Source organism: Gallinula chloropus, assembly GCF_964237585.1.
Source record: "Gallinula chloropus genome assembly, chromosome: 23".
In the NCBI taxonomy this organism is placed as follows: domain Eukaryota; kingdom Metazoa; phylum Chordata; class Aves; order Gruiformes; family Rallidae; genus Gallinula; species Gallinula chloropus.
In genome coordinates, this window is record NC_140108.1 from 337,422 (window position 1) to 480,209 (window position 142,788).

General features: G+C 42.8%; 3 protein-coding genes across 3 annotated transcripts in view; all 3 read right to left on the minus strand.

Annotated features, from left to right (window-relative positions):
- The window catches only part of KAZN (kazrin, periplakin interacting protein), a gene marked incomplete at its 5' end in the record, with an annotated part of 232,238 nt that extends 219,902 nt beyond the window's left edge, over positions 1-12,336 (minus strand). The window contains one exon of the mRNA XM_084274665.1: positions 12,216-12,336. Within this exon, the coding sequence (XP_084130791.1) occupies positions 12,216-12,336 (121 nt within the window). The remainder of the gene's footprint in view (positions 1-12,215) is intronic.
- An 11,075-nt stretch (positions 12,337-23,411) lies between these two features.
- PRDM2 (PR/SET domain 2) lies at positions 23,412-85,238 on the minus strand (the record flags this gene model as incomplete). The annotated part of the gene is made up of 8 exons (XM_084274722.1): positions 85,206-85,238; positions 75,808-75,925; positions 74,465-74,568; positions 70,752-70,904; positions 64,178-64,304; positions 43,072-43,182; positions 37,241-41,612; positions 23,412-23,535 (listed from the first exon to the last, which is right to left on the minus strand). Exons 1-8 carry the CDS (start codon positions 85,212-85,214, stop codon positions 23,412-23,414), a joined length of 5,118 nt encoding a protein of 1,705 aa, XP_084130848.1. The 5' UTR covers positions 85,215-85,238.
- Positions 85,239-108,528: 23,290 nt separating this feature from the next.
- PDPN (podoplanin) lies at positions 108,529-122,198 on the minus strand (the record flags this gene model as incomplete). The annotated part of the gene is made up of 5 exons (XM_084274622.1): positions 122,063-122,198; positions 110,136-110,221; positions 109,490-109,616; positions 109,001-109,036; positions 108,529-108,644 (listed from the first exon to the last, which is right to left on the minus strand). Exons 1-5 carry the CDS (start codon positions 122,130-122,132, stop codon positions 108,529-108,531), a joined length of 435 nt encoding a protein of 144 aa, XP_084130748.1. The 5' UTR covers positions 122,133-122,198.
- Positions 122,199-142,788: the final 20,590 nt, after the last annotated feature.

The window sequence follows — 142,788 nt, forward strand, 5'->3', positions numbered from 1 at the left end:
TGTCCAATGCTCAACATCAATCAGGTATTTATCATTAGATGCAATTAGTTTAATATAATTATGATTTTAAGAATTTCATTTGTATTTTAAATGTTTCCCCTGTGTATTTTGCCATCAAAAGCCAGAGCTTATATCATCTTGGGGGTTTCATCCACATAGCAAATGATGAATATTAAATGGAAGAAAGACCCTCCCAAAGCAATGACACTCATTTGGGTGACCTCTAACTCTAAGGAAGACCAAACTTGTAACTAAAATCCAGAACTTCATGGGAAATCTGACTCCTGAAATGCCTTTTCTGGGGTTCCTGTAACTCCTGTAAACATCAGTAGAGGTAATCTTGCAAACTGATTGCAAATGTTAAGTTATCCTTCTACTTCATTTACAGATTGCCATAAAGATAAAAGCTCTCCCACATCCACAAAAGCAGCACTTGGCTGTTAGAGAAAACAAATCCTAGTTCATCTTTGAGGTTCAATAAAAGCAAGTGGAGAGTCTGGCACCTGGGAAGGAATAACTGCTGGAGTCAATACAGGCTGAGGGTGACCTGCTGGAGAAGAGCTCTGTGGAGAAGGACCTGGGGGTGCTGGTGTGTGACAGGGTGGCCATGAGCCAGCAGTGTGCCCTGGGGGCTGAGAGAGACAATGGGATCCTGGGGGCATCAGGAGGAGTGTGGGCAGCAGGTCACAGGAGGGGATCCTCCCACTCTGCTCTGCCCTGGTCAGGCCCCACCTGGAGTGTTGTGTCCAGTTCTGGGCTCCCTGGGATAAAACAGACAGGGATCTCCTGGAGAGAGTCCAGAGGGGCTACGGGGATGACGAAGGGCCTGGAGCATCTCCCCTGTGAGGAAAGGCTGAGTGAGCTGGGGCTGTTCAGCCTGGAGAAGAGAAGACTAAGGGGGGACCTGATTAATGTTTATCAATATCTGAAGGATGGGATGCAGGGGGAAATGGGCAGCCCCTTTTCAGTGTCTGTGGGGACAGGACAAGGGGCAATGGCTGCAAGTTGGAGCACAGGAGGTTCCACAGCAACATGGGGAAGAACTTTTCCCCAGTGAGGGTGAGGGAGCCCTGGGACAGGCTGCCCAGGGGGTGTGGAGTCTCCATCTCTGGAGAGATTCCAGCCCCGTCTGGACGCCGCCCTGTGCAATATGAGCTGGGGAGCTGCTTTGGCAGGGGGTTGGACCCCATGAGCTCTCCAGGTCCCTTCCAACCCCTGGGATTCTGTGATGTATCGATTCAGGGAGCAGACATTTATAACTCCATGTATTTGCTGTGCTGATTTACTAAAGTCCTGGTTCTTCCGTGGGGAAGGGGCAAGAGATTCCCACCTTTCAGTTAGGAAGCTGTGTATATCTAGAGGACATCTAGAAATATAGCCCAAAAATCTCTTTTTCTGACTTCCTTTTTCTTCTAAGCAACCAGCTCAGCTGGGACTGCCCGTACCAGTAACCTGACTCAAATCCATAGGAATTTGTTATGACGACTCACTGGTTTTCAAGCCAGCCCGTTATCAGTGTATTAACAACAACCATGCAGCAAACAGAGATAAGCATGTGAAAAACAAACTACTCCCTGCAATAGGCCACTGAAAATATGTTCCCCAAGCTGAATAAAAAAAATACAAGTCTTTTAAAACTACGAAAAAGATAAAGAAAGCTTTGTTTCTCTGATGACATTTGTGGTGGCTTTCAGAATCGGCTCCAAGTAGGAGGTTGGTTTATTCTTTTTTTCCTTTTACTGGAGGCCAGGTGCTGGTCAGGGGATCAGGACCATGCTGGCTGCTCAGGGAGCTCCTTTTTTCCCCCCCACCACATCCCCCACAGAAGAGACACCAGCCCAGCACCCCCCCAGGGCCAGCACCACAGCAGACAGGACAGAATATCCTGTAGCTCTGGGACAGCCCGATGCTGCACGAGCCTTCGCATAGCCTGTTCTCCCTGTTTCACCCTTCCAGGAGGTGTCAGAGCCCCTGTGCACCACCAGTCAGTCCTCAAGCCTATTGTGGGCAACTCTGAGGCCAAGCTGTTTCATTTTGCAGCCATTGAAGCCCACTGTTCCTTTGTTTTGGTGTCTGCAAAATCAAGTTAATAATAATCACTTATAAGATTGGCTCAACTGAGGGGCAGAACTATTTTGACCCAGGCAGAAACATCTGGCATGGAGAAGGAAGCTTCGTTTGCTGTAAGCTCTGCATACCCTCCGAGCAGCAGGTACTTTTGTTTTGCCAACTCCTTGCTCCAAACTTCCTGAAATGTAACTTGCTTTAACAATTTCAACAAGCACAGCAGCTCTGAGTGGCGAGCAGCACGGTGCCCACCAGGCACAGCGCATCACGCTGCAGGCACAGTGGCACTGAGACACACTGGAGTATATAAGTTGTGAGAAAGGACATAGGGAGGTGTCAGTGTTTTCACTATGTCTTACAGCCCCCTTGTCCCCTGGGATCTTCCTGGCTATGGTGCAACATGGGACACAATCACAGACTATCCTGAGCTGGAAGGGACCCATAAGGCCCATTGAGTCCAGCTCCTGGCTCCACACAGGCCCAGCCAAGTCAGACCATGGGGCTGAGGGCATCGTCCAGACACTTCTTGCCCTCAGCCCAGCTCGGGGCTGTGACCCCTTCCCTGGGGAGCCTGTGCCAGTGCCCAACCCTCCTCTCAGCACAGAACCTCTTCCTGACACCCAGCCTAACCCTCCCCTGTCACAGCTTCATGCCGTTCCCTCCAGTTCTATCCCAGGTCCCCAAAGAGAGGAGAGAGATCAGCGCTGCCCCTTCGGTCCCCTCGTCAGGAATCCACAGACCCCGTGAGGTCTCCCCTCAGCCTCCTCTTCTCCAGGCTGAACAACCCCAGGGACTTCAGCCTCTCCTCATAAGCCTTCATCTGTAAACCCTTCCCCATCCTCAGTGCCTCCTCTGGACACTCTCCAGTAGCTTTGTGTCCCTCTTGTCCTGTGGTGCCCAAACCTGCACCCAGTGTCGAGGTGAGGCCGCCCCAGCGCAGGGCAGAGCGGGACGTTCCCCTCCCTGGCCCGGGTTAAGCACATGTACAGGAGACTATGTAACATAATTACATTGCTCAAGGAATCAGGCCATCAGGAAACAAGGAATAGCAGAAACACAAATAAGTTTAATTACCTGGAACTGACTTTCCACACAACAAGCAGCAAAGCCCAATGGGCAGAGCAGCACAGACACGGAGCTTGTACCCAGATGGACGAGCTGGATAATTCCCTGGGCTCACAGCAATTCTGCTCCAGGGTCGCTCTCTGTAGCTGTTTTGCTGGGAACTGGTTTTGGATCAAGCCTTATGGAATGATACAGCAAAAACACTCAGATGTATCAGCTGGATCTTAGCCCTCAACCCACACCCCTTGGGACTCGGCAGTGTTTTCTTACTCTCCTCCATCAGTGTCTCTACCCTGCCCTGCTTTTGCTTTCCAAAGCTTTGATGGCACTGCACCTCCAAACACAGCCTCCTCATCTCATACAGCTTCATGTCTTTTATCTCTTTGAAAGCCAAAGCAAGGTACAGCTATTTCAAGAGCCTTGTGTTTGGGCTCTGTAGGAACATCTTCTTTTGGACAGTCTCATCTTCCCACAGCCATTGCATCAGTCAGGACAATAAAGGACAAAGACAATACCCCAGCATTGCTCAGCTGATTTCCCACTGAAAACACTGATGGCCTGATATGTTCTAGTAAAATATTTCCATTCTTTCCTAACAGAATTTGGGCAGCTTTAAAATATCTCCTTACACCTTTCTCAGCCAGCTACATCAAAGTCCCACGTTCCATAAAATAGGATAAAGCCACAATAAAGGCAAATACCTTGCCAAGTGCCTTTCATTCCACTTCCCTTTTAACAACACAGGGCCATTAACACTGCCTCAAAGCCCTCCAAAGAAAGGAAGGATAACTAATTCCTCTTTGCAGCCACAAATCTAATCATAGGCATGTTTTCAGTTCATTATTTTGCTGTCATAAAAAAAAATATACGATGGTTGCTTTCAATTTGAGGGAATTACTATATCCTCACACTTTGCTGTTCACAAACATTAATTGACAAAACCCAATTTGTCCGTCAGGAGCGCAGAGGAACACTCCCCATAATTTAATCAGGAGCAAATCCGTTGGCAAGTGGTTACTACACAGATGCTGTAATAATTGAGTCTCTCTATCGAGATGACAGGGAACAATTTCTCTTTAATTTATGCAAAGAAAAATATTTTCAGTAGTTTCTCTCTGTTTGCTGCTGTTGGGCTGTGGGTGGGTTGTGTCAGATTCTTGATGGCACGTGGCTTTTTGGAAAAGCTTTCCCTCTGAGTCTGAAGAATAAACCCCTCCTGCTGTGTGTCACATCTACAGGTGTGGGTATCCATACATAATTCTCTCCACTTCTCCTTCCTGCAGTGGCTGGTCCAGCTGGGAGCACATTAACCACATTCCCAGTCCACCCAGTAAAAGGGACTGTCTCACAGGGCAGAGGTGATGCAGGGTGACCTGGCCACAGTGTGGGTGGGAAGCAGATCTGCAGCACTGCTGTCTGCTCACTCCCAGCTGCTGATGCCTGTTTAACCAGATCCCAGAAGTCTGGAGTTCTGCTTTGGGAAGGACAGCACCAGATCCATCACTGGGAATAGGGAGTTCCTTGCAGCCCAAGCCCAGCATTCCCCACTTCTTTAATACCCAGGCACACTACTCCTGTTTTGGAAATCACTGTGCTCCTCTTCCAAACAGGTTCAGTTTATTACCCTTGGGACACTATTTGGCCATTAGAAAGAGCCAAGCTCTGCTGTAAGGGACCCCTGAACCACCATCTCAGCCACACACCACAAATTCCATGAGCTTTTCATGTTTGGAAAAACAACAACAACAAAAAAAAAAAAAAACCAAACCCCAAAACCAAACCACAAACCAACCAGGAAACCACTCACAATTTAGAAACCTTCTATTCTGTTTTATATATATATATATATATATATATATATATATGTTCTATGCATGTAAAAAAAAAATATATATATATGTTCTATGCATGTAAAAAATAGAACATATATATATAACATATGTAAACATATGTAAACATATATGTAAAAATATGTATATTTTTACATATACATGTGTGTGTGTGTATATATATGTATATATATATAAAATAGAACATATATAGTAGGTATTTCTCATGCACTTCACAGTAATACTGCTAAGGCATTAGTCAGTCATCATCTTCAGCACCCCTGCCCTTCAGAGCCCTGGGCAACACTGCTTCCCAAGCAAGCAGCATCAGCACAATATTTCTGTGATTAAAAGGAGAACGTTGTAAGCAATAAAAGGTATAAACAGCAAGTGAACTCCATCCACAGAGCCCTGATTGCTGTGTTGCTCCCCGGGAGCACAGCGCTACCTAACGAAGTGAAGAGAGATAACTGTCACTTTTTTTTATCCCATGTAACAGCTCATCCCACTGGGTGGAAAAGAAAAATATTAGTGATCTTCCCATTTCATTTCTGGGGCCCCTTAATCTATCCAGCTCAGGCAGGAGCGTGTCATCTGTCAGGGAGGATTTTTACTTATTCCTTTTCTGGGGAGAGGTAAATGACTTTTCCTCCTAGTGCTGGAGCTGGCCCCAGAGAGAGAACGGAATTATCCTGATCTCCCCAAAGACACACACCTCTGAGAGCTTTGGGAGTAGTTTGTTTCTGATCCTATTTTTCTGAGATGATGGGAAAATGTATCTTAGTTTTCATAGGAACAGTTCCCGCACTGAGGAGCACCACGCTACTTAGCATGACAACACCATGCATGGGAAAGCTAAAGGAGGGAAGGTTTAGATTAGATATTAGGGGGAAGTTTTTTACAGAAAGAGTGGTGAGGGGCTGGAACAGGCTGCCCAGAGAGGTAGTGGATTCCCCGTCCCTGGAGGTGTTCAAGGCCAGGTTGGATGGGGCCCTGGGCAGCCTTGTGTAGATCCAGGCCTGGAGGGTGGTCTCCCTGCCTGTGGCAGGGGGCTTGGAGCTCTATGATCCTTGTGGTCCCTTCCAACCCAGACCATTCTATGATTCTATGAAGTTGGGGGATCTCACCTACCCCTTCCCAAGCACTGGAGCGATGAGCAGAGAGATTTATCCCAGTTACTTCCAAGCCGCTGCAGCCAGTGGTGACACCAGGACATAAACCCAGCTGATCGCTGCACCCTGAGGGAACAAACCTTCAAGGGCAGGCAGGTTAAAAGACAAAAAGGAGCATTTCTCCCCTTGCCATTGACTAGCTGGGAAATAACAGCCAGGCTCTAGTTTTGTAGTGCTGTGGTAAATCATTTCTTGGTCCAGATTTTGGCGGCGCTGGCCAGGAGTCCCTCAGCCTCAGGGACCTGCACCATGTATCGCCAGGGTATCACCCAGGAGGACCATGCTCCTGGGGATTGCTGACCTCATCCCACTTCATACCTGTTCCTGCACCCCATTCCCCCACACCAAGGAGAGCTGCTCTCACACAGACCTCACCGGCAGCACGCTGAGACTGTCGCGATCACCTTTGGAAACCAAGCCTGCTACACACAGACACACACATTGTCTTCTCTCAGGAGAGCCAATGAAACAACTTGTTACCATGAAAAATTCATCAGTGATTAATGTATGTGGGAAACCCAATGCTCTGAGTACCAAGGAATGCGCCTCCAGCCCCAATTCCTCTTGGTCTCAAACCACCCCATCCAAGCAAACCTGGAGCTGTTTTTCTCTTGTTGTCCATGGGAGGAGAGAGGAGCTGTCACAAAAGCTTTGCTCAGACACTCTCATCGCTGGAGCTCTGCACTGTGTGAAACACAGAGCCACAGCTTCGATGTGAACCCATGAAATCATCTTGGGCTGCCCGTACGTGGCAGAGGAATGAGAGGGACGCGGCTCCTTGGGCACCTTGTGGGCGCTGTTAAGCTCAGCTTTTGGAGAGAAGGTGAAACCACATCACCTGTGCTCCACTTCAGCTCCATGGAGAAGGTTTGAAACCAGGTCCTGTTTAATTAATTAATGAAAAAAAAAATGCACAAGGGACTAATGGCCAAAAAAAATATCTAAGAGCACAGATGGTGAACGTTCATCTCCTCAGCCTTGTTTTGAAAGGTCAGAGATTTCCTTCAGCATCTTACAAGGGGCTGAGATTTCCCCATAAATTCTTCTTCAGTTGCTTGGTGCACACTTCACACCACCAGTGATACTGGTAACGTTCTCCTAACAAGGGTCTTGGCCATAAAGGAGTTAGTTACTAGGCAGAGAAACGTCCTGTACAGAAACACAGTCACAGAGAAGCATTTACCTTTGGGTTTATTTTATAAACCCCCTCCCTGCTCTTTCTGTGCCCCTGCTCCTTCATTAAGCTGTTGGTGCTGGGTTTTCATCAGTCCTGACGTGGGCACCAGGGAATTTTTCTGCACTGCCCTTAACTCAGCACCTCACAGCCACGTAAAAGCAAATCAGGGAACCTACAGTGTCCAGTGCAACAGAGAGGGGCATTTCCTTATGGGAACGTTCAAGGACGTGTCCAGTGGTCAAAGTAGTTACAGAAAACTTGGCTGCCTCCTCCAGTGAAAAAACAAAACAAAACATTAGTGTCCATAGAAGATGACCCAAGAACTTTGCATCAGGCTCGTAACTATCTGCTTGGTACCCAAAGCAAACTCACACCCATTTGTGGAGTGACCAGAGAGGGATACAAGATTCAGTCAAGCCCATGAGATGGGCTGGTTCAGCCTGGAGAAGAGAAGGCTGTGGGGGGACCTCATTGCAGCCTTCCAGACCCTGAAGGGAGCAGAGGAACAGGAGGGGAATCAGCTTGTTAAAGGGCAGAGACTGGCAGGACAAGGGGGATGGAGTGAAGCTGGAGGAGGGAAGGTTTAAATTAGATATTAGGGGGAAGTTCTTTACAGAGACTGGTGAGGGGCTGGAACAGGCTGCCCAGAGAGGGGGTGGGTGCCCCATCCCTGGGGGTGTTCAAGGCCAAGTTGGATGGGGCCCTGGGCAACCTTGTGTAGCTCCAGGCCTGGAGGTTGGTGTCCCTGCCTGTGGCAGGGGGTTGGAGCTCTGTGACCCTTGGGGTCCCTTCCAACCCAGACCAGTCTGGGATTCTATGGAATATTACCCAGCATACATAAGAGTTTCAGTGCAACATCTTACAGTCTGGATGATTTTCAGATTACTTTAGCTTTCTTGTTCATTCTGGTCACATCTTGAACCAAGTTCCTTATTTCATAGCCAATGGAAAATTACCTGGCAAGATATGAAAATAAAAATTGGGAGCCTAACAAATCAGCAGCTCCTGTCAGCCAAAGAATTAATGGAAAATGGCAATTAATCTAATGGAGCAGTGAGTCAGCAAATGACACAGCGACAAGTCCAGAAAACTGCATCCTGCCAAGCAAGTTGTGTGGAATTTGCCTGAGTATAAAGTAATTTCTCTGCTAAGCCTTATTCTTCAAGGGAGCCTTCAGCTTTCCTGGAGATCAGGTCTCGCTCTGTATATTCAGTATTTAATGGGAGGTCAGGGGTGAAATCCCCTCCAAATTCTCAGTCTCTCTCATCCAAGTTCACAAGGGCCAACTGTAAAACTTTCAGGATTTTAGGAGGGATTTTTTTTAAATTCAGAAACTGTCAAATGGAAAAACCCTACAGCCTTTAATTTTGGTTTTAGAATAGAATTATAGCAAGAAACAGTGCCAGATTCAAATTCATGCTTCAAACGAGACAGATCCCCCAGCATCACCTGGCAGACGTCCTGTCTTCCACATTTAGGACTGGGGCATGAAGCCAGCCCCTCCCTCAATTACTCCTTTTGCAAATCACCAGCCTTATAGTTAGGTTGGACCAGATGAAACTACCTGAAGGAAGGTTGTAGAGAGGTGGGTGATGGTCTCTTCAGCCAGGGAACAGGAGATGGGACAAGGGGCAATGGGCTCAAGCTGCCCCAGGGCAGGGGCAGAGCAGATGGGAGGGAAAAGCTCTTCCCTGAAAGAGTTGTGGGGCCTGGAACAGGCTGCCCAGGGAGGGGCTGAGTCACCCCCTGTGTGTGTTTAAAAAAAGGGTACTTAGGGATATGATTTAGCTTAGGATGGGAATGGTTGGACTTGATGATCTTAAAGGTCTTTTCCAAGCTTGTGGTTCTGTGAAAAGCTAAGCCTTATAGTTAGATTGGCTCAACCTGCATGGCTCAGCTGTGAAATGAAAACCTGATTCTCCAAGTAACCCAAAATAGGAATTACAGCCCCTCTCTTGAAATTACACTTGGCTGAGAGGTGACTGTGAGCCCAGGAGACACTGATAGATCTTTTGGGCACTGGGTAAATGGTAAGGCTTGCAATTGTAAAGATTTACTGTCTGAGGAAAGCAGAACTTTGTCAGCATGGTCCAAACCAGGGAGATACACCAGCTGCAGCCTTCTGATGGGCAGGATTCCTTGTGCTCAGTGCAAATAGAAGGTGCCTGCAAGGAACACATCCCAGCAACCAAAGTCATTGAGGCATGGCAAGCCTGGTAAGGGCAGCAGCAGCCCAGTGGGATAGAATAGGGAGATAGAAAAGCAATTTTCAGAAGAGCATCCTATTTAAACAGGGCTTCAGAGGGTAAATCAAGCTCAAGTACTTGTGCAAAGGGCAAACCAGCTTCAGAGCAGGGCTCCCACAGGACAGCATACTCCTCAGACTAGCATGGTGATTACCACAGGGTATTATGCAAGTCTGCAGGAGTGATTCATGAATAACCAGCCAATTCTACAGAATCAGCTGCACAGAGAACTTTGCAAGTCTCCCACCAGACACACAGCCAGCAGAAGGTCACTTCTGAGGCGCTGGTTGTTTTCCCAAGGAAGACACTGAGGAGCAGTGGCAGGCACAGGGACACACACACAGGGGTGCTGTGCTCTCCGTGCCTGGGATGGGTATTGCTGCTCAAACCTGGGCAAGCAGAGCCTGGCTCTTCTTGCAGGTGCTCTGGAGGAAAAGAGTCCTTCTAGTGAGGGCAGAAGCTATGGAAAACGTGAGATCTTTCCAGGTGGTTCATGAAAATTGTGCTGTTCAGCCTGTGATTTATTTAGAGCTTGGCATTTCTCCAGGCACATAGTTTGACATTTAACTAAGGCCAGGACCTTTATCATTCAAGTACATCACAGCGTTATGAGAAAAGCCCAAATGTCACTAATGAGAGCTGTGTGGCACTGGGTGTCCACAAACCTCCTTGGGAGCTCTGGTCTGTGTGGGGCAGAACTGGCCTCCACAGACCGACTCAAAGCTGTTCCTGCAACAGAATCACAGAGGGCAAGATGTGGTTTTACAGGTTATGAAGAACCTCACACAGCTGTGTGTGGTGTAGAGCCTCCTCCAGCTCCATCCCAAGTAGCATTCAATGGATTAGGTCACAGTTAACTGGAGGTTGGTGTCCCAAACCTGTGTCTGCTCAGACAGAGCACTGTGACAGCTTGGGCAGCCAAGTTTTGTATGGCCCTATAAACAACAGGCACATCCCCAAACACATCAACTGAAGCTCTGCTCTCAGGTACGCCCAGGATACGTTGCCATTGTCATAAGAACAGAAAGCTTGCACAGATGTAAGTCACACAGAGTCTGTTCCTTTGCTTGAGATGTCAGTGAGGTTCAGGGCAGCCACCCTTACATTGCACTTCACCTTGTACCTGAGAAGACAACTAGAACACCCTACAGAAATGGCCCATCAGAAGGAAGAAGGCCATAATGTTGAGTTGCTGAGACAGGATTCAGAAGCCCTAGACTCGCAGGCTTCCTCCCTGGCACTTCTCTGTGAGAAAGGGAAAGGAAAAGCAAACAAACTGAAATTACCACCTGTTTTTTCTCACCTGGTTGGTCTTACTCCTTTGGAAAAGAAATTGCTCACACCAGACCCAGGGCTCGCTCGCACACGTCCTCTTTGTGTAACATCTGGCATCATGGCTGCACAGCCTTGGGCTGATCCCAGCCCACATCACACAACAGATTAATACCAAACCTTCTCAAAAAACTGCCTGGCATTTCAGTGGAGGATGATCACAGGCTTGATTAGCTGAGTAATCAGCTAACGACTCACTCTCTGAGCTCAACCTGTGGAAGTGCTCAGAGAGACACAACAGAAGTTGCAGAGAGATCTGCAGGGAAACACTGATAGTGATATTTTGGGTCTCACCAGGTAAATAGAAACACTCTAACCCAAACATCAATTGCTACAGGATTGGCTAAGGAGAAGAGAGAGAAGCAAGGTGAGAGAAAGAGGGCATGGAGCGCTTTGGAGGGACATGCACTGTCACAGACAGTAACGAGGAAATGCCCATAGGGCTGAGCAAAACCAGGGTTTCTCCTCAGACATAACCAAACACACCCATTCTCACAGCTACCTGTAAGCAGGGGTAGGAATTGAGGGTAGGAACCATGTAACATTCACGATGCCAATCTGTTAGTCTTGGGAACTCAGGTATGAAGGAGGATGCTAGTGCACAGCTCTGGGTGATCAGTGGAGCGGCGCTGCAGAGCATCTGTGCAGAGCACACCAGGAAAAGCAAGAGGCAAACATGGATCACGTGGGTGTAGGGGTGTTATGTGCTCCCTCCTTAGCACCAGAAGGTGTGGGCAGCAGATAATCAGGCCCATCTGTAGAGGTGGTACAAATGAGTGAAGGCAGCTGGGAAGAGGAATGGAGCTTCCAGGTGCTACAGCAACACAAGCATCCAGCAAAAGCAAAGGTAAAAAAACCCAAATGCTTTGTCCTTCACCAAACTGAATGCTAAAGCAGAGCTCCACACACCTGGAGATGCTCTCTCTCACAACAAACAGTCACCCTCCAATCACCCTCCACTTCAAACACAGGTATTTGAAATTGGAAAAGATTGCTACATGTGTTGTGGATACATCCAAACGTAATGGTAACTCCCACTGCCAGGTGGGGAGCAGCTTGTTCCCATCCACATGAACCCAACATGACCCCATCATCCCAACCCCTGCCTCCTATCTGTAACTACAGGACACAAGCCTTTCAGTGCTTTGGGGAGAAGCTGAGGCAGGTGTGCAAATGCATCAGGGGTCATTCCAACTTCCCCTCTGGAAAACATGGGGTTTGGGGACAAACGTGGGAGAGGGGACAGACAGGGAAGAACTTAAGGACATTGCAAACCAGGAAGTGAGGTGCAGGATGTTGAGATGCAACACACATAGATGCCTCTTACCTGCTTCCATCAGCTGGCACTGCTGCCCGAAAACTTGCGAGAAGGTAACAGGGCCTGTCGCAGAGCTGGAGGTCACTGGAGAGGAGTCCATAGCTCTCTTCGGGTCCTTTGTGTTAGTCATGGGCAGAGCTCAGCAGCTGTGAGAAGCCTCCTGTCCCCCCCAGGTCCTCAGCAGGCAAGAGGAGACCCCCACTGAGCACGGTCCCTCTCCCAGAGCCCAGAGGATGCTCTGTTGTCCCTTATCAAGGGAGAGGAACAGCCTGCATGTTTTCAGTTGAGCATCGTTGGTATTTTCATGAAGTCCTGTCTCTGACCCTGCCAGGAGTTTTGTGGTGTGTCCTAGGCAGGTCTGGAGGCCTCAGGCGCAAATTAGCATCAGGTGATGAGGATTGAGCCCTTCAGGGTGTCTGCCACAGTCACAGCAGTCCTCTTCTCCTTGAGGAACAGAGATGTCCAAACCCAGCAGCCACCGTGTCCATCAGCTCAGGCACATCTCCGCCCTGGGTAACACAAGGAGTTTCCCCCCCCCCCCGCCCCCCACCGTAGGAGGAACTGGGCTCCGCCGGGATGCCGAACCTCTGTCCTTCCAGCCTTGGCCGGCTGTCTGTCCCTCCGCCGAGGACACTCAAGATGCTGAAGTACCAGAAAGATCTCTGCCCCTCCCCAGGGTTTGGAGCCCGAGCTTCACGTTAAGAGGCTAGGGGATGCTTCCAGATGATGAAGGCGGCGGAGGAGCCCCCGCACCTGCCGCCCTGTGCCCAAGATGGTACCTGCGGCCGCGGGGCTGCGCGGCTCCCTGCCCCTCCGGCCCCCCTGCCAGGCGCCGGCAGCAGCCGCGGCACCCGGGCTCCGCTCCCGGGGCCCCGCCAGCTCCCGGCATGAGCCCCCTCCGCGCTTTACTCCTTCCTTAGAGCCCTCTCTCCCCTTCCCCCAGCAAAACAGGCGAGGGGGAGGAGACTGGAGCCACCGTTAAATAACATCTCCCCGGCCCTGCTGCAGTGTCCCTCCCTCTGCCCCTGCCCTGATGCAGCGGCTGCTCCCGGGAGCGCTTCTGGAGGCGCTGGAAGTGCAAACTCAGCCAGGCAGCGCAGAGCCGCCGGCCTTAACCCCCTCACGCCTGTTTCCTGGGGTGGGAGAGGGAGAAGGACGGCGGGGGCTGGTACCCGGACCCGCCGCGGTGATGCCCGCGACTCTGGGGGCAAACACCGGCCTGGGCTGTGGGCGTGGAGGGGGGTCCAGGAGTTAAACTCCCAGGGAAGTCTGACACAGCTGAATCATCTTCGTTTTAAAGACTCTTCTCTGCTGACGCAAAGGATGCCGAGTCCAGGAGTGCTGCGAGGTTCTGTCCTCTGTGAGGCACCGGGGGGAGGGAGGGAGGGAAGGAAGGAAGGAAGGGAGGAAGGGAGGGAGGGAGGGAGGGAGGGAGGGAGGAAGGAAGGGAGGGAGGGAGGGAGGGTACCCCAGCTTGGAAAGCCCATGTGTCACCCAGGTGGAAATATAAACCTGCCACAAAGCCCAGGGTACAGCGTGTGACCTGCAAGTAGCTCAAAGCTCAGTGAGGGGGGGGGTTAGCCCCTTCCTGAGGTGGGGACAGTGAGAGCCACTTGCCTGGGGACATCTGGAGAGATTTTAGGAGTTGAAGTCGCTGCTCCTGGTCTGTGCTGCAGGAGCAGGGCTCACCTGGCAATACTGCTGCCCAGAAGACCCCAGTTTCATCATCTTACTGCATCTACTCCCTCTCCCTGCTAGTCCAGAGAAACTGGCAGATTTAGCATGGTAACAGCTGCTAAAGTGTGAAAGCTCTCACCTCCCATGGGATTTCTCCTTCCTAGAACGATTCAAAGGGGTTTAGGGCAAAACCAGCCATGGCAGAACACAACCCAAACAGAGAGATCTTTGCACCTTCCTTTCACTAAAGACACGGGAACAATTTCTGTCCTTGGAAGAAGATGGAGATTTAACCTGACCTTCTTCTCTATCAAACCAATGAAAGCAAAAATTGGCCCATTTAGCCCAGATGTCTTCAACACCCAGGGATTTATTCTGGTGGCTGTTTTCTTCCTTTCTGGCTCTGGTGCCTGTTTCCTCTCTCTGCCCATGCCCAGCTGCCCAGAGCAAACTGTCACTTGGGCAAAGCCTGCTGATATTTGAAGCCTAAGAGAACATGTTCTCAAACTATGCTAAATGCCAGGAAAAGCTGATATGAAAAGCAGGGGGGTTAAATAATGAAGGGAAGAGCAAAGGGACCAGAGTCAGTTCTACCTCCAGCATCACCTCATGCATCACGTACGTGTACCAGGAAACCCTACCAGAGCTTTTTGGCAGCTTATCTGCAAATCCACTGAGAACCTGAAACCATCTCTGAAGTATTAAAGAAGAATTTTTTTTTTTTAAATATGCAAGATGCTACCTGGAAGTCCCTTTCCCCTGTTTCCTTAAGGAAATTCTTCCAGCCCTTACAGATTTCAGGGATTTTAGTGTTGTTGAACATTTTAAAAGACGTTTTGCCTCCTTACAGGTTCCATGATGCATTAGGAACATGCACTGAAGGCTCTTGATAAGCAAAAAAGAAAACTGTTTCATGTCAGGAACATCTTTCAGTCCTGTCACCTTTCAGGTAGGAGTTACTGCTGGATGTTTTCCATTTCTAAGCTGGACTTCAGCAGGCAGTGAGAGAGTGACTTCAGGCACTGCTAGGACCATTCCCTTGGCAAGGAAAGCTTTGATCCCTGGTGTTCCCAGAGCTGCTGGTGGGCTGCCTGGGAAGGTTTTGGGCCAGGGACACCTTTCAGTGCTGGTACCTTTGATGTCTTGTTGGACATTTTCCTGTTCTGAAGGTGGGTCCTGGCAGACCCAGAGAGAGCTGCCCAAAAATTCTCTGCAGACCCTAAGGGCTCCATCACTGGCAGGATGGACGCCCTGGTCATAGGAGAGCTTCACAGCAAGGGAACAGAGGAAGCAGGGAGGTGTTGAAGCTGGTGTGCCGTTGGATTTCTGGAGCATGCCCTGTAGCTACAGTGCTGGGGAGATGGCAGGGTCAGCACCACCTCCTGCTCTCAGGAGCAGGGTGTGATGGGTGTATACGGGGCAGTGTGTACAGCACAGCGTGCCGCGGTGGTTATACAACACACTGCTCAGCCACGCTTCATTTAACACCACTGCTCACACTTTGCAGCCCTTAGATCAAGTCAGTTCGTGCCCTAAAAATCAGGCCTGGAATGTTTATGGAATTCTTGGTGCCTGTGCCATGCACTGAGTGTTTCTACAACTCCCGCTGCACGTGCAGCGATGCGCTTCGGGTTTGGCATGGGAGGCAGCAATGAAACAGATTTCTCCTTCCTTCAGATTACATCTCCATCGATTCTTGGCTGAAAGAGAAATTCATTTGGTTGGGTTTTATTCTTTTCAGAAAATAGAAGTTTGAATGCCACAGAAGAAACTGATGTGAGTGGTGCAGAGAGGAAAAGCCCTGCTCCGAAAGGCTTCAGGAATCCTCTGGGTGGTTTGTCCAAAGTAAGCCTGATGTATGACTTAATTAATGTATAAATAACCTTGGAGAAAAGAAATCCCAACTATGAAAGGACTCTAACCAGTCGGTGCTAGGCACAAAGAGAAGCAGAAACTCAGATACGGACATTATCTAGTAAGACAGAGTACTAAAGGAAACAGTCTGGATACTTCACTTCTCAAGGTTAAATTAAGATGCCTTTCTATTTCCATACACCCTGGGTAAACCTGACTCACTGCAGTGCATCAAGAGACCATGGAAGGAAGCTCAGGGGGACCATCAGTCAGGCATTCCGGCTGTAGGGAGATTCAGTGTACAGGAGAGTAAATACAGGGGGTAGGTGACAGGATGTGAGTACAAGAACGAGCAATATGGTTTATAGTACAACCTGTCTGATGTCACACTGGTCCCCAAACAGGCTGTTCCCCAGAGGTTCAGCTGACAGGGCGAGGAGGAGCTCAGCCTGGGGAGCACACCTCTTGCCCAGCTCATTGGTGCTGGCAAAGGCAGGCAGAAAAGGAACAGGAAAAAGAAAGAAACCCGCCCCCGTGATGAAGTCAAGGTGACCCAAAACTTAGCAGAGCAGTGGAAAGCTGGAGGGAGGGAGGGGGGGAGGGTGTATTTGCATTAGCATCTCATATCTAAGATAATATTTCCAGAGCAGTCTAATCTTTAACAACTGCCTCTTCTTCTCCCAAGGCAGCTGCAGAGCAAGTCGTAAAACAAATGCAGTGCAGCTCGACATTCTCTCCTGCCCCCGAGCACCTGTCTGTCTGTCCCCCTCCTTTTCTTCACTGGAGAATAAATGACAATTGTTCACGATCAGTGGGCCAGAACGTGCTTCCCTGTCAACATCCCAGGCGAGCTCATCCCTAGGCTGAGAGGAACGCCTCTCGCCTCAGCAGGCACGGCGCTATTTCTGGACGCCCTTGTGGGACAGGGCTGGGAGCATCCGCCGTTCACTTCGCTGCCAGTCATCAGCCACAAGCCATGACCTTGGGTTGATGGGAGCCAACGACCCAGAGGTGAAAGGCTCCGCTGCTCATCGTCCAGGAAAATGTTACTCAGCAGAGCTTGACCTGCATTTCTATTTCTGCTCGTCTCCCAGAGCTGAGCTGGCTCACAATGTGAGCGAGACGGCGAGCTGCTGGGGATCTGGGGTGGGATGTGTTCGTGTCCTCCGTGTCCACTAAGGATTCTTGTTTTCCTCCTGGAGCACACACACCCCTTTACATGGCCTACAGCCTAGAAGGACTATTTTCAATCATAGAATCATAGAATTGTAGGGGTTGGAAGGGACCTCGAGAGATCATCGGGTCCAACCCCCCTGCCAAAGCAGCTCCCTAGGACATATCACTCAGATAGGCATCCAGACGGGGCTGGAATCTCTCCAGAGATGGAGACTCCACACCCCCTGGGCAGCCTGTCCCAGGGCTCCCTCACCCTCACTGGGGAAAAGTTCTTCACCAGGTTGCTGTGGAACTCCCTGTGCTCCAACTTGCAGCCATTGCCCCTTGTCCTGTCCCCACAGACACTGAAAAGGGGCTGCCCATTTCCCCTGCATCCCATCCTTCAGATATTGATAAACATTAATCAGGTCCCCCCTTAGTCTTCTCTCCAGGCTGAACAGCCCCAGCTACTCAGCCTTTCCTCACAGGGGAGATGCTCCAGGCCCTTCATCATCCCCGTAGCCCCTCTGGACTCTCTCCAGGAGATCCCTGTCTTTTTTATCCCAGGGAGCCCAGAACTGGACACAACACTCCAGGTGGGGCCTGACCAGGGCAGAGCAGAGGGGGAGGATCCCCTACTGTGACCTGCTGGCTACACTCCTCCGGATGCCCCCCAGGATGCCATTGTCTCAGCCCCCAGGGCACACTGCTGGCTCATGGCCAACCTGTCATCTACCAGGACCCCCAGGTCGTTCTCCACTGAGCTCTTCTCCAGCAGGTCACCCCCAGCCTGTACTGACTCCAGCAGTTATTCCTTCCCAGGTGCCAGACTCTCCACTTGCTTTTATTGAACCTCATCTGGTTTCTTCCTGCCCAGCTCTCCAGCCTGGCCAGGTCTCTCTGGATGGCAGCGCAGTGTCCTGCGTGCCAGCCACTCCTCCCAGCTTTGTATCATCAGGTACTTGCTGAGGGTGGATGCTGTTCCCTCATCAAGGTCGTCAATGAAGATACTGAACAGGACTGGACCCAACACTGAGCCAGACCGCTTGGACTGACTGCAATTTTGTGAGGGGCATCTGTATCCTTCTGCCTCCAAGCACCACAAGCGGCATGACACAGCGGTGCAGAGTTAAGGCAGTAGCTTCCTTATGAGAAAGTTTTTCTCCTTACCTGTTTCTGAAGACATCCTCCTCCCAAAAAAGCCATGGCTGTTAAAACAAGGAGAAACTTGTGCTGCTTCACACAGCAGCACAGGCAGATGGAAGGAAGTGCAGTCATGGTCATCCTGCTGCCCACCAGGACCCCCAGGTCCCTCTCCCCTGTGCTGCTCTCCAAAAGGCCATCCAGGTTTCTAAGGCATAAGGAATCCTCAGGTTTTCTGGGGTGACAGAGCCATTTTTAGGCTGTTAATACCTAAACTTCTGTTCCCAGACCCGACTGCTGTGTCTGCTCTTCTTTCCAAGGAACATGGCTGAGTTACCACACCGGTGGTGATCAGCTGCCCACTGACCCTCAGCAATTCCCTTAAGAGAAGTGCCGATTCCCACAGCCCTGCACGACCAGATATGGGGTAAATTTCCCCTCACAGGGCTTCAGTGGAGCCCACTCTTTTAACAGAGATGGGCATGACTGGGATGGTTTCTGGGAAATAAGAATCCCCCCACTTCACACCCCCTGCTCAGACTTCCACCTTCCTCCAGAGGCCAGCAAGCCTTGAGGCTCATTGCGTTGTGTCGCTCCCAGGTGTTCATCTTTGAATGGAGAGACCAAACTACAACAGGCTTGAGTGCTGCTTACTCAAACACGTAGACCCTGAGTCCGAAGCCATCAGGAGAGCTCAGCCTGCAGTGATTCCAGCTAGCATGCCCGGAGCTTGACACACCAAGGTGATGTTTCTACCTCCTTCCTCCTCTCCTACCACCCACCAAAACCACACACACCCCTCCCAGATCTCCATTTCGAAGTCTCCCTTAGCTGGAATAATCATGAAATATTTCCATGATGCAGTTTGTCACATTAATTTATTGTTCTTTTTCTTTACATGGCGGACAGACAACGGAGCTTTCAGTCTTCCAGAGCAATGTTCAGACCCCCCAGAGGTTACACCACATCCCCACACAGTTTATTTGTGATAAACTTCTCAGTATCAGCATTGTCACGAGAGCACTGCAGAGGTACAGGCATCAGCCTCGCGAATCCCTACATGCAAAACCTGAGCTTCTTCCCCAACCCTCTCCTTCAATTTTCACAAGGATTTGTGGTATCAGCCAAGGGCAAAAATTCACGTTTCATCAGCAGGCACGGGGGAGGTTAAAAAAATTGCTGCAAAACTGTGAAATTCTGCCTTGGAAAAAGAAAAAAGATAACCCAGAACTGATGGCATACTTTCCTGAATTTACTGTGAGTAAAATATCCTCATCGCTCTGGAGAAATGACACCGCTTCGAACTGATTCTTTCCTCTGCAAGAAAAAGCAACTCCCCCCCCCCCCAAAAAACCCCCTGCATTTGTTATCTGAGGGAGAATGATGAAAAGTCTGGCATGACCATGGGTTACTTCTTGTCGGGGGTGTGGATATTCTCCTGCCACAGCTTAGACGGCAACGGATCCCTCGATCAGAGCAGGACAATACAAAGCTGTGTGCTGGGGTCTCTTGGTTGAGTAACACACCTTATAAAACTTTAAAAAGGGAGCATTTACAACCAGGGACATAAAGACGTGCTTTTAAAATTCTAAATACATATTTACAGCCTTGTGGGATAAGCCAGAATTCCTCTGGGAAAAATGTTCCTATATCACAACAAATGTACACGCTTCTCTCCTTGAGTTTGTCAGTTATTACAGTTAATGCTGCTCTAAAAAAAGCAGCAAAAATAAATTGCACAAAAGTGACCTCTGATAACCTCATTGGTATGCCTTAAAGGCACTAAACTCAGCAGCATCCGTGCCAGGAGCTCGGGACTTAGTTTAACTTACTGTTGCTGGAGGTTGAGTGGGTCTCAGAAGAACTGATTGCTTAGAGCAGGCCTTGGGCTGCATGGCAAGAGAGCTCCTCCTCAGTGACAACCAGGGAAAGTCCCTACAGCAAGTGTCAGCTTCGAGGAAGCACCTAATGAAGCTGCACTGGGAAAAGCCAAGGGTGCATCATGCCGCTGCTTTGAGCCAGGGTATATTGGAGCTGGGTGTTATGCTGTAGATCTGTTTTTCAACTGATCTCCATGCTGTCCAGACACACAGGAAGAGAATTCCCGTTTGAAAGACCAGGGTTTACCATACTACTACCACCAGATGATGAGAGGGAGGAGGAAACGTGGAGAGGAAACAAAAGTAACGTGCAGGACCAAAGTGAGCTCTGATTAGGGAGCTGTATGTGCACACCAGCTTCTCTGAGATACATGTAAGGCCAGGAAAGCTTCATTTCTGTGCTGTTTGAGCAGGGTTTACCAAGGTGCAGATTTGGCTACTCACTTCTGACTACTTTGAATAAGCAATAAGAATCTCAGGCTTCCAAGGCTGCTGTGAAACATTTCACCTTTTGTTTGGAATTAGTACATCACGTACTGCAGGAGGAAATTATTGCCAGCAAAAAGCTCAAGAGGGGACAAATCCTGGAGTCTCTCTGCTCTAGGAGAGCGAGAGAGCAGCCAGCAATGGCATGAGTGCTCCCCACAGTGCCTGCATCTCAACACTCTCACAGTCCTGAACTGGAAGCATCACTTCCAACAGGGGAGGGGATGTAGCTTTTTATGGCTCATCTAGTTCTCAGCACATCAGCCTTTCCCCCAAACCACAATTGCACTTAGAAAGCCTCCAAGAGAGGGTTATCCAAAAAATCTGTAGCTGGATATTACAAGGTCCTGAAGACTTTCCCTTTCCAACTCACAAAACACATAGCTAAAACGTGGGTTTGGGGTTTTTTGGGTGAACAAACCCCAGTGTTTCCTGTTTAAAGCTTTCATATTCATTTTGAACCATTTGACTTTAATCAAAACTATAAAAAACTTAACGGGTTTCAGCAATTTCACACATATATATTACTATATATGTCACATATATATATGTAGATACATCTAAAACTGATCCTTATTTTGACTTTCTCTGGGCAGTGGGCAGGAGCATCAACTGGGCACTTGTTTTCTTCTCGACTAACATGTGCAAACACCGATGTGTGCGTATCTGCATGGGGCTCAAAGACAAAGAGAGGAATAAATTGACTGAAATAAGGGGGAAATAGGGCAACTGAGCCCCTTGGCCTCCTTGAAAAATCTCAAATGCTGGCGCTACGTTAGCAGGGATCCAGCAAAAACTTGTCCTGGCAGAGGGAACCCTTCATCTCAGAGATGAGACCTGCCAGCTGATGTACCTGCCTGGGACTGTTGCTGTTTTGGAGCAAGAGGTGGGAGATCTTTGTCCACAGTGGTGTTTTTCCACACCATGTCTTCACCAGCTGCCAGCTCCCTTCGTGGCTGCCCTCCCTGCAGGACCCCTGGCAGTAACCCTGCTTGTACTGAGAGCTGCAAGCACAAGCTCTGTGCTTCAGGAAAAGCGCTGCATGATGCTGCACAGCCAAATGTGTGTTTGATGTCTCCCTAAAGACAGAGATCCCGACCGTGACACGAGTACCAGGCTGGCAACAACGAAACTCATGGCAGCATCTGAGGAAGGGATGCTTCTCCCTTTACAAAACGGGGCTATCAGTGCATTTCACAGAGATCACTTAACAGGAGGTCTCCCAAAAACCCCGTGGGCCCTGACACACCTCAAAAGCAATGGCATCACGCCCGTTAAAGCTAATGGTACAAAGTGAAAAGACCAGGGTACCCACGGACTTCAGATGTGGAAACCTCAGCAGAAACCTACCACTCCCTTCAGTGGGATGCCCAGTTCTTTACCCGTTAGGATGCAAATTAGAAACTAAAAGGATGTAACAGTCTTTTCAGAATTTAATTGCATAGTATGTTAAACCCCTCTGTGTTCTTCCAGAAAGAGGGGACTCCTCCAGACCCACCAACCCTCAGAATACAGCTGATCTGCCTGCAACTGTCTGAACATGTCTCCGTGCCACCCCACTGGCCATCGATGCATGGCCTTCACACAGCAGGGGACCCCGAGATCACCCCCTCACCAGTATCCACAGTTCATCACTCTGGAGAAGGCAGGAGCCCTGCTCTCTGCTCTCTCCCTCTGGAAGGAAGGACAACATGACAGAAGCTCGCCGTTGCTCCCAGCAGAAGAAACCTCTGTCCCTGTCATCTACGGAGGAACCAGTCTCACCTCATCTGAGGAAAAGCAGGAGAGGGTAACACTCGAGGGTTAATTCACCTCACCTTTTCCAGGCAAAAGTTCCTCGTACCTGCAAATACACAGAGAGTTGTGTTTAATCAGAGCCAGCTTTGAGGTTAAGCAATTGGAGTAACTTCTGTTACTCAGAAGCAGGACAGGTCACTCAGCAAGTGCTGCACAGCAGAGATGCCCAGGATTTTACTTTTGCTTGGGCCTCCCCAGCTAAACAGCCTAAGTTGCAGGATATCAGCTGCAGCTTGGAGGCAGCAAACTGCAGAGCTTTACTCACTTGTCCCCCAAAAGTTTCTTTTTGAACCCATTTAACACAGAATTCATTTCAGGCTGCAGTGTCTCCAAGTAGCTGGTGCTCATTCTCACCTTCCCCTCAGTACAACCTTCCTTAGCTGTGACATCAGTGTAAGGGAGGTAACCATTCCCACACTGCAGGTGGGGAAGCAAAGGAGCAGAACACAGTTTAGAGGCAACCAATGGGAAATCAGTTCAGCTGCACCAGTAACACTGGAGCAGATCATGAATTTGTCCAAGCCTGGGTAGCTTCCTCATGCCTAATCATCTCTCCATAACTCTGAGTGTTTCTGTAAGTTAGCCTGGCACTGCAGTTTGCATTGTAACGCTAGTCTCTGAGCTTCTGGCACTGGACCAAAGCAGCCAGCCACAAGGCACGTTCCCAGGCTTTTGGGGGGGTTATTTTGTCAGAGTTGGTATTTGTTCAGTATTTACCCATTCAGATGAAAAGACCCCAAAGGATTTTGCCCGCTGCTCTGACCAGGTGCAGACAAAACCTTACAAAACCTACCACCACCCCTCCAGCTCCCCATAGGATCCAGAAGAGTAACACCTCAGGTCAGAAAAGCTCATTAATGAAAGAAAACCCTCCTATGCTACATTTTCCACGAGCCCAAAGAGCTGACTATGCCCTTGAGATCCTTTTGAGGGTACCTAAGCACACGTCACTAGAGAACACCTTGTCCCTTGGGCTTGTTTTAACCAAGAGGTCCTACTTCTGACGAGGGCATCTCACTCCCCCTTTACACCTGCTTGCTTATCAGTAACCAGTTACAGAGATGCTGTGGGTTTCCCCAGGCTGGGATAGGATCTGCAAAGCACTCAGCAATCCTTGCCCACAGCATCACGAGCTCGGTAAGCCCTGCACATCCTCCCGAGGCAGCGCTCGGCTGCTTCGCTGTACCTGGTGTGGTTGGACACGCAGAAGAGTCTATTCCTTGCAGAAGTGGGATGCGGTGCAGTTGGATTTCCTGCATTGCCTGGTGCTGGTGTGATGCGAAGAGGAGGAGGAAGAGGAGGAGGAGGGACATCTAGAGGCCACGCGGAGTCTGTAACTGTACAGAGAGGCAGAAGAAACTCATACACATGCCGGGGAAAAAAACCAGAGACATGCTTTAAGGGGCTTCAGTAAGTGATGAACCAGAAACCCTACAGGCTGCCCACACTGCAGGTACTGAGAGCTGCTTTCTGAAGGCACAAAGGGGGTTTTGCCTTGTTCTGATGTCATCTGGAAGCAGTGTCCATCCTCCCACCCAATGCCTGGGTTAGAGACCCTCCAACTGGGACAGACAGAGTCAAGTAAAGAACAACTAAAAGAGCCACGGTCTGTTTTCTCAGGACAGACTGTAGAAGGGTTTCCAATACCTATTTGTGGCAAAGGAATTTACTTTATGTAAATATAATGCCACATCCAGTCCCTTTTCTCAAGGTCAAAGCCTGCAGTACACTTTTGGCACTGGCAGACCTAGTGACAACACAGCCAGGTCCCTACCGCGAGCGCTGCTCAGCGCCTTTATTGCAGGTGAGCCGTTATGTCACTTCACATTTTAAACCAACTCCAAGAAGCCCAAAGTGAAAGTGAAAATCAGAGATTTTAACTGACAGCATTACATCTCTGCAACCTTTCAAGCAGCAAGCCTGAAGGCACGAGTCAAAGCGAGGGAAGAAGCAAGGTTTTTGCCATGTTCTAAGCACACAATCCCAGTTCACGTGCACACCTCAGCTAAACTCCCTCACGCAGATTAAAACCCCCAACATCCCCAAGTTGTTTTTAACTGCAGCATCTTTTGCTGCCTTGCACATACCTGTGTGTCCTCAGTGCGTGCAGATGCACGTCCGCTCCCCCTCGCGCCTGCGCACCCCCATAACTCGCCAGCATCACGTACCTACCTTGTACGTGCAAATCCTTCTCCAGTCTAACCAGAACCCAGTACTTACCTGCTTCCAAGGGAGCACCTTTTCATATCTGGGTTTATGACAGAATCACAGAATTACAGAATAGGGGTTGGAAGGGACCTCAAGAGATGATCGGGTCCAACCTCCCTGCCAAAGCAGGGTCCCTAGCTCATAGGGACCTACCTCCCTAGCATATCACGTACCAACTTGCCTAAGAAAAGTTAAAAGCTTGGGTTTTCTCCACGTTATTTTTAAAGAGCTCAGTATACACCCCTTAAAGGAGATTTCAGCTACTGATCGGGCTCGCAGGCAGCTTTTGCAGCACAGAGTAACTGCAAGTTAAGACCCAGAGAAGTGCAAAATTTACATTGCAACAGAAAAACAAAACCATGGAGGTTCTGAAGAGGAAGCAAGGCAATTATTGCCAAATTAAAAATCGTGGTTCAAATAGTCTGCCAGCAGTTTTGTTATTGTTATATGGAAATCATAGTCTTGAGCCTTTGTGAACTTAGCACTGAAGCATTCATCTAGTAAGGATCAGAGAGGAGTAAGGAGGACGTCAACAAAATCCAGATTTTATTGCCCTGTAGAAAGGTGGTTACCAAGGGAAATAGCAGAATATCCATGAAAAGTTTAGTTGGTTTGGCTTCAGTTCTGTACTCTAACTAGAAGAGAGAAATTTTAAGTTCCGTTTTATTCAGAATGTTTCCACTGAAGCAACGCTTAACGTCCTCAAATTAATTACCGCTTGCAAAAGTTCTTCTCTAATCAATAGCGTGTGTTCATGCATGCCATGAGCCAATGTCCTGTGGGACACTTAAAAACAGAAGGAAAAAGGGCCTCAAACCCAGAGAGACAAAGTGTCTGAGAAAATCCAACCCGTGTTTTCGAATGCCCACCCCTCACCCTCCCCCAGAACCCACATGCTAATGGGGTCTCTCACCCCCCTAATTTAAAGCTAATAGATCACTGGTTTATTACTTGAAGCTGAGGATTACAGCAACAAGATAGAAAGGGAAAGAAAGGAATAGAAAGGGATAGAAAGGGATAGAGGTAGAACGGGATCGCTTTTCTGAACAGAAACTGGTTGTTACTGTCACCTCCCCACCCGGCTCCCCAGCCAGGGGGCAGAGCAGTGAGTTGTGCTGTGCCACAGCAGAGGAAACCCGTGCCCCACTCCACACCGATGAGTGGAATGGTAACTATTTAATCACAGAATCCCAGACTGGTCTGGGTTAGAAGGGACCCCAAGGATCATAGAGCTCCAACCCCCTGCCACAGGCAGGGCCACCAACCTCCAGGCCTGAAGCTACACAAGGTTGCCCAGGGCCCCATCCAACCTGTCCCTGAACACCCCCAGGGATGGGGCATCCCATGAGCCTGTTGAAGGAAACACGGGGATGTCTTGGGAGTAACTCCCAGGTCTGCAAGGGAAACTCATCGCAGAGGGGGAGGGGAGCTGGAATGGCCCCACCGCATGTAGGAGCGGAGAGTGAGGCTGGTATTTATAGCGCTGTCACTGTGCACCTGCTCACACCATCACCCCTGGGGCTACTGGAGACAGGCAAAGGGAAAGGAATCCTCAGGGACCCTGAGGCGACACGGCGGAGCAATGAGGGGGAAGGGGCCAGGGGTACCCCAGCCCCATCACCCCGCTGTGCACCATCTGCATCCCGGACCAAACAACAGACAGACAGCACACCCACACGACACCCATCAGACAGCACATCCTGTGCTACACCTTACAGTCAGCACATCCCATGGACAGACAGACAGCACACCTCACACAACATTCATCAGACAGCACACCCTGCACTACAGCCGGTGGACAGACAGCACACCCTGTGCTACATCCTACAGCCAGCCAGCACACCCCACAACCAGCCAGTACACCCCCCACAGACAGACAGCACACCCCATGGCCAGTCAGCCAGCACACCCATGGACAGCCAGTCAGGCCTCTCAATTGTTTAGACCAGTCCTCACTGGAAAAGGAAAAGGAGCATCAAGAAAAGACCCAGTGTCAGAAAACACACCACGCTGGCAGAGCGAGGGGACAGCCACCAAGTGTCAGGCAGTGAAGGACCCGGCTACATCAAGCTTTCTCTGCCAGCAAGGAACTTCAGATCAGGATCAACAGTTCAGGTAAGTGCAGTAGCTATAGTGTAAGTTAAAGCTAAGCCCAAAATAAATTATGCTGGTTTTCTGCACATAGACAGGGCCTGAAGCTCTAACTGAGAGCACAGGCCAACAAAGGAGACAAATCACTGCATGTGCTGAGACCCACCACCATAAAATTACACTAAATCCCAGGTCTCACTCTTCCACCTGTGGATCTGAAAGCATCCCATGGTGAGAGTCAGCACCATAACCCCCATTTTCAGACAAAGAACTGGAGAACAGGGATTTGCCAAGGTCACCCAGAAAGCCTCCAGTCTTAAAGCAGAGGCAGGAGCAAGGGCAGCAGTTCCTCTCACGCTGCATTGCCATTCCCCAAGTTAAACTGTCTCCTGAATACTTAAGTAGCTTCACCTTGATTGTCTAAATCCAATTCCCACTTCTACAGACCTCTCCTGACACGAGCAGCACGGGAATCAGGCAGTCAGTAAAAATGCTGGGTCCTGGCACATATCCTGCTCCCTGATGTTCCCCAAACACGTTTGGTACTCTTCATGCACATCACCTCGACTTCTACCACACTAGTGCAATTAGTATTCTTCCAAGCTGCTGGTTTAAATCACTAGAAAAGCCCCAGAAAAATAAAAAAATCAGGCATGTTCCCCATGGGAATGAAGGATGGAACAATCAGTGACTAGAGCAAAGTCATCGTGACAAAACACTCAGGTAATTCAGGTTCACCTTTTTACCTTGATGAAAGCCTGTTTTTCCTGCAGGGTGAATACTTCTATGGTCTGGAGTGAAAACAACCCCCAAGTATATGGTCCAAAATTTCAGATACACACACACACACTCCAAGGTATGTCCTCCCAACAGACATGTCAGGGACACGGCCTGTCTGAAGAACGTATGAGATGGCACCGACTGACTTCTAAAATACTCAGCTGCCTGGGAATAGAAAGCAAGAGGAGCTCTGTGGATGGTTACACTTGAATTCCTGGCTTTGCAGAATTAGGGGAGGTAATTTCACAGGCCAGAAGGCCAGTGAGGGGCTTGGGGGTTCGGATAAATGAGATTTCTGGGCTCTCTGCTCTTAGTGGGAATTAAGATGTCGTGTTGCTAACCCACCTGGCACGTACGCTCTTGCATGAGCAAGTTGCTGAATGGGAAAGTAAACACACAAAACAAGGACTTGGAAAAACATCAACCAACAATTACATCAGTTTATATATGGGTATATATATTTAAGTTAAACAAAATATTGAGGAGGAGAAAAAGGTCTGTGGGTAGGATTTTGTTGAGGAAGATGTGTGTCTGTGCTGTGGAAGAGTCCTGTCTCTGCGTGGAAAAACTGGGGGAGCAGCAGGGAGCGAGAGGGACCTTCAGGGGCTATACTGCAGCTCCCAGAGACTCGGGCGCCTTTAGTTATGGAAGCAGTAAAAAAGCAGGAATGTGTGAGGAATCTGTCTGCTAAAGGATGTAACATGGATGTTAGTTTATGGTCGGGCTTCTTGTCACCCGTTACTGAGATCCTTTGCCTTCTCGGCTCAAAAAGATGCCCAGCAGCAGCACACTAACCCCAGCAGTGCCAAGAACACCATGTAGTATCACTCCTCCCAAACAACACACAGACTGCCGTGGTTCACCCATGAGCTCCAGAGTCCAAAGTCTCTTCATTGAGACTTTGCTCCACTCCCAGGGAAATCTCCTTCAGCCCACTTCTAACATCAGTGACAGACACCGAACTGGCACTGAGAACTGTTCAGAGAACCATCGCACACCATGCCTACAGCTCACCGGGGCTCTGCCTGTACTGATGTATCAATACCACTTCACTAAACACCGCTAGGTTCTCAAAGGCAGCGAGTGATCTAAAGGAGCCCCTTGAAGGAGTTCGGCACTGAGGATGGCTACTGAGCTCTGAGGATGGCTACTGAGCTCTCAGAAAAATCAGTCTCCCTGACGGTACTTCAAACTGAGCTCAAAGAAACTATTAGTCGCTTTAAAATCTTGCTCTAGGTCTATGAATTCAGAAGAACATCAGCAATTCATCTCCTGGCTGTTTTCGAGAGGCACAGAGCATCGTGCGAGACAAAAGGTGAAGAATGTTGGGTGAAACCCAGCAGAACTCAAATATATCTTCTACACTCTCATCTAACCTGATGATTAGTTTCTACCTACTGACTCACATTCATAGCAGAGGAGAATGAGAAAACTTCAGCACACACAGAGAAGACTGTAGTTGATTTTTATGCAGCTTCATACAGAAACAATTAGTCCAAACGAGCTGAAAATGATACGGGGGGCTAGCAGAGCCTGTGACCCCTCCATCCTGCACACCTCGTGGCACAAAAGAGAAACCACAGAACAAAATGTGCTGCTGATTTAAAGACAGACGAGTGAAAGCATTTGCCCTGATGAGTGAGGAATACAGCTTCAAACTCCAGCAAGAACAACGTTTGAGTGGGCAACTCCTCAAAGCAGCCCACCAGTGGAAGAATTCATTATTTCTCATCTGCTGCCCTCCTTCCACGCTGCTATGGTTAGCAGGAAGCACAGTACCCCAACGAAATGCCAAATAAATTCTATCATCAAGTCACAGCTGGGATACAACTGCTACACACACGATCTGCACGAGTGTGAACCTGCCCGAGCGTGTCCAAAGCCAGGTCCCTCCGGCAGCAGCACTGGATCAGCATCGGTGCTCACAGCTCATCCCCGACCTGTTCTCAGCAGGGATAACACACCAAGCTCTTCCCTGTTTCCACTCACTGCCAGGCCTTCAAATGCCCTTAGCAGGCAGCATGTCCTAGGCTAAGAATTGGGCTGGTTCAGCCTGGAGAAGGGAAGGCTCTGGGGGAACCTTATAGCACCTTCCAGGCCCTGAAAGGTGCCTATAGGAACCTGGGGAAGAACTGCTCCTGAGGGCATGGAGCGATAGGATGAGGGGTGATGGTTTTAAACTAGAAAAGGAGAGATTTAGGTTGGATATTAGGAACTAAGTTCTTCCCTCTGAGGGTGCTGAGACCCTGGCACAGGCTGCCCAGAGAGGCAGTGGAGGCCCATCCCTGGAGACATTCAAGGTCAGGCTTGATGGGGCTCTGAGTGACCTGCTCTAGTGAAGATGTCCCTGCTGACTGCAGGGTGGGACTAGATGGGCTCTGAGGGTCCCTTCCCACCTAACACATCCTGGGATTCTATGATCCTGGGCACTTTCAACAAAATCCCTACTCTGAAAAAAAATAAAAAATCCTTGCTTTTACCATGTTGAGTTGCCTGAACTGCCAAAGGATGGAGACCCACATGAGATTATCCCTTTAATTGACCTGGGGTATTATGAGCAGCCTGAGTCTCCATCCCACTGTCCATCTGACAGGCAGCACACCTCCAGCAGGCAGTGCCACCTCACACCATACAGCCTGAACGCCCCAGCCCGTCCTTCTGAAGACGGAAGGACGCCCGCTGAATAATCGAGGCTGTTTCTCACAACCCTGTGGCAGTTTCTGGGAGCACTGTCATCCAAAACATGACTCACAGACCCTGTTTGGCTTGTGAAGCGCCTGTGTCTTGGAAAAATAAGCAGAGATGTACAAACAAAGTGCATGCTGCTGGTTACAATGTTCCACAAACCACTTGAGCTTTGAATAAATTTGGAAAATGAAGCAGCTACCTATCTCTTCAGAAAAAGCCACCCTCCAACTCGCTCTCACTCAAGCTTCCCCGGGAGTTTTTTACTGCCTTGGAGCTGAAAACCCCAGCACTATCTCAGTGCTCTTGTCCACATGCATCCTTTCAAAGGTACACTGGACCCAAAGCATGTTTAAAGACTTACTACGAGAAGTAACTGTGCAGGGTGAGCAAAATGAGAGTGAAAAGTGATGAAGCACATGTTGGAAGCAATCAGCAGAAGTGGCTCAACAGCACTAAGACCTCCTGTTAACTGAGGAAGAGATGGAAGAGTAGGTAGGGGCTGAAGAGCTCATGGTGCACAGGACCCCTGTACCTCCCATTCCTTTCTAAGTCCTCCAGGGATCTCCTGCTGCTTGCTTTATGCCAACAGCCCCCTTGCCCATTCTTGGCCCCAGACCTCTGCACTTGGGCAGAGACTCTTGCTGAGCAATGAGCATGAAAATAAATACCTGGGACATGACTTAAATAGCAAAGTCAAGATCCCCAATGAGCTTAGGAAATGACATCAAGTCATCCATGCAGATGGAATAAAGACCCATCTTTAACATTAACATTTTTCCTTGTCTCATCTGGTGTGTAAAATGGACTATTAACCCTGCACTTAACATACCACACCTTTCTTAGTGTTTTATTTGCATCTTGTGTCAAAACAATTTTCCCTCATGTTTCCACAGCTCCAAAAATAGTGGCAGGTCTGACACATGCCTCCTTCCACTAACACACACCTCCTTCCACTAAAGAGCTGCTACTCACTTTTAGAGCAGCTCCACCTCATGAAGTAAATCACGTGGGTTCTACCAAAACAATACAGTTTGTGGCTACAGCCTGAAAACACATCACACATAGGAAACAACGTGTGGGGATTCCCTTGCACCTGAACACGAGCTTGGTTGATCTCTTGAGTATCTGCAACTGTACTTTACTTTTCTAAAGATGAATAGCCTTTAGCTCTCAGGTCACTGGACACTGGATGACTGCCCATCCCCAAAGTTTAGATGAGGCAATCAATCCACTTCAAGAATGAATTCAGATTCTTGTGGCTGTGCAGGCAAAGCTTTAGAAAGTTCCTACTGAAACCTGAGATTTGTGCACCCAACCACTGAGCTTTTTAAAACCTCCTGTTAACAGCTTAAACGCACCAAACACAATACAGTATTAATTCCACAAGTACTGATATTCTATTTTTAAATACTGTGTAGGGGTAAGCAAAAAGCAGCTTTGCTCTATATTAGTATCAAAGGATCTTCAGCTACTGCTATGACATTTCCAGCTAGTCACACGAGTTTCTAATTCATTACCACTTGAATTAAAGAGGTGAGGTTTACCTCTTTCATAATTCACTTACCACAAAAGCTCAGACCTGAAACAGCATGTGCTTGCTGTTCAGAACCTATCCTTCAGCTCTGTTTTATCACCAATAGAAGCAGAGTATCATGTGGCTCACGTACATCTCACAGTCAGGAAATAAAAGCCAGAAGCAATACGTGAAGTTGTTGGAGCGCTTCTTTTAAGGTCATGCACAAGTTATTTGTCTGTCACTTACAGTTCAGCTTCTTTGCTGAACTTGCCTCCAGTAAAAGCTGGAACTGGCTCCAAACTTCTGGAACCGAAGTCAGAAGGTGACTTAGAGTCACCTAGGTCAGCAGGCAGGTGACAAGTGAAGTGCTATTCAGTTCTACACTTGAAACTGATGGGTTTACACATCAAATTGTCAGAATCTAGTGCTCTGACATCTGCCTAAAGAAAATCACCAGGGAATAAACTAGGACACTTTAAATAAAAGGCTTCAATACAAAATGCCAAGGAAGCGTAGTAAGTAACACAAACACCAGCCAAACACACTCCAGGGAGCTTACAGACCATCACCTGGGCTGCCGTGTAATGCCTAGGATTGAACTCATTTAAGACCTTCTCTGACCCAAGCTGGTCTTAACTCCTGGCAAACTGGAGGGAGGGTGGGGGGGAGGTAAACTGGCCTGTGTGAGATCTCCCACCCCCCCAGACACACTTCAGCATCATTGCTTTTATTAAACTGACACCACATTTGATCTTGACCAGCATGTCAGTCTGTAAACAGGACAAGTTTAATTGTTTCCATTGCCTGTTTGGATGCTTTTCAAGAAATGTCAGCACTTTGTGGGCATCTTTACAGCTTTATTGTTGCATTCAGATCATAAAGAGGCAGTTATAAAAGCCACAGAAATTCCATTATGCAGATGAGATGCAATAGTAACTAGAAATGTTGTATGTTTCCTATCTGTGATGAGCGGCCCATTCGGGAATGAGAGGTCTTCCTTGGTGATTCGCTCTCATCTTGAATCTGCACCACACAGCACTCAAATACCAACATGTAAGAGTGTGTGAACACCCTTAGGACACCACAGAATTTAATATCACAGCAGAGAAAGTGTAAAGACGATGGCAAAGGATTTCTGCTGTAATATTAAGGAATGAGGAGAAAGCTGGTATCAGTTCACTGCTAGACACCTCTAATAAATTCTTACAAGGTGAACAGGAGACAGACTGCAGCACGACCAAACACCAACCACTATGTCCACCATCAGTAACAGAAGAAAGATGTACAATGACTAGTAATTTGTGTCCCACCCTCAGTAGCTTCAAAACTATGGTGGCTAAATAAAACTATGGGCAATAAAAATGTTTTGCATAAATTGAAAAAAACCAAACCACAATCAACACTAAAAACCTTCACTGGGTCTGTCCTACCACCTCATCGATACAATCACTGCTGTATGTTAGATGAGGAATGCACCTCTCTAATTGAGGTGCAGCTATCAAACTGCAGCATCTATTAGCACAGTGCAGATGTGCTCAAAGAACAGTGTTACAACTTCTCCATCACCTGATAAGGAAAATCTGCTATTGAGCAGCTAGCAGGGTCAAGGAATGACATAACACAGGAGATAATAAACAGGGAGTTCACGCCAAAAAAATCTTACTCAAACAGAAGCATTCATCTGAATAGACAGCTACATACAATAGGACCTTACTACTGGATTAACAGTGAATATGGTAAGAAGTGGGCTACTGTAATAGCAGTAGTCTTAATGGTGTTAGGTTATTTCATCTGCCCGCCGCACTGATACGGACAGGGATGCTTCCCACTCCACCCAAGGAGACGGAATTCCTGTCTTGGCGGTGGACACAAGGTTCTCAGAGCCAAAACCCTTTACATGTATTTTTAAAATAAAGTTTAAAGCCTATAAAATCAGAACATCGTAATCTCAGAAGAAGTTGAAATGGTGACTGTGGTTTCAATTAAAATAGTGTAACTATTAACTGTGTCCACAACTTAAAAAAATAAATAAACCCAAGACTAAAAGCGTTGAATTGGTCAGAATTTGTTTCAATGGGCTGGGTGTAGACAGCTACAGGATGCAAGCACACTTAATTCCTTCTAGATGTACATTGTTTCATTTTTCCTGCTCCATCTGGTTTCCATACAAAAGGCAAGTTTCCCACAAGCTTTTAAAAAGTTTACTTTATTGGTTACAGTTATATAAAATGTGTCACCATAGTTCCATCTAGTTGGTCATTAAGTGCTTGCAACACCACAGAGACTCTTTTAATACATCTGCAATTTACAAGAGGCATTGCATGCTGGAGGTGAAAAATCCCTCTGCGTTTCCTTACCTGCATTTACAGCATCTTCAGCAAGGCTACATTGTTCAAAAGCAAGGACAACCCCACTTTTATGTCACATGGTAATTTTTAATGTTGGCATAGTCTTTGAATCACTCTCCAAGAGAAGAAACAATATAACTAACAGCAAACTTTTAATACAGGAACATGCTCCAAGATTAACAACCCAAAATGAAAAGAAAATGAAATTAATGTAAAATGTAAATCACATATAGTACAATTGAAGTGTCCAAAACAATTTAAATAATTTTAAATATTTTATTTTTTTAAACTTGCTACAAATGCTTTGTACAATATTTCAACATAAAGTCCCCATAACAGAAATGTAACAAAATGGGAATGATAGTGAAAGTGAAAGTGGCACAAATTCACCAAACAAGTATTAAACTACAAATTTTTTAAGAGGTAGATTACTTTTTAAGTCAAGAACAAAAAAAAAAAAAGGGGTGGCTGTATATAGAAACTAGTCACTTTCCATCAATTCTGTCATTAACCTTGAAAGCTATATGAACACACGACAAACGGTACTTCCATAAAAAGCGGTTATGAACAAAGACCAATTTGTTGTCTTAAGTTATTAGATAGAGGTGTACGACTTTTTAGGGTAATTATATATTTAACTTTCAAAATATACAGGTATGCAATCCTGGTCTAGCCTTTTTTAATCGATAAAAAGATACACTGCATTCATTATATATATGGTATTTAAAAAATGATATTGGTATTTCGTCGCTATATAAAGTTTCATTTGCATGTATAAATAGGAATTTGGAAAAATCCATAAAACATCCAAATCAGGCTTTTTTTCCCCATCGTATGCCAGCCATCTAAAAGACTCAGAAGGTGAGGAGAAGGTGGGAAGAAAAGGGAATTCTGTCACGTTCGGTTGGCCTCTACTGATTCATTTAGACAAAAGGCTTTAAGAAACACTTAATACATGACAAAAATACTTTTGAGTGCAGCAACATCTGTTGTCCCTGAATCTACACTGAATTACTGACAAAACTAAGGATCTGCTTTGCCAGGTATGCAACTGAGCTGCCCGTATGCCATCCGGGGAGGTACGGACAGAGCCAGGATCGGAGCAAACACGAGAGCACAAGATTTGGTTTAGTGAATCCCACTATTTCTTTTCATGCTTTTCGTGGGGGTTTTGTTTTGCTTTTAACAATACCCTTCTCTTTTATCCAAATCATCCTGTAGCCCAGCATGTGTGTCAGGCACGAAGTAAGAAAAATCTGTGCCTGCCACTGAGTATTAGCAAGAAGCCTGCAGGCAGTATTATGATTGAGAGTCAGCTTCAGCTGGTTTCGCAAGCTTGGTGGATTTCACATCCATTGTCGTAGTGCTTATCCTAAGTTGAGCATGCAACAGCTCTACCAAGTCATTAAAGGAATTTTATTTTTTTTTTGTGTTTGTTTGGTTTGTTTTTACAGGAGATTCCTAGAAAATAAAAAACAAAAACTGAAGATAAATGACAAAACAAACTATTTGTGAACGGAGTATGTTTACACAGAAAAACTGAAAGGTGAAAAACAAATCTGGAGACAAGTATTACATGAAGCAAGTCTTGAAAAAATACTAAGAATTAACATTTCCCAGGGAAACCAAAAAAAAAAAACCCCAAATCCAACAGTGCCTACAGAGTAAAATCAAAGTCAGCTCATGCTGACATCAGAGTATGAAGGCAAAAAAACCCCCTCTTCATACTATATACTTGATATAAAAAAAGCTGACTAGACATTCTAGACTTATGAACATTATGTCTGAAACAAAAAGCAAGACTTCTTCTAGTATAAGTATTCATTAAACCAGTAAAGACTCCAAGTTGCCAAAGTAAACGAACAGTATTTTAGAGAGTCAAGGAAACCTTACCCCTTAGGTAAAGTGTTATTTACTCCAAATGTAATGGAACAATTTCCATATGCAGAGATTTCCAAATCCTCAGTGATTTTGCTTAAGGTCAAGTGATTAATTCAAATGGAAAGATGTGTCATTCTGGTTTGAACTTCTACTGATCTGTTCTGGCATCACGTAAAATATAGTCTCACACACAGCACTAAGAGCAAACGATGAGAATTAAGTCACGTGAAGATGTTTATGTCCCAAGAGAACAGGCCTGGCAGACAGTTCTTTATCCTTAAAGGCATTTTTTTACACCATTGGTCTCCAAATTCCAGTAATGTTTTTCTCCCTTCAATGCATCCTATTTTGGGTATTGACTATTTTAAGTCAAATTCCTCTCCAGCACTTTGAACCCTGACTTTACACAAGTATTTCCTCCAAACTTTCACCTAGGAGGTCTTCACCCTAAGACACACAAGCTGCAAATAATTTGGATTTTGATACATCTTGACAAATTCTGCCAGGGGACACTTATTCTGAAGGAAGCTGCCAGTTCTTCTCCCTCCTCAATTATCAATTACTTTGATTAAAAATTAAAATACTGTCTTCAGCCATAAATCTGGTGTTAAATCACAGCCACGCACTGCAATTACCAAAATAATTCCTAATTACCGGTGAGCTTTGTGAAATTAACTGGGCAAAACCTGTTTCCACAAGCAACAGGGCAGGAACATGCTAATCAAAGTTAGAAACACACTGCAACATGTCCTATTGATCTGAGACTACAGGAAGATGTAAGTCGGGACTCAGGCAAGTAGATTAGGATTTTATTTATTTATTGAAGTATTACCCTTTCTTGTGATTAAAAAGCTTCTTCTCAAAAAGTAACAGAACTTTAATTATATAATTGGTTTATATTGAAACAGGAGAGCACGATACTGCTAACAAATTTACATGTTCAAGTAACTTTTCTTACATCTCTATTTCCCTTATATTAAGCATTTAATGATCTGACTCAATTAGTAGGGGCATACATTTTGGAAGTATTTGGTTGGGGGGGTGTGTGTTTGTATGATTTCCAGAGAATGCTTTTTATTAAAAACCAACAATGCAAATTATTTTAGTGAGTAAAAAAAATGCAGTCATGATTTTTAGCTTAGCAAAACCGAGAATGCTTTGGGGCCACCATACACATCAGATATCAAGTACAAGGTCGTTGTCTCCAATAACATGAAGTTTAATGAGGTGAAGTTCATTTGCACTCAGGCACTGACAGGTTTCCCCCCCCCTTCCCCCGAGTTTTCAATTCAGTTTATAATTAAAGACATTCTCTATACAAACTAAGCATTATTTTATGACAACATGGTGAAATGCATCAAGTATGTACATCAGCCCTCAGCATGATGGAGCTACTTAACCATCTTTCAGGGAATGCAACCTTGTCTTTTATTTAAGTATGAGAAACTCAAAAAAAAATAGACTGAGAAAATTGGCAAAACAGCAAGCAACGTGTTCCTGCGTTGTTTCAACTTCAAATTAAATGCTTACCTGAAATCTTTTAGTTCTTGCTTTGTACTGCTTTCATCTCTTTTGTTTTCTGCTGCCTCTGCATTTGCCGCCTGCTGCAGGCTTCGTGTAATAGGTCCTCCAATCCTCTCTCTAGATTTTACTGTGAATCTGTCTGCCTTTTTCTTACTTGCCACAGCAGATTTACTTGGCAAAACAGCCTTATTATTCCTTTGCATTCTGACGTGCAGTTTCCGGGATGCTTTGCTTGAGATCCCAGAGGAATTGTTCTTAGCCACCACCTTAGTTTTTTTCCCATCCACATGGGACATTTTGGACACTCTCACAGGACTAGAGTTCCTCAGCGACGAAGATGAATTTGGCTTTTTAGATCGAATGGGAGGTACAAATTTCACGTTCTGTTTGGATTTGAAGGAAGCAGAGGGCAGCTGGAGCTGTGCAGGTCCAGAGGTTCGTGCTCGTGTCTTGCCCAGGTGAGGCTGCATGCTCTGCATTTTGATCTCTGCATCCGCCGTGCGCCTACGCTGGTTGCTGCCTTTTTCACTGCTCGCAGGTGAAGAATTACTTGCACTTTTTTTGGAAGAATTCTTTTTAGAGGAGGGAGAGATGGGCTTTTTGGGACAGCTATACGATGCGTGTTTATTCAAGCTTCCAATGTAAGTGAACTCTCTGTTACAGTAGGGACAGATGTGAGAGTCTGACTCGGATGGATTATTTTTCAGCTCTGCCTTCTGCTGGGCAGATTTCTTTTTCTGCAAGATAGCTTTCTGGACAAGCTGGTTTTTCTTTTTCAATGCACTTATTTTCAGTTTATTTGAGGACATTTTGCTAATCTCAACATTGAAATTAAGTCTTTTAGGCTGACCCATTCGTCTGAAGGCATTCTTTGCAGGGCCAGCTATAACCACCATGCCGTTCTTAGGCTGCACTGTCTGTTTCAGCGGGACTGGATTTTTTTTAGGCGTGTATCTCTTTTTATCACTGGCAGATGCACAGGCCAATATGTGCTTGTGTAACTCAGGCATGTTATCAACGCTCTTCCCACATTTTGTGCACCGAATGGCAGTAGTAAAAGTCTGTGGAATATTGTGGGTAGTGAAGTTTGTTGCGGTAACTCCAATACCCATAGGATTACGATGGTGATACTGAAATGGGGGTGGTTTAAAGCTTGGGTAGTGTTGATTGAGGCCCATACGAACATCTGGATCTTTAGATTTTACTCCAGATGCCATTATTTTTATCGTAGTATAAAGCTCTTCGGAGGAATCATTCAGGTCTTCGTCTTCCTCCTCTTTAGAAGGTTCCAAAGAATCTTCTGGCAAGCTCTGCATGTGTTCCACATTCGCCTTACTGGGGTCAGTAAAATTCTGGGGTCTCAAAGTCCCACTTTCAAACTCATGATGTGTGCACTCTTTGTCTGGATGGAGATCCCGCTGATGCTGTTGCAAATTGCACAAAAAAGCAAATTCCTTTTTACAGACCGAGCAAACAAAGATATTTCCTACTCCATGAAGCAGAAAGCGATGTTCTGACAAGTCTGTTTTATCCCTAAAAAGCTGTACACAGAATTCACATTTGAAGGGCCATTCTTCAGCATGAATGGATAAATGCTTCGTTAGGTCTTTAATAGAAAGGAAAGGTGATTCACAGACATTGCACACAAAGCTTTTACTGAATGTTTCCTGCACTACTCCTGATTCACTTGAAGTATGAGGATCCTCTCTCACCTTCTGTTCATTTTCAGCTTCCTCCTGTTTTATTATTGGGAGAGTGTTTTCAAGATTATCAGCAGAGGAAACAACAGAAGAGACTACAGAAAGAGGAGGTGGAGATGGAGATGATGAAGATGAAGAGGAGGAGAAAGAGGAGGAAGAAGAGGAGGAAGATGAGGAAGAGAGTGTAGGAGGACCAGGTGAAGCAGCAGAAACGAGAGGTTCAACAGAAGGAACAGGAGATGGAGAAGGAGAAACCGTAGGTGAAAGGACTGGTAGTGGGGACTGAGTAGTAGTGTTAGAAAGTGGCGATGGGCAAGAAGAAGTGTTAGTGGCACTGGCAGAGGCATCTGGAACTGACAACGGCATCGTTGGAAGGAGGGGAGGAGGTGATGTAGCAACGGTTAACACAGGCGGGCAAGGTGGTGGGGAAGGGGGATTGGTTGGTGTTAGCAAAGGAGGCAGCTGGCACACGGAAGGTACAGCAGAAGCCTGTGGCACAGGGGAAACAGAGGAACTAAGGGGCTGAGTGTCGACAGAAGATGATGCAGACAGACTGGGATCCACGTCAGGGTCTGCCTGAGGCTCCGAGGATTTGCTTGGGCTCCCGCTCCTGCTCACACCAAGAGTGCTGTCTGTGGCTGCATCCGTTCCATTGTACTCATTCAGCAGAACCTTCTGTAACATGCAAGTGGTTGGTTTCTTCTTTTTAACACCACTACAGGTTGGCTGTATGGAATTTTCTTTATATTCCCTAATTTCAGCATCACTGCAAGGCTTCTTATGCACACTTAAATCTAAAACAGATTCCCAGGGAACCTGATTCTTATTTTTGACATCAGACCTTTGTTTCACACCACTAGATAAATCCAGTGGCTGCTGGTTGCACACACTGCCAAAAGTTGGTGCTGCTGTCCAGTCTTTTGATATTTTATAGTCTTCAAAGCAAAGAGAGCTCAGAGCCTCTTTTTCCTCCCTTCCAGTCGAGCTCCAAGCAGCTGAGTTGCTGTGGCTTTCTAACTTTGGCATTTTTGAACTCCGAATATTATCATTCCACACAGTTTTTGGCTCACCTGATTTGACAAAGTCTCGAAGTACTGGACTGTGCTGTGGAGAACTGGGAGGAGAGCTGGTTCTTCTTTTAAATCTACTGGATACTGGAGGTAAAATAGGCAATGATGTAACAGAAGGTCCTAGTTTAGGGATGTCACCTGGTGGAGTTATCTTCTTATTGTCCTGTGTCTGAAGAAGCTGCTTTAGTTTTGATGACAAATAAACACCTTTTTCTTTATGAAAAGGTAAGCTTTCTGTTGAAATGCTAAGGGGAAGATTTAAAGAACTAGTTGGAGTTATAGGTTCTGGGTCTACTTCAGTTTTTATTTTTGGTACAAGAGGAGGGCTGGCAGTTCTCCTCTTTTTGGACTCACTGCTCCCACTGCTGGAGGATTCCTTGGGAGGTTCATTCACATGTGTTTGCGTAACCTTTACATTTGGGGAGATTTCCACCGTGACCGGACTGATTATACAATTCAGCCCATACAAGTCTGCAGAGTTGGATTCCATCTGAATCACATCACAATTGCTAGTGCTGCTGTTGGACTGAATTTTGCCATCAATGTAATAATTTAGATTTTCAGAGATATTGCTGGAAATATCCATAATATAGACATCATCTACTTCCCCTTCCTCTTCTATTTCCGTGCTTGCTATATATACACTCTGGACCGGTGGGGCCTGCTCTGCCTGAAGGGGTGGCTCTTCAGTAAAGAACCCTTTTCTTCTGACACCTTTGGGAATAAGGTGACGCTCATGAACCCTACGCTGATGCCTCCGCATGTTGGTGTGAGTTCCAAAAACCTTTTTGCAGTAATTGCAGGGATGCAATTCTTTGGGCTCCTTATTTTCCTCAGCAAAAGCAGAGTTTGACATTTCTTGGGAAACTTTCTCAGAATCCAAGACAACGGAGTCTTGCACAAGACTGGAAACATTCAGATCATCTTTAAGACCATCATCCACAATTACCTGGTTATCAGCAACATTATCCAAGTGTTGTGATGATGTTAGTGTTAAGAACGGTTTCCTTTTTGGCCCTGACTCATGGCGTCTCTCATGTCTTCGCCTGTTAATCTGGGTACCAAAGGCTTTCTCACAATACTGACACTTGAAAGCGTGGTTAACAGTAGATATATGGATGTGCATGTGGCGTTCAAGTCCTTGCTTTGTTGTAAACTTCCTCTCACAATGCTGACAGGGAAACATGAATGTTTCCTGAACATCACCATTTGATTCACCTCTTGCTTTTGAAATTTTCACAACAAGTTTCTTCTTTGGAGAGCTTTCTGGAGATTCTTCTGATGTACTCTTTTGCTCTTCCATAGAGTCTAACTTTTCTTCACACATCAAAGGCATTTCAGTATTTTCTTTAGGCATATTGGTATATTCTAGCTCCTCTTCATCGTCCTCGTCTTCCTCATCCTCCTCCTCCTCATCATCTAAATCATCTGATGCACAGTTTACTGCTTCTCCTTGTTTGTCTTCAGTAACCATTTGTGGTTCATTGGTAGGACTGGGGATCATCAGCTTTGGGAGTACATCTTGATTTACCATTTCCTGAATCACCGCTGTTTGTTCCAGTGAGAGTACAGCAGAAACAGAAGGTGTTTCATCTTCCTCTTTATGACCTGATACACAAAGTAGGAAAGGAAAAGCATGAGTCATTTTTACCGAACGCCTCTAAGTATGCTGCAGCTTTTTTCTACCTTTTCCTCTAACACAACATACCCAACATTTATGACCTGACACAATAGCACTACTTCTTACTCTTATGAGTCAGTACTGAAAGGAAAACAGTAATCAAAATTGGCCTTTCCAGAACTCCAGGAAATGCAGGCTACTGCGTAATCTTAGCAGAAAACCCTTGGCTTGAACACTGTGGTCAAGAAACCCAATACACCCTGAAGAGCACCAGAACATTTCAAGGTAGATTTCAGAACATCCCAAGAAACCTCAAAAAAAAGGCCAACAAACAAACAAAAAAAGCAAAACCACACCAAACCTAAAAGCTTTCACTGACTTCTCTTAGAGCAAATAAGTGACAGGAAAGTACTGCAACACACAGATAAACTGTGTAGGAAGCTTGTCAAGCAAATTTTGAATTTTGATCATTTTGCCTAAATAACACCAAAATAATCTGAAATTGCACTGTAATGCACAGCAAGGTGGACCTTGTATCCAGCATGGACCTTCACATTCTTCCTATCAGATGTTCTATTAGCTGCTGCCTGAATAGCTACCTCTGACACGTCTGAATCAGAGCCTTCATGTGTCATTCACTCGTGTTGACAGACTCTATTCACACCTCTGCACGCTTGCTTTACCTATCTCCTCTCAGTTAGAGCCACTGCTGAAGAACTAACTTTGCTGCAAGTCACACAACGTTGCATAAGCGGTTACTCCATCCCCTAGCTGGGGCAATACGACAGCTGGAACAGTGGGGCACATGGTGTCATCCCTTCTGCTTCCACGCAGTGAAAGAAGAGTTACAGGTTCAAATTAAGAAGCTTGAAAGAAATCAGTAACTACAAGGAGCTTGAAAGATTATTGGTTACACTGCAGTGGCAAATTTACAGAAATTCTCATGAGAAAAACCCCTATACACTTAAAATACTTTTCAGGCATTTTTTTCATACATACTATGTGAAAATAGCCAAGCCAATTTACAAACAGCCTTTGCAGATAATCAGTAGGACAAACAGCATGCTTAGTGAGCCAAGGCTGTATTTTTTTACCCTTTTACACCAACTTATGTTAAATAGTAATAAATACTGACTATACTGTGTAACTAAGCTCCAAAGCCATGATTTTAGATTAAGGGCTCTTCTCTGGCCTCCTGTTCCAAGGAGTTTGGATTTGTGTCTAAATTTTACAGGAGTGTTTCCTGTTGTCAGAGTTGCACGTTTAGTGACATAATCCTGATATCAAAATTCCTTACTAATGAAAAAGGTGTATATTGCAAACAATATAAACATCTTCACTTTGCTACACTAAGGCAGCATGCTAACATACTAAACCTGACAAGAAGTGTCCTTTGATTCAGAAGGATAGTTAGAAGGGAAAAAAATACAATACTTGAGAACTCACCCTCTTTAGAATCCTTCATATCTGCAGAAGTAGAATCCAAATCAGGCTTCTTCTGTTTTGTATCCGCTGCCTTCTTTCCCTTGTTTTTACCTTCCTGAGTCTTCTTCTTTCCTGGGGAGAAAAACCCAACATTTATTACTCCTGTCCAACAGTTTTTGTTTTTCCAAATGTGAGTGGCAGAATTAAAACACCCAGCTTTGGAATATAAGACACTTCTGCAGAAACCCTATCTTCCTGAGGAACACAAATGACAGCGCAGGAAAAAGGACAACATTCAGACAGAGCAGTAAGTCTCCTGTACTCAGAAGAAACTACAAATAAAAATAAGGAGTTTCTAAAAACCTTAAGAGTCTGAAATAATTTACTCACTTCCCAAGCAAGAATAGACTGTAACAGAAATGTGCTTGTCCAGTTAACCAGCCTTCACCATATCATTACCCAGTACCTTCACATGGCTATTAAATTCCTGTATCTCATAGAAGTATATGGAAAACATGAAATATCTTCAATTAATCCTTCATGTTATTTGCAAGCCCACAGAAAGTAAAAACCCGTAGAGGCTTCTCCCCTTTTATGAGCATTGAAAAGAGTTACAACAAAAGCAATGAAGCAATAACATTATGAGAAGACTAAAAGCAGCATAATCTTGTCCAACAAGGCAAAGGCAGTAAAACCAAACTGGACGGAACTGGGTAGCAGTAAAATATAAAGATACTTCATCGTGTCTACAGGCACAGAAGGATTTGCTAACACTTTCTATTAGCAATATTAAGAAGCATTTAGTAGTTGTATAGAATGAGGATTAGGTCTTCACACAATACCCTAATCAGTGACACAAGATGTAAAGACATTAAAAACCTCATTTATCAGTGCACTACAAAGCTATACAGCTAATTTTTTTCCATGAAACATTCAGTCCTACAGTATGTAGAAATTCTACTAACAACTCTGCAATAACAAACAAAACTTTAAGGTCTTCCAATTCAACTCACTTTAAAGACCACATCCTCCATACAGAGAGGTTATTGTACAGGCAACGTTGTGGCTGAGACACCAGACTCCTGACACTTCACACTTATACACACCAGCTCTTCAGAACGAGAATTGTCCAAAAGCCACAGTTCAAATCCCCCCTTTGCTCCCTCTAACACACAAAATACTACTCCTGAACACACTGACCCTCTCTCTAATCAGAAGAGTATATGATAGCCCTAAACAGCCATTTCTTATTTAGAAGCACGTTCTTCCAACTCACAATCCTGTCGCCAAGTTCCTCCTTTTTTCCTCAAAAATATTTTTCACATGTTGAGCCAGGAAACTGAAATGACTTTAAAAAAACCCCCAAAATTTCCTCTATTCAAGCTGAAAATTTCCAAGTATGTAACCCCTCCAACAGAACAGCTCAGATCAACTTTAAAAGGAAATACTTTTTATTTGAACATTCTGGTCTATCTAAAGAATTACAATATTTTCTCTCAAGGAGCTTGGATTTCACAGGCTCTCCCCAAATTCCAGCGTGTTTCACTTTCATATATGTAGTAATCCTTTTTTATTTGTTTCTTTTCTTTATTTAACAGTTTTTCACCTGAGAAACTGACAACAGTCACACAGAATGAATTTCTGTCACCTTTGGAAAATACTCACATACCCTTTCTAAAGCAAACAGTAATTATCTCCTAACATCCTCAAACCCTGCACTGAGACCTGCCATAACAAACCAACACTGGCTCATTTGGCAATACAAGATTCAACTTTATTTTATACCAAACACCTTCAAGACATCAGAAGCTTTACCTTGTATTTCAGTGTTCACACAGGCTTAAGGAATTTAAACACATCTTTACCTGCCAGGCTACTGAATGCCCAACTTGAACATCATTATATGTTATCAGCACCTCTAATACTTGCAGTCACAACTGGTAGTACCAAGACCTGAGTACAAAGGAATTCAAACAAGTTTTCAGAATTATCTGCCAAGCCACCTGAAATCCCTCTTGAAAGGTACAGTAGCACAATCACACGGTTCTAGTTCCAGGTGAAGTGTCTCAATGTGACATGTCCATAGCTTCCAAGAGAACCAAATACCTCAGGAGCGATGTAAAATGTATGTAATTGCTAGAACCCTTCACGAGCTATCAACATTTTGCAGACAGCTTGTCATTTGAAGACCAACATGCAGCATCTTGATGTAAATGAGAAAATTCTGGATTCATCTCTTGCCTCTCCATGAAGCTGGACACAGACAGGAAAGAACCAGTCCACAGGCCCCTCTCACCCTTGGCCACGGTTACAATTTCACTGGACGGTGCAGCATACAATAGCATTGCAGGTGAAGTCACTGGGCAATTCTGCATCTAATTCTACAGCAGCATGTAATGACAGGTTACTGTAAAAGCCTTCAAACCAAGACCAAATGAATTCTTTCTTATAACAAGATTAGTAATATGTGGTGCTCTTTAAAGTGGAAGGTAAAGTATGCAAAAGCAACAACAAAAATCACTTGTAAGTGCTAAAGCGTGCACAGGTTTTCCAAAGTGTCATCCATTTATAGACTCTGAAGTTTATAGTACCTCAAATCCAGTCACAATCTGGTAAATCACAAGAATAACAGGATTTGTACCCAAGCCTCGCATTTCCTTATGCTACTGATGGAAAGAAGATCATTTCCAAGTCCTCTTGCCACACTCCTTAAAAAAATGCAACCTGCTCTCTGATACAGCTGGAAACGTTTCAAGTTCTTGGCCTTTAAGCATAAACACATTTGAAAAGAAGGCTGATCTAGTTGCCCTCACTCAGTGAGCAAAACTGCATGACATAGATGTGTCGTATCAATTTCTGACAAGTATCAACAAGAGATACAAACCGATTTTTTGATGTTCTTGTTTTACCACCTTCAGTTTGTTCGTTTTCCAAGTTACAACTTTCTTTGTAAAGGCTGAAAGAATCCACTAGACTCAAGCATGGCAACACCTGTCACATATGCATCCATTTCATGGCCCTGAACCTCTGACAGCAGATGCCCAGGAAGAGAATTTAAGAACACAGTAAGGGTAAAGTGATGCTTTATTGGTATGCTCTCCCAGCTTTCATGTATCTAGAGTTCAGTGATATCTGAAGAGATTTAATAGCTTTTGATAGACTTGCTGCTTTTTAGATCCAGGTACACCTCACAGATTCACACCATTTTCTTCCTGCAGATTTTCAATGAAAAATGCAACCTATTCTGACAGAGTATATCAATGAGTAGCCCAAAGTTTGTCCCTTAGTTTTCTTACAGTTTAAGATGTCTGATAAGAACTAACAGAAGCCTTCAGGAGGGGGACAATGCCTCAGAATTGTCTGATACCAGAACCTGGCGGAAGCCTGAGTATAAGTACACACGTGCACTTACCATCAGGTTCCTGAAGGGTCCTACATGGCTGCTACTGCCAGCTGGATCCTCCACTTGGTCTAAACAAGAAAGATACAGGAATGAAACACAGGGAAAGTGAAATGGAAACAATGACAAAAGAATAAATGAAGGGCAGAACTTAAAATATGTGCATTGAAAGAACTGCAAAAGAAAGATGCAAAGGAAAATGAATGAAAGAAACAGATGGAAAGTAGCTACTTGTCTCTAGTGATAAAGATCAAGAGAGGAGGGTAATGATTTGTCTTGCAACTATATTTTTAAATATGGCTCCTTTCTCCCCTCTCCTTCACTTCAATTGTAGCCAGGTCAGCACGAGCATTATCTGCCTTTACACCATTACAGTAACTGCACAAAATTTAGCACAAACATTGCAATAGGCACAGGAGGGCTCGTGTTTCTGCCAATATCCAGAAAATCGGCTGATACTTCTGCCATAGCCCAACTTATTTCAGAGTAGTTCAGATGACAACAGAGTAAGAATTAAAAAAATAATAATAATTAAAAAATCTTTATTTGCCCACACTTCATTGAATTGATCAAATCAAGACATCTCAAAACAACCTACAATTATGTGCTGGTGCTTTTGCTGGTAACTGGAATACTAATGGAACTGTAAAACAACCGTTATATTTCTGATGGGATGGGAAAAGCATGCTCAGATGGCAGGGCAGAAGTAATTAAACACAGTTTTTCCACACACTTGGAGCTGAATTCTATAATTAAATATTGCTCAATTGTACGAGATGCTATTACCTTTAATAACCTTTAAGTGCAGCGCTAAGCATGTTCCCAGTTAAGATCATAAAGCAAGGACAATTAGATCTGATCTCAAACGTTGTTTTCAACACTTAGAAGTATATATACAAGCTAAAAGATCCTTACAGAAAACTCAGAAGACAACTGCATGACCATTTCCATATTACTCTGATTAACAAAGTCTAACATACAGATGCAACTTGATTTTTAATTTGAGAGACAGTTTGCTATGCACCAGAATTCCTCTGTTTCTGTATCCAGAACACTGGTAGATGTCATGCTTTTCAAAGTAAATTCCCTAACCCTTCAGCCAGAACTGTTTGTTCTGGAAGATAGACTAGAAGAAATTAATGTGCTTACACACAAAAAAACCATACCCAAAATAACAGCATTAATTGCTTCCAAAAAATAAATCCAAGTTGTGTTAGGTGAAGGAACATGAAAAAAATGCAGAAAGATGCAGTGACCTCTCAGAATCTTGTCCAACTGTGACCATCACAGCATATAAATGGTAAATATGTTACATATTTAATAGAAGGAACTGATTAAACAGTGAAGTAACAAAGGAACAAAAATATGAAGGCATGAAATCCAAAACACCCGTTATGAAGATGTTACTACTAAAGCTGTTCCTCTAACACATTTTCCTCTGTTAGCATTTAAGTGTTTCCATTTTGCTCCTTTTTTTATTCTACCATTAGCCATGGTTCATTACACAGTGAAATCTCATTTACAAAACCTTTCATTATTATTTACCAGCACCTGCTCAGACAGCAAAGCCAAATCATAAACTACTTGGGTAAGCAAGCAGCACCGTACCTGGGCGTTCAGAGCTGCTTACAGTCACCAGGAACCGCTAAGAGCTCCTACCATTGAGGGGCAGCTGGTAGGTATGACATGCCTCACGTGTGTGAGGATTATCTGTATAAATCATGGGGATTACAGAAATTTGCTGAAAATGCCACCTTAAATCCACAAAGTTCTGCAAAGATTGAAGCCAACAGCCACATTGGAAAGTGTATACTAGAGGTTCATTTTGAAGACAGGATGCATTTCAAGCACTGCAGACTTACACTTCCATCCTATCACTACCTCAAAGAATATATGACTCACAGCATTCACCATCTCAATTATGGTAATTAAACCATTTTTAAATTGCTGTCCAAAGTTTTAAGTGATCTAGGATAGGTGAGGCTACTCCACTACACTGTTCTAAATGTCATGCTGCAAATATTGGAGAAAAAGGCAATGAGTAAAAATATCTCAAGCCTGTAAGTATTAGGGTAAGAATAGAACAGATGACAACCTTGAAAGAACAATTCTGCTTTATTAAAACAAAGTTACTTCAATATTATGACATCAACTTCCAGTATTTCTTATATAATAGTATTACTGTTAATAAAACAATGTAAGGTTCCTTTTAGCTCCTTGTATTCAAACATTGCTTTGGAATTGATTAGAGCAAGTTCAGCTGAAAAACTCCAAAGTGTACTTCTGAGCACACACGTACGTTATTACCTGGGGAGGGAATGTATTTTGAACTCAAAACCTTCCAACTTAAAAGCAAACAAAGCATGCCACCACTGTCTACCAAATGCTTTGGGGAAACAATGCTGCTGTACTGGCAAGAAAAACAACTGCAGAACCCAAAAGGATGTCTCCCAAGGCTCAAGATACTGCTATCACAGAACAGTTTTGCTGGTAGATTTTTGTTTTCATACACTGAATTGGCAGATGTCAATCCAGAAAAAGCTTTCATTACTTTTATTTTATTGTTATTGTAAGATATGCTACACTAAGAGTATTTCCCAGTTTGGCCATAGAGATGCATCCCACTTGGTACACTCGCACATGTAAAACCCTTTCCAATACCCTCAGACAAAATCCCTCCCCTAGGTAGGAAGGTACCTACTTCTCCCATTCAAAAATACAAATTATGACATGAAAAAGTTGCTTAAAGACTAGGTCTTTCCAAAACTGTTTTAAAAATGAAATATGGAAAGCCAATGCAAAAGCAGCACATTTTTATACATATTCCAGCAATTCTAAGGGTAAAATTCAAGTCATACAAGACACAGCTCAATTTTTTGAAACAAACATCTAATTAAAGGGGATGTCAAATGTGAATGGCTGCATACACAGTAACATTACCAGACCTCTTTCAACAATGCTGACAAGTAGGTATGAAGATGTGAAGAAAAAAAACCCTTTTAGATGCCTTTATTGCCCTGTTTTCCTCAATCCATCATTCTTACAAATAACTGGCAGGGTAATCTTTTCTTGCCATGCCATTATAAGGTTATCAGATACAACTAGTTTTATGCAGGCATAATTTTAGGTGCTGTTAAGCAAATGAAACCCCAGAACTGACACGAGTTGTTCTGCAATGCACAAAAATTATCACAGTGTAATTTTAACTTCTTGCTCCTGAGAATCACGAGAATAATTTAAGAGCTGCAGATGATCTTAATTCTGTGTTGTCAATCTGCCCAAACCTAAAGTATCAAGTAATTTTCAACTTGGAGAGGGATCAGGCATATAGCTATATACTTTGGAAAATAGCTCGGAAATTATCTATAGCCAAAGACTCATCCCTGTACTACAAAACAGGGGATGGTCTCACCATTCTCTGCTTGATCACTTCCTCCCACAGCTGGATGCTGGTATGATCTGTCAGGCCCCTTGCTTAGCACAACCACACCACTGTTCTTAGGACAAAGCCTCTGCAGGGCACTGCACTCAAATCTCCTGCAATCCCTCAGGGGCTGACCACCCTTGTCTCTCCACATCCTTTGATCCCAGGCTGGTAGGAGAGGTGAAAGTCGTGCATGCACAGAGTCTGACACACATGAACTTGTTGCAGGACACGTGACACTGAAGGTCTCCAGGAGGAATCTCTCAAAAGCTTAAGTTCTAGAAGGAAAGGCTCTAAAAACAAACTGCACTCCCTGTTGTTTTAGATAACATCTTCCCTTGGAACTCTATGACCAGTACTACTCCAGCTGTTTGAAGACCACAAACAGCAGCTTGACATCCAGAATAAAAGCACACACAGCGAGCAAATGCTCTTCTGTAATTTTTCAAGCAGAATTTCTATGTCTTCCTTAAAAACACACTTCCAAGCCTACACAGTAGAGGCAGGAAAAAGAGGAAAAGAATAAGCACAGAAGACAAACTTCACAGTATGTCTATTAATATCAACCTGCCTGTTGTATAAACATACTGCTACACATTAACCATCACTTCACATACAAATAGCAGCATTTCAGACACTGCATTTTCTAACCAAATTATAAACACTGAGATAAAGTCTCACCTTGGGAAGATATTTCAATACACCTAAAGGCAGATGCACACACACACCTAACTGTATACACATATTACAGTATATTTGTACCAGGCACTAAGTGTCTGCTTTGTAGAAAAGAAAGAGAGCAACTCATTTACACAGACTGTTAACATGACATTTGCATAACAGATGAACTTGTTGCCATGGTAAGTATAAGAAAATTCTGAGCTGGGCTATTTAAAACACCATTTTCTGCAAAAAAATGCTTTAATGATAGCACTGAAGATCATGTTCCTGTATCTCCCCACAAACTTCTTAAATCACATAATGATCATCAGAAGAAACGTTCCCGTGGCATCATATGGTATGGTATGGTATGCCATGCCAACAAAGACATGATGCAAGAGTCTGTACGAAGCAAAAGTAAATATATTGTCATTGTATGGACAAAAAAAACCTCAGCCAAAGCTATTCACAAAATTCAGATAAACAGATTTTAAAAAAACCAACCACCCAGCCACATTTCAGCTCAAAAATCCTATGAGCAGGACACCTCTCTTAAACGTGTGGTATTACACCAGTCCACAAAAATTCTGATAGGAATTGTATCCAGTCTTCTTCATACACTGAAGATTTTGTAAACTGTATTATGTACCATCACGTTCTGAACAGAAGGAGGGGCAAAAAGTAGTCTGTGTTATCCGTTTGCAGCAGCATTCCATCCAAAGTTGCAGCATCTCATTCAAATCCTTAATACATTCTGTCTTCTGACTAATGAGCATAAATCGTAGGAACTCTTAAGTTTATAGACAAGAAGACTTACTCATCCATAATGACTTAAGTAGCACAGAATGTCACCTAACAAAGTATGGCAAACAAACATCCAGAGGGTTTAATTCTAAGCAGCTTTAAGCCACACAAGAGCTGTGATGAAACAATTAAGTGTAAATAATTAAACACAGAGCTTTTATCTTTGCAAGATTTAATAACACTATTTCTTCCCCATGCCAACGTTTCTACATCTAAATCAGAAGACACAGAGTACACAAGTACGCTCTGGAGATCCTCAAACACTGCACAGTAGTTGTGTATTTCCACCTCCTACCCTCCCTAATAACACAACTTCCCACCATTCATGACAAATTCCTAGCAAGGAATGATGGCTAACCACAGCTACCATTGACACAGCCAGCCCATGACAGAAAATGGGATAAACACCCTTTGCTGGAGTTCTGTTCCACTAGCTTTTATTTTGCTAAGGATTAAAAGGAAAAGCAGCAAAAGAAGTGACAGTTTGTATACAAGTTTTCCAGAAATAACTCACGTTCTCTATATTTAGCCAGTTTTTATGTACATTTTGGTTATAAATAGGGCATCCAAATTTTCCATTTAAATACAGAGAATTAGCCAAAACTTACATCTACACTCTAACAAATACAAACTTTTACTTGAATCCAGAAAATATTGCCACTACATTCACTACAGCTCTCCTCAAAATGTTCTTCTGACCTTGAAATGAAGCTACATTCAGATAATTAAGAAATAACATGCATTTTGACAGCATCATTTGCAAGATAATGCAAATGAAAGACCTCACACAACTACTTGCACCACCAAGTTCAACATGACCTCTATTAGATGAGCCTGCCTTTATCTGTAATGAGTAACCCAAACGTTTGTCATGGCACTATTGGATGACTACACATCTAAGAGGGTTAGATCAAATCTATCTTGGTTTTTTAAGCTAAAGTTATCTTTAAAGATAAGTACTTCAGACTTTACCTGCTGTTTTATTCTGCTGTTTGACAAACCTGGTATGTTCAAATTCAGTAGTGGTTGTATCAGTAAGTGACTTTTGTTCAAAAGACTGCAGACCCAAAAGCTAATGCCCTTGGTACACAGGCTGGAAAGGGGATGTTCTGCTACCAGGTGTAACTCAGTCGCCCTGTGCCAAACCCAGCTCTCAGAAGGTTAGTGAAAAGCTGCAAGAGCACAGAACACCAAAAATGCAGAGTTTATCCAAACGTTTGCCCAGACACGAGCTATGGCTTTGCTTGGAGAACGCAGCTGTACAAGGGTTACAATTCCCAGGAAACAGGAGTGCCTTTGTATCTGCTGGAGCGCTGGGATTACTGTAATAGGAGTCTCGAACACTGAGGAAACAAGAGCAAAGCCTCTCACAGTTGCAGGATCCGGACAGTGCTGCTGCCACCAGATTAAATCTCCCCTGCATAAAATTAACCCCCTCACGCAAGGTCACACTCAACGTTTTTTATTTACATTCACTCAAATTCGTCCTCTGTTTTTCATTTTCACCCACCTAATTCCTTCTGTTTACCACACCTACAACATTGGTGAGATTTTTTTCTTCAACAAAACAGTATGCTCAAAAAACTATCCCCTCCTGGTTTACAATGTATTTTATCTCCCTCCCTGCACACATTTCCAGAGGTTTTTCCTTTAACCTTCTTATTCTCTTACTTTTCTTCAGCACAACTTGCAGAGGTAACCTTTCCTTCAGGGGATTCAATAGGGAAAACGCACAAAAGGCACACATTTTAATTGAAGAAAATACTTTTTTTTTAAATGTTATTAGCACCAATCCAACAGACTTGCACCAGGTTCATATCTTGCATTTCAGAAAGGGAAAAATCACTTTGGGAATCAAGTTCAGCAGTACTTCCCATTGTGCACACCCCCTTACTGCCCTCCCTTTTACCCACGCACTCCAAAGCACCAAGGTATCAGTTCTTTCATGCAATGCAAGCTTGCCTTAAACAGTATTTCTTTTTTTCTGTACAGTTCTAAAGGCTGCTATTTACTGCAAGTACAGCATTATTAGTTGCCCTGAGCTTTCTGCTCAGGCACTAAGATCAGAGACTGAAACATGTTATGTCAAATGATATCCAATCCTATTTGTACAAGGTATGAAACCCAACATTATTAAAATCTTAAGCTGGGATGACAAAAAGGGAATTAGCATCTACCTCCTGTAGTAAACACAGTGTTTCCAGCAGTCCCCATTAAAATTTTATAGCATTTTATGAACTGCATCTCCAGCCTAACAAAGAACATCTTCAGGTGTTAGTAGGCAGCTACTGTCATGACACATTTGTAGGCAGGAAAACTTTGCTTCTTGGCATCGGTTAAACTTGGAAAGCCTCATCTCTTTCCAAATTCAGAGTAACAATCCAAGGACATATGGCAGGTCCTTTCAGATACACAGAACTCAATAAAGGAGAGTAAACATTATGTAAACTTGGGGTTTTAATGTACACATTAGTCTACAATATAGCACAATTAAACTACAATAGAGTCCCCAAATCGTTTTTCTCTGCTGAGGAATTGTGTTAGATTTGCTTATCTTTCTCTGACACCAAGTGCTTCATTCATTTCAGCTGCAGCCCACTGCAAAGTACCTTTCAGTCTTCTCTGATAACAGAAGACAAGCTTCTCAATTATATTTCCAAAGGAACTCTAACTGTAATGCTCCAGTTGCCCAACCAGTGCATTGCTCAAGATGCAGAGAAGAGTACTACAGGACAACAGCAACAGTTGGTACTCACATTAACAGAACCGACAACACAAGTTACTAAATTTATAGGCTGCCCCAAACCCGACCACAGCAAACCGGTATCTGCCTAATTTATGAAATCAAGAAAGGTCAATAGGCTCATAAAGTCACTACAGGAAATGGCAACTTCCTCCATTTTTCAAATAAAGTGAAAACAAATCCCAGTCCGAGCACAAAGGTATTTGTCTTGTGCTCAGTTAACTGCTACATTCAAGCTTAACCTGTTTAGATCAAATTAGACTTTTAAAGGTGTAGAATTTTTTTTGCACACATCTATTCATAGCATAAAGTGCCAACTAAAACAGGAGAGAAATAAAATGTCACTGCAAAGTAACACAGACATTTGCAGGCAAAGAACCAGGAAAAACACAGCTCTGGTATACGAGAGTGGAGAGACTGGAGGCTGACGCTGAACAGTTAAGGATTTGGTCGCTCGAGGGAAGTTTCAGAACAAAGTCCACTTGGCTTTTGCAATCCCTGACAAGGGTCCCTAAGATCCAAACCACTGGACTCCCTGCTCCTTACCTGCAACTTGATATAGAATGCTTTGCAGGAGAGTCAATTTTTCACTCAACTCCCTGAAATGTATGACGTACTCCTTGGTAAAAGCCTGAGATAGCTCTAAGGTTTGGTAGCAGTATCATGCACGTTTCTTTTCAAAGGGGATGACTCTATGGCTAAGGTGTGTATTTTAACATTCTGAAACAACCTTACTGCTAAAAGAGGGGTCAGCTATGATTGCAGCTGAGCTGGTTTACATCAAAGCTTACTACCTAGACGTTTAGATCCCAATTCTACTGGCAGCAACGCAAGGAAATTTGCATTGGACTTGGCTCAGAATAAAGGGACAGCATGAAAAAATTTACCAAAATTCCTATGAATCAGGTCGCTTTCAGAAACACTAGGTCTGTCCCATTCAACAACCAAATTGTTTCTTCAGGGCTGCCAAATAAAACAAGATTCATATTTGACTAGATTCCAGCAAGGCTCTCTGTGCATGTTAGAAATAGATGTATAGCTGACTGCCCATTCCCATGCCATTCTGCAGTAATAATAATCAAGATGATAGATTTTCACCTATTATAATACTCTCACTAGAGTAAGTTTATGCCAATCATCATATTAATAACACTGCCTCTTTGAAGTTCTAAAGCATCAATCATGGTCTATCAAATGGTCTTGCAAAACTCTGATAGGAAGTCTGACAACAAAATTAAGTCTTAACAGCGACCCCACTAACTCTTAAGAGCCGCTGAAGGTTTCATCTTAAATAACTTACATGCACTGGTGATCCAAATAATTGTGCTTGCTTAGTCCAGAGGAAAAAGTTTATAAAAGGTAAGTAAATATTTGCTCGTGAGTATCTGATGGTCAGACGTTACCTAATTTCTTAGCTACACATGTTGAAATACCAATGAGTCTTATTTCTTATAGCACTTAAACCCAAGTGAAAACTTAAAGCTGCTATAACATTTCCTTGAAGAACTTGACACAGGGAGCACAGGCCAGTGACAGAACAAAGTCATTCCTGTCCATTGGTGTAAGGGACTTGGGCAGGAATAACAAAATAAATCTGAAGGTTTGATAGATTAAAAATATTCAATACACTCTGGTCTGACAACTGTGTTTCTTTTTTTGTTCATTTGGAAAATGTATTAAATAGTTAATAAGTGGAATATAAAACTACTCTGATATTTCACAACCCAGTGCCATGAGAATCAGACACTTTACAAATTACCTTACAAAGAAGAGTTCAAAAAACCCAGCTCTCACATACACAAATGGAGCCTGCATCCCTTCCCATAAACAAACCAGGTATCAGAACTTTATACATATGCACATTCTTCAAGAGTTAAATGTGCTTGTCTATCCCTGCATAATAAATTACATGGGGCATCTGTAGACAGGCCCTCAGCATAAGACATCCCCCATAAACAATTCAACTAAAATAAAGTCAATGCAAAATTATGGTAAACTGCCATAAAAAAAGCACTACAGAAGTTTAGTACCATTAATGATACAGAATCAACATGAATAATATTGTTCAAATGTTTTGAAAAGATGAAGAAGCCTAAAGAGAAAACATGTATAGAAAGGCAGTAAAAATGATTAAGAGATATGGAAGATTCTCATTACCAGGAGAACTTCCAGCCATCACTAAATGAAGACGTGATTCAAGCTAGAGGCAAATAAAAGAATACTCTGAAAGTCAATCATTGACTTTACCTTCCAGCTACCATAAAAGCCAGTTTGGTTTATAAACCAAAAAATGCAGGAGATTGCACAGGAGGGTAAGGAAACCACAGCAAGAGCAACAGTACCTGCTAAACTCTTAACATGAGACAATGCAAAGGAATTTCAGAAAGGATTATTCCTGGAAATAAAAGCCATCCAGATTTAAATGAGACAGCAAACCTGAACACTTTACTATAGGCAGGGCAGTGAAGGACTCATTGAGTTTGCTTTACACACTGTAAGCAACAGGAGAAATTAAAAAAAAAAACAAAACTAAAAAAACCCCCCATGGAATAGGTCACTTAAAGGATAAAAAAGAAAAGCACTTGTTTCACTCCGGAAAAAGTGTCTCTTCTCCTGTTCTGCAGGAAATCATCCCCTTCCTATTTTTGAACATAACCTCCAAATCTATTTCTCTCAAAGCTTTTCCCTAAAACAGGAATCAACAAATTCTCTCTGTATTTTTGAAGCAGGAACATTTAAACAGTTCTGTAACTCAGAAGACAACTTCCCAAAAAAGTTCTGGAAAATTCTAATACAAGGAAAGTGATATTTTAGTGGAAATTTAGTTAACTTTTAACTTATTTTCAAGAAAATTAAAAAAGCTTTTCCTGAAGAAAGGAGAACAATTTCAAAATACACTGGCCTAACTTAATAATAATTAAAACGTAGAATACCAAGCTTCTTTTCTTCCAGGTCACTGTTTCAAAACTAACCCTAATCAATAGAAAATAATTAATTAAAACTGCAATGCTGTCTGGTGCCTTATTTCACTTCCCACTTCAAATTATGTAACCAAGGACAGCATTGCCAAATTTGCTAGGAAATGCTGCAACTGTGGTCTAGATGCATTTTATTTTTTTTTTTAACTTGGAAGAAAATAGTATAAGGAAGTGTGGTTGAAAAGAGCAAAAGTATAAAGAAAAATAGGGAACAGTTTAGAATCTGACTAACCAAACACAAATATTTTTAGTATTTTAGACAAATACATACGTTCACTCTAGCCAGGGCTAAGTTGGTAGCTAGGAACATGCCAACCTCTTACAATCATGAAGGCCATACTGTTATTTTAAGGGCAAAAACATGAGATAAAGTAACAGAGCACGCAAGGTGCTTGTAGCACTTGTTTTAACAAAGATCTAGTAATCAGCTCTGAGTCCTTACACTGCATTTCGGCCCACGTTCAGACCCTTTGCCAAATTATTCTTCTTATAAGCAGTCCTGCTTTCTTAGTGGCATCACCAGCCAGATGTTTGTGTGGACAAACCTGGGGTCTCCACAATACTAATGCCAGGATGTCTGTTCCCACTGCCAGCACCCAACACGTACCGTGAGACCCCGCTCACAGCGGCAGCCCCACGTTGGCAGCACCTGTGGATTCCCACTGCCAGCTGCACATGTGGAAACTTTGAAAAGGAGTGTACACACAACAGCACAGCTGAGGCTTCTGAAGAAGAAACATATCTTACCACCTTCCCTTACCTTGTAATTACAGCACATATGTAAACACGTTACCCAAGTTCAATAAATATGATACAATCTGACTACAGCAAAAACACTGGCGGCTCTAGTAACTTACAAGAGATCTCAACACGCTGTAACCTCCTATTTCCAAAAGTTTATACTTGAAAATAGGGAGCTTCAGTGCAATTCAGTGCTGAGATTTTATTTACTTAGTTTTTAAATTACAGCTAATGAATTCTTTTACCTCTGAAAAGAAAGCTTATCTTCTGTTCTCCAAGCCGTAAGCAGGAGCAAGGCTGGAATGAATCATACCCACTTCGCTCTGCTGTTCAGGAAAGCTCAGAGCAGCAGCTATCATAGGAACAAACTGGGGGCGTTGCTGCAGAAGTGAAGATGGGAATTTAAAGTAACATGAGACTCCTGTTCAAAGGGCCCCATTTATGAGGGATAAAAGAAAATTTCCACTGGTTAGGAGACCTCAAATATTTAGGTATTCAGCAGATAGAAGTTGCCATGAGAGGTACAGTGCCCTTGACATCCCAAATGCAGTAATGCAGCTTTTTATCTGGAGTTATACAATTCTTATGAATTAGTGTGATTTCAGGAAAACAAAATAAATTCAATTTTAAGTTTTTGTTGACCTCCTTCTTCCTCCTTTGTCTTTTCCCAGTTATCAGCTAGGAAGTTTTGAAGCCTTGAGTTCCTATCCATGTTTTTCATTAATAAAACTATGGGAAACAGAGCTTAGATGAGAATATAATTTTGAAATATCCTTGCTACAAATGTACAACTGACAGAACTTTAACATCCACACACAAGTCTAATCAATTCACGTAGCTTAAAAATCAGACAATCAGGGCATCATTGGGCTGTGATTTCCACTTGTGATGGCAGCCAGATGGCAATCCAAGGCCTACCTATTGCAAACAGGATGCATATTTATGCGCCTTTCAAGTACAGTTAATTATTTGGAACTCAGTGAGAATGCCTGTGAAAGTATTAACAAAAAAACCCTGCAAGGATTTCTACTAGCAGAGAATTCAGCCTTATTTCATCTTTACATTTCCCTTTTCTGCAGCAGCAATTTGACACCATTTCAGCAACAGTCACGCTTGTAGGCAAAAGAAAACCCAGCATAACTTTGATTAGAGCAGCATTTATTTAGAACCTATGAAGCAAAAGCCTAAAGTTGCACTTTGCTTTCAGACCAACGTAAACCAAGGCATAGTAATTATTTATAACATTATAATTGATTAATAATTTGCTTACCCTAATCTCACACAATCTCTGGGACAGTATTCTTTACTGAGAGCTCCCCTATAGTTCATGCTCTCCCTGAAATCTGATAAGAACTATGAGAAACAGCAACGTTACAATAGCAGTAGAGTCATTTAAGGTAGTAAAGTTTTAAGAGATTTATTAGCAGTAGTTTGAGACTTTAAAACTGTACTAGAGTAAATAATCATCAGAGGCTGTCCAAGATACAGGTGAGCGATTCAGGGGTTCGGCTGCACAACAACAGAAGTCTTGACTTTAAGAGGTGACACAACTGGGTTGTTGGGGTTTTTTTGAAAGGTCACTTGGTTTCACGACTCCCACTCAAGTTGCCTTACGCAGCGTGTGCTTTTGGTAAAATGAAATTACAGACCTTCTTCCTCCCTCTTGACAGCCTGACTTTGCAGAGAGAGAAGAGGAGATATGCAAGAGGCACAGGCAGAATTCATTCCAGACAACAGAACGAATTATGCCACTGGGGTTTGTTGCCTAGATAAAGTGCTAAGTGGAACAGGGCTGAGACACAAATACAGCTGAACAGCAGAGCACAGAACCACTGCCACAGAGATATAAATAAGCATAGGAGAAGTAAAACATTGCCCTCTTCTCTCCCACAAAAGAAGGGTTTTCTTTAAGGGTGTTATTCACAAGCAGGTAGCAGAGAGAACTTTTCTCCTGGGTAACACCAGTATTTCTTCCTCTGCAAACAGATTCTTCATCTGCTGCATAATCTACAACAGAAACTGCCTAGATTATTTCAGCATCATTTGATTACACTTTGGAGCCTACTTAGCACCTTAAAGCAGATTATAGCCTGATAAAACCACTGGATATTTTTGTATACAACCATCCTTTTTTTTTTCCCTTTTATTTTTTTCCTAAATACTTTTAATTAGTTAAAAACTGCTTTTGAAAGGAAGACCAAGTCTGAAGCCAGAGACTCCAAAAGTGTTGTTGTTCAAAGAAATACTCATCTTCAGTATTACTGCTAGAGTAGTACATACTGTCATGTACAAAGAAGTGCCCTGATGAGATTTTCAAGAAAATATCCAATATTCTTTCTAGTGGACACATGAATTCAAGTGCACAGGGAAAGCCAGGCTGCTCTCTTTTTTCCTTAGAAGGGAAATTAATGAAAAATCTTGTGCTAATGCATTTGATTTGAACAAATTTCCCTACAAGCTTGGCAGGCAGGACAGAAACATAACAACTACCGCTTGGGAGATGCAAACAATAAATACTTCATAAATGAAATCCCAGAAAATGTAAAAGTAACAAAAAAAACCCATCATTTCATTTTTCTGATAGTTGTTGGCTGCACCAGCAGCTGCTGGCTCTTAACCATGTCAAAGAGAACAGGGGTTGGCTGTGATAAAAATCTTTGATGCCACATAAGTTCATCCAGTTGGGTTTTGGGGTTGTATTCTTCCCCCTCTCCCCACCTCCATACCCTTTTATCCTACTAAATTTCTTTCCAATCTCAAACGCACTCATCACCTTAGCAACAACATGCAATGTTTCAAGGCATAAAAATACATGAGGAAGAACTGCCTCTCTTCCTCAAGGACTCCTAAGCTGTTGTGCATGGTACAAGAAAGATGTAAAGGATTTAATTTTGCTATGAAAAGCCAGGCCCAAGCCAGGCAGTAAGTATGGAACATTAAGACCCAGGAGATGTAAAGCATTCTGAACGCAGACCAGAAGACAAGACCTGAATGTAAGACACTGAACTGCTGAAGAAGTTGTGCAAGTCAAGAGAAACACGACTATGGCATGACCAAGATCCCACCTGTTAGAGGACTGGTCCATAAAGGAGAACGTCAGGTGCCATCCTAAACATGCTCTAAAGGAGATTATGAACTTTGTCTCAGTAATCACTTGCAAACAGAGGTCAGACCAAGGTCAAGGGAAAGAGTTCAATCTGTACAGTTTGTGTCTACCCTAGACTTGGTCTGCTGCTGATTACAAATTTCCTACAGCCTACCTCTTGTAGTAAGACAGTCTGACTTGATTTATTCAGAAATAAAAGTGTTGTTACTACAATATGGAAAGTTTTACAATAATAAAAACCACGATGGAGTGGGCAAAACACATCCCATTTTTAATACCTGTGAGATGGTCACCTTCTCAGATACAGACAGAGTTTATTACATAAACTGCAGAAGCAACAATATCAAATGTTAGGTATATATTAACTGTCCAAGGACAAGGCCTAAGCTGCATTAAAAATTCAGAAAGATATTTCTTTTACTGAATACAGAATAATTATAAGCTCTTTAATGACTGCATGTTTTAAATAACTAAATTCTAATACACCTCTCAAATAATGTCTAGTCATTTCTAAGGTATTAAACCATCACTTCTCTTTTCTGGAAAATATGTTTCCAAAGGACAAACTTATTCAGAGTTATTAAAACTTGGCAGTTCTTACTTAGTTCTATTTTCTCCTCAATGTGTAAGACAACAACCTGCAACACAGGCCAAAATAAACTTTATAAAAAAATAATGAATTGATCTGTTTAGGTAGCTAATAAATTCAAATTTCCTAACACTCCAAAGGAGCTCCTCTCTTGCAACTGTCTTAAACTGGTATTTTTCTAAATTTTTACCTTGTACTCTCAGTTTTTCACATGCATAAAAATCACAATATCTTTCTCTTCCCACCCCCCAATCACACAGCTAAAAAAACCCAGCAAAACAAAACCCCACAACTTTTTAACCTTGTTCATTACAATTTCCTTTATTTTTCTACTAAACCTCAACCCCAGGGCTAAGAAACGTCCATATCAAAGAGATAGAGCTGAATCTTGATCCTGCAGAAGGAGAATACAAGTAGAAACCATTTCAGAATCCCAACTGCAGCTCCTGCTATCAAATCAGCAGAAAAATACTATGTTTCTTATAAGAAAACAGCTGTGAGTTGCAAGGATCAGCAGATGTTATTACAAATATCAAAATAATTGAGAGTAAATGTAGAGTGAAAATAATGCCAATGGAACCTGCTAAAAATAGAACTATACAATTTCAGAAGCATATATTAGAAAAGAATAAAGCACAGGCTATGAATTGACTTATCTTTTACAGCATGGATGCTGAAACTCTAATCAGAATATTTCAAGGCAACTAAAGGCTGAGAATTTGGACTGTTTCATGATCCAAGAGGCTAATTCCACAGATAAAATTATTCCTGATTATTCGCAAATGCTTCGTTTATATTGTGTTTGGGGTTGGTTTTCTGAGGGTGGATTTTTTTGTTTGGATTGTTGGGGGGTTTATTTTGGTGGTATTTTTTATTAATATTTGAGAGCCTTGATAAAGAGTCTATGTTCACAGAACAGGGGGAAAGATCTTCTGATCCTAACGATCACAGTCTGAGATCTGTAAAACCCTTAACAGTTAAAATTCGAAGCTTACAAAACAGCACAAAACCAAAACCCAGTAACCACCAGATTAGCTTACTGATATTCTTACCTATAACTTTCCAAATGCAAATAAAACTTCTATGCCACGAAAAATTACCTTAGAAATTATCCTGTCTGGCTTTTTCTGATTTGTAATATCATCAAATACTTTCAAGTAGTTTTTCTAGCCTTTCAGGTAAATCACAGGCAGACCAACTCTTATTTGCTAAGATAATGCACATTTAGGGAAAAGCATAATACAGCCTCTAATTTACCAAGCCTTCCTTAGACATGGGCTAAATATGCTTTTCATTACAGGCAGCAAAATAAGAATCAGTGCTTGAATTTGGGTTTGTATTACCTTAACCTACAAACAACTGTTCAAAAGATTAATCAGTCGTGTTGCACCACTTCTCTCAGCTCCTTCTTCAATCTCTAAAATTAGAAAATACCCTAAACTGCTATATATATATATATGTATTCATGTACATATATATATGTATTTTTAAAATATTATTCTAAATATTTGAGCTTGTTCCCAAGGTGAGTTCCACGGCCAACTGCCCCACGATCAGGCCCTAAATTTTAAGATTAAAAAAAATTAATTACAACGATGCCAATTAAAAATTATCACCTTTCCTTCTTCTCTTTGTCTGTCACCTTTGGAGACTTCAAAAAGATACACCCTCACCTACAAGAGGAATCGCTACCCCTGCGCTACCACTGTAAATACTTCCTTTTTATATTTACTCCCTGTAAGCGATAGCTTCTAGTGCGATTTTGGCCTAAAACGGTAGTCAAAATGTCAGTTATATAAGGCCATGCGTGGAGGCACATGCACTCTAAAAAAATATCGCTACTGAATTAACCGTGGAGAAACTAATGGCTGCCTGGTTTGACATAGACGCTGAGGTACAGCCCGCCGCGCTACCCCCCCACCCCCCCCAGAAATCCTTCTCCCATCCTTCCTCCTCCTCCAAAGTGACCCACAAGTAATCGCTCACGCCGCCCGGAAAATATCATACCCGGGGAGATCTGCGGGACCCTACGGAGAGGGAGAAATCAACCCCCACGGAGAGGAGCCAAACCTCGCTCCTTCGCTCTCGCCCGAAGTGAAAAACAAGCCCGGCGCTTGTCCCACCGCCCGCGAAGAATGCGAGCGGCAACCCCACCCACACCCAAGCGCACCGGCCGCGCAGGCCGCCCCGGCCTTGCGCTCCCTGCGAGGCCGTTCCCGGGGGGGCACGGCGAGCCCCGTGGAGCTGCCTTCCCTCCTCCCCCCCCTACCCCCCCCAACGCCGCCGCGGCGCTGCCCCGCTCCGGGCGGAGACATTTTCCCTCCCCGGCCGCCGAGCACAGCCCGGCGCCTCTCCCGCCGCCCCGGCCAACTTTTTCCAGCCGGGCCGGGAAACACCACACAACTTCCACGTTCCGCCTCACGGCCTCCCCGCTCCTCGCCCCGGCCGGCGGACCCGCCCGCCCTCTCCCTCCCTCCCTCTCTCTCTCTCGCTCCGGCTCGGGAGGCGGCGGCGGGGGGAAGGTCACGGCGGCCGCCGCCACCCACCCGGCAAAAGTTTGCGGGTCGCCCCCTCTTTCCCCGCCGCCATGCCCGAGCGGCGCGGGCGGGGCGCGGCGGGACGGGAGGGCCGGGGGGGGGGGGGGGGGGGGTGCCGCGGCGCGGCGGGCGGGGAGGGCCCTACCTTTCTTGGCTTTCGGGGAGTGCCGCCGGCTCCGGGCGCTGGCTCGCTCTTCCTCAATAGCGGCGGCTATCTCCGGGTCGTCCACCCCATTGTACCACACCAACAGCTCCTCGCCGGGCGCGATTGGCTGCCGGGAGAGAAGAGAGAGGCGCGGCGCCAATCAGACGGCGGCTTGTTGGCGGCGAGCCGCGGGGCGGGGGGAGAGGCCGCGGCGGCGCCGACGGCGGCGGTGCCCCCGCGCAGCCCGCGGCGCCCCGCGCGCCAAGGGTGCCGCCGCCCGCGCCCCCTGGCGACCGGAGGGCGCGCAGCGCGAAGTCCCCGTCCCGCCCCCCGCGGGCCGGCAGCACCCGCGAGGAGCGATCGCTGGCCCCGCGCTCCCCGGGAAGTTCCAGCCGCAACATCGCGACCGGCTTCAAGTCGTGACACGGCTCTACGTCCTCAGAGCAACCAGCTTCCCCCGCAGCTCACCGCTGCCGCTCGTTACGGCTCAGCTCTTCCCAGGGAGCCGCGGGATTAATCCAGCCACCGCACCGACCCGACACAAAGCGCTGGGCAGGGGTACAGCGGCCACCGGGTCGGGCCGGGGAGCAGAGCCCGTGGACGGGGGTGCAGAGCCCGCGGGATGGGGGGGCAGAGCCCGCGGGACGGGGGGGCAGAGCCCGCGGGACGGGGGGGCAGAGCCCGCGGGACGGGGAGCAGAGCCCGCGGACGGGGGGGGCAGAGCCCGCGGGACGGGGGGGGCAGAGCCCGCGGGACGGGGGGGGCAGAGCCCGCGGGACGGGGGGGGCAGAGCCCGCGGGACGGGGGGGGCAGAGCCCGCGGGACGGGGGGGGCAGAGCCCGCGGGACGGGGGGGGCAGAGCCCGCGGGACGGGGGGGGCAGAGCCCGCGGGACGGGGGGGGCAGAGCCCGCGGGACGGGGGGGGCAGAGCCCGCGGGACGGGAGCGGGCTGTGGCTGCGAGGGAAGGGCGTGCGGTAAGAGTGACGGCAGCCCCTGTCCGGGACAAGGACACGGTGAGCGTGAGGGGGCCGGGACAGCCGTTCAACCCCCGCCGTGACAAATCCGGAGGGACAAGCGATTTTTAAAATATACTTTTTTTAAAAATCCAAGCAAAAATGCCCAGGGAAGACCCACGGAGCTCCCCCAGCACAGCTCCCAGCACCGTCCCCACACTGCCCACCACCTTCTCCGGTTCTCTCACACACTCCTGAGCGAGCTCAAACCAGTACAGCCCCAAGTCACAGAGTCAGGCAATGCTTCGGGTTGGAAGGGACCTCAAAGACCATCTAGTGCCCACCCCCTGCCACGGGCAGGGACGCCTTCAACAGCCCAGAGTGCCCAAAGCCCCACCCAGCCTGGCCTTGAACCCCTCCAGGGAGGCATCTATACCTGGTTGCTGAAGCTTCATCGTTATCTCTCCATTTCCTGAAGCATTCTACCCAGAACCAAGAAAGATCCACTCAAACGCCGCCCTTTACCTTAACGACACCCCCTTTCCCAGGCTTAGAAACAAGGGGCTTGCAGAGATAGGCTATTTTTAAAGCCCTTATGCCAGAGCACAGGGTACCCCTACACTATCATTTCAAGGCTGAAGCCAAAAGGAACTTTTGCATCATGAACAATAGTAATATTTGTTTCTTCTAAAGCACTATAGTTGGGGTTTTTTTTAGAAGCTCCCAACAGCACTTGATAAAGGTGATAGTTATCTCTATACCCCCAGACACTGGAACAACAAGAGATGCAAGATCCCAAGAACTATGTTAAGTGTTTGAATTGTAATACAAGCACAGCCCACAGCTTGGCTTAACTTGTCTGGAGGCTGAGTAGGATAAACCACGGCAAACCCGTTTGCATGGTCCCGTTCTGCAGCTGTTCAGCAGCAAGGAAGGAAGAAGGCCAATGCATCTCAACATGCAGGCTGAGAGAAAAGAGTGAGCAAACTCTTTTAGGCAGCAATGCAAACACAGGGTGACAACAACCATGTAAGTTGTTAGTTGCATGGGTGGAACATTAATAAATGGGAGCATTAATTTAGTTTTGGTGTAACTAAGAATCTAAATGAAGCCATCTAATCTTGGGCTTCTAAAGTGAGATGCAGCAGCAGCTTAAAAAGCAGACAATTAAACCAGCTCCCTCACTAGCACCACGAGTGAGCAAAGGATGACACCAACCAAGTGCCACTTCTATCGCTGCCCCGACCCCAGGGAACACACAGCCATCCCTTACTGACAACACCCTCCAGTGACTCCTTGGAAAAACCAACCTCCTCCAAATGCCTCCCTCAGCTGTGTAGTAGGGGCAGGTTGTGATAACTTGGTTTACAAAAAAAGGTATGAATTTTGGAAAGGCTCATTAGGTTAATAACTCCCACATGCTTTTTGGTGCTTTATGCTTTAACTACACCGTTCAGCATTCCTTAATCTGAGTATTTTCTGTTCAAAACACTTAAAGTCATTACAAAATCTGTTATTTTCAAGAGCTATACCCTATCCAGCTCTGGCAGAGGTAGATGATCTGAAACTCAATTCACTGTATGTATACAAGCACTGCAATATGTCCTGCCCCGACTGAGACAGGCATTTGCCTCTCCAACCTTTATTAGAGTATGGTTTTTCCACCACACACACAATATTTGCTGTGACATTGTGCTTTTTTGAGCCAGGATGGGGCCTTATCTCCCCAAATGTAACCACAGGGGACTCTGTGGCATTAGTACCTTGCACCGCATTTTCACACTGTGTAAGCCCATGTTACATTGCATTCCTATGTAACAGGGGGTGTTAAATAAACCTGTTTGACAAAACTCTTCCATAAACAAATTCATTTCACCTTAATCAAGGAGGGGTTTACAGCCAAGCTTATTTAGATGACTTTGAAACCAAGCTTTCTCTGCAATTTTACTTCAAGAAGTGATAGGTAAGGAAAATTCTGATCTTGCTCTTGATTTCTCTGCAATTTTACTTCAAGTCCTGCAAAACAGTACTACCCAACTAGCTCATTTCATTAGGAGAGGCAGGAAGAACATCTGAAAGCCTGCAATGACCTTAAACTGTTTCACTGCAATATCACAACTCTCATATATGCATCCTGGGGAAAGCATATGCAAAGCAGCCTTCAAATATCCTCAGTCCTTTGGTAAAGAAGAAGAGGAGAGGGGAGAGGAAAAACACTTGCTTGCACTCCCTTAAAATTTCTGTCCTATTACTATTCACTGACAGCAGAGAACAGGGAAGTTAAAGCTCTGTGCAGTCTTGAGGTTCTTTTCCACCAAGCAAATTTGGACTTTGCTTATCTTTGCAAAGAAGCTGGGAAATCAGCCTGTTTAACTAACAAATCAGAAACTCACTAAAGACTGCAGAAAGTCTTGGGAAAAAAATAAACAGTTGTGACAACATTTTAGATGCTTTGAGGTAAAGCAGAATAAAATGTCATAAAAACATTCTAATTCTCTTTCAGGTATAAAGAAAAACTGCTGGGTTTTTATCACCAAATGGAATTTCCCTGTGTTTATTAATTATGATAAAAATTAGGAAAGAACCATGTGTATACTTGGGCTGGTAATTTTACAACAGTTCTGAAATGGCAGTGTAGATACCCTAACACATTACATGCAGGAAGAGAAGGATGTTTAAGATATGATTACATGTTTTCTTTTGTCTCACTTGTCAGTAAGGTGTGATGTGAATCTAGGACTGGTGGGGACCCTATATGAACATCATCTCCAATACAGAAGCTGAGACAAAACCAAACCTTTGACTAAAAAGCAGACATACAAGCAACAGTGTTTTGCAAAGCAAGCAGAAGACAGCACACCTTTTTTTCCAAGGTATGAATTTTCCCTGAAGTTTCAAAGTTACAGGGTACTAAAATCTGATATAACAGATATTTAAACACTTTAATGTATTAAGTTGCCCTTGAGACCACACATTCAAAAAACTCCTGCTGTACCTTATACTTCTACCCATGCTGTCAGTCACTTTCAGTTTAACTTCCAATTTTTTCACACTAATTTTATTTTAAAAGCCTGGTTACTATAAATTTGTCACTTGAAATAATGAAAAATAAAAGTTTACAAAACACTAGATAAAACAAGCTTTCTTAAAATGCTTAATCCTTTCATGTCCATATTCATGGAATGGTCAAGAAATTAAACAGAACATGGTATTTAAAATATTCCTATTAAATACAAGAACAGTCTGCTTGTGCAATTAAAAAACCCCACAAAGTGACTGTCTAAATCTTGCTCTGCTTTATCAGTATGCTGAGTGCTGAATATTTAATGATAGTGAAAACTGTCCAATGTCATGTCTACCTTTCACTTCACCACAAATTAACGAGATCAGAATTCTCCTTGCCCATCACTTCTCTAAAAGGTGGGAGAAGAGAAAGCGTTGAAATAGATGGTTCAAAAATAATATGCACTTTTAACAAACCTTCATTATTACAGATTTGGGAGGGCTTTTTCCCCCCAGTCAAGCAAGGCTGAAGTTTCCATTATAACCCAGTTTTGCACAGTAAAATAACTCCCACATTTTTACAGCCACCTCTTAAATTCCATGTCACGGATGTAGTGACAATCAAGGTGCTGCAGGAGCCAACCCCTGAACTCTGGCTGCAGTGCTGCTTGGACTCACTCAGTCCTGGGAACAGTTTGCTTGCTTCTGAGCAGCATGATTTAATAATCTGGGATTACTAATACAGGACATCCCAACCTGGCTCGTGCAGACAAGTTGGAGCGTGTCTGTGCTGTTCCTGGAACCAAGTCTACAGGGCAGAAACAACTTGGTGGTTTCATACCAGCTCAGGTCCTGGCACCCCACTTTGTGTGACACCCAAGCCCCAAACTACTCAGAGATGCTGCTTCTACCCCAGCCTCTAAGAGGCAGAGCCTTTGTGCAGAGCCAGCCTGGAGGTAACACCACTTCTGATGTAATGCTCCAGCAGCGTACAGCACAGACACTTATCTGAGTTTCCAGAAGCTTCCCCAGGACTGCTGCTGCTAACACCAAACTGAAGCTAATAAATAACCACACAGCACATATCTACGTGGTTGATGCAAGGGCAAATAAACCCTACTGGGGATGGCTCTTTGAAGAGCCTCACATCCCAAAAATCAAAGTCTCACAGTGCAACAAATCCCAGAAGACTTTCAAACCAGTAAAATTGATCCTTACAGGCTGCTCTAACAGTCTTCAGAAAGAGCTGCTTGGCAGTGTGCTGTTGTTGGCAAGACCTACTAGGATAAAATTCATCAGGTTGCAAGAGAAGACAGTCAAAGGAACAAATCCATATTTCAGATGTTGAGGCAAGGTACTTGTTATTCTGTCTGCAGCGCTCAGGTTCTTTTAGCACTACAATTATTTTCCAAACTGCAATATTATCCATCAGAAAACAAATTTGAAATACATGAATGCCTGCCTTTATCAGGACTAAATCCTCTGCAGAACAGGTTGAATGAGAGAGAAATTTAAAATGTCAGAGTGACTCCAAAAGCCTGCTGACTAGGGTAGCTAGAGCAGAGGCAACCCAAGCATCTAGAGACACCTCAGCTGGCTACAGATTCACATGGGGAGCCAGCCAGCCCTCAGTGAACAGCCACTGAAGAGCAGTCACCCATCTGGCTGGCAGTACCTCTACCTGAATGCTACCTCAAAGTTCAGGAAATGTTTAGAACTTGGTTTGGGCTTTTGCAATCTATGTGAGCGACCTAAAGACGTAACAGTTCTACTTATTGCTGTACTGCCTTGGAAACTGCAAAACTGCCTGGTACCAACTCATTCTTCTAGTAAATGAGGATGGGTTACTTATAGATGTTGTTGGCCTTACAAGGCAATGTCAGGAACAGCAATCACATACAGGCAAAGGCTGCATCGATCCAAAACCCACAAAAGCATTCTGAATAAAAACAAAGTTGAGCTACATATATTCACTGCCAGTAGGTCCTTGGTCAGAGATTCAAATACTACTTTATAGCCACAATATTCTAATGCTAGCATGTTCTACCACTACTTATAGTCAAATCTTTTTTTATCTTGTTTTGGGAGATACAATGCCCCAGGAACTGCACCCTTTCTCCTGCCCCCCCCACTCCTTGAACAGAACAGAAACGGTATAAAACCAGGAAAATTTGTTTCATGAAGCTTCCTATAAAAGTATCTTGACAACCAATCTTTGTCATACAATGCAAAGACCATAAAAAAATAACTATTTCTGAAAAAAATCCTCAGTAAAGTCTCTCAGTATCTGCAGAGACAGAAGAACATTTATGTAATCTGCAACAGGTTTTCCTTCTAGTTGGTAGCTCATTTAGTGCTACAGCAAATCATTAACCAACAAGATAGACAATGTTCATACTTATCCTACATTTTAACAGTAGATCTTAATGTCAACTGTATCAGCACAGAAGAATTTAGACCAAATGTAGCATTTGCAGTATTTTAACTGTATTTCATAAAATGCTTCAAAATCAATTTAATACAAATAATTTTAAAAATAGGATTTGCACGAAGGGGAATAAAAGGTATTAATAATAAAAGGTAACAGAACAGTAACTGATTCTTCAGATACTGATACCTTTAAACTTTTGTAGTATATGGTCCTGTTGATCTCCAGAGGAAACAGGTTTTGCTCCTTTCCTGAACGTGCCCAGTTTATATACCGTAGCCAGTTCCCTTTCTTTGGATCAGTTGCATCAACACACATCCAGCCCAAGTTTGGGTAATACACCTATGAAATAAAAATGGCATTAAGCAAATGGACAGCTTAGCACCAAAGCATCAATGTGCTAAAACACTGTGCAAAGGAGTAGTTAGCATCTAAGGACAGATATAACACAACGAATATGAGTAGAGGAAGGGGTTGTAGTTGGGACAGTGTCTCTGGTCTTCTGCAGTCTTTGTAGTGGAACAACTGTAGTGGACAATACACTGCAAATAGGTTTTGGCCTGCAAGCACTTCTCTGAAGGTTTTGGGCTTAAAAGCCAATATACTTAAAACAATGTCTGTTTTCTTTTCAGTTTGGCAAGCCTGATGAAATGATTCTCTGGATTTTGCCCTTAGTAAAATGCCTGATTTTAAGATATAAAGACAAAAAAAGTTATCTGATAAATTGGGAAAAGTAGCTATATAGAAGCTAGAAGCATTTGCTTTATTTGGAGTGATAAAGGAAAGCATAGTTTATATTTAATCATTTTTCAGGTCTTAATCTTTCAGAAGTCTTGTGACCACTTCACAAAACTGGCCATGTCAATACATGTCTGCACGTTCCAAGATGCTGTGTATCTTCTCTGGTTTCTGCTCCTGAAGAAAAACGTTCAACACCTACTCCTGTGTTACTTTTTCAGGCAGCTTGCAGTAAAGCAAGGTGACTGACATCTTCAGTATTTTCTGATGACAGGCATCTCTGATCCTTTTTCAAGGCATGCTACATACCTCCCACTTTTCTGATTATAATAATCCATGTTAGAAGCCTGTAAGAAGAGCCATCAGGGGATGCTCTACTTTTTTTCCCCTCAAACCCAAAGAACACACAACTCCCTGCTCAGCAACTGGAACTACTCTGAGACTTTGTTTCAGAACAGAGGCACACTAACAGACACACAATGTCTCAGACATTGGGGCAGCTCAGATTTTTTTTGAAAACAATAAAAGGAAAAGTATATGCAGTTTAATTTATCTCATAATTTGCTTTTTTTTTTCCTTTTGGTCAAGTCTATAAATATCAGTCTCTGCCTGGAAGAGCTCTCAGCAAACCCCAGCCTCCTCAGCACATTGCCTCCTGCAACATTGCCTCAGCTCTGCTGCAGATATGGAATAAACTAAGATTCCAATTTCACCAGAACTTTCCCACTCTGTTCTGAATCGTTGTAGCTTTTTATTGTTTCTGATACTTTACAAGTAATTCCATGGTTTTTCAAACTGCTTTATATTTATCAATTCCAAGTATGCTTCTACAGCAGCTTGAAACAAGAACCATTTAACAAATCCCATTTCTTTTGTGTTGCTATACTGTTCATGTAATAAAAGAGAATGTTAACAATAAAATTCCAACAAATATACCAAAAGTCTCTTAGTTTCTTTCCAAGCAAAGAGAAAACATCTCCCTTCCTTAAACTATTCCAGCATGGATTTCATCAGCTGACTTTTGAAAGAATGTTCATCAGAACACCCAGCCCTTGCAATATGAAAGTGTAAACAGCTCCACAGACCCAGGCTGTAAAAGCAATCCTTTTGGTTAAAATGGGAGAAGAGAGCTGAACAGTGCTGTGGAAGAGTCAGCAGCTATGGAATATATGGCAAAGCATAATGCTTTATTACTTTTTAAAAATATTATGTTGGTTTTTATATTACTTCATTATGTTTCTTGCACAGAACAATGAATACTTTATTACATTTCAGTTAAAGCTTCTACACAGAGTATCGTTTAAAGGATCCTGAGAAAGGAAATAGCTCCAACTCCTCTCTCTCTCTCTCTCTATATATATATACATATAGCATTGCAACTCAAAGTGATTCCTGTAAACCACAAGAAAGATCATTCAGCACAGTTGTGCCAGTCATTCTGAATCGGCAGGCAGCGTTTCCCTCAGCTTTCAGTCACTTGCTGTCATTTTCCTGTCTGTGGCTTTTCTCTGACAGAAAATGAAAATATGCTCAAGTCTCTGTTTCTCTCCTCAGACAAACACCCACTGACACACAAAACTCATGATCTTCAGAAAGATCCTCTAGCACGACAGTTCTAAATTAATCAAACCAGCCCAAGATGCCAGCTTAGAGCCTTCCCTTTCCTTCAGACTAACTTCACTGAAGAAACAAATGGCATTCTTGTGGAAAAGGTTGTTCTCCTAGTTGAAGGTCCATATACCTAACTACTCCCACACACCATCACCCTTTCACAAGCCATATTTTCTAACAGTTCAGATTCTGGAGTGGTTTCAGATATCAGCATATGGGGCCAACTGTTGCAGTCTCATTTTAGCTGCTTTTTCCTAATTCCAAAATCAGTATTAAAGCAACACACAGTTACTTTGAAATCTCACAAGGGTTCCCATCATTGCCTGTGTTGCAAACTAAGAAACTTCAAAACAGCTTGTTTGTGACTATCATTTCTCAAAACAAATTTAAGAAATATTAAGACATAACCACTGAGAACATTCAAAATCCAGCACTGAGAAAAACAACTGTAAGGTCAATAATTTACTTGGCTGATTCAATCTCACTAAGTGTTCTTGTACCAGATCAAAACTGGAGATACCTTATGCAGTGGAGTTTGTGGTAATATTAGCTCAATGCAACAAACATTGTACTTGAACTCTTTACTATTTTCTTGAATGTGAATTTGCGCTTGTGGGAGATTGTTCTTGATCAACTCCTCTGATAGGGGTTGAGATTTGGGGTTTTTAATGTGTATCCAGTGATTTATGCAGTTTAATTTTTGCAGGCAAGGGGCTAGAAGGACAACTAGTATCAGAATGTTTAGCCTAAATATCTGTCAACTAGAAAATGCTGTTCCAGGACATGCTATGCTACAGTTCCTCCATCCTGCCCCCTCCTTGATAATTTACTTACTAAAGTGAATCACAGTATGTGTCTTCAGAAAGGCTGAAGTTGTCTTTGGAAGCAGTTCTGAACTGCTTAAAGAGACTGCAGATTGGATCCAAGATTAAGAAACCTACATCTTGAAAACTATGTAATATCCAAGGTCTTATGACTCTCAGTAGAGCTTGAAGAGCTATTCAACTGTCCAGACAGCATTTGCTTTAAGGCAAGCCCAAACACAAGCAGCACAAGAAATACTGCAACAGTTGAGAACGTTTGTAAGAACTCCCAAAGCAAAACCAATTCCCATAACAAAGCTGGTTTTCAAAGAACTAGATGAGGAGGAGTGCTGTGTATTCCCTAAGAGGTTCCACATCCTCCCGATTTCCCTGATTCCCAAACCAGCTGACAGTACGTGGTCACGGAAGGGATATCACTCAGGGTTCAGGCCAACAAAGCAAAGCAAAGCTTTATCAGCAATAGAGTCTGCGATGTGTGATCCAGAGAATATGTTAAAAACCTAATACAGCAATTTCAAGCAATGCCAATAGTTTAAAGCTTTGTAATTCAGGATGGTTGCTCAATCTGAGTGTCTATAAATAACTGCTTGTAATGGTAGATATAGATAGATGCTGGCAATTATTTCACACCATCCCCATTTCTAAAAATCTCTGGAAAAATTAAAGGCTAAATACCAACTACTGACCTAGTGACAGAAACCATTTTTCCATTTACAAGCTGTTTCTTACCTCCCACATGTATACATTGCTCTTAACTTGAGATCTTTTTTTCTTGTCACCAACAAATGGCCCAAACTTCTTGCCTTTTAGAATTGATTTTGTTGCCCAGACACCTGAAGAGAGAGACATCAGTAGTTTAACTTATCTCCAACACATCTTCTACTCACAATTCCTATTTCTTAAGATCATTATCTGTCTCAGGTTGGGGAGCATTCTACAATACTAAGAGACCAATAAGGAAACTGATGTTTACCAATACGAATTTAAAAAATCCTCTCCCCAAAACTCACTTCAATCATGACAGGTTTAAGCATTTTCCTGGTTTCATTCTTTGCTGGTGGGCTACTACAGCTCTGGAGACAAAAAATTACCTTCAGGTTATATTCAAACTACCATAAAAACATTACAAGTTTTCCATGGTAAAGTCCCAGATTTCAGCTGTGTTGCTGAAGAAACATGTTACTAAAAAACCCTATCTGCTTTCTCTGAAACAATGTTGGGCAACTGAAACCCTCAGAAAAGCTGTGAAACTAATTAACAGTGTATTTTGAAGGAAAAACACTTAGGATTGGTTAAAATACATGCATCTGCCCACAAATCTATTGACAAGATTGAACCGAACTAGAAATGAGCAGCTGCATTTCACATTTTATAGCACAAAGTAAGACCAGATCGATGGATAATTGCTAATTAAACATAACATTCTCATTCAGACCACGCTGGATCTGGTTCATACTAGAAAAGATTAACCTTGCTCCAAGGAGTTTATAACCTGTTACTAACAGTAATGTATCTATTGTCAAGCTTATTCCTCCAACAGCTTCCAACACAAGTATTCAGGCTGCAACTCTGACTTCCAAAGTTCTCCCATGTTACAAAAGCAGCCAGACTTACAGAAACACCACTTTGCTCCAACTAGCAGCTTTCAAGTCTGCAGTGCATCTGTTCTTTCTACATGTATTGGGCAGTAAAAGGCAGCATCCTAAACACAGACTCAGCAATATAAAGCTCACACATGGAAACACAGACTCAGTAAAGAGTTGCAAAACACAAACTCAGTAAAAGTGGGAGTGTTGTAAGTGAAAATAAACCAGTGAGGTAATGTATCAGTATTTCCATTCTCTAAACTATTTGCATCTTGGTCCTCTGTGACCCCATTTGTGATGTTCTAGGAACAGTTATCTTGGGATACTGGAGCAACTTAGCTATCCACTCTTTCCAACAGGAATTACTGCAGATAAATGCACCAGATGTCATCTCTACCCAGCACAGGAGGGCACCAAACCTTCACAGCCACTGTAATTTATGTGAGCTGGTGTAAAAACCTTTCTTTTCACAGTTGTAGCACTCACCAAGCCGTGTCTTGTCAACAGCAGATGGGAAGAGCCTCACGTCCTCAGGAAGCCCCCTAAGTACATGCTCAGGTACATCATCTAAGGTCTCCACAGTGACAGCAGATTCAGTTGTGTTCTGCAAGTCAAAAGAACAGAATGCCCACAACCATTAACAGATAAAACCAACAGCACAACAGATGAACAACCCATATGAGCTACAAAAGCTGCTGACTTGAAATTCAAGCCAAATTTTCAAATTGCCATTTCAACTCAGCCTCCCTCCACTGACATGCTGATGTTCCTCCATAGGAACATTCAAGTTTTTACTGTTATTTTCATTACAATTCTTTATGCTTTAAAGCAGAATTCTAGGGCCACGTTAGAGAGATACATAAAACAATGGTAACTACAGTTGCTATAATTATTCTATTGCTTTAGTTAATGGATGGGGTTTGTCTACAAGCAGTATATTGTGAGTAAATGGAACAAAGGATTTTCTTTTGCATTACATCCATTATCTTTGGCCTCTCCTTAAAACCAAAGTCAAAATTCTCCCTTGATTTACTTGCAGAATAGAGCTAAAGGTATTGTATTTTTCCTGTCTGAGTATGACTTACCTGAGACAGCACTGCTGTTTCAAACCCAAAGATGAACAAAAAGTACTGTGGTTCTATACCTTGAAAATAGCTGTATTTTTCAGAATATAGCTTTGCTAATGATTCAGGCTTAGCCTTAAGTCTTTGAAACTGCTCATTAATGTGGCAATATAAAGCTCACATGTGGAAACACTTTTGAGTTGAATTATTTTACTGATCAGTTACACCATGAGAACCCACATTTAACAAGTAATTAGGTCAGTAATAGCATTGTTACATGCTTTGTTATGTCAAGACAACAATCATTTGTGCTGTAAAGATGATCTACCTGCTGAGACTTCCTTCAAAAAGGTCTCACATAAGTGTTCACAGAAACAGCCTGAGAGTTTGGATATCTGAGTTACCACTAGAACAATCTCCAGTTCCTTAAACATGCTACTGAAGCATTAGAATTACTCTGATTATGCAATGAATTTGTAAACAATATGTTGCATTCCATTTTTAAATTTAACAACTCAATTTTTTCAAAGAATATGTGTTAGAAAAACATATTAGCTCTTATGTAACCTGTCTGGAAAGCCTAACTCAGTTTAAAAAGTAAGGAAGTTAGATCCATTTTCCCTTCAGTTACAGCTACAACAGGCCTCATCTAACAATCAGATGTCATCTTTCTGAAAATAAGCCACAAAGTTTTCATTATTTTAAGTTTCAACTGTTCATTAGATCTGAAATATGGTCTCTTCTGCTAGAAAATGCTTCTGAAAGACTAGCATATTTAACAGCAAGACATGAAACTTTTAGTAGAGATGTTGGCTGCGTACTGTTTGAATACCAAATAGTCAGAAGATGAGCAAAGTGGTTCAAAGTGTTTCAGGGGACACATATCATTCGTCCAAATTATACCACTGAAACATCTTACCATCAATTAAAGTAATGAGAGGCAAGTGAAGTTCTTTGATTAACACAGTATGCAGCAAACCAGGCAGAACAAAGGCAGAACAGGAGGGGATTTTCATTTATTTTGGAACCATCCTATTGACAGGGTTGGGTTTTTTTAAATCCTGGCTTTCCTACAAAGAATAAAATGGTAAAAACCCTTAAGAAAAGGTATAATGTGAACTGACTCTGCACCAAAACACCCTTTTTGTAACACCTAGACACTCAACTTCTTCAAATTCAGATCCAAAATGCTAAAGAAATGCAGATCCAGTAAACCTGCTTGAGCCAGCAAAGCAGTTTCTCCATTATAACCCTGAGCAAATATGTCAGTAAAAGTTAGTAAAATCACATAGGCTTGATTGGATTGGGTTCAGATATGTGTCATGTAGCTTATCTTTACCATAATTGACAGCCTTAATGAAAATGATGATTGGAAAAACATTTGTTTCAACCATCCCTTTCCTTTTCTGTTCAACTCAATATAAATATCTGTCCATAAAAAGTAATAGTGACCAATAGCAAGGAAAAAAAATACTTCACTATTAAAGACAGGTCTATTAATAGAGAAATAGAAAACTAGATGTTAAAAGTTATGAAAATATTTATAATAATAATATTTATAAAAATTCTAAGCATTTTACAATTTCTTTTTTTACAAAAATAATCCTTCAATTATTTTAAGTGAAAAGTAAGATATACTAAAATTTTCCTGAGTATACTCTAATTCTGAAGTATTTGTGTTCATAATAAAAGGTAACTGGTATTTCAACTTATTTTAATGTTTCAAAGCAAAGGGCAACTCCTGCTCTTAATGGTCTGAGAACCCAGATCTACTCATAGCCTTCCCTTTTAATTTTGTCAATCATTTCCTAAACAGACACATAAGAGTTCCAGATCAAACAACTGTGTGTGTCTCCATGCAGAAAGGAAAGACTGATGTGAAGCTTCAGTGACAGGAATCACTTGCCTAGAAACACCCAATCGATAACTTTGGAAATACAGCATGAAGCCAGAACCATCAGAGAATCACTTCATATACAGGAGCAATTCTTTATTTCCCCTTTTCCAATGATGACTTCCAGGCATGCTCAAGCCAATCAGTCCCCCAAAACCAATCTAAAATAGCTTCTGGTATTGCCTTATGTCAACATGTTATCACTCATGGGAAAGATTAAGTTCTGTACTTCTGTACTAAGTTACTGTACTTCAGGAGTGCACCATCCCCAAGTCCAAGCAGGGCATAGAGTCCACAGAACATCCTTCCACCTATTCCATAGAGAACGTTGCAATAAATCAACTACTCCAATGTGCCCACTAGAACTTGCACTTGGTATACACCATTTACTCTGCCATAAACATAGACATATCCTGTCCAACCACTGTTTGGTGGACACACAGACACCCTGCACACACTGCAGGCTAGTAATGTACCCAATTTCCTTATGGTGGAGCAGCTGGCATCATGAAGTTTGTATTTTAATGTGCTTCACAGAGGTACAACTTGGTCTACTGCTGTCTTTCTACTCTCTATTTACAGCCCACATTGCACTCCAAAGTATCTGCATGTCAAGTTTACTGCTCTGCACCACAGTAAGTTTAAAGCAGCTTTTAGAGAGAATAAAGGGGCTTAAATAATGTCATAAAAGTTATTATTTCCATATCCTTATTGTTAATCATAATTCCTAAATAAATCGACACCTTAGAATCGTCAGCCAGCAGGTTGTAATTATACAAAAAGTTTTAAAGTATTTTTGTATTAAAGCTTGAAAGTCAACAGAAAGCTAATAAACAATTTATGAATGTCTAGTAAGTGATTAGTTCCGTTTTATGGAGCCTGCAAGGTTCAATAGGCTGCTTAGAATATTATTCATACTAGTGCTTGTAAATGTTACTCGTACTTGTTATTAAACAACTAGCTCTTTATTACCAAATTATAATAGACAAAACCCTGTACCTGATCATAGAATGGTCTGGGTTGGAAGGGACCCCAAGGGTCACAGAGCTCCAACCTCCCTGTCACAGGCAGGGACACCAACCCCCAGGCCTGGAGCTACACAAGGTTGCCCAGGGCCCCATCCAACCTGGCCTTGAACACCCCCAGGGACGGGGCACCCACCCCCTCTCTGGGCAGCCTGTTCCAGCCCCTCACCACTCTTTCTGTAAAAAACTTCTCCCTAATATCTAATCTAAACCTTCCCTCCTTTAGCTTTAGTCCATTCCCCCTTGTCCTGCCAGTCTCTGCCCTTTAACAAGCTGATTCCCCTCCTGTTCCTCTGCTCCCTTCAGGGACTGGAAGGCTGCAATGAGGTCCCCCCGCAGCCTTCTCTTCTCCAGGCTGAACCAGCCCAGCTCCCTCAGCCTCTCTTTGTAGGGCAGGTGCTCCAGCCCTCTAACCATCCTTGTGGCCTCCTCTGAACCCTCTACAACAGTTCCATATCCTTCTGGTATTGGGGGCCCCAGCTCTGGACACAGGACTCCAGCTGGGGCCTCCCCAGGGCAGAGCAGAGAGGGACAATCACCACCCTGTCCCTGCTGCCACCCCTCTGCTGATGGAGCCCAGGATCCCATTGGCCTTGCGAGCTGCAAGAGCCACTGCTGGCTCATGTTAAGTTTCTCATCTACCACAATCCCCAAGTCCTTCTCAGCAGGGCTACTCTCAAGAAGCTCTTCTCCCAGTCTGTATCTGTGTCTGGGATTAAAAAATGACCCGAATGTCAGGGGTAAAAGCATGCAGAGCTTCCCATAAAGATCTGTCTGCATCATGAGCAAATCATGCTTGGTGTGAACTAGGTTTATACTGAACCAGAAGCAACAGCCCCAAGAGAAGTACCTGCCCTCTGACACCACACTTTGTTCACTCTGGCAGAAACAAATATTGCTGGTGATGCCAGGAACTATTTTAATATAAAGGATGCTATAGTTCAGTTCTGAACAAGCTTGAGGTGTTTAACTGAGAAATAACAACAACCTGGGCAACACTGCAACGACAGTTGGGTAACCACAGCTTTCTAGAAATGATTCTTGCTTTTACATATAAACACACAAAGATACAACATACCCTGAGTAATATCAGAGCATTTTATAGCACAGTCTCCACTGAGCACTTCTGAAATATGCTATGCTGAAAGTTTACTGCAAATATATTTTAAAATGCATCTCTACATGCTGTCAAATTTAAGGGTTTTATCTCTAGAGCAAAGAGATAAAGCTTCTCAACCTTTTCTGCTTAGCACCCACTCTTTGTGCTGGTGCTGAGTATGATCAATGTAGATCAGAATTGCCAATGTGACTTGCTGGGTGAAGTTACAGGAACATGACTTCTGCTGCCTTTAACAGCAGCAACAAGAAAAATTATCAAACTGGAGTCACAGCAGGGCTATTCTATTGCTGCCCTGGTAAGCCCTAACAGCTGCACAGACACATCCAAGAGAGCTATTTGTAGGGGAGAAAGATCTCCAAATTGGAAACCATGGAAGGACTAGAATTCCAGAAATCCCTTCCCATCTAAGAGAGTGAAGAGACCGGGGGGAGGGGAATAAAAACCTTTATTCTTTAGTTACAATAGCTTAAGTCTATTCAAAGCAGGGGAAAGTTTTATTTTGTTCTTCCAACCACCCAAAAGGAGAAGCAGTGATGCAAGAAGTTTGATTTTCTGACATCTGTTAGCCCTGAACTGATTTCACGAGAAGCTACGTCTCATCACACAAAAAAAGCAACACACTTTTCCCAGCGTATCAAAGAAAGAAACCTAAATATCTTTCCAGTACATTACCCCACAATTTCCTTAGGGGAGAACCAAGCCTGTTTTTCAGAGTGATTTCTAACAAATTATAGATAGGCAGGGATGAGGAGGACTACTGAGAGTGAACAAGACAGCTTATCACAACGATGCACTCCAGGTTTCCAGCTAACAAAAGCAAGGTGGGTTTTCAGTTGGGTTTCATTTTGAGTTTGGGTTTCTTTAGGGGGGCAGGGGGTTGGTTTTACAACCATACCTAAATGAGCAGTTAAAAATCACATGCTTGCAAACAATTTTCAGCCTACTAAAGCTTTAAAAATCAGACTCATCTGATTTAGTGTCATATCATCCAATGCATCTGACACGTTTCCTATATAGGCCCACCTCCTTTTAGCCATAAACAATCCCAAAACTGTTCTAAGCATTTATGAAGTGGAATTGCATGGAGTAACATCCCATCAGAACTTCATTTTGCTTCACCCTATGTAAATCAAAGACCAGCAGCTACAGCCAGAGAATGCAGCACTCAGACTCATGCGACACCTGTCATATGAATGGATTTACCAAGTCCCAGAACACTGGCTATGGCCTCCTACATAACAATACATTTCACACCTCAAACCAATGGTAATAAGTAACCAAATACTATACAGTAAAATAAACAACAATTTAGTTCAGTCAAATCAGGGCAATTATTTATTTGCAACTTAAATATAGCTAATTAAAACATTTTCCAGATCACATCTTGTCCCTGAGGAATGTCTGCTACCAAATGAAGGAATACTGTATTTTAAGCATTTTTTCTATCAGCACTTAACAATCACATTTAAATTTATTCTTCTGTTTAAAATGTTCACCTCTTGATAAGGATAACATCCTACAATCAACCTTTCCATTTAACTGAGGTCCTGATGTGGTATTTTCCACATACTCCTAGACAGCAATTTTGAATACAGAAGCACTTGAAGCTTCTTCCACTTTTAAGCTGCTTACTCTGAAGTTCATCAGAAATTACATCGCTGGCATTCAAATTAGCTGAGGTGAAGTAACTTAAACAATTTTAAAAAACCCCAAAACAAAATATTTGAGGGCTGGAGGGGTGTCCTAACTGAAACTACCATTTCCTGCTTGCATCTGATTCAGAGTCCCATCACTCTGACTGTAGCTTTCAATACACTGATTAAGCAAATTTTCACACCACTTTCAATATATATGTACCTACAGACCAACCACAAATTAGACTATAATGTTACAAGCTGTACTTAAGCAGAGTGGAAACAGCACCTACAACAGATGATCAGAGATCAGAATGAAAAGGAAAAAAACCATCCTGAATGATGTGATGATTGACAAACAATTCAGTGTCATGTTTTGGTGGAAATAGGATTAAGATAAATGAAAAATAAAGGAAAGGATGCTACTGAAGAGAGGGGGACATGGCAAAGAAGTTAGAAGAATTAAGTACAAAAAGGACATGAAGTGACTACCAAGACTGCCCACACAACCAGCCAGCAAGCACAAGAAGCAGAAGCAGAAAGGTCTCTGCTTGTCCAAGAACTGCTCTCGACTATCCCTTTTTGCAACAATTTCACTGTGTGTGCTTGAAAATTAAAGATTTAATAGAAACATGTGAAATAATAATTGAGAAGAATGGGGTAAGGGAGTTTTAGTACAAGTGCAGGTGTAATTTGTTAACTTCTGCCCTCACCATTTTTAAACCTCCTACTCTATCTGAATGCAGTCTGAGATGCAGTAGATGGTGGCAATCAAACCTCCCTGTCTGCTTGGGTTTTTTTAAAAATGAATTATTCATCATATTCTGATGAAGTAGTTTACATATTAAAGGAAGTGCTCTAAAACAGACAGAGCCTGCATACTGTCTATCCTCAGACAGCAATCTACCAGAAACCCAGAAATATTACTTCCAACAACAGCTGCTTTTGTTTTTAATCCTTCTCTTTAATACAAGATGGTCATATCAAAGTGTTTAGGAAAAGGTTTTCCTTCACTAATTCACAATTTCTATGGGGCAAACAACAAAACTACCAGTCTTTTCTTACAAACCGAATTAACAATAGCCCAATTCGTTTCAGGGTCACTGAAGTCACCCCAAAAGCAGAGAGAAGCAACATGAAAGAAAGATGAGAACAGAACACTTGAAAGATGTTTGGCATCAGGCAACAACATTTCTTATACAGACCTGGCACTACAACTTGTCAACAGTGAATGAAATGACAAGGGCACTGCAAGAAAAAAACACCACAGGGTTGATGCAAAATACACTCTTAATATGAATGGTAATTGAACAATAAAAAGCCATATGAGCTCTATACACTTTGGACACAAAATGTGAAAGCCAGAAACACCAAGAAGGATTCTAAGCTCTGGTAACTATTCCCAGAGGCAGGATCATCTCATTCTTTAATTGAAGATGACATACATCACAGCACTGCACAAATAATACCAGCAGTGCTCATAAGAAACACTTTGTTTTGATAAAGCACAGAAATCTTACTGAATTCCAAGAACATTCTGGGGGTGAGGGGACACAGCAACAGACAGGACACGGGTGGACACAGACACACAGAGCTGACAGTAACAATTAAAGATTAGGATCTACAGCTTTCAGAATTTTAGCAAGACTCAATGCTTATCAGAACAACTAATAAAGCAGGTTTCTTAGTCAAGCAGACAGAGCAATAGGCTGTTTGCTTCATGCCACTGAATGTACTTAAAACAAACCTTCCAGTGAAAAAACGTCAAGTCTCAACAGAAATAAATTGTGAAGCAGCATTTTACCTAGTTACCCCAAATCAGACTAGTAATGCTTCACACTGTGCTAATGAAAAGATTATTTGTATTACATATGTTATAAATTGTATTTGTGTGCAGAAATAATACAGGGCTCTGACTTGGCTGGTCCTGTGTGGAGCCAGGAGTTGGACTTGATGATCCTTATGGGTCCCTTACAACTCAGGAGATTGTAGGTTTCCATGAAATATGTATTTTCCCAATACATATTTCAAGGCTCTGATAGATATTGTATTTTGCTTTTCAAACACACATATATATCTTGAAGATTTTAACTGTAAATCAGAAGAAAAAAGCAACAGAAAACATCCCACCAACCAATTTCACACTGTAATTCCTTATGTATGATACTTCTATAACTTCAGTGAGAACATACTTCAGCACAGTGTTAATTGTATTCAATGCTACTGCTGATCAAATAAGTGCATAAAGGGCAATAAAAGCACTGATTACATACAGACATCAATTTAAAAAAGTATACAAAGCATTTTATACGACTGTACCATGGCTGTTTCTGGTTAAGACAGCTTCTGTTCACAGCCAACGTTTCTAGCAACTTAAAAATACCATTCCTTCAGTGTAATATCCTATGGTCACATTCCCATGCCAAGGGGCTTTGTAGGATTGTCCAAAAAGAGAAGTACTTACAAGAAAATTTAAGACAACATGTATTTTTTCTTATAAGTTAACTCAAATAATAGAATTGTGTGTGATAGCCAAAGGGACATGCAGTTCCTACTTGGATACACAAATGCAAAACAAAAATCACATACACTTGGCAGTGTACAGCCTCCAGTCAGGATATTCTTGCATCCATACAGCAGAGTACTGCATCACAAAAGAAATCTGCTTTTCCCAGTCTTTTCCCATGATTCTAGGGGAAACACTTAGGGTTCCAAAAAGTGTGAACCTTCCTGATCAACCAATTGCTGTGACACATTGTTCATTGCACATTTGAAATGGTAAAGTGGTTAGAAAAGGTTAAAAAAAAAAAAAACCTAAAGATGGAAGCATTCAATTTTCAAGCCACTGAATTATTACCAAGCCAGCTGAATTATTACCAAAAACCTCAAGATGAAATAGGTTTTTCTGGAGATGTGCCACCAGTAGTAACTTACATGCTGCTAAAGAGAATTCATATAGAAATACTTAAATCCATGAAATAAAATAAATCTCACAAGCATAAATATTGTGGAAAGCAAGTTTATGAAATGTAATGATACTGAAGATTTTAAGGAGTATTACTTTTAAGTGGATTATTTACATTTCTTATTAATAATTAGCTGTTCTAACATCTAAATATTTTGATAAAGTCTTACATTTATACTCACCTGATTCATTTTGAATTCCTGTTGTGTTCTGAAAAGATACACACAACAAAGAAACTCCTTTGATTACATGAGCCCTAAAAAGAAAAACAGACAATTGTAACTCGTACCTACCTACAAATTTGCATTGAATTGAAAGTACACACAGACCTGTAGTTTCCCTTCCTAAAGCATCGATCACAAAGGAGCATAAGGCTTTATAAATCTATAGTTTTGCTATTACAGCTCAAATGTCTATCAATAATCTCAAGACTGCTATCTATCATTAATCGTTCTCCCAGTTTTAAATGATGATGCAACAGAAGTGTGCTCAAGGACTGTTCAGACTTTAAAAACAAGACAGCTTGTTCAAGATTGAGTACTTTTAACAACTTCTAGAGCCACATCTGACTAGAATTTAGTATCAAAGAACTATGAGAGACCTTAAGTGATTTTTAAATTAACAAAATGCATGTATTTGAGTCTCCACTCTCCCATACTAGAAACATTAAATTCTTCCTTAGAATCAGGCCTTTTATTAAGGTATTTCTTACACTAACATATTTAGCTTTCTTGTTTAACAGAAGCCCACAATTTTCAAAAGGTTTCCCACAAAATTTCCTAGTCCAAGTAGGCATCAACTCAGGAAAGTCACGACCTGAGACAAAACTAATCACGATGATGCCGTATCTAAGAGTCCAGCACATCAATTCATGTTCAAGTAAAATACACTCCAAATGGATTTCATATAACCCTTCACATCTTTGTGCTCCAAGAATTCTTAATGATTTCTAACAGTGAAAACACTGTCATACAAATGTTGCATTGCTTAAGCAATTCATAAGAAAATTTTTATAAAGAAAAGGAAAAACTGAAAAACTTCCTTGGAAAGGATATTTGTGCTGTGTTTGGCTCTTCCAGGATTAACTCCTTTTGTCCTGGTATTTCCATACTACATAAGCATTTAGACAAAGAGCTGAAACATCTGTATTTCAGTTCCAGTTTTGCAACTGGTTCTGTGGGATTTCCAGTCTGCAAGCAAAGACCAGTTACAGGCTAAGGAGCTCCACCTGAACAGCTTCAGTTAAGCACCTAAAGAAAAGCACTACTCCAGCTTTTTACCTTCTTTCAGTCCAGCTGTCAAGTACAAATCAACTCTGAGGAATCAGACATCCCAAGCATTTGATATGCTACACTTCTCTGTGCCACAGAACAGAGCCAACACCGAGAAATGACTGAGTAGGGAATGCTCTGCAGGTTTCATGATGAGTTACAGTCACTCCTGAGACTATTAAATCCTGCCCTGACAATAACATCCCTTCGGCTCTGAGTTCCTAGAGCCTCAGCACGCAGTTGTTCCTCACACATCTTCCACACACCCTTTACTTCCCTCAGCCTTGATACCTTAACTCATCATCCCTCCTGACAAAGACGATTTCTACTGCAGACGTTTTTAGGCAACTGCTTTAGGCAACTGGTTCATGAAATCCGATCGCAGGCTGCCTGTCATCTGCCACAGGTCCCCCCAGCACACAGAACTGCAGAGTAAAGAAAAAGCTAAAGTTGCAGTCAGTAGAAACTCCTGCACTTGAGACGAGGGCAGAATAACACAGACAAAGCCAGCGCTCCCTTATTCATTGTTCCTTAGGACAATCCCCACACAATGTCAATTTCTACATGAAATCTTTTGGATAGCAAGAGAAGCATCAAAACATTTCCTAGGGTGAAAAACAACTTATTTTTAGTAACAAACAGCTTGTTTTTCTATCCTTGGCTACAATACAAAACCCAATTACTCACTTAAAGACAATAAAAGCAAGAACCTTTAATTGACATGATTTTAGAGCACAGCCTGACGGGCTGCATCGTGCAAGTTTATGTGGTTACTGTCTTCAGCTGCCTATTTCTACCTTTTCTCCTCCCTCCCCCTGAAGATTATCAGTCCCCCAACAAGAGAATCACTGGTCACATCACCATTTCCTATCACAGTAAAGTGATCTAGAAAACCAAGGGCAAGAAGTGCATGTACATTACACTGTGGTAGGTGACAGCCATCTGAAGTACATGTGTTATTTTCAATACTGAAAAAGTGAGGAAGGCATCTAACCCCAAATTGGGGGTATGTAAAGGCAGTAAGGATTTAAAGCACCATTTTACAGAAAAAAACATTCAACACCATCACTACTCAGCTGTTAAACAAAGAATTTGAGATGCAACAAGTACACAGCAAGGAAGTGATGGGTTGAAGGAGTCGATGCTAAAGGAAAGTCCTGGAAAGCTGAAAATTCCTGCTAAACTGAGCTTGCTTACCCCAGTTAAGTAAATCAGTAAAAAATGTGAAAAGCAGTCCAAAATGTTGCTTTTGTTTAAACTTTGTTTCATTTTAGCAGTAAAAATACACTTTTCCTGTACTTCATATACAAAGTCAAAATTGTTTTGCTTAAAAACTAAGGCTTTTTTCAAAGAATTTTCAAAATTAAAAAGCCTGGTATTTTTACAAATAATATAAATGTTGTATTCAGCTTTTGTACAATTGGCTATATCCAAACCTCTCAAAGTATTTCTCAGGAGATGACAGCAAACCTTAACACTCTGATGTATTTAACACTCCCATAGCACAGTTTAGGTAGATTTCTACCAGTCTGCACTACTCTCTACCTCTTTCAGCTACAAGTTACCAGAGGAAACCCTTGACCATAAAATACAATCAATGAGAAATTAAACTACAGTAAACCTAATGCTTCAACAAGTATTTATAAAGGTATTAAAACATACATGTAATCTTAAAATTTCATGCTTGTGCTTCCAACACAAACAATCTCTCTAACTGAAAAAATGCCTGAAAAGATTTCCCCACTTTTTCATTCCTCCACATTACCCATTTTGTTAACAATGAACTCAACCATATGGAAAGCAAAATTAATTGCACTGGGGAAAAAATAAAATAAAACTATATACAGACTTAGATACTGTCACTAGTTTTCTTTTACCTAAACAAACCATGATGTAAGAACAGAATATAATGTATCTCTACCACAGAATGTGGGTTTTAATGACTAATACACAAAGTTCAACAAACCCAAGAAAATATGAAACAAACTCTACAACTGCTGAGCACATATTAGTTCCCTGTATGATCAAGGACTCCCAACATGCATTTACTCTCATTACTGCACCCACAAACAAGCTTTCACTTCACATCCTGATGGCTTTTCAGCTAGACATACAGCCAAGTCCAATGCAAGATATTCCAAGAAAGCCCCAAATAAAATTATACTGCTCTGATCTGGCATCAGGGGCACTGCATTATATTAAGTTTAAAGAAGTGGTGATGGCCACATTAAATGTTTTAAAGTTAGCAATAGTCTACAGCTGTGTTAGTCATGTCAGCAGCTCCATCAAATACAGGTAACAACTATTTTAATTCAGCCTTTCCTCCAAACTCAACAACAACTTACACCTCTATCTATCAAAGACCTGAGTATTGCTAATAACATCTGCCACAGTGAACTTAGAAGATTAACTGAGGTCCCTAAGAAAAGATAAGTAAGGGTTCCATGCCAAAAAAAAGAAGCACCAGCATGGTAACGTGAATTTTTTTAATTAATTTCCAGAAAACACTGCTAAGTCATCTTTGTTTCAAACCACTACCTACTTCTGTACCCTCTGAGTACAAAAATACTATGCTCTTTCTCAAGACCCTGGCATCGGGGAAACAAACAGAAGAGAAAATAGATCTACTCTATCATATAATCTTAAAGTTTCAGATATGTGTATGAAGAAAGGCTCATTGTTAGGCAACAAATTATACTTATTTAGGTAAGAATATACGAGGCATTCTTACTTAAGGAAATGCCATGGCCACTCTAAATGCTTGAAACAAAAAGTATTTTTACTTTATTTCTGAGTTCTATGCTTTAGAATTTTAAATATTCCCTTACAAAAATTGTAACTTGCTAGGAATAAAGTTTGTAAACAAAAGCAAGTTGTTTTATACAAAATCGACATTGCAGATTGTCTCTTTCAAACTAAACCAGATGGTACTTCCAGTAAGCATTCCTAGGTGTTATTAAGTCATAGAATCATAGAATTGTAGGGGTTGGAAGGGACCTCAAGAGATCATCGGGTCCAATCCCCCTGCCAAAGCAGCTCCCTAGGACATATCACTCAGATAGGCATCCAGACGGGGCTGGAATCTCTCCAGAGATGGAGACTCCACACCCCCTGGGCAGCCTATTCCAGTGCTCTGTCACCCTCACTGGGGAAAAGTTCTTCCGCATGTTGTGTGGAACTTCCTGTGCTCCAACTTGCAGCCACTGCCCCTTGTCCTGTCCCCACAGACCACTGAGAAGAGGCTGGCTGATTCCCCCTGCATCCCCTGCTTCAGATACTTAGAAACTTTAATCAGGTCCCCCCTTAGTCTTCTCTTCTCAAGGCTGAACAGTCCCAGCTTACTCAGCCTGTCCTCATAGGGGAGATGCTCCAGGCCCCTAATCATCTTTGTGGCCCTTCTTTGGACTCTCTCCAGGAGATCCCTGTCCTTTTTAAACCAAGGAGCCCAGAACTGGACACAATACTCCAGGTGGGGCCTGACCAGGGCAGAGCAGAGGGGGAGGATCACCTCCAGTGACCTGCTGGCCACACTCCTCCTGATGCCCCCAGGATCCCATTGTCTCTCTCAGCCCCCAGGGCACACTGCTGGCTCATGGCCACCCTGTCATCTACCAGCACCCCCAGGTCCTTCTCCACAGAGCTCTTCTCCAGCAGGTCACCCCCAGCCTGTACTGATACCAACGGTTGTTCCTTCCCAGGTGCCAGACTCTCCACTTGCTTTTGTTGAACCCCATCTGGTTTCTCCCTGCCCAGCTCTCCAGCCTGTCCAGGTCTCTCTGGATGGCAGTGCAGTGTCCTGTGTGTCACCCACTCCTCCCAGCTCTGTATCATCGGCACTTGCTGAGGGTGGATGCTGTTCCCTCATCTTACCTTCTGATTTCATAACCCACATTTATTATTTCTATATGTGGAATTTTTACATTTTTTTAACTAATCCAAGAATCAAAAAGCACTTTGAAAGAAAATGTTGCTTCCAGTTCAGACAAAGGAAAAAAAACAGGCATAAGAGTACCGATCCTATATTGGAAGCTGAAAATGGGACATGCATTCCATCACTGCTCCCATAAAAACATGTTCATTACAGAACAAGGAACAAAACTTGGAAGTCTCAACAGTCTACTTTCCTAGCGACCCAGGGCTCAGGCTGGGATGCTGCAGGGCTCTTTTTCTTTCTTTGACTTTTCAGCTGCAGCAGATGATTTTTCACCGGTTTGGAACATCGGGACAGTTACATTTTTTCAATTCAATACTGAAACATTCTAATCCACAAATGCATTAGGTGAAACCAAACTTGTCATAAAGGAAGTTCAAGTTAAGTCTGAAAGATTAAAATACAAACATAATAGAAACAAGGAGCATTGCCTATGGGCATTTAACTGCAAAGGCATTTTCAGTTACTCAAGACTTGCCAGAACAACAGAGAAAAAAACCGGGCAAACAATCAGTTTTTGAACACTAAAATCTATTACCTATTGTCCTTTTAGAAAAAAGGCTTTGCTTCCTGCTACGTAACCAAATAAACTCTTATACCTTAGAATGGTTTATGAAGATAACCACGCCAAGAAGTCACTAACGCAAAAAGAAAATCCGAGTTTAATCAACAGCAGCAGACAACAACACGTCTGTAACACCTGCAAATACAGAGAAATGCCATTCCAACCTTCAAAAACCTTTAATTCTACTGGCAGGCAGTAAATTTGAATGGAAATGTTCTCAGATAAGTACTTTGCTGATTAGTGGAGAAGTCAATTTCAGCCATTTCTATTTAAACACCAGGACTCAGGCTCCTGCTTTTGGCTACGGGCATGTTTTATACAGGGCACAGAGGATCTATTTTTCAGATAAGAACAAAGTCAGAGAAAAAACTCATTGGTAATATAAATTATTTCATTGGGGGAGGGTCATGGGGTCATTAAGTATCAGGATTATACCTGCCCTTTCACATGCTAACAAATTCAGCCACACACAACTAGCAGCACTTAAAGAAAGTATGGCAGTGCAGCTCTCCAACACACAGGACTTTATGAACTCCAACTGTTTACAAATCCCTGATAAAAATCAAGCAGCAGTCTCCACCAGTAAGCAAATGACTCATAATGATCAAGGTAGTCTGCTACTGCTGTAAGCTATGGACAAGTTTGGTGTTGTTGCTGGCTGAGATCCTCACTTGAAGGTCTTGCAGGCGTGCTGCAAAAAACCTGTCAATTGGATACCAAGGATACAGAAATACATCACCAGACTGGTCATCTCTGAATCTCTCTGAACTTCTGTTTTCAACAGACAGCCACTTAGTAAGCATCAAGAATCAGATCTCCTCTTTTACGTACTTGTTTACCCCTAAGGATCAAGGCTTTTACATAAAACATCTCTGTGATGGTGAATAGACTCCCAGAACACTTTTCTACCAAAAAAAATAGCAGTTCACTTTGACTTTCTGCTATACTTGCCTTCCATTTTCAAGCAAATATTCACACAGAAAAACAAGGATGGGTTATACAAATCCATCTGTACTTAACATCCTTCCCCCATTTTCCATGCTGCCCTGGAAGAAGGTTGTTCTTCAGATCCCCACACCTAAACAGGAATCACCTCAGGCAGCTCCAAACACCATCCTCAGCATGACATTTCTACCCGGGGTATTTTATCCAAAGTGATGATTTACCCTTTATTTAACGTAACCAGATTTTCACTACAAGTGAAACTTGACCTGATTTTTATGGTCTGTGCCCACAGGGAGACTGGGTGTTGAGACACTTCTGCCCTAGCAAACCCGGGAAGCTCTGCTTGAAAACCCACAGGTACTACCTGGCTCTTCTTGCTGTACCTGCAAGTCTAAGAGTTCTTTTGTTTCTTAAAAGTCAGTGATGCAGTTCTCTATCTGAAGAGTGTCAATGCTAGTATTGAGTCACCATCACATCTTTCCACAGCTGGAAGAGCTGGAGGCCTCTCTATCTGTACCAAGGAGACCATACCTCTAATCTGAACATGCACATCATTTTTATTAAAGCACTGCAAGCATCAAAAGACAACAAGAGAACTCCCTATCACACTGCTGTACATGCCCAGTTCTTCTCATCTACTTAACAGATGTAAATAAACCAAAAAAAAGTCTTTTCATCCAAATAACATGTCCACAGGCTGGGCACAGGCAAGTGGAGTGGCACAGGGGCCCAGCAGTCCTGTTTTCCTGAGCTGTCCACTCCTGATTACTCAAAATCAAACTAAGAAAAATATCTCTTCTGCCACCAAACGAGCCCTTACCAGGTGCAACCACATCACCTTCCTTCTTCAATGCTTGAGAACAACGTAAAGTTTCCTTTACTAGCTCAGAATCGAAATTCTGCAGCTTCGTATGAATTTGAAACCACTAGAAACTTTACTGAAGGCTTCAGCGACCCTTTCTGGAGACAGTTACCTGCAGTGCTCCTCCACACGCTGCTCTGCCTTCAAATATAAGCTGCAAAGAAGCTGATCTTGATCTGTCCTGAATATCTCACACGCTGATTTTCTCTCTCACCCCAAACATTCTTCCCCACTGTGCCATCACAAAGGAATCTCGGATTTACATGACACGTCCTATATAGGGCATTTCCAGGGAGGAAACCGAACCTGCAATGGATTTCCCCGAGCCCCTCGCCCCCAGCCTGAGCCGCATCGAAGCCTCGACGCTTGCGAGCTGCCAAAACTTCTGCAGACTGCGCGCTACGAACTACTGAGGAGCCGACAGTTGCCTCGCATCACCGGCCTGGCAGCGGTTCCCGCGCTCTGCCTCAACCGACACCTCGGAGGCAGCATGTGCAAGGAAAACACCTGAAGGCGCAGCCCGGGGACGCGGCACCTTCCTCCCAACGGCCCCTGGCGCCGCTCCTCCCCGCGCCCCTCTCTCCCCAAGTCCCGCGTCCGCTCCTCGCACCTGCAGCCGCCTCCCTCACGCCCACCCCGCGGCCACGGCGGCCTCGCCCCCGGCTGCCACCTCGCTCCGGGCCCCCACCCCGTCCCCAGGCGGCTCCACCTCCCCGAAGGAGGCTGCTCCGCGGGCCGGGCCCCCTCCCAGCCGCGCCCCCGGCCCCGGCGGCGCGCCGCTGGCTCTGCCCACCTCCCCCCACGCCCCGTCCCGCCCTCCGGCGCGGCGGCGCCCGCGGGCAGCGCAAAGCGCCCCGTCGCCTCCCTCTCACCTGTAGCCGCTGCCGCCGCCTGCGGCCCGGCTCGGAGAGGCGCGGAGCGGCCTCAGCTCCGGCACCGTCCGGGCGCCATTTTGTCTCCAGCCTCGGAAGTGACGTTGGGGGGAGGCCAGCGGGCAGGTCCCCCCCGCCGCGGGACCCCTCCGGAGCGGGGCCGCCCCCGCCCGCCGCCCCCCGCTCCCGTTTCTCTCCCCCCCGCTATTGCCCCGAGAGCGGCCTCAGCCCAGCCCAGCCGCGGGAACCGGCCTGCGCACCGCGGCCTTCGGCCACCACCCTCATCCCAGACAATGAGCCGTGCAGAAGAGCAGGTTCTCTTTCCCTATTCCTTCTGGGGTTTTTTTTTGGGGGGAGGGTGTCTATTTTTCTTCGCTTCGCAGTAACGCAGCTCCTCGGGAGGTGGTTTTCTCGCCTCTGACTGAAAACAGAAGGAAAAAAACACCAGTGGCTGAGGGGAAATGGCTTGAGTAAGGAGGTGATGCCTGGAGAGATCCTCGCCCCCTGAAGGGGAGGCCCCGGGCCAGCACTCTGACAGGCTGAGACCCATTGTTGCTGCACACAGGCTGCCCTGTCCTGTGTAAATCACGGGTTTTTCCTCCATGTAATTGCTAAACCGGTACACCTGAGAGGAGAAAAATGAAAAAAAAAAGCCCGTAGTCACCCTCTGGGAGGTGTTCCTATTTGTTCTGTAGGCCACAGCAGCGTTTCCCCTTCATTCGAAGAGCAAAATCATTTTCTTCCCCCTTGAATTTGGTATTCATTAAGCTATCAAAGAGATGGGATCCTCCTGGGCTAGGGCTATTATTTTCTTTTGATGGAAATGTTAAGAATTTGCTATTTTCCAGAGGAAAACCTTACGACTTGAGCATGTAGGAGATGGGACTCGTTAATGTAGAATCATAGACTGATCTGGGTTGGAAGGGACCCCAAGGATCACAGAGCTCCAACCCCCCTGCCACAGGCAGGGACACCAACCTCCAGGCCTGGAGCTACACAAGGTTGCCCAGGGCCCCATCCAACCTGGCCTGGAACACCCCCAGGGACGGAAAATCCACTACCTCTCTGGGCAGCCTGTTCCAGCCCCTCACCACTCTCTCTGTAAAAAACTTCTCCCTAATATCTAATCTAAACCTTCCCTCCTTTAGCTTTAGTCCATTCCCCCTTGTCCTGCCATTATCTGCTCTTTTAAAAGGCTGAATCCCCTCCTGCCTATAAGCTCCCTTCAGGGACTGGAAGGTGCAATGAGGTCCCCCTGCAGCCTTCTCTTCTCCAGGCTGAACAAGCCCAGTTCCCTCAGCCTCTCTTTGTAGGGCAGGTGCTCCAGCCCTCTAATCATCCTTGTGGCTCCTCTGAACCCTCTCCAACAGTTCCACATCCTTCTTGTATTGGGGGCCCCAGCTCTGGACACAGGACTCCAGATGGGGCCTCATGAGGGCAGAGCAGAGAGGGACAATCACCTCCCTGTAGGAGATGGGACTTATTAATACAGTCATAGACACAAGGTCTAAAGTTCAAAAATGGTTTACATTTCTTGAATTATTTTATTTTCACTTTAATTGTGCACATACATCAAGAAGGAATGTAAAAACTGTCAATGCCACACAAAGTACTTCCATATTACCAGGATGCAGGAGTCCCATTCCACAAAGCTGGAAGGTTTTCCTTAGCCAGTAGGCAAACAAATCACTTGGCTGCCCACTCTGCTCAAGCTGGAAGCTTTTTAAAACGACCCACCATATATTCCAACAAATGTAACTACAAGGAGAACCTTTTGGCTGTAAGGAAAACCCACTCCAAACCCGAGGACTTGAATACCTCTGTTAACCTTCAAACCTGCCAAGCAACAGCAGACTGAAAAATAACAGGACATGGTGATCTTCCCACCTGGAATACCCATGATATGTTTGCATTTTTTAATGTTACTTAAGTATACCATAATCAGTTCAGAAACCTCTAATTTTCATATAAATATGTTCAAACTACTTGTAAGTTTAATATTAGAGTAATTCGATTCTAACTTAGGCATATAAAATGAAATGCTAATAAGTAAGCAAGTCCAATTACACCTGTGCAAGTTTAGGGGTTATTTTAAGAAAAAACAACAGTCCCATTTGATATATTAGAACCTTATACCTAAAACAGAAACATAAAATATTTACTATTTCAGCTAGAGTAGGAATCTTTCTACCTTCAAGGTTATTAAATACAAAGTTTCATAGAGGTATCACAAAAATAACATACAGCTATAGAAAAATTTCAAAAAGAGCTCAAAACATACCCTTTTAAGGAATAAATTACTGTGGTCCTTTTCTTACTTCATTAGCTTTTTGTTTAGTGCTCAAAGCATTATCACTAAGATTACAAACCAGGCAGGGTAATTATCAATAAGCTAACCTACAAGCTTACAGCATTAACAACAAAACATTGATACAATTAACTGCTTGAGCTTTTGCTTGGTTATGAACTTTGCTGGTTTGTTTTTTTTTTTCCCACTAACTTAACTGATACAATAAAAATGTGTGCTCACTCATTTAAGGCTAAAAGGACTAAAAACATTTGATTAAATACCAATACTTCATTATTCCTCTCTGGTCAAGGCCATACTGGCTCTTCAGAGGTTTAATTTGAAGACTTGTCCTGCTGCTGAGTGGAGGATGTAACTTTAAGTCATGTGGGAAGGCTGGTGTGGGGTTGTGTAGAGTGGGAGGGTGAGGTTGTTTTCAGCGAGACTGGCTCTTTAGATTTTTTCCTTTACAGATCTTGTTTAGCATTTGTAAAGTGATAAAGTTAGAAAGTTGTAAAGCTAAGGTTATTTTCTTGGTTTATACTTAATTTAAGTTTTTTTAATGGGTTTTTTTATGTATTTTAGTATGGAATGCTTTTTCTTAAGTAGCATCTTAATGGTTGGGTTTTAAACTTTAAATTGTTTTCACTTGCTCTAAAAGTATTTTATTTTTATTATGCCAAAGTGATTTTTTTTATTGCTGTGTAAGTGCTTATCCAGTATAAAGAGTAAAGTACACTAATTTGGTGTTGCTTTTAACACTTATTTTGTTAACTCTTATTTGTTGTGTTCTGTATTATAGGTGAAGATGAGACTCTTGAAAAGCTGGATGTCTCAAGTAAGTGCCAACAGTTTTTTCTCAGGTAGCTTATCCCAGCTGTTGGCTTGTGTGTAACTGCTGCTAATGTAGGGCTATAGCTTTGTGATAACAAGCTATTGTTAAGCTGCTTGCTCAACTGTGTCAGCTGCTTCACGGTGAGCATGCTCTTGTACCTGTATCCGGTTTACTTTCTTTCTTACACAAATGAGTGTACAATGTCTTCTAGGCTTGGTATTTGCTATTTTCAGTTGGAGGCATTCCCCAAGGCTTTTCAATGAATAAAAGGATTCTCAGTCGATTAAAGAAATCGCTTCTGACCAAAAGTCTTTGTTTTAAGCTGTAAGAATCACTGCTGCATATATGTAGTTCTCACTTAGTATTGCTTAATCTAGCACTTTTATTCACTTACAGTAGATTCATTTTATCTCCAAAACTCAGGATGACAGAAGTAATATGGAGAAAAGATAAAGCATGAAAAGAAAGCGAGTGGAAAGAGGTAGGGTACTTCTGCTTACTACACTTTTTTCAGAAGCTTCTACAATACTGCACTGAGTGTGTGTGCCCCCAATTCAGCCTCTGCATCACAATAGTGAGTTAATACGTGTGGTAGTAAGGCAGTAACCTGTGCTTTAAGGGTAAAATAACAGTGTCTGTGACAAATACTAGCTTGTGGGTGTAATAGTAAGTACTAGCCTGACAAAGTTAGTACAGTAACTTAGGCTGAGGGGAGACCTTATCACCACCTACAACTATCTGAAGGGCGGTTGTAGAGAGGTGGGTGATGGTCTCTTCAGCCAGGGGACAGGAGATGGGACAAAGGGAAATGGCATGAAGCTGGGCCAGGGCAGGTTTAGATTGGATATGAGAAAAAAATTTTTACTGAAAGAGTTGTCAGGGCTGGAACAGGCTGCCCAGGGAGGGGCTGAGTCACCTGCCCTGGATGTGTTTAAAAAAAGGGTTGATGAGGTGCTTTAGGGATATGGTTTAGCATAGGATGGGAATGGTTGGACTTGAGGATCTTCAAAGGTCTCTTCCAACCTTGTGATTCTGTGATGCTCAACATTATTCTGTGAACTTCTACTGTGCAGAATAAACAAACAGTGTTTACAGATATGGTGCACTGCAGATATGATAGTGTCTATGTCAAGTGCTTGGTGACTATAAGGGAATCCTTGAATAAAAATATATTAGTTTTTTATTATAGTAAATCACTTGGAAAATATGTGCTTTGCTTTTTGGAATTGCTTGGAATAACTTGAGTGGTGGTGTTAAGCTGTCTCATAGTAATTCTGATCTCTCCAGGTGTTACTGGGCTTCTTAAACTGAAACTACAGAAGAGGTGGTGAAATTGTTTTGTAGAATCCATGTGTTGTTCATGCTGTAACTTGTAATGGATTAAATTCTGTGGTCACCTTCACCTGCCTTTTGAGACGGAGTGATGTGATATCTGTGAAAGTGTGACAGTTAAGGCCTGTTTTCTTAGCTCAGTATTACAGATACTTAGTTACAGGGATTCCAATTATTTTACCTTAGGGCCCTCACTAGTAGTTTTCCAGCCTGTGTATTTTTGGTTTATCCCATCACTTTTACTCTAAGCAGCTGTACTTTGCTCAGGTGTTAACATATGCTCCTGTTTTCCAGGTAACTGTCACCTAATCAGGCTTGATGTATTTGAGCCTGCTTTGGTAAGGGGGTTGGACCCCATGATCTCTCCAGGTCCCTTCCAACCCCTATGATTCTATTCAGTCTGCATACTTGGAGTAAAATCTCTCTGTACCTTTAGTACATGTTTTTCTATATTCTTCTAATGTAGTGAGATGCAAAATCCTGTAATTGTGTGTTTTTCCTGTTTTCTGGTTGATTGTTGAAGTTCCAAATAAGGCTTTCTGTTCAGTTCATATGTAGCTTTAAAAGGTGAGAAGTAAGACAATGTCACTTAACACCCTTTCTTTTCAGAAATGTAAGAGCTGGGTAAGGTAGTTTAATCAGAAGGATATATGACAGATTGAAAATTGAGAGATGTAATTAATAACTGCTGCTTTTCACAGAATATCAGTGTTATTTCAGTACTTCACTTGAAACAAAACACCACCAAGGGGAAAACTTAGATGGGACTCACTCCTGTTAATGCTGTAAGGTTTTACTAACATTTGAAAGAAGCCTGAGTATCTGTGTAGCATGGACACCATGTTTATAAAGATATGGTAGGCTACAGCAGAACAGAATCTTTGTCAAAGTACAAAGCTACATTTCTTTCTGGAAGTAATTAGTGTTTACCTTAACTGTGGTAACCAAAGTACTGACAGAGATGGAATTTCTCCTGTGGATAAAGGGATCTGCAGTTTAGGAGTGTCACTATGCTTATTTGCAAAAGGTAAAAAAGATGTAGGTGAGCAAGGTACTGTTTTACCCCTAGCCTGGGTTTAACATCACTAGTATGGAGTCATGAAGAGTAGAAGCTCTACTTATTTATAAATCTTTCAGCATGTTACTTCTGATATAGAAGCCTTCCATGAATGATTCCTGGGGCTCTCGAGCTGCTAGCTTAAATTACGAATGTAGCTATGAAGCTTACTGCAACACACTGCCTTTGAGAGTGAGAAATGCTATAGCAGGGCAATCACCCTTTGCTTTTGGAGGTATCCAAAACCAGCAAGGTTAAGAGACTGGCAGTATTAAAAAGGCAGGTGATAAATTTTGGCTAATCATGAGGGGATCATGAAGGAAACATGAAGGCTTCCAGTATCAGCCTTGTCTCAAACACTCCTGTTCTAGAACTCAGCTTCCTTGAAGTATTCTTCACCTGTATTGGGGCACATGTTTGTTAACAGTGAACCCATCAAGTTGCACTGAACAGGAACAAGCTGTCTAGTTTTGGCATATTCTGTGCTGGTCTTTGTTCCTCTCTTATCCCTGTTTATTTCCAGACCTCTCAGTTTTCTTTGCCTAGAAGATTTTGCTGTTGATTATGCTGTGTATTCCCTTATTTGTGCCTGAAATTTAGGTACATCTGGCTATGTGTGTACAAGCATCTTTATTTTCCCTGCATTTACATTGAGATTATATACCACCTGGTGGTGTTCCAGTGGATCTGCACTTCTGATGGTCAGAGAAGCCAGAGAATGTTCAGTTGATTAAAGGTCTGAAGACTTCAGGGTTTGTGTTTTCTGAAAACATCAGAATGATAATATGATATTGTCTTTTCTAAAATCATGAGTTAGCATCTTGGGTTATCTGCTGTGCTTCATCACACCCAGGCACTTAATACTGACATTCAGTAGAAACAAATACTAGCAAAAACTTCTTTGTAAATCTAGATGTCTGGATATGTTCAGTGAGGCTGAAAAGATGACTTCTGTAGTTAAAGACTTAGTGAGCCATGGCAGGAAAAAATATTTCTGGAAAAGGATTTGTTTATTGGAGTCTGAAGTAGCCTTGAAACTAGCTAGACCCAGGTGATACCCATTCTTTTCTCAAGTAGAAGAAAGTCTCTACTATCAACGCTTTCTGTACTGGTCTAGTTTGACCTTACAAACATAAGAGACAATGTGTTGTGCTATGGCTTAAGCTAATCATTTCTCTGGGAGAGACTGATAGTTGAACTTCCAAGGTTCCTGGCTACTTAACAGCTTTGAACTTAGTATTACCATTTTTTCTAAAAGAGCATTTTTGACAGAAAAAGCATTGGCTGAACTACTGAGATATTTAAGCAACTTATGCTTGAAATGTCCTGGGAAATAAGACTCTTAAAACTAAAGTACTGAAGTATTCCTGCTTTTACTTCTGGTTTAGGTAATCCTTTCTAACTTAGCTTCAAGGTCCTTCACAGTCCTTGTTTTTATGTCTCCTTTCTACAGCCTGAGTCATCTTTGCAGTTTTTTCATAACTTAAAGCAGCATCCAAGCTGATTGGAGTTTGAGAGGGTCTTACCTAATTTATCTTAGATACTTGGCTTTCCATATGTGTTCTGCAAGTGTCTTTCCCCCAGTTCTAACATGGCAAAAAAGGTAACCAGATGTCTGATGGGGCAGGGTAAAGGTGCCAAGTCAGTTCATGGTCTCTTGATCACAGGCTGGGGAACCTAAGGCTTCTCCTGCATTTTACAGAAGAGATGACCTCTGTCCAAGACTGAGTAGATATGCTTCACTTCACTGTTGCCCCCTCCAGAACTTGACAGCCTCTGAGATCTTTAGTCCATTGGGTAAGTTATACAGGACTTAACTAGCCATTACCTAAGTACTGCCACTACTACCTGGCTAAAATTCATCTGTGATAATTACACCGACTGTAACACAGGGATACAGATAAGGTCCAATAAATTTACATAAATTTAAATTTATCAGCTGACTTTGGATGGTATCTATTGCAAACTAGAGCAGATGTTTTAGGATAGCCTCTGTAAATGATTCAAATGCTACAGGATTGGGTCCAGAAAATGGATCACCACAAGTTTCACAGCTCAGACACTTCAACACAAGAAACATTGATGTTGAGAGAAACAACTGACAACACTCTGTGGAAGGGAAAACGTGGTAAAAATAGTGTTTTACTCTTGTTTTGGCTACCTACTAGTGTAGTGGCAAGCTGGTTCTGAGGATGAAATAACAATGGGTGTGGAGAAAGCATCTGGTGGCTGGCTGTGCTATTGCTGCTTCCAACTTCAGCAAGTGGATCAATGAACACTTGAGGGGCTCTGGAGATGGTGTAGGCATACTCTGAAACTGCTGTGTTGGAAGCATTTTAAACAAAATCAAGCTTGATGGCTAGGATGCAATATTTATTAATCTGAAGCTTTATTATGAATGTGTTTAATTTTTCTTGCAAAAATGCCTTCAGTGTTTCTTACCACTAGCTGGTGCTAAGATACAGCTTAGTGAGGGCAGTCGTTGTGCATCTGCATTAGCCTGCAGTGAGGATCTGTCACTTCAGTATTCTGCTTGTGTGTCTCTCTACATTGCTGCTTGTCAGGTGTGTCAAATCTTAAGTTATTCATGTGGTTCTTGCTCTGGTTTATGCATGGAATGCAAGCATGCTTTACCTTCTCAGATACATCTATTACTTTCCACTCAATCAAGCATACTTATTGTGCAAGGAAGCTAACTATTAATCATGAAAAAAATGAGCTAACAAATCATCAGGAACAGTGTTTTCAAGGAGCAACTTCGTAATTATGAGCTAAATCTTTAAGTTCAGCTCTTTTAGGTTTAAATGAACAGATGGCATGGTTTGCCTCCCTGTGAGCTGTGGTTAATAACAATGTCTGTTTTCATAATCTCATTAATATTTTGTCTCTGAGAGACAGTGCCAAGAGTAGCTTCCTCAGGTTAAGTCCAGCTCTGGATCACAAAGGTAACTTTAAGAGTGAAAGAATTTATATAGTATACAGTACTAATTTCCTAAGACAATTAACAATATATTTAAAATTGCCTTACTAGAAAATGTTTGGTCATTCTAGAATAGCTGAAAGTAATTGCAACCTTCTCTTCTAATAGGAAAGGGAGTATGTTAAGAGTGATATTGATGCAATGCAGCAACAATTCCATCAAAACCTGGGTAAAAATAGAAGCTGCCGCTGTTTTTAGGGGGAAAATGGTAGAAAGAATCTGCCCTATTCTTCAGAGAACCCTCTGTCTTTCTGCTATGCAAAAAGAGGAAGCTACTGATGCTTTAGAAAATGGATTTCTCTGTACTACATAAGGCATTTAACTCCTTTTCCTGCAAGACAACTGCCATCTGGCAAAACCTTGAAGGCAGTGCTGGCCAGCAAATGAGTTAAATCATTGACTAGAACTGAATGAACCTAAATCCTTACTAAAACACTTCCTCCTTCCCCCTCTAATACTGTAACAGCCCAGGGTGAATTAAGTAGTTCCTTATATTTTTGTGCCATGAGATCCTAGAGAACACTTTAGAACTATGATTCTGTGATAGCCTCAAGTATAGACCAGGAAAAGATCAGACTGATTACCTAGAGCCCCTGTATGCCTGACCTTGGACAAATGACTCTTCTGAGGCAATAACCTGTCAGAACAAAACAATTTACAAGAGTGTTTTCTTCTGTTACAAGTTTATCTGAACACTGATGTGGCTTAACCTCTGGTGGGCAAGTCCATTGTTTCATTTTAGCTCAATCTGAAAACATGAATGGAAACTAGATTTTAGTGAAGATGGTGTTTTTACAGTTCTACTTTGCCCATTTCTTCCTTTTTCCACCTTTTTGTGGATGGCACTGTTTAGTTTTGAACACTCAAAATCAATTGTCCTTGTCCAACTGCTTTCTGGAGACAGAACACCACCTTGAATATGCTTGGAATGTGCAGCCCTCCTTGCCTGTAAGACACTTGCCAATTTGGCATTTACCAGAGTCTGAAAACCTGACTTCTCCAGTCTGGAAGAGCTGCACACGACTGAATGGGGATCTTTGTGTTGCAGTCCAACTGTTTTGTTGCAGAGCAGGGGGAGCTGTGGGTTTGGTCTGATGCCTAAATCCACATGGCCTGGACAAAGACACATGGCTGGTGTGATGCTCTGTTTATTTATACATAAATGGCTCCATGCTGCAGCTGTGAAAAAAGTACAAAGCCCTAATTCAAACTTCTCATTATGGCACCTAGTGTCAAGTTACATAACCACTGTTCCCTTCTATATCCATCATCTAACAAAACTAGGTGCTGAGGACTTTGGTGTGATTAATACTTCAGGCTAAAGAAAGCTGGGGAAAAAAAGGATGGTCATGGTTAATTTGATACTTCATCTGGTTAAATAGATGAGTATTAATAACTATAACAATGTCTTTAGACACACTGTAGGCCAGTTATGATTTAAGCTTTAAATTTAGTGGCACGTACACTACAAAACTTCAGATGGCAAAAGAGAAATTGTTTTTAGATTTGTTTTTTCATCCAAATCAATCAGTGTACCCCTGATTTGATGGTTATTGGTAGATTCAGTAAGTTGTTTTTTTTTCCCCTGTGTCCTTTGTCACCATCTCATATTATAGAATATTAAGAATCACATTATTGTAAAACATATCACTTCGTTTGAATTTATATGAAGCTGTGACAGGACTAATGTTTAAAGAACCCTGGGTTTTCCCTTACCTGTGGCTTATAACATTTGGCAAATTACTTAATGTGTCTATCATGTTCTCCTGAGCTGGAGGTGTAGTACTTGCCATCTTCACAGTGCTTTTGAGTTTGAGAATTCCACAAAAAGAGGTAAACTGCAGGTTGTTAATTAAAAATGCAGTTAAGATATCTGCAGGAGTACAGCATACTCTTAAAAGAGTAATTATGTTTAAAAACAATTGCTGCATGTTTTAATTATTTAGCTGTAAAGGAACACTTTCTAAACTGAGATGACTAACTTGGTCTCCATAATTTTTCTGGTTAATTATTGCTACTTTTCTTGAACTCATTCTTTCTCTTTCAGTTCTTATACTGAAAGCATGCCTTAGATAAACTGTTTGAAGAATTGCTGTACTGATGCCTAGAAGTATTATAAATATTGATGCTTCAAGTCATTGCTTTCATAGTATACTACTGCTGTATATCTTCCCCACAGATGCAAATACAAGGGGACAACTATGTTTATAGTATTTTTTAGTGACATCTGGCATTCTCACAGGAAGCCTGGTGCCTGCTTGTCTGTTAGGGAGAGCCACATTCATGACTCAAAGCCAAGCTGCAGAAGGGAACATTACAGTTACTAATGATAAAGGAATGAATGATCAGGAGTAAGAATTTTTAAGTTAAAAAGCAAGTGTTGATGTATTGAATGTTTTCCCTGTGAATAGAAAAATCAAACCTGGCCAACTGGTGAAAGTATGGAGCTGTTGTTTCCTGATGTGTCCTCATGCATAGGAAGTCTCCTGACCTCAGGCTGTGGTTCTGCACATGTGTATACTGATCACTCATTTCAGCCTACAGAACTATGTGCCCTGGGACAATGTGTGGTTTGACTTCTTGTGAAGCAGCAAAGATCCTATCTTCCACATAAACTCAACCAAAAAAAAACCCCACACACAGCTTGTGCATACCTACCTTTGGAATTCTGAACTGGTAACGGGAAGCTGGATAGTACAAGTCACTGAAAGCTCAGTCCTGGAAAGCCCTGGCAGTTTTCATAGGTAATGTAGCCCTCTGCATGGATTTTCCATTTGTGTTACTGGAATGCTTATATCATGAACTTACAGAAGGAAGTTACATTAAGAATTACTCAGTAGCATATAAATATGTAGCATATGACAAAGATTTTCATGAAGAAGCAATTGTTTCTTGTGGTTTGCTTGAAGCTGAGATCTGTTCTGCACTTGAGATTTCTAGGCAGCAAGGTGGTATGAATCATCAGAATATTACATGTATCAGTGTAGCTGCAGTTGCTGTTCCTTCATGTTGACAGCATAATGAAGGTCATCTGACTCTTCAGAGCTCTTGCTTTCTTTGCTATAGACTGTCTAGTAGTCCAGCTGATAATCAGAAGGAATCATAGAAGGGCATGGGTTGGAAGGGACCCCAAGGATCATAGAGCTCCAACCCCCCTGCAACAGGCAGGGCCACCAACCTCCAGGCCTGGATCTACACAAGGTTGCCCAGGGCCCCATCCAACCTGGTCTTGAAGGAAGTTAGTATCTTGCTATTTTTGCAGATTCAGGCTTGGTATAGCACAGGATTAATGCTGAGCCTTCACTGCTAGAAGCTCCCCCCACCCCCATTCATGTTTCAGTGGAGTGTGGGTCATTTAGTTAGGGGTTGTTTTCACTGAAGATTGGTAAAACCTTTTTTAAACTACTGTAGAATCTAAGAGCACAGTTAAGACCATAGAACAGATAATTGGTATATGAAGTTAGAATGCTGCTTAGTGAGAGGTTTTTGGATGAAGGGCAAAGCATGGTTTCCTTGAGCAGAATACAGGTGGTTCAACTGGTGATCTGTATGTGATCCAGGAAGACCCCAAACTTGCCAACAAGGTTTTATGTTCCAATGCAATGCATTTTTTCCAGTGAGATCTTGTTTCTTCTGATTTAACCAATATTCAGAACAGGCATAAGAATGCTTTTTCTCATCTTATGGTATTTGCAAGCCAGCAGTAACTGAGCTGGTGCAGAAGAAACTGATGACATCTGTGCTATTCCCTACAATGATTGAGTAATTCATAATTCCATATGGCATGCATTTGGGCAGCCATCAAGTGCATCCTCCAGGGTAGTTTCCAGTACAGACAAGAAATGGTTAAATCTAGAGGAACAAATTACTGTTGGATGTTGCCACAGTAAGAAAAAGCTGTGACCTTCCTGGTTTGTATGAGTTTATGTGCATTTTTAACTCAAGTCACACAAGCAAAGGGGAGTGTCATGCATTGAACTTGAGCATAAATCTTGTTCAGAAAACAGTGGGATGTATTGACACTTGGGAGCAGAATACCTGAAGTAATTTGTTACCCTTAGGTGTTGTAACCTAAAAGTACAAGGGCAAAGGATGCTAGTGTGGACAGTTATGCTTTCTAGCTAAGACAATTAGGCTCAAGTGAACTGAGTCACAGGAATTGCCTTTCAGAGATGGGAGTTCATGTGCTCATCTAAGAGGCTGCTGCCTTGCTGTCTTGAAAGGTAACTCTGTTCTGTACCAGGGAGTCCAGAACTGTTCTGGTAGATCGCTTGGGCTGCTGTGAGTTGCACTGTGGAACGCAGTGAGTCAGAGGTAAAAAATGTACTGACACAAGTTAAATAAAGATGCCTTTTTAAAAAATGAAACTCGGGTCTCATGGCATTGGTAAAGGGAGTAACAGCTTTCCAGCCTCCTCCTGGGCATTGGATTATGTACTTTTAAAAAATGCCCAATACCAATTTAGCCTTAATAAAGAATTAACAAAGTTATACACTAGGCTTAAGCATGGTTTAGGTTTTTTGATGATGCATACAAGACTTTGTACAGTGGTGTCATTAAGTTTTTCCTTGCTTTTCAGTGGAAGCAGAAATAAACCAAATGAGATTGCTAGCTGTGACATGTGAATATATTATTTGATGGTGGTGTACCACTGTGGACAAATTCTGGGGTACATACATATGCTCTGGTATCTGAAGTTGCACTGCATGGGATTAGTACTTAAATCCAAACACATGGCAAATTCCTTAATGTTAGTTGCATGTTTGTGTGGGTGCTTACATGCTGTAATTTCACTCTGTGTAACAACCTTGAATGTGTTTTATCAGAGGTAAAATAAGGCAGTTTACATTTATAATTTTTTATTTCCAAAGCTTGGATTGGTATGATAGTTCATGGCACTTAAAAGAAACAGAAAAGCAAATCTAAATAAACTGATGTGCTTAGTTATTGACACATGGATTATAATTTTTACACCAAATGCGATGCTTTGTGTCACATGGCTGCAGTGCCTTTGTTCTGAACTCTTTGCATTCAGGTCCTGCTGCAATAGAATTCAAAGATGCATTGTACATCCTTAACTTACTATGATCTAGTGTTGAACACATTATCAGACAAGCTAATTACAGAGTTAAATGAGACTGTTTTGAAGAAAAGCATGGTATACACTAATTTAAAAGCCACCTACATGTCAGCTCTGAAGTGTGGCTGAGTAACTGGTTAAAAAGTGACCCATCAAAATTGGGTATTTTCTAAGCACCCTTTAGTTCAGGATGTGTATTTGAATCCCTGCATGCCTCACAGGGCAAGACAGGAAATTCCTGATGCAATAGCCAGGCGAGCAAGCTTCCAGTTGGTAGGTCAGTTCCAGCTGGGCCTACCACATTTTGCCACATAAGTATCAAAAGCAGAAAATACATATCAATATTGGGAAGATTTTAGCTTCCGATATACAATATTTTTTAATTTGTAAATAACTGGTTCTTTCTGAAGCTAATTCTTCCTTTTCCATGAACCATTTGGTAGATAAACAATGTCATAAGCACTTAAGCAGCCCAAAACACTTAAAAGACTCTGGATATGGTTTTTTTTTCTTGAAGAACTGCATAAAATGTAATGTAAAATCTTTGCTGGTAGTATTTAAAATCAAGCTAGCATATATTACCTGCAAATCACATATCAGATGTAAATCTCATTGCTGCTGAGGCTTTTTCCTTATTGCATAATCTTTTTTGCTATCCTCTAGCAAACTTCTGGTTAGTGAAAATCCCATGAAATGTTCCATATTGTAGTCTGGGGCAGGGAAGTCCTTAGAGTTGTGTGGGATCCCCATAGATCTGGAGTTCTTTGACCGTATTTTCCATGGATCATCTTCTCACACCAGTATGGGAACAGTCTTTATTTAGTTCTTATAAAATAAGAAGCACTTGTATTTTCTGGCGCAGTATGGCATGGTTGCTTGTTTCAACTATTTTCAGGGCCTGTGAAACAAAACAGAGACACTGCACTTCTGTTTGTAGTTACCCAGGTGTGTTATGTGATCCTTTTTCCTCCCTTGCCATTCTTGCCACTGCTTGATTTCTTTTCCCAATTGATATTTTGATGTCTCCTAATGCTGGGTGAATAGTATTTGTTAAACCTAACGTGGCTTGCTCACCACTTTGGAGGTTGTAAAGCACTTGAATCTTGCATGGCACCAAACAGTCTAGTTAGTACCAGGACAGCTTCCCCCAAGGTTGAGTAGTAAGGTTGAGAGCACTTGTCAGTGTTTGTGTTACCCAGCACTTCAGAAGTTGGTCCTGTGATACTTTCTAGGGCGTTGTACTCTGTGCAGTGGAGTAATCCAAACCCTTTGCACCTGGTGGATGTTGGAAAGCATGCACTTAGTATCTGACCATTTTTCTGAAGCATGGGATGAGGTTTAGATCACCCACAGCACAGTGGCAGCTTTTGCTGTACTGTAGAACACGAAAAGAGCTTATTCTGTCAAAATAAAAGCATTGGAAGGTTTAAAAATGATTCCTGTGCCCTTGCTCAGATGTTTGTTTGAAAAGTGTGATTAGTAATTTACTTACGAGTACCTGCCTGACATCTTCCTTACAACAGCAATGATTATTCCTGCAAGGATTCCAACTGCAACTATGACTCCAATAATGATTCCAACCAGTGCAATTGTTTCCAGACCACCTAAAAGAAAATCAGGAATGTTAACATGCTTATCAGGGAGACCACTGGTAAGAGGCTACTGATAGAACTGATGCTGTTCTGCTGCATCCCACTTCTTGGGGTTCCTTAGCTCAGGAACTCTGCAGTAGGTTTGGTAGGTTTAGGCTTCTTTGTAGCCTTCTCTGTACCACTGGGCTGGGGGGCTCTGCAGAGATGTGGCAATGGGGTGAACCAGAGAATGCAGATCAGGGAGCAGGTGGTGACTCCTCCTGAACCTTTTGCTTTAGAATAGAGTGGGCACAGCTAGTGCCTTCTAGGTTATCACCTGGCAAGACAATCTCTCCCTTGTCTTTATAATCAGTTCTTTTGTTTATTACCTTTCTCAGTTTTTTCTTGTCCCCCACTCAGTGCACCTGTAAAGCCAGAAAGAGAATCATTAATTGCTCTGTACAGAAATTTGCAGCCCAATTTATAAACTTACATTGAAGGAAAAAAATTGACTGTGTCAGAGTGGTTTGAGGGCTGTATAATAGGTTGTCCTTTTGATAGGAAGTTAGCAAGTGAAAAGTCTGAGAGAATGAGTACAAAATGCTCTCTGAAGTAATAGAAATTAAAATCTAAGGAACTGAGTGTGATCAACTGGTGATTGAAAGGGTACATACAGCTCCTCACTGCTTTTGGCAGTGCACATCTGTTCAGATGTGTATCAGTTACTAAGCAGTAATTTTCAAAATCAACTTTCCCTTTCAAGAGTCAGCAAGGCTACCTTTGAGAGCCCCTTAAACTTGGTATTTGGATTTTCCAGATACTGTTTAAGAGATGGTGGTAGAAATTTGATAAAATGGAAATGAAACGTGTTTTTTTACCGTCATCATTTTTTGCATTAGCTTTAAAACCAGTAGAATTGTCAGTCTCTTCAACTGGGGCACTTTCTGTGGTCATCAGTTGTCCAAACTGCAAGAGATTTGTTATACTGTGTAGTCTTGTAGGCAACTACAAGAATTTGGGGGGGAAAAGAGGGAAAAGACAACCTCAGTACATTGAGTCTGTGTATGAAATAAGCATTTAAATTTCTGCCTGTCAGCTGCCCTGTGGATGTCTTTAGCTGCCTCCTGTCATCTCTGGCTTATGTACAGTGACCAAAAAAAAGGTAACCTCACTTGTCTTCCCTGCTAGAATTGGGTGACCCCTTGGTAGGACTGCAGAATGTTGCAGATCTGCCTTTTTCCAGTTTAACACTAGTTTGTCAGTTTGGTTTCACTGAAGCCAATGGAGAGAGTCTGAGAAGAGGCAGTGAATACGCAGGTTCTGAACACTTGTCTGCAGTACAGAACTGCTAAAAACACTGTCATCTTTGTCACCTTCCACCTGATTGCTTGCAAAGCAAAACCAGGGGTGTTGAATCTCTATAGTAGAACTCAAGGTTATTCTGTAGAATATTTCAAAATCTAAGCCACAAGACAGCACCAGAAGTCAGGGTAACTTAAAGGAAACTTTTAGAATAAGACTCACCAGGGTTGGTAATGCTTCAAATTCTGTGTCATTTCTCTCTCTGAAATCAGTTGTTACACTTCCTTCTCCTTCTACAACTGAGCTTGCTGAATAAAATTTGAGAAAATTAGTTAGGCTTTTACTTGGCTGTGAGATCCTATTTACCAATTTAGATGTCAATGTAATGCTCAGTATCCATGTCCCTGCACACTTGGGTTTGCAAAAGTCTTCTGATTAACTTTGTGTTCTACACTGTTGTACAAAGCTGTAGGACAATAAGCTTAAGTACATATCACTTAACCCTGGCACAACCTTTCTTACTAAACACTTGGTCCAATAAAAGATATTTCTTTTATGAAAAGATTCCTTGCCCACAAGCTCCTACCCCCAGGTAGATGTTACTACTGCAGGTTTCAAGCAACAGCTTATGTATTTGGATGAATTACTTCAAGCATCTTCTGGTTTCTAAAATAGTAAGAGCTTTCTCCAATCTCTGCACACAGTCCCAGCTGAAACCTTTATTTTTAGTACTATCATTACTGTTGGTGGGTGTAGCTATAGTTTAGAAAATCTTCCCACACAAATCTATTCAGAGATTTTTTTTTTTGAAGTTGCAAGTCTTGCCACAATTTGAATTTTATAGGTAACAATGGAAGATCTTCCTCTTTATTCTATACCTGTATCTCATCTTTGGTATAACAGACATTTGAATTTTAGCCCACACAATGGTTTTGGATTTCTTACACAAATACAGTTAAACCCCATTGATGGGGAAAATAGATGGAACATGGTAAAATGAGAAAGATGTGTGAAGGGAAATGGTAGCATGAAAAAAAGTGTTGAGAAAGCTCAGACTTAGAAACACTTGGGCTTAGAAAGCCTGGAGAAAAGAAGACTAAGGGGGGACCTGATTAATGTTTATCAATATCTGAAGGATGGGATGCAGGGGGGAATGGGCAGCCCCTTTTCAGTGTCTGTGGGGTCAGGACAAGGGGCAATGGCTGCAAGTTGGAGCACAGGAAGTTCCACACCAACACGGGGAAGAACTTTTCCCCAGTGAGGGTGAGGGAGCCCTGGGACAGGCTGCCCAGGGGGTGTGGAGTCTCCATCTCTGGAGAGATTCCAGCCCCGTCTGGACGCCGCCCTGTGCAATATGAGCTGGGGAGCTGCTTTGGCAGGGGGTTGGACCCCAGGAGCTCTCCAGGTCCCTTCCAACCCCTGGGATTCTGTGAAAATGCAGGTATTGTTTCACACAGGTTCAGAGAACTGTGCCCATCCACAGTGTGATGATAATGGAGTGTGATATCTCTTGGGAGTTTCTAATTCACTGTGATTATAGAGCTGGGTGAGGCTGCTTGTTATGCTGTTGCCTGGGGCGCAAAAGTTCTGCTAATTCCAGATACCAGTGTTTAAATTTAAGCAAAGAGCTAAGAATAGGCATTGTTCTGTGCAAAAACTTGAGGCAAAACCCCTTAAAGCTTCTGGAAAATTCTTTCCTGGATTCAAATTTTGCATCTAACTGAATTTATTTCAGTGATCAGAGTACAGGCTTGTGCAAACAATTTCAGCTTACACTTTTTCAGCATAATACTGAATTATTGCTAGGAAGTATTGCAGGGCCAGCTGAAGGTTATGTGAATGAGCACTGTTCATTCCCTTCAAAAAGCAGATTTCTTTTAGGGGAGTTGATGAAAACCCTGGATGCTCACACAGCACTTGCCTATAATGTATGTAGGGAAACAGCTGTCAGCTGCTAATAGATTAATTGTTAACAAAGAATGTCTGAGCCTTTTTTCCTTTGCAGAACAGTTTGATACCTCTGTAATTTGGTTAATAGTAAGTGGTAGATTGCTAGTGCTGCATAGTGATCTCTTTGGGGAGGAAGACAGCTATTTGCATGAGTTATTTAAATAACAGGGATATACTGTGCCATTTAAGTATTTTATGTGAGAAATATTCATTACCTGTTTGTATTATTAAATCTTAACACTGTTTCTACTCATTTCACCTGGTTTTAGTGACCTAAAAATATTCTTGTCTCTTCTAGATTTGGAGTTAGGCTATTTCTGAAATGTTAGACCTCTTCTGAAAGGTTAATACTCCCAAATGCACCACACTTGTGCACGATAGAGACAAGTAAACAGATATTTTTTTTCTGTGATGGGAAAAGAATGAGCATTTTCCTTAATATTGGTCAAAACTGAATAAAGGATTGAATCACTTTGGCATCAGCTGTGCAGATGATGTTTTTCCAAACCTGAATGATACTTGGAAACTATTTGTGAGTTCCGCTGAACTTTGATTTAACTGCTGATTTTAAACTAATGAAAATGGTACTTCAAATGAAAAAGCCAATACTTAATTTTGAAATCAGTAGGAAAAAAATACACTTGTATTTCTAAAGGAAATCTTACATACAGAGGATAAATGTTTTGACATTGGAAAATAATCTTTTTTCCTTGAAACTCATCTGAATTCAGCTGCCAGTTTGCACATATTTTTCCTTGTTTATGAAACTCATTTTTGAACCAAAATAAATTTTATTGTGCATCTCTAGCAATGTAGACTGAGAGCTTGTCCCATTGCCAAGAGACTAAACACCGATCTAAACTTGGATTTCTAATTCCATGTTTACTCAAGTAAATAGAATTTTATATTTTTATAACTTTATAAGCCTGAATACAGATAGACTTTCTATTTAAAAGCCAAAAGGGTGTGCAAGTAGTACTTTAGGCAGTAAGAGATGAAGAAAGTATATTCACACTATGCCAACATGAGACCTAATATAGTGGCTAATTAAGCCAGCCAGTCTCCCCAAAATCACCATATAATCTATGAGAAGACTAGGACAGGTTAGAGTAATTCCTATTTTTAAATTAGATGGTAAAAATTGTTGCTTTGGTCATTTTTGGACTGAAATACACTAGAAGAGCAGCCTTCATGTCTTCTGTTGAGATAGCATAAAGGAAGTTTGACTTTAGGCATGTTGATTTAGCCACCTCCTAAATATCTGGGCATTTAAAGATACGTGCTGCTTTTTAATACTTCTTATTTGCAATGTCTCTAAAATACAATATTGGGGTTATTCTATGTAAACACTAAGTGTACAGAAAGAAACTGCAATAGAGCTCAACATGAATTGTGTGTAGATCAGTTTACCTTGTAATCCCAGTTGGAACTGAAAACTTTATTTACTAATTGCAAAATAAACATAGATGGAGAAAACCAATTACCACAGGAAATACCCCAGGTAGAAAGTGAAATGTCTTGTATGTTAACAACAAGCAGCTTATTCTGAGAAGCTGCTTATACTCCTGATGTTGCAGTAACTTTCAGGCCTGATACTGAAGACAGGAAAGGAAACAGTGTCATGGAACAAAGGTACAGAGAAATAATGAATGTCACAAACATGAAAGGACTTTCCTGTGTGATTTAGTCTGGGTGATCCTCCTCTGGTGGGGGGGGGTTCGACTAGTTGATCTTTCAAAGTCCCTTCCAATTCCTGTTGTTCTCTGATTGTGATTCTTCATTGTGTAACAAAGTCATTGCAGATTCTTGGCAAGGAATCACATGTAGAAAATCTATTTTGGTGCATTTGCCCTCAATGTAGAGTGATTGACAAAGAAGGTGGCCCAGATAATCTTGCCTAATTTTAGGTTCTTAATAAATGTGCGTAAATATGGTGTCTGCTTGCCCTTATCTGTAGTCTGCAGGGGAAGATAAATACTTCCAGAAGGTAACCTGGCTCACCTGAGATTTAGGTCATCCTTGGAAGTGCTGCTGTTCCTTAACTGTAAAGGGAAACTAGAATAATGTGGCTCCCCTATCAACTTCCCAAGGCTCACAGATGGAGCTGATTTCTCTCAGTGTGGAGGTCTTTGTCCAACCCTATTCAGTCTGCAATAATACCTTGTTCAAGCTGAGCTCCTGTATTTGCTGGAGAATGGTCCCTGTATTTCCAGGTTCACTTTTCTGGACAGAGGTGGTCGGGGGCAGTAGAACAGACACTACTGAACCATCACCAAAAGCAAGACTGGGATGTAATTTGTTATCAGTGTGTTGTGTCTGTAGGAAGGAATACTTGGTACTAGACAACACTTTGTCAGGGAAAGCTGTAGTGAAGTCAGAAGTATTTAAGTGAAAATGAGATAAACTATTGGACATGAAACTTCTTCCCATGTACCCAGTGTCACACAGCACTGAGATCCCACTTACATTCTCTGATACAAGGGTGTATGTGCTTTTGTCATTGTTGGTTTCATCTGATGTGGGTCAAGCATAGCAAAAAGCACATGGTTAAGTAGTGCTTCTGCATGTGTTCTTAATACTATCTTAGAGGAGGCTGTAAATAAAAACATGCCTCTCAGTGCTCTGTCTCCAGCTAGCACTACAGCCTCTTCTGTGTGTAGCTACACATCACTGCAGATGTGAATTCATCACTGCATCTCTCCTGCCAGAGTTCCAGCTGGGTGTGTTCCAGTTCAAAGTCCCCAGCTGCTATCAGGCTGCAACTTCTCACACCAGGAGAAGATTTGATGTCTTTAAAAGTTTAATACTGCTTTGAAAACATCCCATGGTTAAGCATCCCATGACCCACTTAGGGGAAGATGAGCTCACTGCTCATTGTTATGCATGGAGTGACAGCTTACTAAAAAAACCTCTTAGAGTTGCTTTCAAAGCACTGTGGTTGTGTTGGGAAGGAGAGAGTTGTGAAAGTGGTGTTCATTAGCATTTCTTTCAGGTGTCTCCAAAACCAATAAAGATACTTTTGAAGATGAATAATGTTGTAGGATCGTGTTTCTTTCCCAGCAGCCTGAATCAACCTGGACACTAGTTAGCAAAGGCAGTTGTAAGCCTGTGCTGCAGCTTAGTCCTGGAGATAGGAAGACCTCCAAATAGAATGAGTTTCCATCTCTGTGATAAGAGACCAGTTGGTAAAAATGGCTCACCTGAAAGGATTCCCTCTAGAAAGACCTGAAATAATCTTTATTGCTCACTGCCTCTCTGCTCCTGCTAGTAATTAACAGCTAAAAAGTTAACTAGCAAGCTAACTGTCAAAAGCTTTCATCTTAAAATTCAAGTTTATTCTTACCTCTGTTTTATACCATATTTTATCCTATCCAGCTGTGCTAGACAGATGCATTGTGGAATGCTTCTCTAGCAAGGCAAGGGAAAGAATTTAGTAGGATGGGTCACTTGGGAGATATCACTCTTTTGTTTGAGATGATACTGAGCTGTCTGGAGCTGACTGTTGTTCAGTGTCTGCTTCCTGAACTGCTACAGACTGGTGGTGTTGGCAGAACTGTATATCTATGTGTGTGTTAGCCATCCTGTTTTGGACATATTTGACTCATGATTTACCTCCTGGTACAGGAATTCCCTTTCTGAGGAAGCATTCTTCACTCAGTTTGACTGTGAGCAAAGTGACTCTTGAAGTCAGTATCTGAAGTTATTGGCATCTTGATCAGTTGAAGTTCAGTGGAAACATTCATGGTGGTGGAAGCTTAATGAAATGGTATGATTTGATAAGGTATCTGCCTCTTGAATACACATCATCTCAGCATTAGCTCTGTAGTTTTGTGTAGTACTTGGCTTCATCCACAATTTAAACTTATTCCAGAATCAGGTCCAGAAACCTACCTCATCAGTGTATTTTCTCCAAAAATAGTTTTCTGTTATCCTTCTAGAATTGCTTAAACATTTTTGGGTGTATTAAAAAAAACATACAGGGGTTTTTGTGGTGGTTTGGATTTATTGGGAATGTGTTGTTGGGGTTTGGGTTGTTTTTTTTTTTTTTTTGGTAAATAGTTCAGTACTGCCACATCCAGGCTACTAATTTTTTGGACTCTGAAAATGTGAGGCTTTGAAGAATAAACCTTGGCAGATTCTGGGTTTTCTCTTCTGGACTCTGAGCCATTTCACAGGTAAAATTTTCAGACTTTTGAAAGGCAAGGAAGTTTCTTAGTGAAAACTGAAATTTTCATTTGTACCTGTGGCTCCTGAAACTCCCTGACATCTGCAGGATCCTCGGCTTATTTGGGCCAATAACATTGATGTCTTTTCTTTCCTGTTAATTCTTTCAGGAAGTTGCAGCAATATGTCATGCCATGGTTAAATGCCCAGGCACATGTTTAAGTATCTAAGCTTCTTGATGTTTAGGAGAAAATATGTTCTATCTAAAGCCTGAAGTACATACTACAGTTTCCTTATACAAAAACTGACAGCCTTGCTTTAACAAAGGAAACTGCATGACAACATTCTATGAACTTTGGAAAGTATCTGCTGGTTGAAGAATGGCCACGATGCCCAAGGAAGGATTTAGCTCAGCCTTATTTAGAGTGTGACTGGCTTTGTTCAGGTATTCTGTGTGGCTCACGATGACAGTGTTTTGCTGAATTGTCAGAAACATTTCCTCTGGTCACCACACCCTACTACAGATGGTTTCTGTTGCTGCAGCTGGCTTATCCAAAAGAACAGAGCCAGAGTTTAAAACTTACTGCCAAGTAGGGAAGAACCACTCAGCTGCTTCTGACGTAAATCTCTTGTCTTCTGGATGTTACAATATTCTACATCACCCCTATATAGGATACCCACAGAAAGGCACATTTTTAACTGGACAGATGAAGAGAAACATAACTGCTCCCTGAGTGCTTACTCAATGGATATGACCCACAATCAATGTGATGACACAAAGCCACAAGAGGAAAAGGTGTTAACTTACTAAGTGTTTTCTTTATGCATGATAAAATCTGCCACAGAGCTGTGGGGCATTAAAAAGGAAGAGACTATTTCTCTCCATTACAAGATACCCCTTTAAAATACTCCTGCAGAACTAGAAATCAGTCTTCTAAGCTTTTAATAATGCTGCTGTCAGTCTCCCATTTCTAACCTCATAGTTGCTATCCCATGAATGTGGGATAAAACCACTTTCTAACTTCTACTTACTGCCTCATGACCCTGTGGCAACTGCAGTAAGGGTTCAATTGGGACAACAGAAGATTGGAGTTGCAATCCAGGTGTATTTGGTGAGTGGCACCTAAAACTGGAGCCTTACAGTGTGTGTTTATCACTGCATGGCTGACAAGGAGAGAGCGTAGGAGTTCAGGAGAAAAGTACAGTGTTCTGTGTCAAGGATCAGGAAACTTTATGGGGTGTAGAGCAGAAAGCAGGCAATCTGTGCACAAATACAGGGGTGTGTAAGTGTAGATGAAAGGAATTAAGAAATGACCTCAAATACAGTAATAAACTCAACTCTTGCCTGAATCACTTCCTTCCCAAAACTCTGAGGCTCTAGCTATGTGCCCTTTTGCAGCTGCTTGAATGAAGGTTACTAACCCCTTAGATCTGCCCCCAGATGTGCTTGCGTTATTGTTTCTTAATTCACTTGTTTGAAATATGCATGATAAACACTATAGCTGGAAACTGGGTAGGCTTTAACTTTGTTCACAGAGTGATTTTTGGCTAGCTGCTTTAGATTGCCACATAGCAAGCAAGATCTAGTCAAATATGTTTAGTCTGACTTTCATCCTAACAAATAACATGCTAGCTAATATTTGGATGAGTTTCATGGTCATAAAAACACTTTAATATGCGTTTGGAGTTGTTTCCTTTATGGATTTAGCAGCATCTCATATACTACTGAAGCCCTCCTGAAAGAGTATGTGTTCACCTGGAATGGTATACACAGCTGAACTGTGCCCTCATGACAGATGCAATTTATGCTGGACACTGTAGTGCTTATAATCAACAAAGATGGAAAACATGAGGAAGCCATAAAGCAAGATGAGAATGCACAGCATCACAGTTTGTGTCCTTTGAGAGTCTTTGGCAAGGCTGCCAAGAAAGATTTGGAAATCAGTAGTAAGTTTGTCTCTTCCTTTTCTCAGTTCTCTCTTTAGAACATCCCAGCATAACAATATCAACAGTCCAACTCCCAATACCTCATCTCTTTCTGAAATGCTCTGTGGGAGTTTGTGCACTGCACAAGTACATGAGCTTTGCTACAGCATGATTTCAAACTGAGAGTATGGTATGTGCACACTCAGAGTGTACATATATGTATGTACATATGTATATACATGTGTACATAGATATACACATGTGTATGTATGTACACAGCCCTTTTAGAGGCTGGCTGTCTGCAGCATGGATCTGGGCTGCAATGAATAGTAGGACCTGGCAGCATTTGGGTTCCATCCTAACTGCATCCAGACAAAAAGCAAACAAACCAACAAAACAAAAGTGTGGCTGAGACAGACCATATGTTGGAGCTGGGCAAATGGTAGTCGTTTCTGTGGTACACATCCATGTGTGGCTTGCCTCAGATGACACCAGGAGGAAACACTGCATGCTTCTGTTGGAGCCAAACTGCCTGCATGCTGTGGGCTAGCCTTCCTTTGCTGTTTTTTTTTAAATTATCTATTAAAATGTTCTTTTATCTCTCTAGGTTCTCAGCTGCTTATTTTTGTGGATGATTTACACATACTAGATCTGGGGTGAATGCATCGGTTCAGTGGAAACCACTGACTGACAGGAGCTGAGAATCCAACCTCACTCTGTCCTGTTTTCACTGTGCAGCCTGAATTAATGAAAGGTCCCCTTGTGAGCTTTTAAATATGACTGTTTCATTTGCTTGTCAGGTTATATAGATTCAAAAACTAACTTTTCAGATACAGATAGGCAAGCCTTTGCTTTCCCTGTGAAAAGGAGAAAGCAAATTTTATCTGTGTTACTGCAAAGTACAGGCTCACTAATTTGCAGACAGGTTTGCAGATCTGGTAAGATGTTTTTATCCTTTTTTTGATAATCATTTTGAATATTGGACATGTAGAGCTAGATTCAGGTCATGCTGAAGTAGCTTACAGGAAGAGTCTGTGGAAACACATGTGCAAGTGCACTCATCCTTCATGATACAGCCAGATGAAGGGTGAAAGGTTTTTTCATGCTCCATTTTGGAGTCACATGTGACTGTTCATTTTGGTGGTTGTTTTTTTTACTACTAGAAGTCACAGAATTTGATTTTTTGAAGGGTTTGGAGCTGCCTGACTTTAGTTTCACTACTGAACTGGTAACAGAGTTTGGGTGAATCAAGATAGTTCTGCAAAAATCCTTTCTTGTAACTTTGTTAATTCTTTTTTATTATTATTATGGTTTTGGAAAACAGAGAAAACTGTTTATAGTCTTTCATGGTTGTCTTTAAAATTCAATTTCCTTTCTTAACATATACACACTTTTCATCTGAATTATTCTGTCCACATGCTTGTGTACAGTCCAAAGCAAATGTGAAGTAACGTGACCTAGTATAAACCTCTTCAATTTTGAGACTTGCATAAGGAGCTATCATCTAGTATTTGCCTCTAGGTAAGATCAGGCATGTGGAGAGCTGATACAGCTCAAGTGACATGTGGTGACTGGTCTAACAATCATGTTAATCTCTGTTCATGTTATGTGACAGCCAGTAGAGTAGTGTCCTTCTATGCTATGATACTTGTACCATGGGAAAGGTTTCAAATTAGGAAACAGATTGCCTCTGTAAAGCACTCATGTGAATGTGCTTTTAATTGTTTCTTGATGCAGTGCCCACAATGGCTAACTTCCACTGCACCTCACTTGGTCTAATGCTAAGATTTGCTTGAGATTTGCATGCTGAAGAGGATCACAGGACAAAAATGTATCTGTTAATCATTCAATAGGAAAAGCTTAGTCTAAAAACTCATCAGCTTGTGTAAAGCTTAGGGCTGTAAGAAAGAATGCTTGGGTGTTTCAGTATATAAACTGTAGATGGGTAATAAAAGAGAGCATGTGTGAATGTGTTTTAAGAAGACAATGATCTAAGATTTGTTACTATAATTTCATCCTCTTATTTTTTTTTAGCTTCTGCCATCATTTTTATTTGGAAGTTCATATGTGAAGGGAATTAATCTAATTCTCCTTCTCTTCCACATCAGTATCGTGTTTTAAGGTTTTAGAGTTTTGTCTTGCTTTATGTGACCCAATTAAAGGAGCCTTTGGCTTTTCTCTTGGAAACCACATTGCTGACTTTGGGACCAAATATTCCTGTTAAGAGTAGCACAAATCCAGGAGGTTTTAGTAGAAATCTTCACAAGCTTTTAGCTCACTAATGTTAGATATGATTTGCACGTTCTCTGTGAGCAGAGAACACATGGATTTTTAACTTCTCCTTTAAGATTCAGAGGTTTCCCTGAAATGTTGTTCATAGGCTGGCTCACAGTTCTGTTGTTGGATCAGTGGTAGCTGCTATTTTTCAATCTTGTCTCTGGTTCAGAGTTGTCCTCAAATGGTTTCTGCGCCTCTGGCTTTTCTGTAAAGCTGCAGCAGCTCAGAGACAACAGATACTAATGAAACTACTCAAATAGTGGATTGCTGCCTGGAAGGAGAAAAATGCTATCCTTACAACTGGGACCAACAGCTGAATTCAGTTTATTTGGCAATTCAGGGAGGAATTTGGAACCAATAATAATCATTTTGGAAATACACTTCCTGACCAAAGCAAACCTGCTTTTTTAAGTTCAGTCTCAATCCAGAAAATGGAGTGTCCAAGCATGACAAAAGGGTGGCTGCAGATTTATTTATGGCCTGATCATGGTTAAGTGGTATCAGAATCTGATAAGGAAACTTTTTTCTCTTAAACCCTCAGGCCAAATTGTCTACCCCAGAGGTTCAGGTATCTGAATGTACCCACTCCACCCAGTATTATACAAGCAAAAAAAAATTCCCCATCTTCATTGTCAGTGCAGTCACAGATTGCTGAAGGTGGCAGTTTGGCTTTTTAGTCTGTTCTAACTTGTAACTGCCGATGGTTATCAGTAAACAGCAGTGATGATAACACTAAATATTTGGGACTCATTCTGACATGCAGGAATTCCCATTAGATGTTTCAAGCCAACATCCACATATCCTGGATACTGACAGAGCTCCATTATTTCCAGCAGAAGGATGTTAACAGGACAACATCTAGTCATATGGTTCAGTTAGGGTCCCCAAATTCAAGTCAGACAAGTACACTGATGTGCTGGATGACTAGTGGGTTGAGCTTCAGGTGGTTGTTTTCAGAGCATTAGTAGCTGGAACGCGCTGTGTAGCGCTGCATTTCCCTGCTGCAGGCACACGTTCTGTTTGCATATACATCAGGCATGATGCCTGATGGCCAATTCATTCATGAGTCAAATACTGTGCAGAAAAACAACATCAATGTGATGTTCCTGGCATCAAGTACTGCTTAGGATTTATTAACGATTTACTGTTAATAAATCATGCTGCTTTTTTAGCTGTAAAAAGACTTAAACATCTGTTTTACTTAAAAGCATATGTTCTACTTTTCTTACAAAACTCAAAAGAAATACCTTGCAAATAATCTTTTCCTGAGTAGAAACACTTTCCTCATCAGTCTTAATCTGTAATAATTCTTCCTGGTTTAGTTTCATTCACTTGTGTGTATTGCTTCTGGCAAAGCCTGGTATTAGCAAAACCCTGCGAGAGGCTCAAATTCTAAGCTGCTGTAATACCTCTAAGAACAGAAGTTAAATCTTGAAAGGAAAGATTTAGAAGTTACTTTCATAGACAGTTTCACCCCCTAAATGTCAGTTACAGCTAAAGTATTGCTTGCAGTCAGTCTCCTTTGCCTGTATTACAGTGTGAGTGGAGACGTTTCCAAGGGCTGTGGGTGTAACGCCTCCCCTGCCTGTGCCCTTCTTCCCTTACACACAGAAAATTCTTTTCTAACAGAGCATAACTCAGCCCAGCAGAAAACTGTTGATGCTTCTTTCCTGATTACAGCTGTAGTAGATGCCCAGTAGCTTAAAAGCTTAAGGATTTAAAAGAAAGTTTTATAAACAGGACAGAGCAACTATGTTGACTATGAGTAAGCACACAAACTCTTAAATTACAGGAAATCACTGGAAATAACTTTAACCAAAGTTTCTTCTTACCTTCTTCAGCAAGTGCTATGAAAGGCACGCTCCCTAGAACGAAGATGAAGAATTGAACTTTCATAAACATCTTTGGTCTGCTTAGAGAATAGCTTTCCAATCCTGGGACCAGACGGCTTCAAATTCTGATTAATTATTTAATAGGCAGGGAGAACTGAGTTCCCGAAAAGAAATCAGTGCAAAAATGACTTTGGGATTCCAAGTATTCCTTTAACTGCTGTAGTCTAAAGGGGGGAAGGTCTTCCTAGATGCAAACTCTACAGCTAAATAAAACTGAGTGCAGTCAGCATTATTTTCTTTAGCCAAGGGGTGGGAGCATGCCTAAGGTGGTCCTCAAAGAGGAGCCAGGCCCGCCCTCTGCACTCTGTTTGGTCAGCACGAAAATTATGATCTCAGCTCAGGTTTAAAGTTACAGGAGCTGTTGTGACTTTCAGAAGACTTATTTAGCAAAGGGAGGAAAGGGTATTTAGACAGAGCAAGGTGTTAAGGGAGTTTCCACCCTTGGGCAAACTGTCCTTAAAAAAATATTTAAGTAACAACATGAAGGAAACTTTCTTGTTCTTTCCAGCAGTGAACTGGTGTCTTTCATTTTGAAGTGAGCCCCAGTGTTTATCTGAGCAAGTGTGGTAGTCAGTGTGCATTTAGGGACACTGAAATAGTTCTAGGATGGGCTGTGTAATTCTGCAGTAAATACTGTCTGAATTTTTCTGTGTGTCTGGGGCTCAGCTTGTGTCCTTAAGTGACATCCTATCTGTACTGTAGCTCCTATCTCTGCCCCCAGGCTTGCTGGCCTTGCTGTAATAATTTCACCCTATAGAGATGGGGGATTTTTTTAGTATGTAACTGAGTAGTACAGCTGTACAATGGTCTGTGTGAGGCCAGTTGCTTTTTTTTTTTGTATGTGTTTCTGTGCATCAGCATTGCACAGCGTGTGTTCAGTACCAGGTTAACGCTGCCAACATCTGTAACAGAGACGACTCCTCACGAGTAATAGTTGTTTGGGACTTGGGGCTGAAATGGGATTTGGAGCAATGATTTGTATTAATCCTTTTCTGAACCTTTCCTTGTCTTGAGCAAGTATTAATCTACTGATTGACATCTATTTAGGAATGTGGTGAGCTTTAGTCTGTGCTCACATATGAGCTAACTATACCAGTGTGCCATGTAAGTGAGTGGAGGAAGTATATGACCCCCCCCCCCCATCCCTCAGTTTCTGTACTTTGAAGTCCCACATTGCTGGGACATCAGACCCTGGAGTGTAGCAGCAGGAGCATAGATGTGGGTCTTTTCTGCTGACAGCTGTGGAGGAGTTAACCTCTGCAGGAGAGTGGGGCAGGCTGGGGGAGAGCTTTCTCATTTCAAAAAGTGAAGCACCCAAACACGGCTGGGGGGTTTTGCTCACTGAACGTGAGTCAGGGCCTTTGTTAAGACCCCACAACATTCTGCACTGTAAAGAAGCAAAGTGAGTACTCAGTAAGTGCTGATGATACAAAGCTGGGAGGAGTGGCTGACACACAGGGCACTGCGCTGCCATCCAGAGAGACCTGGACAGGCTGGAGAGCTGGGCAGGGAGAAACCAGATGAGGTTCAATAAAAGCAAGTGGAGAGTCTGGCACCTGGGAAGGAACAACTGCTGGAGTCAGTACAGGCTGGGGGTGACCTGCTGGAGAGGAGCTCTGTGGAGAAGGACCTGGGGGTCCTGGTAGATGACAGGGTGACCATGAGCCAGCAGTGTGCCCTGGGGGCTGAGAGAGACAATGGGATCCTGGGGTGCATCCGGAGGAGTGTGGGCAGCAGGTCACAGGAGGGGATCCTCCCCCTCTGCTCTGCCCTGGTCAGGCCCCACCTGGAGTGTTGTGTCCACTTCTGGGCTCCCTGGGATAAAAAAAGACAGGGATCTCCTGGAGAGAGTCCAGAGGGGCTACAAAGATGATGAAGGGCCTGGAGCATCTCCCCTGTGAGGAAAGGCTGAGTGAGCTGGGGCTGTTCAGTCTTGAGAAGAGAAGACTAAGGGGGGCCCTGATTAATGTTTATCAGTATCTGAAGGATGGGATGCAGGGGGAAATGGGCAGCCCCTTTTCAGTGTCTGTGGGGACAGGACAAGGGGCAATGGCTGCAAGTTGGAGCACAGGGAGTTCCACAGCAACATGGGGAAGAACTTTTCCCCAGTGAGGGTGAGGGAGCCCTGGGACAGGCTGCCCAGGGGGTGTGGAGTCTCCATCTCTGGAGAGATTCCAGCCCCGTCTGGACGCCGCCCTGTGCAATATGAGCTGGGGAGCTGCTTTGGCAGGGGGTTGGACCCCATGAGCTCTGGAGGTCCCTTCCAACCCCTGGGATTCTGTGAGTCTAACTGAGCAGTCATGGCAAGAGAGCTGCCGATGGGAAGTGTGACACCTTCCATGGGGCTTTTTGTTAGTTGAAAGTGATAGGTGCTGGGGGAAGTTGTTAGCTACTGGTATGAATTACGGTGCTACGGCTGCGTTCTGAGCCTTGAAGATCTCTAGGAGAGTAAGATGAAAGCAGTTAACACTAATGCAAAGAAACAACAGGCAATGTTGGTTTATTGTCTTTAGAAAACCAGTAAAATGTTCCCTTCCCATAACTTTCAGCATGTCTTGAATCTTAAAATCTGGGGTTAATTATTCCTCAATAATGCTGTTTCAAATTTATTTAAGGAATGTTTTCTTATTGGGAAATGCCACTTGTATGAAACTGAAAATTGCTATGGGACAGTGCCAGCTGAAATGAAACTCATCTTAAAAAATCAAACCGGATCACCTGATCAGGATGGAATAGTTGGATTTCTATATGTATATTCAGAATGAAAAATGCATCCCACTGGAACAAACAGTGGCTTTCTGATGTTAAGAAAGTCATTAAGAACAAAAATAACACAATTTGAAACTTTCATTCCATTTGTTTCAAAGGTACTTCAAAGAACTTTTATCTTTGTGATTATTCATACAAACAAACTTGTCTCAGGTCTGAGAATAAGCCTTTCTAAAGAAGGATAAGCTGTTGGCTTGATCAAATAATTTCATCCTTTCAACTATACTGTACTGTGGGTAGAGAAGTGGAGTTCTTGGGCTTTCAGGAGGTGGAGATGTCAGAGCTCCTGTGGCTCCTTCAATACCTTTAAGCTATTTTATTCTTCCCAGTAAGGAGTAGTTTCTCCTATACCAACTTTTCTCCTGCTCTAGCCTGTTTCTCAAAGAAAAACTCTTTAGATAGATCTATTGAACTATGAAAAATTTAATAAAATCAGCTTCTATCACAGTGCCATAAAGAGAAAAATTTGCCTACAGATGTAAAACAAGTTATTAAAAAATCCTAGGAGTGTCTTACTAATTGTCATCTTGGAGTGAGACTGCTCCTTAAGGACATCATGACAGGAGCTTGCCTTCCGGTGAAGGCAGCATCTTGCTGAGTAAGGAGATAAAGGCTGAGAGCCATTGCTGAGCCCTCTGATTTAAAACATCAACAAAATTCTTTCAGAAGGGCCAATGTACCCTTGGGACAGGATACGGAGCCAGAAGGAGATGGGGGAGCAGTTATTCTCTGAACTGTACCAAATTAAATTGATTTTTTTAAATGAAACTGTAGTTCCTTGTAAGTATAATTCTGATAAGCCAGTAGGTTTGGGGAAAATAAAGGAGTTATTCTAAGGTTTGGGTGTAACAATTTGTCTGTGGTTCAAGCTGTGCTTAGTACTATGGGCTGTTATCTATATGTATGTGTTTTTGCTGCTTGCTAGTGGACTCGTGCTCGAATGCCACAGTGAAGCTGATGCCTATGCAGGGGTATTGTAATTTGGTCTTTTAAGTTCTGGGCATGTTGTGACAATTCCCACAAATTGCCAGGATATGAGTGTGTGGGACACCTTTTTTTTTCCTCTTTCTTTTTTTTTGTTTTGGCTAGGCAGCTCTGTGTTTTCAATCACAGTGGTTTCAGGGGAGGAGGTGGAAAGGGTCTGGAGTACAAGCAGCCCTTATGTTTTCTTTTCATAATCTGTTCTTTCCGTCTGACTATCAATCATTTGCACAAGCCTGTGAGAGGCTTTAGGCTGTCTCTAGTTCAGTGAGAGCAAAGAATGAAACATAGCTGGGGGAGGAGAAAAATAGTGACTGCATTTGCAAAGTGTTATTACTCAGCGGCAGAAGTCACGTGGGATGATGTGTTTTCCCCTGAATCAGGGAGTGTTGCAATACGAACCCAGCAGAACCAAAGTCAATGGAAGCCTCTTTATTTGTGTAAACAGGCTTTGAACAGCAACTCCAGTGTCAGGGCGGTCTTGCCACTGGTTCTGTGTAGCTGCTGCTGAGAGGGAAGTTTGGCAGGGGGTAAATGGCAGCTCAGTTTGTGACTGTGTGACTGGGTCTGGTGGCTTGCAGGATTAGGGTCGGTCAGCCTGCTGCAGTGTGCTCTTCCTAAAGTGTGTTGCTTTGCAGTGATCTCTGGCACTAGTTTGGCCTTACAACTGGCAAATTGTCTGGCAGTTTATCTTGGAATTGATTGTATTTCTCTGCTGAACAGAATAATCTCTGTGTGTACGTTTAATTCATTTATGCTGTAAAAACCCAGCTCTGTATTTTCTTTCCCTGCAAGGGAGTAGTGCTCCAGAAAGTAAGGAATACACTGCATAGCACAAAGCATGGCAGGGAACTCTGGGAGCCATGCAGATGGATTCCTGTGCCTTGAGTACTGTGTCCACACCTCGTGTTCAGGTTTGGGCCCCTCACTACAGGTCCTGGAGTGAGTTCAGAGAAGGGTGACCAGGCAGGGGAAGGGGCTGGAGAGCAAACCTGCCCAGGAGCGGCTGAGGGAGCTGAGGGTGTTAAACTTGGAGAAGAGGAGACTGAGGGGAGACCTTATCACTGCCTACAATGACCTGACAGGAGGGTGCAGAGAGGTGAGTGTTAGTGGTCTCTTAGCCCAAGCAACAGGTGATAGGACAAAGGGAATGGCCTCAAGCTGCATCCTTGAATGAACCTCAAGGACAGGATCAGATTAGACATCAGGAAAAGTGTTATCTGGCACTGGGACAGGCTTCCCAGGGAGGGGGTTGAGTCACTGATCCTGAATGTATTTAAAACCCAAGTAGACAAGGTGCTCAGGGACATGGTTTAGTAGAGGACAGGAACTGTTGGACTTAATCTCAAAGGGCTTGTCTGTGCTTCATCATCTGAGTGGGCTGGAGAGAAGGGACTGTTGTTACAGAGCTCCAGGTTTAGTGTGAATCTCTTGTACTTAATCTCAGATGACAATAAAATCATTAAGCATGTTCCTGAACTTTTCCCATAGATATCTTAAACACAAGGAATTATACATATCAAGACATAAACTTCTTAGGGCTGTGTTACCAGGATTGGTATTTGATATTTATCATGTGTGACTCTTTTTTTTCAGAAACCCTTTGAGGACACCTGCATATTCCAGGACTGACATGCAGGAGTGCCAAGTGTGCAGAGCTCTTGTAAGCTGTTGGAGCCTGTGTGTGCTTTTCCCTTCTGTAAACCAAGGCTCTAGTGTCTCAAACCAAGCAGTAAATAGTTTGCAGGGGGGTGGGTTATAGATCAAAAGAAGCTGACTGAACATCAGTTATGAAAAAGGCAACCTGTGAGTAGAATTGGCTTGTTACTTCCAGTTCCAGAAGAATTTGGGGTTTGGGCCTTCTCTGCTTAAGACTTTCACAATATTTTCTAAGACTGAATCTGTTACGTAAGGGATTCAGAAACTGAGAGGGACAACTCTATACAGTGGAAGATGACCTCACAGCAAAGTGATGTTGCCTTGTTGAAAGCAGGTAATGAAAAATTGCAGTTAGCAGGCTGGGTCTGCTCCTCTTTCAAGTAATAGAAAGTTTCCTCAAGCTGCATGGGGTGTTTTTGTGTTTTGGTACCTGCCAAAAGGGGTGGGTTCAGCTGCAAAGGGAAAACAGGAAATGGCTTGAAAATTAATAAAGCTTGCAGAAAACTGGTTTTATGGGTTTGACCAAATATTGTGTGGCCCACAGCTGTCTCTGGGGTTCAGAAACAGGAAATTTGGCAAGAGAAAGAGACAGTATCTTTTAAGCTACAGAGCAGATCTGCAAAGGAGATTACCAAATTGGATGCTTAATTTACAGGTTTTTGGAGTGTATTTTTAGTGAAAGAGTAGGAAGGGAAAATATGGGTTTACTTTTGTGTGCTGGAGATGAGAGTGAAGATTCACTGGTGCTGAAGATGGTGCTGTGGAAAGAAATTCTAGCAGCACACGGAGCTGCACAACTCCAGAGCAAGTCAGGCAGAAACCAGGACATTGAAATCTTCCACCATTGGTACAGGATATTGCAACTTCTGGGATAGTAGAGGGATAATTTGGATATTCCTTTACCAAGAGATGAAACACTTGTGTGTAGCCTTTTCATAGAGAAGTCATCTCTCTGTACATATACATGTCTGTATACTGGATGCTACACTGAGTAGGAATCTCAGAATGGTTGGAAGGGACCTAAAATGCCCTGCAGTGAGCAAGGGCATCTTCAGTAGATCAGGTTGCTCAGAGCCCCATCAAGCCTGACCTTGAATGTCTCCAGGGATGGGGCCTCTACCACCTCTGGGAAAACTTGTGCCAGGGTCTCACCACCCTCAGAGTGAAGAACTTTTTCCTAATATCCAGCTTATATCTCCCCTCTTCTAGTTTACACCATCCCCCCTTGAACTATTGCTCCATGCCCTCAGGAACAGTTCTTCCTCAGGTTTCTTACAGCCACCTGTCAGGGACTGGAAGGTGCTGTAAGGTCCTCCTGGAGTCTTCTCTTCTCCAAGCTGAACCAGCCCACCTCTGTCAGCCTGGAGAGGTGCTTCAGCGTTCTGATTTTTGTGGTCTCCTCTGGATCTGCTCCAACAGTTCCGTGTCCTTGTGTTGAGGGCTCCAGTGGATGATTATGTTGCCATCTTTTGGGGCTATTTACATGGGAGTCAGACTCTTATAAGGGTTACACAGAAATACAGACCCTTGCCCTCAGAAACAGCTTTTACCTTCCCTTGTTCACAAGTTGTTAAAGTTCAAATCCACGACCTCTCTCCATTGATTTGCATAGACCTTAAGAGCTGTGGCTTTGGGGTTTGAGTCACTGTGGTTTTAATGTCTAATTTCTGGAAATGCTTTTATGTTTTGGGGTTGGTTTTTTTTTTTCAAGATATGAGAATACATATTAGCCTGTACTTAGCTGTTCAAATGCCAATCCATAAGGTTATCGTTGGGCAGCTGTCAGGGAATGGGAGAACCAGAAGATGCTGTTTGCACCCTCTTTGTATCAGGCAGCCTTTCCTGACTGACAGGGACATTGCTTTTGATGTGAAGTCAGCTGATACAAGGCAGAAGAATTCACTGCTTGAGAATGAAAATGTGCCCTATAAGAAGGGGTTGGTATTAGTGTTGACAAACTCCAATATTCATATTATGCAGCTATTCTGAAGATAAGCAACGATAAACCAAATCCTGTTCCTTGACCATCTGTGCTCCTGACTGTAAAATGTTACATGCACAGATGTGTGAGCAGCCCTTGCTGTCAGATGTAGACAGGAGAGATTACTGAATCAAAATTGCAACAGTGCTTGAAGTTGGAGAGTTTAAGCTAGATTAAGAATGATATTTATCAGTTTTAGAGATGGGACTTGATTTTCAGCTGATATAACTTAGTTTCACCAAAAAGGCTCTTCATTAGAAGCACATGAATTCAGGATGTTTAACAGAAAAAGATGAGTTTTCATATTTTTGACTAACACTGTTGCCTACCTGAAGCAAAATACTGGTTTGAATGGAGTAGGGCACATGGCAGCCAGTCTGCACTGCCTTTCTCAGGAGGACACATGAGTTGGTTGGTTGTGAGGACCCTTGGAGCCCTGCTTCTGGGTGAAGTGTTTCTCCTGAGAGTGTGAAGTTGTCTGGGGGCACAGTCCTGAAAGCAAATATCCCTGAATGCAGTAGGTTAGTGGAATTGTAGGGAGTGGGCATGTTCCTGAGGTCTCACTGGAGTTGGGATTTCTGTCACTTAAGTACTTCATCCAGAAAAAGTCTTTCCAGAGGCTGCCAGCAGTTGTCTCTACGTGACATACAATGGAGTGACTCAGAGTTAAATATGGAATGCCCACTCTTTACTACTTTTAAACCTGTGGATGACCACCATGTATTTAACAAAAAATTATAAGGTTGACGTAGGTTTTCTTAGGTCAGGAGTGTTCTTTTAACTAGAACAGTTATATAAGGAAAGCAACACAGCAGTGGAGCCAGAAGGGAGGAGAACCACACATACTGTGTCCTCAGTCACTCGCTTACCACAGAACAGGTCTATCAGTTTGCTGCTTAATGCTTTCAGAGACTTTCACTGCTTTTCTAGTGAGTTTATCCAGATAAGGAAGTGTCTGTCATTAGGAACTTGCATGTCCTCATTTTTTTTTTAAAATACACATTGTGTTAGTGTGCTGGAAATGCACAGAGAAGCGTTGTCATCCTGATCTGGCAGCCAAGATCATGTTTGTTTGGAATTTAGGCAGAACCCAGCAGAGACTCTTAGTGTTTGAAGCCCTACTGTGTCCTAGCACCCAGGCTATCAGCTCTCTGAGCATCTTCAGCATGGAGCAGGATTTTCCTGGGCTTACAGGGAGCTGGGCAGAGCAAGGGACACACACAGCACGTGGTTGAGGCAAGTTTGCTGTAACTGAGTAATTGTCTCTCTGAAGGAGCTTGTGTGTCTTCCAGGAGAAATTAAACACACAGGGATGAGTAAATGAGAACTGCTACCCCCATCAGGTTCCCTGACACAACTCCCATTTCTACTCTGGTTTTTAGGGAGGAATCTCATGTAAAAGAATGTGGTTTCTCTTCCTTTTTGTATACAAAGCATGTTCCCAAGAATATGCAGCTTCAAGAAAGAAGTGTGAGGTGAACAAAAGCAGATGGGAAGAATAACTGTTACAGGCAGGGGCAGAATAGAACAGGGTGGCTGTGGGGAGGGATATTTCTGAATGTGAGGAAGGAGTGAGCACACTGATGTTCTCCAGCAGCCTTTCCTGACTGTGTCACATTTCACATGACGGGGATTTATCTGCAAATAATAGAAGTCAAGTGGAGAGACTGTCTACAGGGTGCTGTGCAGCCACGAGAGGGAGTGGTGTATTCACAGGTACTGCTTTGATTCAGATGCACTCACTGCAGGGCAGGGATCCACCGTTTCACAGAATCACAGAATAACAAGGTTGGAAAAGACCTTTGAAGATCGAGTCCAACCATTCCCATTCTAAGCTAAAGCATATCCCTGAGCACCTCATCTACCCTTTTTTTGAACACATCCAGGGAAGGTGACTCAACCACCTCCCTGGGCAGCCTATTTCCCTAGTCCAAGGGAGGAGGCTGAGTGGAGAAATACGCTCCAGACAAGTAAGGGTCTGGGCTGCAATTGTTTTGCCCCATCTTCAAGCAGCACCCTGTTTCTCCACACTGACTGTGTGCCCAAATGGGTATGGAAGTATGTTCTTCAGTGAGAAAAATAAGACTAGTGATCTCTTGTGGGTTTTCTTGAAATGATTGCTGTTGTGGTGGCCCCAGTTCACCTTCAGACTGGCAACCGAATTCAACAGGTAGCAATTTGAAGAATTTTAAGGGAAAGGCATACCTCAAAAATAAAACCAAGCACTGAAATCAGGAGGGGATTGTGGATATTTCAGCTAGTTTGCAAAATCTCCATTTGTTGCATGTATTATTCCACTGACAACTGGCAGAATCGTGTACTGTAGCCTCTTCCCATGAGGTACTATATCACTGAATTTAATATAGAGTCTGTGCTCTGAATGCTTTGTCTAGGAAATACTAGACTAATACAAAAACCTTACAAATATTTTTCCCAAATGTTTATAATATTGGATTGTTTTCCTGAAAAATAAAGTGAATAAATATCATAGCAAGGGGGGGGAGGGGGGAAAGAACAATGAATGATAAAAAAAAGAATCTAATGAAAGATTTGGGGCTTGATTGTTCTCTGAACTACCCCATAAATTGTTTGGATCTGGATAAAATAAAACAATGGCTTGAGAATGTGTAGAGGGGTGGAGTCCCAGTCTGAGTGGAGAAGGTGGGCCTAGAGAAGGGATAGACCTTATCTCTGCCTTACTCAAGCCACTGCCTGAGATCACTTTGTGATATCAGCTTGTCAGAAATAACTTGAGGGAGAGAAGGGAAGCCAGTTCAAGTGCAGGATTTTCCTAGCTAAGGGGGGAAATTAATTCATGCTTTAAATTGGGAAATAAATGTTTTATGCTTTGCTCAGTATTTACAAGACCCATCTTGTCCATTCTAGGACACAGAGGAGAAGGAGATGGTTGCTCTCCTGGGAGCCTGTTCACTGCTTTAATCCCCCCCAAGCCATCTACACGTGTATCCCTCGATGGAGGCACTATTGTATTGTTAAAATATAAATATTTAAGAGGCCATGCCTTTTAAAATGGAAATGCTGAAAGCTTTTGAGGTGAATATCATTTAACTTTAAAGCCTCATCCTGTCCACACTTCCAGTTATTTCCATATGAAGCAGTGAAGACTGAAGCACCAAGTGCTGTAGTGACTTTGCCAAGGTTACGTGCAGTGGATTGGGGTGGAAGTAAGTATTGCAGATCCTCCCTGTCTCTCTCCTATAGATTGTTTCATTAAATAGAGGTAGTGAATTAAGAGGGTTTTTTCTTTGTTGGAATGTTAATATCTTTAGTTTCAGTGCAGGAAACTGAATTAGAGGCCCATGATTCATGTATGTGTAGGCGTAGGCAGCTGTACACCAAGTACAATACAAAATACCAACAATTTTAATCGCCTGCAAGCACTACTGATGCTGAGAATACAGCATCTTCCAATGCAAAGAAGATTATTCCTAAATTAAAGGATTTAGGGTAATATATCCTGTAGGTCTTACAGGTGTTTTATTCCTTCCCCTATTTAAAAAGAGGGAACTGAGACCCTGAGATACTACGTTGTAAGTGTGAGTAAAGGTTTTTTAGGTGGATTTTGTTCTTTACAGTGTGTATCCAGGGAGTTTGACCCACACTTTATTAACATGTAGAATATTTACACTGCATAAATCTTCCAGAAAGTTCCTCAGGAATTAGGGAGCTCTGTTCTTGGCTCAGTGTTTGTGACCCTGTGTCCTTCTGCTTTTGCCCTCTGTCCCTCAAGGTAAGATTGGTGTGTGGCAAGGCAGTGGGCAGTACCAGGCAGTGCTACTTAATGGTACCCAGTAAGGCATCCACTCAGCTGAGCAATGCCCAGTAGCTGTGGGATCAGTGACAAAGTATCAGCATGCTATCTTAGCTGAAGAGTGGCAAGTCTAAAAGGAAACTGAAAATCATTATGGGTTTTTTTTGAACGCTTCAAATAACTGATCCTTTATTGGATGTTTTATATTTTTTTATTACTCCAAAACTAGTTATTAAAACACTGAGAGGTACAGCTTGTAACTGTGCTCCTTTGGCCATCCTGCAGCATAGCATGTGACACCTGGCTGGAATAGTAGCCAGAGGAGATGCTTCACTGGATGAATGACTGATATCATTTTGGTGAAAAGAAAGGTCCCACTTCTAGGCACCCAACAAGAGCAATGTAACAAACAGTAATTTTTTAAGTGCCTCTCCTGCTACCATCAACATTTTTCATTGTTAGTTAGTCCAAACACTCCAGGGTTGTTTCTTGGCAGGTTACTTTTAAGGAAGACTGCACAGATGCTGTACCAGTGCCTTGACAGCTTTGCATTGCCAGTGTCCACAGTAGTCCCATAAATCTCTGACACCTATACAGCACTGTGGTAGCTTTGAATAATGGGACTGCTTATGCATCTGTGAGGAAGTTAACTTCCAGACATCTTCCTTAAAGCAAATAACTCCTTGATAAAGGAACAGCAGAAAGCTAGGCTTGTATTTGCTGTAAAAGCCCATGATGTTTATAACATAAAATCTGTATCAAAAGAAGCCACATGTATAATTTTAGCAAGTGTTTGCTTTGCTTCAGCAGAAGGAACTATGTCATCTGTGTAAACATCAGTGTCAAGAAATAATTAAAGACTTTCATTGCATGCTTAGATAAGACATTTCTGCCCATAAGTTACAGGAGGTGTTTCCAAAAACTCAGAAGATGACATCCTACTGAGAAGCAGCATAGAGAACATGTGAGAATTTACAAATCCCTGGTTAAAAACTGAAAATGCTTTCTAGAAAGAAAACAGAAATTAGCAATTAAAATTAATTTTTCAATTTTAGGTTTTTCTTGAAAGTGGCTTGCTGGGCACTATTGGCTTCTCTATTTTTAGTCTGCAGCCATTCTGTGATCTCTAAAATACCTTTCTGCTCCTAGCACAGCCTGAGAAAATGGAGAGTATAGTACATGAATAATTTTTTTATCATATTCATCTTCTGAGCCATTACCTTTGTGAAACATTTACAAGAGCCTGAAGCAAAACTACTTCTTCTTCTGGGTTCCTGAGATTTAAGAGACTTACTCCACGTTTGTGAGACTGATTTATTTTGATACTACTAAAGGAAAAAAAATATTACATAGAACCTTCCCAGAGATTGTGATGACTGGGAACTACACCCTGTGGACTGCCAGCACTAATGCCCATTAACTTCATTAATGTTCCTCCAGAAGGCAATTCTGTTTTATCTGTTTTAATATCAGCTGAAGTGAGGCAGCCCTCTCAATTGTAGAAGACCATAAGCAGATGTAAGGAGGAGTTCATCCAGACATTAATTATATACACAAATCAGATACACCCCCTGTGTATTAGTGTGGGACGACTCCTGGATGCTGGAATTGTGGAGCCCCAGTACTAAGATATCTCCACCTCCCAATACTAAGGGTCCTACTGAAGTTCCAGCTCCACACACCACTGCAGTATCAGCGGGCAGGCTGGAAGAAGCTGTGTTAAAGCCAGCAGCTCTGCTAGTGATTACTAACATACCCTTCCAAGTGTGATGAATAAAATTCTGGAGGCCGTGTCTGCTATCACTGAGTACTAGAGAAGCACCCCATGACTCCTTGTCAGTTAGGTAAGTAAGCTCTGAAGCAATTATCAAAGCTAGTCATTGTAATAATTAGCATTGGTTATCAACATGTTTCTGAAAATCAAATCCAGAGGCACTATTACAAGGCTCCAAACATCTCCCTGTCGGGGGTTGCTGCTCTGGTTGATCTGATTCCACCTGACATTTCACCCATCTTATTAACAAGGCGAGTGAAATGTCAGAAGGCATCAAGTCAAAATGCTGCTGCATTCCCTAAGGGATGCTGTGCTTCTGCATGGCCAGGGAAACAGTAAAGGGATGATAGAAAGATCGCTTTAGAGCGGAGGCAAGTGAGTGGCTGGGATCATTTAGCGTGAACAGGACTGTAGGTACTTCAGTTATATCAAGAGATGGGTAATTAGAGTGGATTTTTGTCATCTTGCAAATGGGTTTTTTGTTTCAGTAAGGATAGGGCCTTTTCAACATTTACTTTATACTTCAAGGGTAAAAACAAGTCCTTTGCATCAGGGGATTTCCTCCCATTGGTTCAAGGATCTTTGCCACTGTTTTATTTGGTTTTCTTCATGTGGGTATACAAGAGCTAGATATTTCTTAAATCAAATTCCCTTTCTAAATGTATTTAACACAGGATTAAAAACAGTAGTAGATCTATCCACAGGATACCTACAGATAACTGAAAGTTTGACTCTCAAACTTGTTTTCCCCTGGACGTTCTTTATTTATTAAAAAACCAAGGTCTTGCACAGGCACTCATTCAGGTATAGACACACTCACACACACACCCCCCACCATGCCTTCACACACCCTCAGTCTGTCAGTTCACTTTCATGTGAACATAGTGCAAGATCCTGGTGCCTGTTGACGTGTCTCAAGTCCTGGTCCCTTGTACTCCCCAGCGCTGTCTGGTCCCTGTGCAGAGGAGGGGGTGTGTGTGTGCAGAGTAGTTTTGCAGTAAGGCAGCTGTTCAGAGTGAGTCTGTGCAATGCAGAGTTACACCCTTACAGGAACAGGGCACTAATTTAACCAATGTGTGATGCACTTCAAAGGGTGGTTTTCAAGCACTGTTTTGAAATTAGGCTGATCTTTTAAGTGTTCAGTTGTATTTTTTCATAAAGTATTTTGATGGTAAGGGGCAACAGACAGGGGTGTGATAATTATTTCCATTATTCCTACAACTCAGCTGATGCTTGGGATTCTCACTGACACAAACATGCTCTCTGCTTGTTTAAGTGTGCAGCAATAGTTGGTGTGTGGATGGCAGAAGGGAATTAAGCACAAAAACTGTCTTCAGGAGGGGGGTCTCTGCATTACAAAAAAGATCTAGAAAATCTAGCCTCTGTTTGTTTTTTCCCCTGTTGTCATTAGCTTGTACCACATCAAATAAGTTAAATTAATACAGCCAAGGAAGGTAGCTGGTAATGTAGCTTGGGATGTCTTTTTGAAATCCCCTTATCAAAGCAATTAAAATGGTCATTAAAGGACCTTGGCTGACAATGAAGTTGTGCTGCTGTCGATGGAACCGTTTTCTGGCTGGGGGTACATTTGGTGTGAATTTGCATAAAATCTTCACAATCCTCCTCTTTGGTCTGGAAAAGATGTTCAGCCCATCAGTGTTACAGTGTTAATAGCAAAGTGAATTCAAGCAGAATGAATTTCTTGGGTTCTCTGGGTGTTGGGGGTGGCTTTTGTTGCAGTCTGTTTAACTCTGCTGTACTGGGCAGATCTAATGATCTGGAGGGGTTTTATGCTCAATGAACATAATATATGTTCATAAACATTACCTATCAACTGTTTTAATTGCTGCAAATCATTTGCTGTCCATTAAAGAGAACTCTCCAAACCATTTTCTAGGTGGCACAAAGTACAGGTTAAAACTACATACTTCCCACTGAGTGAATCCAAATTTGCTTCCCAGATATTTCAGAATAATTTCTGGTTTTCCTTTTTTGTAGGAACAGAAAACCTGCCTCCTTGTCACCAGAACATGCACCCTTTGTCGTGCTTTACCCTCTGCTCTGCCAGATTGCACAGTGCTGTGTTCAGGCTCTGAGGCTGTGGTAGTGTTGAGCAGTTCTCTGTAAAAGGGCCAGAAAGAAAGAGTGTGTGGTGCATGATTTGGAGGAGATCAGATGGAGAGTTATTAGTTTTCTGTCTTTTGAAGCAAATATGCCATGTTTATAATGTCAGCCATGGGTTAAAAAATCCCCAATCTATTTAGCCTTACATCAGAGCTGGATTAAATTTTGTGATATTTTGGGGCTTTAAGAATTTGCTCAGACTTCCTTCTCTGTTTAACTTCACTGCTGGAAACAGCTGCAGGTTGAAACAGGTTTGAGCTATGAAAGTTATGTTCAACTCCAACTGCTGCTTTAAAGTCACCGACTTTCAGCTATTTTCCTCTGCAAATCCTAATCTGGATTTTTTTTTAATGTATATTTTTACTTACAAGCTCTTAGTTTATAAAAGATCTCTGATCTTCCCAAGGTTCTTCAGATCTTGACAGACACAGTGGTGAATCTGACCAGACAAATAATGTTTGGGAATAAATGTTACACCAGCTGTACTTGGGACTTCATTATGCACCAGAGCAGCAGTGGATATACACCAGTGTATCTCCATTCATCAGGTCAGGAGAATGGTCACTTTTAGTTGCCTTTAAGATGCTTTAAAGCTGTGATAAATCTGGATATAAACCATGAGGAGGGCAAGTAGTTGAGTGCTCTGTAGTGGCTGGATACAGACTCCTTCCTGAGGGGAAAAAGGAAATAGAACTTACACTGTCCCATCTTGTGAGTGCTTTTTGTGATTGCAAGGGTTTACAAGAAGATAGTGACCACATGTCTGCGTGAGCCACTTTGTCTGGAGCAGATGATGAAAGTCTTTTGATGGGTTTAGGCTGGTCTCATTTGGCTGCTGAACTGCAATGTCTGAAGTTTTCAAATTCAATCAACGCTGCTGCCACCTTGATTAATTTTGATGTAATTTCCCTCCCAGTGGGATGGCAGCAGCCATGAAGGACTGGGCAGGCACACCACGGGCTTCAGTTCAGTTTCTATCATCTCCTAAAATGTACAGCAAAACAACACACCCTTTTTCTTTTGCTTTTTTAGTCCTCCTTGGTTGTAAAACCAGAGGGGAAGCTGTCCAGAGGAGCTCCTTGGCTGTGTTTATGAAACTGTGCCTGCTCATAATGGTGGGGAGGTTTTTTCTCAGAAGAAAAAAAACCCAACACTAAATCCCAAATAGTAAATACCAGAATAAAAATGAGACCTCTCTTCAGAGAGGTTGTTTATCACTTGATTTCAGCGTTTGATTAATTAACATACTGTTAGTCATTCAAGTCTGAACATTGGCTCCCGTTACACAGTGCTAATGTATGATAATGAGGAGGAAACCCCTTTGCAGCCCTTGTGTGCACAGGTACAGCAGCCTTGGACATAGCTTGTACCTTAACCCTGGAATAACTGCCCTCATGGAAAAATATGTTCCATTAGCCATTCAAAATATGGGTTTTAGACTCTTGTAAGTAAGGGGGTTTGTGCTGAGAACAGAATCCTTTGTGTATCTCCTAACAATGCTTGTTCTTTCTTTTTTCTGCCATTATGCAAGTTATTTTGGGCAGTTTTGAGGGCTTCAGAGAGTGGAAGGGCTGGAAGCTTCTCAGGGAAAGACGAAACCTCTGTCATTTTTCAGCAAAGCTGTTTCTTACCTCCCTAGGTAAGGAAGGGAATGGTCTTTCTCTTAATTTCCTACTGCTTGCAATGACATGGCACTGCAGGCACGCTAAAGATCCCAGTCCAGTGTGACTTGTCGCTCCCTGTTTTACTTCAGAGGTTTCTCTTAGTAGCATCCTGAATAGAAAACAAAAGGAATGGAAAGCCAGACCTTTGTTGGCTTAGTCCAGCATCTTAGTGTTGTGCTTATTCAAGTCCTACAGCTGGGAGGTATGGAGGGAAGCTGTTTTTGTGTCTTCCATTTGACACAAACTCCTCCAACAGTCTTTGATTATGAAATTGTTACCTGTTTGTTTTGCAAGCATGTTTTCCAAACCCAGCCTGCCCTCTTGCTTTAGGGGAGCCTGGAAGGCAGGATCTTAGATAAATGAGCTGATAGTTGAGATTTGAGCTATGTGGGATCCCATCAGTTTGGAGAGAAGAATTTGTTGTTGTTCTTTGGCATCAATTTCTAATCGGGAAGCTTGTGGCTTTTCAAAACTCTATAAGCTAAAATTTGGTACTGGAAGTATTTTTGGTTAACAAGTGAGAAAGTTGTGAGGGCTGTGCATAGGTTACAAGCAAAGCTTAATTTCTGAGACTACTCACTGGAGCAATTTTGTATTTTACTGTAGTGTGAGTTGAAGCTGAAGTCCTGATATGCATTAGTTGTTGTGAGGTACTTCAGAATTTCCTTAAAGCCCCAACAAACAGATCCAATAGGTGATTGCCAATCTGTCATCTAGTGTCCCTGATACTGCAGCAAACAGCCAAAGGATAGAGCAGGCTGTGCAGGCAGGCAGAAAGTCAAATGACAGGAGTGGCAGTAGGCAGTCGGTTTATTTGGCTCCCTGGACTTGTTGTGAGCAGGGAACTAGGAACTTGCTTTGTTCTTTGCATCTGCTCCCCTTCTCAGGCCCTTGTGTTAGTAGGGCTGTGTCTTACCTGTACACCTCTCTAAAAGTAGGACATGGGAACACCACTGGGACCGTGTCTCTTATTGTCTTGCATAGAGTGATTGGGGTTTCTTTAATAGGCCACTGGAAGAGGAAGAAGTAAAATTCGAAGTATATGTAAACTATAGGAGCGTGGTAAAACCTGCTCATAGTTTATGGAGAGACCAGTGGCTGTGGAATGACCACTGTCGTAGGGCACAAGAGGGTGCTGTGTGCTTAGCAGACAGCAAGCTAGCCTCCTGATTTAGTAACAGGTTACTGTAACACACTGATGCAGATAAAAGATTAAAGTAAAGCTTTAATATCTTACTAGACAGAGAGTGCTGCAGAATCTCCAGCCCGCTGTCCAAAACTGCCTGCAATGTCTGGCAAGTGAATGGAGCTTCACAAGGGAAACAGATGAGACACAGGAGCAAGCAGTAGCTAAGGAATGAGTAAACCCGAAGGAACTGAAGCAGGAAGTGTTACACAGAGAAAGATGGGTCAGGAGGAAACTCTCTGAAATCAAAGAAGGCAAGAGAAAGGTGTCAGACCGTGGCAGGTGGCCTGTGAAGGCTGGCACAGGAGCCGGTCTTGTGTAGCTGAAGATCAGTGCTGGTATGTGCTGGCAGTGAAACTCAGTTTGCCTGGATGCTGTGGGAGCAGGGCTGATGTTTGACAATCCTACAGGATACCTAGCCCAAAATACCCAGAGCCTGAGAGCAATCCCTAGTCTCCTGCCAGCCCTTTCACAAACACCTTGGGAAAGCTCCACGGATTCTGTGGAGAAATTGCAAACTGCAGATGAGCGTAAAGAGAGTGTCACTTGCTGCGCTTCCCCATGGGGGTAACAGCTAAAGAAATCTCATGTGCAGCAGAGCAAGGGGAAGGTCTGTTGGGTTCAGAAAGGAGGGGCAGGTTCAGCAAGGCCTGGTGGAGATTTTAGGGAAGCTGAGTCCTGCTCCTACTCCTGCCTCTAACATGTTCTTGGATCTTTCACAAACTGCGCCTTATTGTCTGTCATCTCCCATCTGTGAAACAGGCATCAGAGCGCTGAGGCATCTTGGTAAGAAAATGTCAGAGTCTGACTCTGTACACTTGGTAGAAAAAGGGTCGGTCTGCACAGGAGGAGCCACAGGGATTCCAAGTCCTCTGCATCCATAACTCCACCAGAGAGTCAGCTGCATCTCTCCATAGAAAGCTGTCATTGCTACAAGGTACCAAGTCAGTTCTGCTTTACTGTGTTAGGATCAGCTTTATCTCCACCCAAAGCCTTAACTGAGATAGGGACAGAAAAGCAGTCAAAAAGCAGGAGCAAGTGTTTGTAAAATACAGCCTTAATAGTTTAAAAAGCATCAATTCTGCAAGAGAAATACCAATTGCAGTTATTTGTTGATGCTGATTCATTGAATCCTGACCACACGAGTTACCTTGCATGGGTGTTTTTATTCAGAGGTAGCCAATCAAACTTGCACTTCCCCTGTAATTTAAAGGTAAATATTTAAAATAATGATCTCAGGAATATAATTGGGTTTTGCCCTGGTGATTTATAGAGGCAGCTGTGCCCATTTCTTTCTGGGTAGTGTTTTAAAAGTAATTCAAGGCACAAAAGAGACCTGTGGAGCAGGAGATGTGTATTTATGGGAGGGATCTAGAGGCTGGCTCAGGGGGACTTAACTGAAAGATCTGTGAATTAGAAACAAGGTGTGTAGGAAAATGTGAGAGTGAGGTATTCAAAGGTATAACCCTTCCAAACAGCAGTGCTTGTTTCCTAACAGCAGTTCACAGAATTGCTGAGGTTGGAAGGGACCTCTGGAAGTCGTCTAGTCCAGCCCCACTGCTGAAGCAGATGCAGAGCAGGTTGTCCAATCTACCTCCAGTTGAGTTTTGAACATCTCCACAGATAGATTCCACAACCTTTCTGGGCAACCTGTTCCAGTGTCTGACCACCCTCACAGCTAAAAAGAAGTGTTTTCTTGTGTTCAGCTGTCTCTTAAGCTGTGCTGCCCATGGGCTCTCTTTCTCTAAGTGGGTGCTGTTGGGGACAGTCTGGCTCCTTCTCCGTTCCCTCGCAGCAGTTCAGTGTTTCTGTGTACTGCCTGGAGGGGAGGCTGACAATGCTGCTTTTGTTGTGGGAGTTTAAGTGCACATACCTTGGGAGGATAGGCTATTTTAGAAGGCAGTTTTTGTACCCTGTCCTGGAGGAAAGATACTCAGAATTCAGTTAAGAAATAAGACCTTAAGTAAGATTACCAGCCTCTCTGAGCTAGAAGTGAGCTTTTGAAAGGTGCTTTGAGTTTGTGCACTAATCTTCAGGACATATGCACCCAAATACAGTCTGTCCCTTTAGCAGAATCTTCCCTTGCAGCACAGACGTGTGGCCTGAACACCAGAGTCCCGTTTCTGTAGCTTACACAATGGGCATAAAGAGGGGGGAGGGATGGAGTTAAAAGTTAAGCTGGCAGCTGGCAGAGGGCTTGTCTTCCTGGGTGTGGGTTCGGGGATGTCAGAAAAACAGAGATGCCTTGTTGCAGAATCACATCAGCTGTCCCGTGGGACCCGAACGGATCGATTGACAAATATTTCAACCCCCTGAAAACCAAGACAATCTGTTCAGTTGTAACTAGCTGAAGATCTGATCCACAATTTGCACTTCTACATGACCTAACCGATGTTACCAGTACCATGTTAGAAAGCAGTTAGAAAATCCCCTCACTTCAGAGACCATATTCCTTGTTGCTGCAGTTAGGTCAGTACTTCTTGGTTAAAAGACAGTGAGTCACATTTAAATAACATTAACAGGCTTGCTGTAAAAGCCGAGAAAGCATCCAGAAACAGCCCAGGTCAGTGTTCCTGGTCTTGGGGCTCCCCCTGCCCTTGCTGCTCTTCTACTCCCTGTTTTAGAAATGAAAGGGAAACCAGTCCTTGGCTTCACCCAGGACACCCCCCTGACAGGGTACTGATCACCTTGAGGTTAGCTCGTGAGAAGAAACAAAGTAAGCGATTTCATCAGGGTTTATTACCTGAAGGGCTCTT